General features: G+C 38.7%; 1 long non-coding RNA gene and 2 pseudogenes across 1 annotated transcript; 2 read left to right on the forward strand and 1 right to left on the reverse strand.

Moving 5' to 3' along the window:
• Positions 1-5,615: 5,615 nt before the first annotated feature.
• LOC119518647 lies at positions 5,616-7,402 on the reverse strand. Its single transcript, XR_005213809.1, has 2 exons — positions 7,245-7,402; positions 5,616-5,656 (listed from the first exon to the last, which is right to left on the reverse strand). It is a non-coding gene; the product is annotated as an uncharacterized LOC119518647 (long non-coding RNA).
• Positions 7,403-7,441: 39 nt separating this feature from the next.
• LOC119519049 lies at positions 7,442-87,757 on the forward strand (annotated as a pseudogene).
• A 3,389-nt stretch (positions 87,758-91,146) lies between these two features.
• LOC119519051 lies at positions 91,147-98,953 on the forward strand (annotated as a pseudogene).
• The last annotated feature ends 22,199 nt before the right edge of the window (positions 98,954-121,152 follow it).

Below are 121,152 nucleotides of genomic sequence, written 5' to 3' on the forward strand. Positions count from 1 at the left end.
AATGGCCATTGGTGTCCAGAAAGCCTGTGTTAGACAGGAAGGCATGTTACTGGTGTCTGCTTGCTCCCAGGTTGTGGTTACTCAGTTACAGTCTTCAGGCCATAAAGTGTCCAAGGTAATGCATCAACCATTGGGTACCTTCACTGGAGGATGGCCAATGGTGTCAGGAAAATCTCTGTTAGCTGTGAACGCACGTATCTGGCATGTTCCAGAGTTCTGGTTTCAAAATGGGTTTCTCCCAGGACATTTCTCTCTAGGCTGCAGCAGCCTGGGCCTGGGTAGATGTTTTTAAAGTACTCCAGTGATTCAATAATGATCCATTCTGAATGGGTGGAGACACACCTCCATAGAAGCATTCAATCAAGAGGTCACACACTAATCAAAGATGTCACTCACAGTTGGGTGGGTCACATCTCCATGGAAACACTCAATCACAAGTTTCCAACCTAATCAACACCAATACAACTGCCCCCACAGGACTGCATCAAAGATAATGGCATTTGGGGGGACATAATACATCCAAACTGGCACAGATGTCAATTCTACCCAAACTGAAGTACAGAGTCAATGCAATTCCAATGACCTACTTTGCAGATTTGGAAAAGCTAGTTATGAAATTTATTTGGAAGGGAAACAGGCCTCAAATTGCCAAAAACTTCCTGAAAAATAAGAACAAAGTAGGAGGACATAAATTTCCAGACTTTGAAACCCATGATAAAGCCACAGCAGTCAAAACAGCATGGTATTGATACAAACGTAGACATACTGAAGAAAGGAATCAAACTGAGAGTTCACAAACAGACCTCCAGATCTAAGGTTGACTAATTTTTTATAAAGCCATGAAATCCACTGAACTGAAGATAGAACAGTCTCTTCAACAAATGGGGCTGGGAGAATTAGATATCCATATCCAAAAAAAATGAAAGAGGGACTCTACCTCACAGCCTATAGAAAAATTAACTCAAAGTCAAACAAAGACCTCAATATAAGAGCTAGCACAATAAAACCCATAGAAGATAACATAGGGAAACATCTTCAAGACCTAGAAATAGAAGGCAGCTTCTTAGACCTTATACCCAAAGAACAAGCAAAAAGTAAAAATACATAAATGGGAACTCCTCAAAATCAAAAGCTTCTGTGCCTTAAAAGACCTTGTCAAAAAGGTGAAGAGGCAACAAACTCAATGGGAGAAAATATCTGTAAATCATTTATATGGTAAGAGACTTATTTCCTGCATATATGATGAAATTACAATTCAACAATATTACAAACAGCCCAATTATAAAATGGGCAAAAGATATGAAAAGCCATTTTTCCAAAGAGGAAATACAAATGGCTAAAAAAAACATGAAAACATCTTCATCTTCACTGGCTGTTATGGAAATGCAAATCAAAACCACAATGAAATACCATCTCAAACCAATAAGAATATTTGTCATTAAACAGGGATTAACAAATGCTGGAGACGATGTGGAGAAACTGGAGAAACTGCTGGTGGGAATGTACAATGGTACTGCTACTGTGAAAGAGTTTGGCGGTTCTCAGGAAACTAGACATCAAATTACCCAATGATCTGGCAATTCTGCTTTTTGGTATATACCCAGAAGATCTGACAGCAGTGACACAAGCATACACTTGTAACTGATGTTAACAGTGGCATTGTTCACAATTGCCAAAAGATGGAAAAATCCAATTATCCTTCAACAGACAAGTGGATAAACAAAATGTGGTATATACACATGATGGAATACTATGCCACAGCAAGAAGGAACAAGGTCCTGAAACATATGGAAACATGGGTGAACCCTGTAGTTATAATGTTGAGTGAAATAAGTCAGACACAATAGGATAGATATTGTATGTTAGCATTACTATAAACTCCCTGAACAATGTAATATCAATGTCTTATACTGCAGAATACTAGGCATCTAGAGACAGAAGTTAGTGACAGGGGAATGATAACCTAACATGTTCTGACATATTAATGCCAGGGTGAATTTAAAAGTATAGGAATGGATAGGGATGATGATTTTAATGGGATCATAAGCATCAGAACTGCATTGAAGGTGAACAGAATTGAAAGGGGTTGTTTACAGGCATGTATCCCACAGATCAGCACTACAAATATAGATAGGTGTAACTTGCATGATATACTTCTAAACAATGACATTGGTACAGACAGTTGACAACGAGTGGTATATGGGAAAAATCCTACCTATTGCTTTCTAGGACCATAATTAAAAGGAATACCTTACTAGTACCATGCACAACACTAGGCTTCAAGTAATTAAGGGACTGAAAAGAGCTATAGAAGTGCTTTTCTGTTCTGAGAAATGCTTAAAATGGAGAGTGGTAGGGTGTACAACTAAGTGATAATGTGAGATATTGACTACTGTAGACCAAACATATACCATGTGAACTTAGGAACCTCCCTACTTTATCACTCAAGTCCTTGATCTTGAGGCTTGCTCTTTATACAGGGGAGGCTAAGCCCACCTATAATTATGGCTAGCAGTCACTCCAAAGACCTCTTTTGTTGCTCAAATATGGACTTTCTCTAAGCCCATACTCTGCAAATAAATTCATCACCCTCCCCATGACATGGGACAGGACCCTAAGTGAGTGTCTCCCTGGCAACATGAGACATGGATTCCAGAAATGAGCCTGACCCTGGCATCAAGGATTGGGAATTCCTTTTTGACAAAAAGAGGGAAAAGAAAGGTAACACAATAAGGTTTCAGTGGCTAAGACATTTCAAATAGAGTTGACGGGATGTACTAGAGGTCATTCCTATGCAAACTTCAGCTACATATCTCAATTGGCCACATTAAACCATCTTCCTGAAAACCCTAAAAATACCCAGGTCCCTATCTGAGAGTCTATAATAGTTTCATTCACTAAGTTCATTCTTCAGAAACTTAAATCCTCCAGTAAGCTCCTATTGCCAACTAAGTCCCAAAACACAGAGGCAACCATCTCTTCAAGAAAATCCACCAGTTGCATCCCTTTTTCCTATAATGTTGACACAACTTTTCCAACATGAACAAGTTAGGGATGGTACTGCCTAAACATTCCTGAAGATTGGGAAAGTGATTATATTAGAGGAAGGGGTAGTAATAGATGAGACAGAATTTAATAAAGGATTAAGAGTACTGAATCTCTATAGAAGTTTATTTTTCTTAGTTGCTAGGGTATTACAATAACTAGAACAGAAAATGAAATGACAGAACTGACTTCCATAACATTCTTTGAAATTTACTATATACCTACTTGTATTTGTAATTCGAAAGCTATCACCTTTTGAATATATGCCATATTTCCCAATAAGAAAATAACTGTACATATGGAACTATAACCCACAACATTCTTGGAAATTTCCTATATAACTAATTGTTAATTCCTACTTTGAAAGTTGTCACCTTTGGCATATATGTTACAGTTCACAATAAAGAAATAACTGAAAATGTGAATCTGCAATCCATGACATTCTTTGAAAATTTGCTCACTACTAGTTTAAATTTCACTTGGAAAGTATGAATTCTAAATAATTATGTTCCATAACCTTTAAAAAAAAGAGGCAACTATTGAATAACCTGTAGGCATCAAAAAAAGTTACATTTATCAGAAAAAAAACTTGCTAAAATAAATCAAAGAAGACACCTGAACAAACTGAAAAACATTCCATGTCAGGGATCAGCAGGCTTAATGCCACTAAATTCTACCCAAACTGATGTACAGATTCAATACCATACCAATCAAATTTCCCACTGACTGCTTTGCAGACATGGAGAAGCAAATGATCTAGGAAGGGTAAAGGGCAATACAAATAGCTAAAACCATCTGAAAAGACAATGCCAGTGGGAGGTATCACCCTTCCTGGATTTTAAAGCATATTGTCAAGCCAACAGTGGTCAAAACAGTATGCTACTGTGCAAAGATGGACATTGATCAATGGAATCAAGTTGAGAGCTCAGAACTAGAACCTCAGATCTTTGGTCAACTGATTTTCTAAATGAAATTTTATGAGATATATTCACACACCATACAATCCATCAAAGTATACTATCAGGGGTTCACAATATCACATATAGTTGTGTGTTCATCACCAATAATTTTAGAACATTTTCATTACTCCAAAATAATGAAAAAATAAAAATGAAAAAAACACCAAAACCAGCCTATACCCTTCATTCCCATATTTTATATATATAAATATATATATAATTACTCTTTTCATTCCCCTATTACATATATATATATACACACACACACACATATATATACATTATTACTCTTTTGCCTATACACTGGGTAAAGGGAGTGCCAGTCACAAGGTTTTCAAAATCACATGGTCACATGATAAAAGTTATACAGTTCTACACTTATCATCAAGGATCAAGTGTACTGGATGACAATTCAGCAAATTCAGGTATTTTCTTCTAGCTATTCTACTATACTAAGAAACTAAAAAGGAAAATCAACCTAATGCATAAGAATAAACTGCCTGAATGACCTCTCACCTCTATTTGAAATCTTTAGCCACTGATACATTATGTTGTTTCATTTCTTTTCCCCCTTTTGGTCAAAATGCATCACTGTCAATCCCACGATGCTAGTGCCAAACTCACCCTAGGAGTCATGTACACATAGGGAGGAGGGTAGTGAGTTTAACTTGCAGAATTGGTTGAGAGAGGCCACATATGAGTAACAAAAGATTTTCTCTGGGGGTGGCCCTTACTTTAATTATAAATAGGCTTAGCTTTTCCTTTTCAAGAGTAAGTTTCATTTGGGCAAGCTCCAAGATTGATGGCTTGACTTATTAAATGGGAGTTCCCAATATTTGTGAGAATATCAGGAATTCCCCAGGTGAGGAAGTTTGTATTTCTATACTTTCTCCCAGTCCCTCAAGGGACTCTGCAAATACATTATTATTTTCTGCCCAAAATACGCTGGGATGTATTAGGAGTGTATTAACCTGCACAAAATAACAATCATTCCCTATTCTAGGTTCCATGTAATTATGCTGTTTAAAAAAACTGACCACACCAGTTAGATTAGAAAGTGTGTCTCACTTCCTCTCTAAGTTGTATCAGCTTCCTTTCCCATCTGACATTGTATAATATCTGAGGGTTCTTTTAACGTGATTTTTTTTCCAGCGTCACTTCCTCTGGATATCTTCATCCTTTTTCTTCACACCCACTTTATTCCTTTGTGCTTCTCTGGGAAATGGGGAATGTAGGCCTGAGACGGAATGGGCAGGACCCTGTACTCTGACGATGGAGCTAACACATTATTCCCTGCTGAACCCAAACAGAAGTTTAGTCTTGTCTGACTCTTGCCTCGGCTCCTTCACCCTAAGCAGTAGTTCTGAACATGACAGTGGCTTTGGAAAAAGGCTTGCATATACACTGTGGTTGTTTTCTGACAAAGAGGTAGCAAGGAAAAGTGCACCTGCTTCTCTTTCCCCACTAGGGGCCTCAGCAGGTAGACACAGTTTACAGAATGAAGGTTCATGGGGCCATCTTACCTGAAGACATCTTTTCTCAACTCTGGTCCAGCTCAGACCTGCCTTGAATCTTCCAAGACTTTGTTTCTTGGGTCTCCTATGGTCTCAGGGGCCTGTTCCACCAAGTCAGAGTGTAGTTTCCAAGATGCTCTACAAACAAAGAGACTGTGTTTTTTAACCCATCCATTTATAAAGCAAACATCTCTCTGGAAAACTCTACCAAATGGGTAAGGAAACTGAAAAACTAGAAAGCTAGTCCTGCCTTTTCAGTGTGTCTTTACCTTTTTATCTTCCAATTCGAGCTTCCAGTTCCTTATTGGCTGAATCAGGGTACAATTTTAGTGACACACCTTATGCTCCAACAAATTGACTACTGTGCTTCCACCCACATTTCTGCCAAATTGCTCTCTACTTGTCATAATTTTACCAAGCAGAAGTCCTGGGCTGACCTGAGAGGAGCACGTGACTTCATTTTGCCTTCATTGTGTATCCCCTTTCTACCAAAGGGAAGCAGAGACCCCAGAGGATAACTAGTGTGCAGCCCAAAGTCTCTCTGCATGAAAACGAAGGAATCAGGGTTTGAACTTAGACCTGATTTTCATCCAAATCATGTACCTCTCACCACAGCGTTCAGTTTTCCAGCAGCTAGAGGAAAGAAGAGTGTGCGGACTCAGCAAATTATCCCTTCAGCAGGAGAGAAACATCCTTACCAGTGTTGGCCTTGTCTGACCAAACCTGGTTTCTAGTTCTTTATAGGACAAAATCTCATGAGATCTTGAAGATCTCTAATGGACGTGAACAGTGAACCCCAAAGGGTCTGTTTTCAAGGGCTGGGGGGCCAGAAGATTGAGGGTGGAAGTGGTGTGGGGGAGCATTGGGGTGAGGGAGGGTTGATAAGGGGTTAAGATGGTAGTGCAGGATTGGGCCCTGGCCTGGGCTGTAAAGAGGCTCGTCCTGGGGTGGGAAAGGAACTGGGCTTGGTTGGGGGGGGGGTACAGGACCAGGCCTCAGGTGTGGGGAACTGGGGTGGGGGAGGGAACTGGGCTGGTCATAAGGGAGAAGGAGGAACTGGCCTGGGATGGGGGAAGGGACTGGGCTGGCCACAAGGTGTGGAGGAACTGGACTTCTAGTGGGAGGAGGAGCTGGCATGTTCCTGAGGTGGGGGAGGAACTGGGACTTCTGATGGGGAGAGGGACTAGGCTGCTCTTGAGGTAGGGGAGGAGCTGGGCTTGGGTGGGGGGGAGGGTATAGGGCCAGGCCTCAGGTGTGGGGAACTGGGGTGGGGGGAGGGGATTGGCTGGTCCTGGGGTGGGGGAGGGGCTGGGGTGGTCCTGGGATGGGGGAAGAACGGGAGTGTGGTGGGGGAGGGGGGACTGGGAGAGGCCTGAGGATTTAAAGGTGTGGGGCTTCGGGTTGGGTGGTGGGGCTGCTTCACCCATGACCACATCCAACAAACTGCCGGGCTGTGGGACGGAAGAGTTGAGACCAGGGCCCACCTCCGCAACCTACTCTTCTGGTGCCCACTTTACTCCTTCAGATTCGGGGTGCAAGGCCTGGTCTGCAGCGGTGTGCTGAGCTCAACAGCAAACAGCGGGCAAGGCTCGACCCCGGTGCCCCGCTCCTCCTCCAGAGGGGACGCCCACTGCTCTTTACCCCACTTTTGCCCACCCGGAAATGGCGGCTTCCCTCCCCGGATTCCCTTCTCTCCAGAATGTTCATTGTTCATTTTGTTTCTTACCTCACCAACAAATCTCTTCTCTAGAGTCTCACCACGCCGGAAAACTCAGAATGCTGAGGAGGGGCTGGAGACCGGAGGCTGGAGGGGACGCTGAGCCAGGAGAAGGACATTTCAGGGCTGGAGCAGAGTCTCCACAGACGCACCTCTTCGCCGTCCAGCCTCACATCGCGGGCCAGGGACGCCCAGAGCGCGCACGCATGGCGCCTGACCAGTGCCCGCCCAGCGCGCCGGGACCCGGCAGCCAATCAGCGGTTTGCAGCGGGTGTGTGCGGGGAGGGGTGCGGGGGGGGCTTCGGCGGCGCCAGGGCCTGAGGGAGCCTCGTCGTTGCGGGCTTCGCCTGAGGAGCGCTGTGGGGCCGTTTCATGGCGGGAGATTCGCACCACTAATGGATGGACGGTAAGGACGCTGTGGATACTTTTTTTTTTTAATCTAATGAAGTGAAGCTTTCTTTGTAGGGTGCTCTAGATTTTCCCCAGTGTGACCCCAGCCTAGCTCTCCAGCTCTGTTATTTACGTCGTTGATGCAGCAAACGAAGCCAGATCTACCACCTGCTCACAAGCGTTTTTGACTCTCTCCCAGCCTCCCAGCATCTACTACTCAATTCTAAATTTGTCCTTTCCGAAGTTTTAGCTCCCATCTTTGATTTTATAGCTCTTAAGATCCTTTATGATACCGTATGCTTTCTAGTGGCTCTTACATGATAACACTTGTTATTGTAGTTATCGGCAGACGTCAGTTCTTCACTCCTGCTATGTAAATCCTTACAGGGCTGGGCAAGGTCTTTTTCATCTTCAGGTTGTCCACATCCTAAAGTAGTCACTTGACTATGTGATGATTAAATAAATTAAATGAATGAATTAATGGCATTAATTAACTGTATGACCCAGGGCAGTCTCACTTGTGGCTTGGATTTTCTTATTTATAAAATAAGGTTGAAGGAGGATCTTGATGCCCTGTGTTTCCCTCTAGTTTATAAAAATTTTGATTGTAAATTGTCCCATGTCATCACCTAAGGAGAAAGTGTACTATATTTGGAATTAAGTATAAAATCTTTTTAAATATGATGACTAATTCTGTTCCCCATGCCTCAAACCTGTGTTATTTTTAATTTCCTGCTAACATTACCAGATTAAGCACAATGCTATCATTGTACAAAAAGTAATTAATAAAAACTTTTCTCAAATGAAAGAGTGCTTAATGGGGAAAAATTATGGTGACTTTCCACTGGCCACAATTCCCCTTCCTCAGAGCAGCTGGGGTCTCCTATGTCATTTTTATATTTCCATATTCTAAATAAAGTGAACAAAGTTCATCAATATTCAAAATTGTCTGTTGAAGCTTTATTTTGATAAATGAGGATAATGCTTTCACGTGCCACCCTCCCCTCTTCTCCTTCCTCAGCATTACATTTTTAGATAAATAGATGTTCAGTGTTGACATAATTATTCTTGTCCAAACATAATTAACCACCAAGCTTGAGGTTCACTAAAATTTTGTTTCCTCTTTCTTTGTTTGACCTGAAAATAACAATGGATTATTTTTATATGGTTTCGTTTCTTTGTACATATTGCAAATTTTTCTTACCTTTTCAGTGGCCCAAAAGTACAGTTTTCAATCAAGTAGGGCATAGTAAGCCATCCATCACTGCTCATATTTTTTTCTTGTGGACGTGCTTTCTAGAACTTTTGCATAGCCACCATCCTCGGTGTTCTGTGGATTGTGAATTGGATTCCTGATTTCCTGTGTATAATGGTTTGGGTTTATTTTTATTGTTGTTTTGCTTTGTTGTGTTGTGGTTTGGGTTTATTTCCTCATTGTGTCTGAGTGCATCCTCCAGTAGTTTTTGTTTGTTTGTTTGTTTGTTTTTTTGACTTAAAACAAAAAGGCACAGGCTGGCATGGTGGGACCAGCAAATATGCTCTTATGTGATTCCTTGCCTCTTCTCTGGGATCACCTTTCCCCCTGTACTTAAGAGCCATCTAACTTCCCCCTGTGTTGGGGCTGGTAAAGTCATGCTTCTTGTACCTTCCTCTTTCTTGACTTACACACTGAATTTTGTGTAGGACAACTCCCAGCAGCTTCTTGAATACAGTGTGTGGGAGGTAATTTTAAAGGTGTATTGTGAATATATTGTCATTATTCTGTAAATACTCATTGTCATACTTTAAGAAGGACTCTGAGGAATATGAAGATATGAAGACCATTTCTGCCCATGGTGAGTTTATAAGAATAGGTGGATACAGACTAGAAATATTTATGTGATATAGGTAAAGTTAAATCTTAGAGTGAAACAATGTCACACTCCATGGGCTTTTCTAGCATACATGTGTTTAATTTCTGTACAAATGGAGTACCAAGATTGTATGAACCCAGAGCAAGGGAACCCATTTGGACTGGGATGGTCTGGAGGAGGTGGTCCTTAGCTTTTAAAGGATGGACAGGATTTTGATACATACAGATGGCTGGAACTACATTTTTTACCTGGATGTAAGCAAACATTAAGTATGTTCCAAAGAAAAAGGAGCATGCTGCTTTGACTGGATGGAGAATCGGAGATAAGTAGAGATAAAGTTGGAAGGTAAATTGGGGTCAGTTATGGAGGACGTTGAATTTCAGGCTGAGGAGTTTGAATTTAATCTGTGGGCCTTCAGACACAATTGGAGGTTTTTTATAATAAATGCTAGGACAAGGCTGATGCCGTTCCAGAATGCCATATATACAGAATCATAGTATGTAGTATTTTTTGTCTGGCTTCTCACACCTAGTGGAATGCATTTGAGACTCATCTAAGTTGTTGAGTGTGTCAACATTCTGCTTAATGTTATTGCCGAGTGGTGCCCAATGCATGGATTCAGCACAGTTTATCTGTTTACCAGTTGTTGGCATTTGACTTGTCTCCAGTTTGGGGCCATTATGAATAAATCTGCTATAAGCATATATGTACAGGTTTGATGTGAATGAATTCCATTTTTCTCATGTAAATACCTGGTAGTGGGATTGCAGGGTTGTATCGTAAGTGCATGTTTAAGTTTATGACAATCTGCCAAACTCTTTTCAATGGTCTGTCCCATTTTACATTCCTGCCTGCAGTGCACGAGTATCCCAGTTGCTTCAAATCCTTGGAACCACTTAGAATTTTCAGCTTTTTAAGCCAGTTTAATGTGTAGTGCCTTATCTCATTGGAGTTGCAGTTTGCATTTCTCCAGTGACCAATGAGGCTGAGCATCTTCTCATGGGCTTGTTGCCCATCCATTTAACTTCTATAGTGAAGTTATTTAAATCTCTTACCTATTTTGTAAAGAATAAGATTCTTGATATTTTACATAGACACATGCCCATTATGAATTCAGAAAATGCTGAAAAATAAAAATAACAAAGTAAATCACCATAAATCCCACCACCAAGAAATAACTATTTTAATATTAAGTTAGCAATATTCCAGGCATTTCTGGAATATACAGATTGGAGGGCAGATAAATGGATGAATGAGTAGTAGACCAGAGAAAAAAATACACACACACACACACACACACACAAACACACACACACAAATAAATGGGATCATGTAATAAGGCTGGTTTATTGAAATATTCATATACCATGAAATTCTATGTTTTCAACTGTACAATTCAGTTTTTTATATATTCACAATGCTGTGCAGCTATCACCCTTCTTAATTTTAGAACATTTTTCTCACTCCCCCAAAACAAACCCATACCGCTCCTCACCTTTTTGGCCCCTGACAACCACTAATTGACTTAGGTCTCTATGGATTTGTCCTTTCTGGACATTTCATATGAGGGGAATCATATAACATGTGGTCTTTTGGGTCTAGATTCTTTAACTCAGCATCATGTTTTCAAGGTTCATCCATGTTATATCATCTACTAGAACTTCATTCCTTTTTGTACCTGGAAAATATTCCATTGTACAGATACACCACATTTTGTTTATCCGTTCATTAGTTGATGGATATTTGGTTTGCTTCCACTTTTTGGCTATTATAGGTAATGCTGCTAAGAACATTGTGTGCATGTTTTGTGTGGATGGATTTTCAATTCTCTTGGTTTTAAATACCCCAGGGTGGCATTGCTTGTGCCCATTGTTTACATTGTTTTTTTTCCTTACATAATTCTGAGGTATATGCAGTTTTAAATGTTGGATTAACAGGTAGGTGTATCTTTAAAATTCTTTATCTCCAAGGTAGTTCTGTCTTCAAAGTACCCAGTTTTGATGTAGGTTTAATGAAGGGTTTATGAAAACTTGATTGTCTAATGTTCTCCAAATATAACATTACTAAATCAGCCTAAAAAACCAACTTGTATTGATCTGAACTGTAAAAAACTAAGTTGTTCCACTTCAAGTTTTTATTTTATCTTAAATATTTCTTCAGATTTTCCTTGTTTCTATAATTCACTTAGTTGCCCATCATAAGTATTTATTGATATAGCCTTTTGCACATCAAGCATTCTATCCTCTACGGAACTGGACTAAAACATTCAGGGGAATGACTTCAGCTGCAGTTTTGATTTGTGAAATGTAGTCATGATGATTTTTAATATGGATGGCTATGATTTTGATCATGATTGCCTGTCTCTCTCCCTCATCTAATGATACATATGGCTCCTTCATGAAGGCTTGGTTGAGACCCAGTGTCAATGAACCTCCCCCTTGCCAGGGTGACAGAAATCAACAACGGTCCTTGCGGCCATCTCCCTTGGTGAAGGTGTGCATGCAGTCCAGGCCTGGAGCTAACGAGACCTCCTGTCAGTTCTTTCAGTATTGCAGAAAGGCAGAGGGCCTTGGAGGCATATATGAGGGTGACACAGGCCTCTCACCAGGACCTGGAGAACTTCCTCAAGTGGATCCAGGAGGCAGTAACCATGCTAAACGTGCTGGCAGGTGCCTCTCAGTGAGAGGATGCCCTCCAGGAGAGCACCCTGGCCAGGTTGCTCAGGCAGCATGTGCAGGTGAGTGGGGGGAGCACAAGCAATACCTTCCCCTGGGGCACACCCAGACCCATCCACCTGCAGACTAGGGGCTGTTAAACTAGAAGCTATGCTCTGTTGTGAAATCCATGTTCCCTGGGGACTGATATGTTTCTAGTAATAAGATTGATTAATTATTTTATTTAGTATTAGAGGCAGAATACCTTGCTTTATGGAAGTGATACTTGTTGATTTAGACTTATGGGCTCATAGTTATTCCGTTGTCCATCATTTTCAGCCCTATTCCAAATCAGCCTATTGTATCCTAAATTATAATGCTATTTTCCCTTAACATGAAGTTGTTTCTTCCCCTTTTATCAGAAATACTTAATTTAAAAACCACAAAACACTCTGTGGCTTGGTTTCTATCTAAGGATGTAAGTTCAAAGGTACTTGTTTTATATCTTTTGCTTGATAATTGATTATATGGGTAGTCTGAGGTTCAAATCTTTCTTCCACATGAAATGTGGTAATACAAAATCTTTTCTCTTAAAGAATTTTTGTGGATCCTTATAAAGCATGCAGGAAGCTTCCCACTGCCCCTGAGTGCCCTCAAAGCCCCTTTTCTAGGCAGAATGAGCCATACTTGCAGTCATATAGACCCTCTTGCTTGGAACTTGGCTCAAGGCCATTCTCTCTGCCTTGGCTGTACCACTGCTTGCTCCTTAGGCCACGTCAGTCTCATGTGGTTTGTCAGTGACCCTTTCTGCAGGCTGGGAGTGGGTGTTCCCTCCATTCCCACAGATCATGCACTTCTCTGAAGGTGGCCAGATCTGACTTCGGGTGCTGCCTGCACAGTGCCCTGGGTGCAGTCCTGAAAACACACCACCAGCCACCCTAGTGATACCACCATGGAATGTGGTCTGAAGACCCTCTCTGAACCCTTTCTTAGTAATTTTTCATAAAATGTTCCCAATATGCAGATCTGGATCAAGGGTAGAGAGACTTTCTTTGAACAGTTCTTATTCTTACAAATTTTCTTTAAGATTGTTTTCATTAAAATCATACAAAAGTGGGGGACAAAAGAGAACTATTTTGGATAAACTTATTTCTAAGTTGTTCCCCACATAAGGATGATTATGGAATTTTTCTGTTGTATTCTCAAGCTTAATTAGATGAAAGCCCTTGCCCACGTGTGTTTCTGTTATTGATGGCAGTGACACTTCTGATTTCCTGCTCTTTGCACAACCACTTCATGACATGGTGATGAGGGTGACCCAGCAAGTGTTGGGTGGAATCTGCTCTTTCCCCTCCCTGCACTGGAACCACAGGGGCTGTGCCAGTTTGAATGTATTATGTCCCCCAAATGCCATTATCTTTGATGTAATCTTGTGTGGGCAGACATTATCAGTGTTGATTAGATTGTAATTCTTTGAGTGTTTCTTTGGACTGTGCCCCACCCAGCTGTGGGTGATGACTCTGATTGGATAATTTCCATGGAGGTGTTGCTCCATCCATTCAAGGTGGATCTAAGTTGATCAGTGGAGCCATGTAAATGAACTGACATAACAGAAGGAACTCAGTGCAGCTGTGAGTGATGTTTTGAAGAGGAGCTACAGCCAAGAGGGACACTATGAAGAAAGCACAGGAGCTGCAGATGAGAGACATTTTGAAGATGGCCACTGAAAGCAGACTCTTGTTGTGGAGAAGCTGAGAGAGGACAAATATCCCAAGTGCAACTAAGAGTGATATTTTTGAGGAACTGCAGCCTAGAGAGGAACATCCTGGGAGAAAGCCATTTTGAAACCAGAACTTGGAGCAGACACCAGCCATGTGCCTTCCCAGCTAAGAGAGGTTTTTTGGACACCATTGGCCATCCTCCAGTGAAGGTACCCTATTGCTGATGTGTTATCTTGGACACTTTATGGCCTTAAAACTGTAACTGTGTAACCAAATAAACCCCCTTTTATAAAGGCCAATTCATTTCTGGTGTTTTGCATCCCAGCAGCATTAGCAAACTAGAACAGGGGGCCACCCTGAATAATAATCATGGACTCCCTTGGGGAGTACCTGGCTTTTGGGGTTCTAGAGGGCTCTACAGGTGTGTATGTCCTGGAACATCTTGTTCTTTGTGACTTCAGCAACTATAAGGCTGACATATCAGTGCTCATTCTGCTTGATTTATGCAATTGTATTAAATTCCCAGGCCTCCAGGCTATGCACTTAAGTGGGGGGTGCTTATGGACAAAGAACAGCAAGACCCAGGATTCTCCTAGAATTTCAGGGCTCCCATGCACACACATCATGTCTTGGTTATGTACTTGCCATAGCCAAAACTCTTCTCACTATTTAATGAATATGCAAACTTGGGAAGAAATATATGTAACAGAAACATTTAGTATATTTCTAAATAAAAAAATTAAGCACAAGATGATTTGTCTTATGGAAAATGGCATCTAGGCAAAAATGTTAATGATGAAAATGCAAAAATAATTGCTTCTCAAAAATAATTTGGTGTAGCTAAACTAGTCTGTTTTGCCTCATAGGAAGAGAGAAACAGAATTAAGAGCCCATTAAAATCTCCTTGTTTATCTAAGGATAAACACACTCATTTTTTCCATTTAGGATATTATTCAGTAGGTTAGAGTAATTTCAGTGCTGCCCATCCTCCTCTTTTGCTAAATGTTTTTTATTTTAAAATGTCCCTTTTATTAGAAAGCAACTCCATGATTTCCTGTGAGTGCCTTTTAGTTTGGTGATTGTGAGGGATGCAGTTTCTTTAGCTGAGAATATCTGAGGCACGAGAATTTGTTTTCCTGTGGACTTTTGTGTGGATGGCTCTCCTGTTCTGCAGGTAAACAAATATTTAAAATGGAAACCTTGGAAAGTTAACTGTTAGAGTAAAATGAATGTGAACAGGGCCCTGAAATCACACAATCTGTTCTCACAGTGGTGAGGTGGCAGATACAGGGCCATGTGTGGGGTCTCCCAGGGTGGAAGGAAGACCCCTTGCACAGGGGCAGGTTAGGGCTGCTTACCCACCCATTGTGTGTGTGTCGCCTCGTGGCTGTGACAGCCTGGTCACGGGCACAGGAGGACTTCACAGAGATGAGCATGTTGAAGCCTCCATTGGAAGCACCACAGAAGAGGACACTGCCATTTCATCCTGCAAGGGTCATCTCCTGGGCATGAGCCTTTACCTTCCATTGTCCTGCTGCAAAGTGTGGGGACTTTATCCCCAGCAAAAGCCCCATGATGAAAGGAAACCTGATCCTTTGGTGACCTGCAGGAGAGAGAAGCTCCTGGGGAGTGGAGCCCTCAGATTGTGGCAGGTCTTGTTGCTATATGTCTGGTGACTATGGGGAGAGCTCAGTAAGGCACATGGAGCAGGAGAGGGGTGCTGTGAGATTTCTTCTCTGGTGGCATTATAGAGAATGGAGGGGAGCTGCATGAGACTGCCTGCTGAGCCACTGTTGGGATGCACTGGTGACCATGCAGGCCAGGTGAGGTGATGGCCAGAAGTGAGGCAGTGTCAGGAGAGCTGAACCTGGTGAGTTGACAGTACAGGGAGCCAGAGAGGGGAGGGCAGAATGTGAGGGGGCCCCCAGCAGCCTTAGAACCACAGCTGGGGGAGAATATGGAGGAGACTGTGAGTGCAGGGGGCATCTGTGCAGCGTGATGGGTGGTCCCCTCCATCCCACCCATGCTGGGAGGGGCATCTGTTCAGAGGGGAGAACTAGGCCACAGGCACAGAACTTTTTTGCCCTTTTTTTCTGTGTTTCAGTGAAAACCTAAGATTGACTTCTCAATAAGTTTCTCTCCTAATACAAATGCTATTCTTGAGGGTCATGGCCACATTCTAGGATTCTGTTATTTTAGTTAAATTTCTTAGCTTAAGCTTTATATTTCAGTGACACTGCTTAAGTAAGATTCTTTCCTGAGTCAAACTCTGCAGCTGCCCTTCTGCTATTCTGGGCTGATATGACAAGGGGTGGCTGTTTTTATTCTCTAACAATTTGCAGTTGGGGATTCTTATGTTTTCATCTCCTTCCTTCCCTTTCTGGCCATTTTTCATCCCCTAGAAGCTGTGGATTGTTTTTGCTGGCCCTACCCAGCTCCGTGAGTACCCTCTTTTGGTGATAAGCACCTTGTCATGGGAGCCTTATCTACTGGTACAAGGAGATGAATTAGAATTATAGCTTCATATTTCATAACAGTTTATGAAGATATAATCACATAGCAAACAACTCGCCCACTTAGTGTGGAAAATACAGTGGTTTTTATATATTCACAAGAGCAGTGCAACTATCGCCACCACCAATTTTAGAAGGTTTTCATCACCCCAAAGTAAACCTGGTATCCCCCAGTCCTCCAAGCCCCACACAGTCACTAATCTTCCCTGTTCCCTATATATTTGCCTGGTTACTTCCTGTTTTAATGACTTCACCAGTCGACTTCCTCACCTGATTTTGGCTTACATAGTTATTTTGATTTTGTTAGCCTGACCAGAAGGAGGCAGTGTGGATTCTCAGTAGAGATCTGCATGGAAAAGATAAACAGAAGCTCAGAGTGTGCTGCTTGATGAACACAATTCCAAGACCCAATATAGCACTTTAAATCCTGCTGAAATGTAGGAATAAGGGGAAAAGTGAAGTAAAAGAAGAGAAGCAAACACTTAAAAACCCTCTGAGGTGCAGTTAGGTGGGTTTGGGGTCTTGAGCATCTTGCCCAATGCACCTAAATTACAACTCCTGGAATAAGATGCATTCTGGGCAATGTCTTGTGATGAAGTCCAGCCATGGTATAGGGGGATGGGGGACTGCAGCCCCAGCCAGAGCTCCAGCAGGACAGACACTAGAGAGAGGATTCCAGCCTCTATTACTGGTTGTGCCCCTTGACCCAGCAACCTAATCATTCTGGGTTGTTTTGTTCAGCTTTGAAATGGAGATTGAAGCCCTCACAGTGCTTGGCATGGCTGCCATCCAAGACAATGCTGCATCATTTTCCCAAAACCCAAAGCATCCCAATATGTGTTCATCCTTACATATCATCACAGTCTTCTGTCTCTTACCATAAAATTAAAGTAGCTTTATGCAAATAAAAGGAGATCAGGGAGATGCTGTCCAGAGGGTTTTGTGGCATTTTGGGCTGCTTGTTCATCGCTTACAGACATTATTATTACTGTTGTTATTAAGTTTGCTTTTCATTGAGGTGTGCTCACCACTCCAGTCCTAACAGCTTTCCTGCTAGGTAGGCACAAGAACCATGGGTTAGCTCTGGCCCTGCTTTTGGTAAAGCCACATATCTCACAGGTGTGTTGTGTTGTGTTGCATTACACTGTATTGTTTCAGATTGTCTTGCTCTCAGAGCTGCCTGGCTGTGATTTATTGGCCCCTAATGTCTGGTCTGATATTGTTGGGAACAGGTCCCCTCCTGCTCCTCTGGAGACTGATCACAGGCAGGGTGTGTTCTCCATGCATCCACCCAGCCCTGCCTGAGCTGCAGCTAGCCAGGGGTGAGCACACCCTCCTTGCCAGGGTAGCAAGCCACTGCCCCTCCATTCCTTCATATAAACTGCTACAAGGCTGGCACTGTGCAGACGTGCTGGGTCTGGGTTCCTGGGAGATGCCTGCTTTGAAGCTGTAATGTTTCACTTCCTGCCCTTTTTTGCTGCCGAGCACACTGCTCCCCAGAGGCAGGCAAACAGCATTCCATTGCTGAACAGCTTGCTTCAAGTTCTCTCCCTTCCTGGCTGAGCAAGGGCTGGCTACCAACATCTTCTGGGGCCTTTCTGTGCTGTGTTTGTGTCTTGTTTTTTTTTGTTTGTTTGTTTGTTTGTTTTTGATTGGGAAGAAGTTGGAGGAATATCAGCCTCCTTTACCCTAGAACCTGAACCCTGTATCTTTCAAATGCATCCCTGGTAATGGGCAGACTGTGGTCCAACAACCCTGAGGAAATGATCCTGACTCTTCTTTATAATGCAAATCCTGTGGTGTCCCCAGAAGTGTGGTAAATTTAAGATGATGACTGTGGTGTGGACATTTCTGCAGAAAGTTGTTGTTTTGTTGCATCATTTGAAGAGGATGGAGTCTCCTCTCCTCAGTATCAAAAGCTCTGTAAGGTAACTATGGTTGGAGCTGGAATCTTGGGGGTCTGGCAGATCTCCTGTTTTTCAGCCTCTGAAAGGTAATCTTACCTAGTTTGTAGAGATACATCACCTTTCTCAGTAACTGTAAAAGCTGTTACAGGGAATTGCTTGGTTCAGTTTAATTTAAGAATCTGCAATAAGTATTTCTTTAGTGCATATTTTATTTTGCAATGGACAAAACCTTGCCTTTGGAGATGAGCTAGTGAGCTGTTGGGAGAAAAATATGTGTGCAGCTCTCCACTGAGACCTATTAACCTCTGGGTTCTTTCCAGCTTCTCCATAGAAAATGCCACACTAATCCTATGCAAATTTCAGTAAATTTAAAAGAGGAGTTTAATCTTTCAGTAGATTACTTAAAAGCTACCCATGTTTTTGTAAGGTCATTGTTTTTCTTTAAAGATATTAAAGCATCTTTTTGAAACTAGCATTCTTACTCTCATTATCATAAAACATCCTCTGTATTTGTGAATCTCCATGTTATAAAGTTAAAGAACTTAATATCTGTTCTTCAAGAAATTCTTTGAACTTGTTCTACTGAACAGGTCGATTCAGTAGACTTCCAGAAGGCAAGTTGTTTAACAGGTGCAAATTTCAAATAATAAATCATCCAAAACAGGAACCATTGACTCAACCTTAGCAATTTTAAAAAAGTTAGCAATTATAGTTTTGTTCATAATTTTGTTTTATTTAAATATGATTGTACTATGTCATTACTTGTTGCAAAACAAGGAAGGGATTTGATATAAAAGGGAGAAAGGGATTATAAGAGGAATATTAAAGCAATTTATACAGCTCCCCAGTGCCAATCCTTTTATTTCATATTCTTGGAGCCATTATCTTCATATGCCCATGAAGGTACCCTGGTGCCTTGTTAGCTGCCCAGACTCATTTATAAAGTGACTGACTCTGCCAGGCAATATTATTTTTCTGATGATATAAAATGTGATATGGCTAAGCACCTAAAATATACTTACATGGCAGCAGATTTGGGGAGGATCATTCTATTGACTTGATGCTATCATATTGTTATTTCTCACTGTTTGGGCAGTTACATGTATTTCTATCTGGAAACTTTTTATTTTGAGAAGTTTTAGAAGTTAGATTAAGGTAGTGGGACATTCTTTGCAGGAATGCTTGCTTAGAAGTGTTTTCACTTGCACAAGATGTTAATTAAAACTTAATCTAATTTAATAATTGTTCTGTTTGTAACAATTCATAAGCTGAATTATTATTTCAATGTGCTGGTAAAACATTTTTGTCCATGAAAAGGCAGTTTTGTTAATATAGAAGAATAAGGAATCTTTTTAAAAAAATTATTTTTCACTGCAACTAAGAATATATAAAGCATCTTTTTTTTCCATAAAGTCAGATTTTTATCTCAAGTCAAGCTGCCCAGGTATTAAGTTAGTCTAAGGTGAAGAGTAAAAGCCCAGTGTAGAGGAAGTTGCTTAATTGGTTCCTTAATTATACCCCAAAATAAGCAGAAATTAAGTTACTGAACTCACTGGTTAAATTAACTGTTGTCTGAAGTACTCTTAGGGCAGACATCTTGAGGTTTTATAATTTCCTAGTGAATCTTTCAAAATAAGTGTTTAAATGTTTAGAATAAATGTTACTTTTTCTCTTTTAGAAAGTTGGCATTTGCATGATTGCAATTGAAATGTTCTCTTCCACATATTCTGCACACATATGCAAAATTAACAACTGCCCATATAATGAAATGAGGAATAGGCAATTCCAGTACTTCCCAGCAAGTGTCAATATAAGGCAGTGGTGATATAGGAGATTTTGGATCAAGAACTGGGAATCCAGCACAAATGATATGAAATAAATAAGCTAGTAGCATATATATTTTATTTCTTGATTATATTTTGAAAACTGATCTTAGTTAAGTAAATTCATATGGAATAATTAGAAGTTTTAGTTCCATAATTAAATGTTAATTAACAGATGCAAGTGTCAAAAACTGACACTGTGCTTTATCACTGAAAAATTCTTTTTGAGTGAAACATTTATCCTAGTTGTCTATAGTAACTGAAAATAGTTAATTGGATTTTAGTTATCAGTAGTTTCTGTTTAAATGGGTTTGGTATTTATTTGCTTTAAGATGCTATAAATTCTCTTTCCCCCAAAGCAAAAAATGTTAGCATGACTTTCTTCCTCCCTATATCTCCTACAGTTTTAAAATTTAGTTTCTTTGAAGGGATATGCTGCAATTTTCAGTGTTTTTCCACCAAAATAGAGAGACATTCTGCCCCTTTACAGACTGAAGTGAATGAAAAAAAAAGTTGCATTATTGAAGGGGAAATGTGGCTATTTTGAATTCATGTTGGCGTTTTGAAATCCGGTGTCTGTTAGTAGTTTCTCTTCTTTCTTCCTCTTCAGAGTCTCTTTTTCAACATGTATGGATTGTCAGAGGTTTTGCTCATTAACACTTAGCTTTTTTGCTTATTTCATACTTGTTTGTCAGAACATAGTTTATGTGCCACACAGTTGGGAATTTGTGTAGAATATTGATGTTCTGCAGTTCATTTGTTCCTGTACATGTTGGGGAGCCAGGAGTTAGAAAAGAGGTGCTTGTGGAATTCACAGCTCTCAGATTTAACTGTGCTATTCCCTCTGTCATCTTATTTACCCATTCATTTGTATCTTTTGTCTTTAAAAACATTTCTTCTTAGTTATACATCCCATAAAATGTGGGCAAGAAACTGCAGCCTAAGTGCTGCTTCCATGGAGATATAACTTGCACCATTGAAGTTGCCCTGAGGACTTAAAATCACCTTTAATTAGATGTAAATTTTTCCATATTTGGGTTTGACTACTCTGCTGGTTTGGATATATTATGTTCCCCAAAAAGAGCCATGATATTTTAACCCAATATTGGGTGGAAACTTGATTGAATGTTTCCATGGAGATATGACTCACCCAACTGTAGGTAATACCTTTGATTAGATTATTTCCAGGGAGGTGCTATGCTGCCATTCATTGTGGGTCTTAAGTAAATCACTGGAGTCCAATAAGAGCTCACAGAGAGATGGAACTCAGTGCTGCAGATGAGAGAGACTTCTGGAGAGATGCTTGGGAGCTGACACTAAGAGATGCTTTGCCAGAGTTTGTTCTGGAGAAGCTAAGAGAGACAAACCCAGAGACATTTTATAGGACACCATTTTGAAATGCAGGGGTTGAAACATGATGCAGGACAGGCAGATGCCAGCCATGTGCCTTTCCAGCTGACAGAGGCTGTTGGACTCCATTGGCCATTCTTCAGTGGAGATATCTTCTTCTTGATGCCTTTGGGCACTTTTATGGCCTTAGAACTGTAAATTTGTAATTTAATAAATCCCCTTTAGAAAAGTTAATTTGTGTCTGGTCTTTTGCATAACAGCAGTAGGAACATCTACTTAGTTTCTTTGAAATGCTTTTTCTTAAAATATTTAAAAATAATTTTTCTTGAAGAGAACACAGTAGAAGCAAAGCTGAGTATAAATATTTTAAAAATGAAATTGACTTATTTGTTTTCTTTTTTCTTTATTGTAGAATAAAACATGTATACATAAAAGTGACAGCTTTCCAACTGCAATTTACCAAGTAGAGAACAAATTTCAAACAATATTGTAGGTTACAGTTCCACATTTTCAGCCATTTCCTTAATGTGAAACACAACATATATACAAAAAGCTAGTATCTTTGAAAGCAGGATCCAACAAGTAATTACATAGGAAATTTCCAAAGTTGTTATGAGTTACAGTACCATAATTTCAGTCATTTCCCTATTGTGAAATTAATTTGTTTTCATGGTTATGTAATTATTTTTTGATATTTTATCATTATATATATATATAAATATAAGTGAAGTTATAGGCTTACTTATCATTAAATCTTTGGATTAAAAGTTGATTGCATGTATGTTGAGTAAGAGAGGAATTTCATTAGTCTTTTTTACAGAAAGCCAATTTTCATAAAATATTTTGTAATTGAAAACATGGTGGAAGCAGCTTGTTATAAAAGGTATTGGGATATGAACCATCTAGAAAATTGAGAAAAATATAGATGCAATTGGTGTTTTTAATTGAGTTCTTCATGACTTAAGCATTTTTAAATTGATTTAATAATATAACTTCTGTTTGCCTGCATATATATGTAAATCATTTTAGCTTAAATGGTTTTAATCATCTCTAAATTTTTTTGATAATTTCCTATCAGTAAAAATATTTTAAACATATAGCTATATATACAATTTTGAAACTATATACACAGTATGTAGTGAAGGCATATATTAGATATTAGTAGAATATAATACACTCTTGTGTGCTCTTCTTGCCCTCCAGTGAACAGTCTCCTTCCATCTGGAAGGCATCACCACACATGCACATGTGTGCACACACATACCCCCATACCACTTGGTGACCATGGTTTTGAATACATAGTGAAATTCTGGCTGTCTCTAGCCCAGCCTTCTGGAGCTCTCAGGCTTTCAGAATGGTGCTGACCTCAGAAGTCATCCCTGGAAAACTATGTATTCTGTGGGGTCAGATGATCTGCTCTGCTCTGGACAAAAAGTCCAGAAGATTCCACTCAGCAAGTCTGGGTTGCCTGGAGATATCTACAAAGGCCAGCTGTGCATGTGTGGAAATGTGTGAGCATGTGAGTGTGTAAGTGTGTGTGTCTATGAGGGTGTGGTCGCATATGTAGGTGTGAGCATGCATGTATGCAAGTATCCAGAAGGACACATGAGGGTGTTTTCATGTATATGAGGGTTTGCATGCATGTATGGGAGGGTATGCACACTAGTGTACATGAACATGTGAGGGTGTGCACACATGGAGTATGAGAGTGTACACACATGGGAGTGCACATGTGAAGGTGTGCTCATGTGTGTGTAGAAGTGTGTACCCAAATGTGTGTATGAGTGCATGCATTTGTGAGTGAGAGGATAGGAACACATATGCACACACACATGTGATTGAGGCTGCTCATGCTTGTGAGTGTAAGGGTGTGAATGCAGTATGTGTATTTGTGAAGGTGTGTTCATGTGTGAGTTTGAGAGTGTGGGTGAGTGTGTGATGGTGTGTATGTGCATGAATGTGAGGGTGTACTTGAATGTGCATGTTTGTGCATGTATGTTTTGGCATCTGAATGTACTGAGTCTGTGTGTATACATGTGTTTTCAATCATGGGAGACTTAGAGCTCTGGGGGTAATTGTGGTCCCCACAGTCAGTGTGTGACCACACAGGACACATCTGTTGAACACACCATCAGATTCACTGATGCCAGGGGTTTACACTCCTTTTTCATTGCCATGTGTGGCTCACTTTGGAAGAAGTAGTTAATGTTGAGTGTGTGTTTTAAGAAGATATGGAATGGTTGATATTATATACACCCCATACTATTCAATTTTATGCTTCTTATTCCCAAGCCTCCCCCCACCTCTTTTTCAGGTGGAAAATTGCTCTCCTTGAATAATTAAATCCTGGAGTGTTCTAGGAGATGGAGCTTTGCTGTGCTCCAACATGTAGATGTGTTGGGTCAACACTCAGTCACCTTCAGTTCCTCTCAATAACCAAATCATATATGTGCTGTTTGAGTCAAAGACTAGGTCAGGGTCCTGGAGTCCAGCCTGGAGGCAGAGCTCCCATTTGACCTGCTGCTGCTTTCAGGGGAAACTCTTGGGGTGACCAGTCCAGGGCGTCTCAGGGGCTTTAGGTAATTCAGTAACTGGTTCACCTGAATGAAATTATCATAAATAAAATGTGGAACATAAAACCTTTGTGATAGTGAAGGAAAGGTAATAAAGTCAGCTGATAAGACTGAAAATCAAATTGACATGGCTTAGTGCATTTATAACCTATGGATATATAGTACATAATTTATGGAGGAAGTTGGGGATTTAACCTAAATGCCACACTAAATGTTTTGAAATAAGACTAGAATCTCAGAAAACTTGAATTTGTCTAAGTTCCTAAGGGGCTAGAAACCCATCACTGAGAATTACAATCAGCTAACCATCAATTGTGATCGTCTAAAAATGTGGGGATTAGAGCAGTTTGCCTTTCAAGCTGACATCAAGGAGGAATAAGACATTATGGGAACTGTTCTGGTATTACACTACCATGTTTCCTTACCCTTTGGTTTATGTTTAATAACTCAAGTTATACATCATTAATAAACACATTATACAATATTCAGACAAGCTCTGTCCCATCAGCTCAGGCCCTCCACTCCACTCCCAGACTCAGGCTAAAGAAGCATCTCTCAGAGCCCCGTGTGAGTCTTAGGAGGTAGATGTCTATCCATCCACCAGAGTTTGGTGATTCAGTCTGGCCTGGATGGGGCCTGGGAACTGTGAGGAGAGGCATGCCATCAGACCTCATTATTTCTAGCTTCAGTAGAAAAGGCAGGATGCTAAAGAACTTTAATGAGGTTAAGGAAACTCCACCATTAGATAAGGAGAGTTGGTTTTTATGGTAATTTTATCCAGTATTTTGAGAAAAATTAGGTACTTCAGTAAGTTGATAGTCTGTAGGCAAAATGCTAAAGAAAGAAAAATAAGTTGTTATGTAAGAAAAATGGCAATAAAAATTTCCTGAAAACTATGGTAATTCTTTTAAATGTGTATCTGTGTCTTCAGGAATGTGAGAGGAGTTATCTGAGAACAATAAATGAGGACCGGGAGTTTTGCTTCTCTAATGGCTGAAGGAGGTCTTATGGGATTCGACCCTCCTGTAGTTAACAACTACAACCTCAGGGAAGATAACAAACACTGTGACCTGAAGTCATAGAAGACTGAACAAAATCAGACTCTTGACTTAAGTTTACAAGAAAAAAAGGACAGCATGAGTGAAGTATCTAGTTTCTTGGCTTTTAGCTTGGAGACATGTAGAGGCTAAAATTCTTATAACCTCCCCTTACACAAACAACACATCTACAGTGCTTTTGGATGAAGAAACAGGAGACTGAATCAGAGAAATGATATTTACTAGAAAGGGAGAGTGGGATCCCAGAAAGGAGAGAACTCAAAACGAGATCTCTATAATCTGTATTTAAGCCATTCCCAAGTATAATTAACTCCTGAACAACACTTGAGCAGGGCAAAATCTGTGCAACCCAATCCCAACTGTGGATACAAAAATGAAGATTTTATCCATCACTCAGAAAGAGTTTGTAGTTTGAATTTAAAAGTTAATTGCCTCATAAAATAAAATAAAACACTCTTCAAAATACTATAAGGGAATCTAGAATCCCCACAACATAACATCATAATACACAGAATAAAATCCAAAATTAATCAACATATAAGTAATGAGGGAGATATGACCTATTCTCAAGAGGAGGAAAAAGCAACAGAGACCAATATGAAGATTTCAAAAATGATGAAATTAGCTGATAAGAATTTGGAAGAACAATAACCGTAGAAAAATAACCCCTGGGGGAAAATGAATAGATTCAGTGTAAAGAGGGCAGAAAGAGAAGAGAACATGGATAAGAAAGTAAACTGGAGAGAAACCCAGGAACTGCGTGGACTGGACACCACAGAGCAATCTGACTTTGGGCATACTTCATACAACACTCATGAAAACATCGAACTGCTGAGATCAGCGAAATCTGTAAGTTTTGTGGCCAGGGGACCCGCACCCCTCCCTGCCAGGCTCAGTCCCGTGGGAGGAGGGGCTGTCAGCTCCTGGAAGGAGAACGGAGAACTGCAGTGGCGGCTCTTATCAGAAACTCATTCTACTGATCCAAACTCCAACCATAGATAGACTGAGACCAGACACCAGAGAATCTGAGAGCAGCCAGCCCAGCAGAGAGGAGACAGGCATAGAAAAAAACAACACAAAAAACTCCAAAATAAAAGCGGAGGATTTTTGGAGTTCTGGTGAACATAGAAAGGGGAAGGGCAGAGCTCAGGCCCTGAGGCTCATATGCAAATCCCGAAGAAAAGCTGATATCTCTGCCCTGTGGACCTTTCCTTAATGGCCCTAATTGCTTTGTCTCTTAGCATTTCAATAGCCCATTAGATCTCTGAGGAGGGCCCTTTTTTTTAATCCTTTTTTCTTTTTCTAAAACAATTACTCTAAGAAGCCCAATACAGAAAGCTTCAAAGACTTGCAATTTGGGCAGGTCCAGACAAGAGCAGAACTAAGAGAGCTCTGAGACAAAAGGCAATAATCCAGTGGCTGAGAAAATTCACTAAACACCACAAGTTCCCAAGAAAAGGGGGGTGTCCGCTCACAGCCATCATCCTGGTGGACAGGAAACACTCCTGCCCATCGCCAGCCCCATAGCCCAGAGCTGCCCTAGACAACCCAGTGTGATGGAAGCGCTTCAAATAACAGGCATGCACCACAAAACTGGGCGTGGACATTAGCCTTCCCTGCAACCTCAGCTGATTGTCCCAGAGTTGGGAAGGTGGAGCAGTGTGAATTAACAAAGCCCCATTCAGTCATCATTTCAGCAGACTGGGAGCCTCCCTACACAGCCCAGCAGCCCAGAACTGCCCTGGGTGGACGGCAGTCACCTGTGACATAGCACAGTCATCCCTCAACAGAGGACCCGGGGTGCACAGCCTGGAAGAGGGGCCCACTTGCAAGTCTCAGGAGCCATATGCCAGTACCAAGGACTTGTGGGTCAGTGGCAGAGACAAACTGTGGCAGGACTGAACTGAAGGATTACACTATTGCAGCAGCTTTAAAACTCTAGGATCACCAGGGAGATTTGACTGTTAGAGCCACACCCCCTCCCTGACTGCCCAGAAACACGCCCCATATACAGGGCAGGCAACACCAACTACACACGCAAGCTTGGTACACCAATTGGACCCCACAAGACTCACTCCCCCACTCACCAAAAAGGCTAAGCAGGGGAGAACTGGCTTGTGGAGAACAGGTGGCTCATGGACGCCACCTGCGGGTTAGTTAGAGAAATCTTACTCCACGAAGCTATAGATCTGATAAATTAGAGATAAGGACTTCAGTTAATCTACAAATCCTAAAAGAACCCTATCAAGTTCAGCAAATGCCAAGAGGCCAAAAACAACAGAAAATTATAAAGCATATGAAAAAACCAGACGATATGGATAACCCAAGCCCAAGCACCCAAATCAAAAGATCAGAAGAGACACAGCACCTAGAGCAGCTACTCAAAGAACTAAAGATGAACAATGAGACCATAGAACGGGATACAAAGGATATCAAGAATACCCTAGAAGAGCATAAAGAAGACATTGCAAGACTAAATAAAAAAATGGATGATCTTATGGAAATTAAAGAAACTGTTGACCAAATTAAAAAGATTCTGGACACTCATAGTACAAGACTAGAGGAAGTTGAACAACGAATCAGTGACCTGGAAGATGACAGAATGGAAAATGAAAGCATAAAAGAAAGAATGGGGAAAAAAAATTGAAAAAATCGAAATGGACCTCAGGGATATGATAGATAATATGAAACGTCCGAATATAAGACACATTGGTGTTCCAGAAGGGGAAGAAAAGGGTAAAGGTCTAGGAAGAGTAGTCAAAGAAATTGTTAGGGAAAACTTCCCAAATTTTCTAAACAACATAAATACACAAATCATAAATGCTCAGTGAACTCCAAATAGAATAAATCCAAATAAACCCACTCCGAGACATATTCTGATCACACTGTCAAACACAGAAGAGAAGGAGCAAGTTCGACAAGCAGCAAGAGAAAAGCAATTCACCACATACAAAGGAAACAGCATAAGACTAAGTAGTGACTACTCAGCAGCCACCATGGAGGCGAGAAGGCAGTGGCACGATATATTTAAAATTCTGAGTGAGAAAAATTTCCAGCCAAGAATACTTTATCCAGCAAAGCTCTCCTTCAAATTTGAGGGAGAGCTTAAATTTTTCACAGACAAACAAATGGTGAGAGAATTTGCTAACAAGAGACCTGCCCTACTGGAGATACTAAAGGGAGCCCTACAGACAGAGATACAAAGAAAGGACAGAGAGACTTGGAGAAAGGTTCAGTACTAAAGAGATTTGGGGTGGGTACAATAAAGGATATTAATAGAGAGAGGGGAAAAATATGACAAACATAAACCAAAGGATAAGATGGCTGATTCAAGGAATGCCTTCACGGTTATAACGTTGAATGTAAATGGATTAAACTCCCCAATTAAAAGATATAGATTCGCAGAGTGGATCAAAAAAAATGAACCATCAATATGTTGCATACAAGAGACTCATCTTAGACACAGGGACACAAAGAAATTGAAAGTGAAAGGATGGAAAAAATTATTTCATGCAAGCTACAGCCAAAAGAAAGCAGGTGTAGCAATATTAATCTCAGATAAAATAGACTTTAAATGCAGGGATGTTTTGAGAGACAAAGAAGGCCACTACATACTAATAAAAGGGGCAATTCAACAAGAAGAAATAACAATCGTAAATGTCTATGCACCCAATCAAGGTGCCACAAAATACATGAGAGAAACACTGGCAAAACGAAAGGAAGCAATTGATGTTTCCACAATAATTGTGGGAGACTTCAACACATCACTCTCTCCTATAGATAGATCAACCAGACAGAAGACCAATAAGGAAATTGAAAACCTAAACAATCTGATAAATGAATTATATTTAACAGACATATACAGGACATTACATCCCAAATCACCAGGATACACATACTTTTCTAGTGCTCACGGAACATTCTCCAGAATAGATCATATGCTGGGACATAAAACAAGCCTCAATAAATTTAAAAAGATTGAAATTATTCAAAGCACATTCTCTGACCACAATGGAATACAATTAGAAGTCAATAACCAACAGAGACTTACAAAATTCACAAATACCTGGAGGCTAAACAACACACTCCTAAACAATCAGTGGGTTAACGAAGAAATAGCAAGAGAAATTGCTAAATATATAGAGACGAATGAAAATGAGAACACAACATACCAAAACCTATGGGATGCAGCAAAAGCAGTGCTAAGGGGGAAATTTATAGCACTAAACGCATATATTAAAAAGGAAGAAAGAGCCAAAATCAAAGAACTAATGGATCAACTGAAGAAGCTAGAAAATGAACAGCAAACCAATCCTAAACCAAGTAGAAGAAAAGAAATAACAAGGATTAAAGCAGAAATAAATGACATAGAGAACAAAAAAACAATAGAGAGTATAAATATCACCAAAAGTTGGTTCTTTGAGAAGATCAACAAGATTGACAAGCTCCTAGCTAGACTGACAAAATCAAAAAGAGAGAAGACCCATATCAACAAAATAATGAATGAAAAAGGTGACACAACTGCAGATCCTGAAGAAATTAAAAAAATTATAAGAGGATATTATGAACAACTGTATGGCAACAAACTGGATAATGTAGAAGAAATGGACAATTTCCTGGAAACATATGAACAACCTAGACTGACCAGAGAAGAAATAGAAGACCTCAACCAACCCATCACAAGCAAAGAGATCCAATCAGTCATCAAAAATCTTCCCACAAATAAATGCCCAGGGCCAGACGGCTTCACGGGGGAATTCTACCAAACTTTCCAGAAAGAACTGACACCAATCTTACTCAAACTCTTTCAAAACATTGAAGAAAATGGAACACTACCTAACTCATTTTATGAAGTTAACATCAATCTAATACCAAAACCAGGCAAAGATGCTACAAAAAAGGATAACTGCCGGCCAATCTCCCTAATGAATATAGATGCAAAAATCCTCAACAAAATACTTGCATGCGGGTGTCTGAGCTTGTACCTCGGCTTGCCAGGCCTGGGCCAGGGGACCTGATCACCCCCTGGGGAGGGTAGTAGGTACGGGCGTGAGTGCCCTCTGCAGCCCCCCCGAGCCTGGGGAGCGAGGTCAAGGCAGCTCCCTTTTCCTCACCCAAATTGCCACTGGCAGGGGAGGCTTGCCGGAGGAAACCGCCTTTCTCCCAACTGCCCTTTCCCCACTTCCTTATCTTACCCACTCACTCCCTGGTGCCAAGGCCACTCCTGCCACCGCCAGCGCGCATGCCCGTGGCCAGAACAACCCCCGCCCCGCTGCAACGGTTCCTGCGTCCTCTCAGAACCAATCCTAGCCCCTCTCCCTTCAGTATTGCCATTTAAGGCTGCTTCACCTCCTTTCCAGCCCTGCTCTTCTTACCAGCCTATATAACCTGTAATCACCCCTGAATAAATCTCTTTGGCGCGTACTCCTACTGGATGAAGAGTGTCTTGTCCTTATCGCCGCCCTCCATACCTTGCACGCCTCCCGCCGAGGACCCCGGCCACGTCCTCCGCCTCGCCCTCGCCGCCGGTACCCTTTAAGCAGCCCCGAGAGCTGAGGGCTTAACTACCGGCCGCCCCTCCCCCTAGAAGCAGTAACCGCGACCGCAACTGGTGCCCCGTGTGAGGAATGTCTCCACACAACAGTTTGGCAGGTCGCCCGCTCGCCCGGACGCCTCTCCAGCTTCCCGTTTCCTCGCCTGCAAGGTAAGGGCCGCCTCTCCCTCGCCGCTTCCGGAGCCGTAGGAGGTTCACTGCTCCGAAGCCGCTCCTCCCTTCCCCCACGCTCTCTTCATCCAGTAGGAACTCCTCCCTTCCCCCACGCTCTCTTCATCCTTATGTATGCACACTTCTATGACCCCCGTTCCTCCTAACACTCTCCCTCTTCCCCTCCATTACTTTGCTGTAGTTCTTTGTATTTTTATTTCCTCATTTGGCGCCGTGTGCCTCTTTGCAACCGCCCCCCCCCAACTGCTCCCGTTGCCAAAGGGCACTGCTTTCTGCTCTCGCCGTCTCCTTCGGCCTCAAGGCCACAGTTTATCTCATTCTCTCTGCTCGGTAAACAACTCCTCCTCCTCCTCCCTGCCAGCCAGGCCGGCCCGGCTCGGGAGTAACCCCCCCTCCTCCCCCCTCAGCTATGGGTAATCGTATATCTACATGTCAGGCACCTCAAGTTCGTGCTCTAGCGGGTCTCCTAGACACGCATCGCTGTAAAGTGTCTGTCCGGCAGCTGCAGGTGTACTGGGACCTCCTGCTGCCCTTTAACCCATGGCTCACCACTTGCCATCTTTGGGACCCTGTTACTTATGATCATCTTATTGATCGAGTCACTAATGCCATGGAACATGAGAGCAAGCGCTTCCCTCCCGGCTTGCTCCCCACCTTGATAACCATCCGCTCCTGCCTTCAAGGCTCCCTCCCCCCTGATCGAGGCCCCGTTAAATCCAAGGAGGCCCTATCAACCCAGCCAACAGATTCAGATAGCGATACTAATTCAAATCATGACTCAGACACGGAGTCCTTAGTCGAGCAGATTAACAACGCGCTCGAGGTGACTCCCAAAAAGCAAAATAACACTGCGCCACGCCAAGATGGCGAACTTCCTCCTTCTTCTTCCATCGAGGGGAGGAAATGCTCCGGCGATGACATCAGCCCTAAGTTGGGCCGGAAACCGCAAGCGCTTTACCCCGCCCTTTCACAGGGCGGAGCTAGTCCACCATCTTATGCCTTGAACCCCGCCCTTTCACAGGGCGGGGCTGATCCACCATCTTGTGTCTTAGCCACGCCCACCGCGCCGCCATCTTGCGACGCTTGGGGCCTCCCACTCCCACCTCCCCCTTCGGCGAGCTCCCCCTCGGAGCCGCTACCGGCAGCTGCCGCCGCTCCTCCCACCCCACCGACTAACAACCCCTGGCTGCCTTCTACACCTCGAGGCAACCCTTGGGGCAATGCTCCCCCTACCCCCACTCCCGCGCCAAGCCTTCTGCAAGCGCGTCCTCCTTTCTCTCGTGCTTTTCGCTGCTTTCCTCTTAACCTTGCCCCCACCCCACAAAAACCGTATGACTGGTATCCCATTGACTCAGATACTATCAAGCAGCTTCGCAGGGCCGTCAAGGAGGACGGGTTAGGTAGCCCATACGCTTCCCAAATACTGCAGGATCTCGGCATGGACTATTGCATCCCCCAAGACTGGGCCTCGCTTGCCCGTTCCATTCTTAACCCTGGTCAGTTTGTTGACTGGCGTGCTCACTTCCAGGCAGAAGCAGCTCAGCAAAGTGAGCAAGACGCAGCCCTTGGAGTCTATCATCCCCCTGAAGCCTATTTGGGCACTGGAGCATTTCTAAATGCGTCTGCTTATATTAATGTCCCTGCCACCTTCTGGACTGTCCTCAGAGGCATCGCCTTACGCGCGTTTGCCAATTGCTCTGCCTGTCGGCCTAATAAATTCACCAAGCTCTTCCAGGAGCCGAGTAAGCCTTTCGCCACCTTTGTCTCCAGAGTCGAAGAAACCTGCGCTCGAAAGGTAAGTAATCCCCAGGCCCAATATTACATGTGCCCATCCTCAAATCCTGGAAAATCGTACTGTAATTCCCCCAACGAGTACTACTGTGCATACTGGGGGAGTGAAACACTAACCACTAATTGGAAGCCTCCTGTTCCTGATCATTACCTTACCCTAAAGTGGGCCCCTACAGGGTGCAAACTCCCTACTGTTAACTGGCTCGGCCAAGAAAGTAAGGGATCCTGCACACATCTTAATCTTACAGTGCAGCTCCCCACTGATCCCTCCTGGTTACTCGGTCAAACTTGGGGCTTCAGAATCTATGAGAAAGAAACCGACCAAGGATCACTTATTCTAATAAAAAAGGAGGCTGTAAGCCAACCATACCAAAATACTGCTTTAAGAACACCCTCTAGCATAGGTCCCAACAAAGTCATTAACCCCCTTTTTTCACAGCTCTCCAGCCTCACCTCAGCTCCAACCAGCTGCACCTCAGCTACAAACAGCGCATCGCCAACCCCACCACCCCAGCTTCCTCTGCCCCCTTCTCGTTATTCCTCTCCCCTCCTCAGCCTCATCCAAGCCGCCTTTAACTCAGTAAACTCCTCCAACCCCAATTTTACCTCATCCTGCTGGCTCTGCCTCTCCACCTCTTCCTCACTATACGAGCCCGTTGCCTCCAACCTCTCCTTTTCAGAAAGCACAGAAAACAGCCCCTTGGAATGCAATTGGAATACCTCTGCCGTCCCCCTAACCTTTCATTCAGTCTCCTATACGGGAAAGTGCGTCCGCCCTCGCTCCAGGAACTCTCCTGACCTCACTGCCTGTGCCAGCTATTCATCTCCCAGCAGCTCTGCCAAATTTCTCATTCCTCATAACTCCTCCCAATGGCTCTGCTCCTCTACAGGACTTACCCCCTGTCTCAGCACGAATGTCATCAATGAATATAAAGAAACTTGCCTCCTAATTGTCCTTATCCCTAGGGTCTTATACCACAGCGAAGAAGACTTCTTCCTCCGTCTGGAAAAAACTGCGGCTCCTGCCCCACTGCAAAAGCGAGAGCCCATCACCGTCCTTACAATTGCCTCCCTCCTAGGTCTTGCCGGCGCTGGCACCGGAATCGCTGCACTAGCCAGTCAAGACTCCGCCCTAACTCACCTCAGGGCGGCTGTTGACGAAGACATTCATCACTTACAAAACGCTATTTCCCATCTTAAAAATTCTGTCAATTCCCTCTCTGAGGTAGTGCTCCAAAACCGCCGAGGTCTCGACCTTCTCCTCCTCAAAGAAGGAGGCCTCTGCGCCGCCCTAGGAGAAGAGTGCTATGTTTATGCCAATTCCACAGGTCTCGTCGAGGACAGCCTGAAAAGGGTCCGAGAAGGACTGGAAAAGCGTAAAAGAGACCGTGAAGCCACCAGTTATTAGTCCAGTTTTTTCACTCCCATTCTCCCATACATCCTTCCTTTTCTTGGCCCCTTATTAATAATTATTCTAGCTCTCATCTTAGGACCCTGCCTCATTCGCAAAATTGTCCAGCTTGTAAGAAAACAAACGGATGCCATTTTTTCCTCGTTCGTGCAAATCCAGTATCAGCGACTCGCCACCTCTGACGCCCCCCACTCCAAGATGACAGTCAACCCTCCGCAACCTCAACGCCACCGGTCGACTCGCCAACCGCGAGGCCCTTCTCAATCACCTGAACATCGCTCTCACCTCGAGTTCCAGCTTCTCTGAACCCCTGAAATTTAAACCCCTCACCTTCGCCCAGCCCGCTGCAGTGAAGCCATTGTCAAGCGCCCGGACACCACACCAACACTGAGCTCCAGCCTCGCTGAGCCACCGTCAACCCCTTTTTCCCTTCCCTAACCTCCCCCTTCCCTCACCCGTAGTGGGCCTCTCCGGTAAAGCCTCTTCCTCTAATTAGAAAAGAAAGGGGAATTGCGGGTGTCTGAGCTTGTACCTCGGCTTGCCAGGCCTGGGCCAGGGGACCTGATCACCCCCTGGGGAGGGTAGTAGGTACGGGCGTGAGTGCCCTCTGCAGCCCCCCCGAGCCTGGGGAGCGAGGTCAAGGCAGCTCCCTTTTCCTCACCCAAATTGCCACTGGCAGGGGAGGCTTGCCGGAGGAAACCGCCTTTCTCCCAACTGCCCTTTCCCCACTTCCTTATCTTACCCACTCACTCCCTGGTGCCAAGGCCACTCCTGCCACCGCCAGCGCGCATGCCCGTGGCCAGAACAACCCCCGCCCCACTGCAACGGTTCCTGCGTCCTCTCAGAACCAATCCTAGCCCCTCTCCCTTCAGTATTGCCATTTAAGGCTGCTTCACCTCCTTTCCAGCCCTGCCCTTCTTACCAGCCTATATAACCTGTAATCACCCCTGAATAAATCTCTTTGGCGCGTACTCCTACTGGATGAAGAGTGTCTTGTCCTTATCGCCGCCCTCCATACCTTGCACGCCTCCCGCCGAGGACCCCGGCCATGTCCTCCGCCTCGCCCTCGCCTCCGGGAAAGAGCCCCCGCCGCCGGTACCCTTTAAGCAGCCCCGAGAGCTGAGGGCTTAACTCACACCGATTAGAATGGCTGCCATTAAACAAACAGGAAACTACAAATGCTGGAGGGGATGTGGAGAAATTGGAACTCTTATTCATTGTTGGTGGGACTGTTTAATGGTTCAGCCACTCTGGAAGTCAGTCTGGCAGTTCGTTAGAAAACTAGATATAGAGTTACCATGCGATCCAGCGATTGCACTTCTCGGTATATACCCGGAAGTTTGGAAAGCAGTGACACGAACAGATATCTGCACGCCAATGTTCATAGCAGCATTATTCACAATTGCCAAGAGATGGAAACAACCCAAATGTCCTTCAACAGATGAGTGGATAAATAAAATGTGGTATATACACACGATGGAATACTACGCGGCAGTAAGAAGGAACGATCTCGTGAAACATGACAACATGGATGAACCTTGAAGACATAATGCTGAGCGAAATAAGCCAGGCACAAAAAGAGAAATAGTATATGCTACCACTAATGTGAACTTTGAAAAATGTAAAACAAATGGTTTATAATGTAGAATGTAGGGGAACTAACAATAGAGAGCAATTAAGGAAGGGGGAACAATAATCCAGGAAGAACAGAAGCTTTTTAACGTTCTGGGGATGCCCAGGAATGACTATGGTCTGTTAATTTCTGATGGATATAGTAGGAACAAGTTTACAGAAATGTTGCTGTATTAGGTAACTTTCTTGGGGTAAAGTAGGAACATGTTGGAATTTAAGCAGTTATCTTAGGTTAGTTGTCTTTTTCTTACTCCCTTGTTATGGTCTCTTTGAAATGTTCTTTTATTGTATGTTTGTTTTCTTTTTAACTTTTTTTTCATACAGTTGATTTAAAAAAGAAGGGAAAGTTAAAAAAAAAAAAAGAAAAACAAGGAAAAAAAATATGTAGTGCCCCCTTGAGGAGCCTGTGGAGAATGCAGGGGTATTCGCCTACCCCACCTCGATGGTTGCTAACATGAGCACAGACATAGGGGACTGGTGGTTTGATGGGTTGAGCCCTCTACCACAGGTTTTACCCTTGGGAAGATGGTTGCTGCAAAGGAGAGGCTAGGCCTCCGTATAATTGTGCCTAAGAGCCTCCTCCCAAGTGCCTCTGTTGCTTAGATGTGGGCCTCTCTCTCTGGCTAAGCCAACTTGAAAGGTGAAATCACTGCCCTCCCCCCTACGTGGGATCAGACACCCAGGGGAGTGAATCTCCCTGGCAACGTGGAATATGACTCCCAGGGAGGAATGTAGACCTGGCATCGTGGGACAGAGAACATCTTCTTGACCAAAAGGGGGATGTGAAAGGAAATGAAATAAGCTTCAGTAGCAGAGAGATTCCAAAAGGAGCCAAGAGGTCACTCTGGTGGGCACTCTTACGCACACTTTAGACAACCCTTTTTAGGTTCTAAAGAATTGGGGTAGCTGGTGGTGGATACCTGAAACTATCAAACTACAACCCAGAACCCATGAATCTCGAAGACAGTTGTATAAAAATGCAGCTTATGAGGGGTGACAATGGGATTGGGAAAGCCATAAGGACCACACTCCACTTTGTCTAGTTTATGGATGGATGAGTAGAAAAATAGGGGAAGGAAACAAACAAAGAAACAAACAGACAAAGGTACCCAGTGTTCTTTTTTACTTCAATTGCTCTTTTTCACTCTAATTATTATTCTTGTTATTTTTGTGTGTGTGCTAATGAAGGTGTCAGGGATTGATTTAGGTGATGAATGTACAACTATGTAATGGTACTGTGAACAATCGAAAGTACGATTTGTTTTGTATGACTGCGTGGTATGTGAATATATCTCAATAAAATGAAGATTAAAAAAAAAAAGAAAGTAAACTGGAGGAGTCAGAACAAATGCAAAGGACAAAGAGGAGAAATTTTGAATCATGAGACTCACCATGAAAGTTCCCCCTCAACAGTGTGAAATAGACTTTATGAAGAAATAATCTTTATGCTACTCATGCCACTGAGATATTGTACTCATTTTCAGAAAATAAGGCCTCTTTGGGATTTCTGATCATTGGAAAAGAGAAATGTCAAAAAATATAACAAAGTACAGTAAATTAAAAAAAATTTTGTCCCATCTGTGGAGTCTGTTGAGGCCAAGGAGAAACTGGGAATTCCCTGATTCAAATAAATAAATAGAAGTTTCTACTTGGGGAAATATTGAAGAAGAGAGAATAATGACAGTCACATTAGAAATCAGAGAAGACCTACCCTTTGTGAGAAGCAATAGCTGAACTTGAGTTTTATTGTTTAAAATGAAGATTCAAAAGAAAGATACAATACAAGCTTTGTGGAGGTTTTTCAAGTTGGAACTCAAGCAATGACCCTTCGCATTTTCCTACAGCTAGTGAGTTAAATTGAAGGTAGAATATCACAGTATGGCAACAGATATCCACAATCAAATTTTGCATAGCTTTATGGGTGATTCTCTTGAATGCAAATGAAGAACACAGACTCATTTCACAGTAATCTTCTATTTATGTAAATCCTAAAAGGATTTAACTACCTTGCCTGGGTCCAGTTGAGTCCACTGAATCATTTTCTTTTTCAGTTCCTCTTCGTATTTCTTTGCATCTGTCCTCTTGATGACTACTTTATTTTTGAAGCAAATGAATTCTTCAGGTTCTAACTCCTAGAAAATGGAAAACCACAGATACCAAGGAAATTGTAGTCATCATGCTTTCCAAATTTTCCACATACATCACTATCAGGTAAACTTACCAAACTGCTTAATTCCCCCACCCCTAATGTTCAGTTACAGCCTCAATTGCATATATGATGACAGTTCTGTTCTCTAGATTATTGTTGCTTTTTTTTCTCATTACTAACTACCAAGACATGTAATATGTCATTTTTAAAAGATATTATGGTTAACTTTAGAAATATTTTAAAAAGAGAAAATTGTGTAGTGCTTATTTAAAAAATACATATTGTAGGTATTATTCTTTCCTTTTGGCAAAATGCTATATAGAGATTTTAATTTCCCAACTCTGGAGAAAAATGTCTCCAGAGTTTATGCTCTTAACAATAAGCTAGGCTGCCTTTGCCTGTTACCAGAATAAATGCTTTTGGACAATCTGCTTATTATTGATGTGCTGCTGTAGCCAAAGGACCTTAGATGCCAGCCATAGCATATATATACACACACCTGCCTTCTTGACCATTCTGACCAAATGTGAACCATATCATCATAAAGCAGTAGGCTTTCCTGAGGAGAAAATCCAGGATCCAAAGGGATTCCATATTTCTTTATCTAAAAGCCATAAAATGCAAAAATATTAATTTCACATCCTTTATGCAGATGTATAACAATCTGGATAGTTACTCACTTTCGAAAGTGGTTTATACTTGCATGATTGACTGTAAGTGCAGCCAGTGGTGATAGTGTTCAATAACGAAGTCATTATCCTTCAGAGAGCACACATACTTTACTAGATCATTGTACCACTCTTTGTACCATACTGTAATTACAGGATTGAAATGATAACTACATTCTCTTTGTGTTTTCAAAGCTATCGTGTAACTTTGATTTTCTGACTACAAGCAAGTCTAGGGAGAGCTGCATGTGAGCTCATTCTCAGTACAGCTCTAGAAATAGTGCTGAATAGTGAGAAGAACCTTGAACAGGAGTCAGTTTAACTATAAAACATAACTGTGCTTTACTTTTCCTCCTGTCTTTATCTTCTGTTATAATCTATAATTGCCTTTCAGGTCTTGGTTTTTAATTATGATTTTTCTACTTTGTTTTTGTATATATTCTTGTGAAGTATGCCTTTGTGTAAAGGAGCATGGGATGACTAACTAGTTATATAGTTATATGATTATTTAATTTGTAACTTTAATTATTAATATTATTTGTTATTGTTATTATATTATGTCTCTATCATTGAGAATAACAAGTCACAAGATGATACGAGCTTTTGTTCCTTGTCCATTTTTTTCAAATCTAAATATTTAATATTCCATTATGTCTATTAATATTATACTTGGCTTTATTTTTTCATAGGGTTATCATCTAACTGCTATTTATTTTACTTAGGTATCTTGTTTATTTCTTTATTCACATTAAAATTTAATGTAAGGTCTATGAAACAAAGACTTTTGTTTTCTCTTGTACTTCTAGGAAGTAGAGTGGGACAAAGTACATACTAGGCACTTTAATATTTGTTCAGTGAAAATACGAATGTCACATAAGGGGACCTGCAGATTTTGGTTGAATGTAGCCAGAAAAATATGTTTTTGTATTACCACAGAAAATTATGAAAGTAGTCATAAATAAACTATAGCAACATTGATTAATTCAATAATAACATACTGAGTGCATATAAAGTACAAGATATTAAGATATGGATAAAAATATCAAAAGATATGGTCTCTGTGAATGTCTAGTGTTTTCAAAGGAAATTAAGGCATACACAAAAATAACTAAAATAGACTGCAAAATATCTCATAATGTAGGAAATAATATAGGACTTGAAACTGAGGAATCAAGATAGTATTTGAGCTATGCCTCAACAGAGTATTTTTTAGATAATGGATAGGGCTTTGCTTCATCAAATGTAGAGGTAAGATAAAAATGAAATGTTAGTCATTTCCCCAAAAGGAATTACAGCAGCCAGTCAAGCATTGGGTAACAATGAATAATGCAAATATCAAGAAAATTCATGAAAGGGAAGACTTCTGAGGTATGAAACAAGAATGATAATATGGAACTGAACCACATAAATAGAATATTTTGAGGCAGTCATTTCACAGTGGACTAAAATTGCCTGTGGATATGTTTTTACTTTTTTCTTATAAAAATTTGGAGTGAAAAAGTTATCATTGCTATTATTCCTTCCTTAATCACTCTAAAATTACATAGGGAATTCACATAGACTGAAATAGATAAACATGGGAGAGCCTGATCTTAGAGGTTGATAGATCCACCATCATTTAGCTGTGTGGACATACGCAGGTCATTTAACCCCCTAGAGACTAGTTATATAGTCTGTAAATAAAAGCGAAATCAACTACCTTTCAAGGTTTTATTAAGGATAAATTGTTTTGCATATAGAAGATGCCAAAATATGATGCAAGCACATAGAGTGTTATAATAATTTTGAGCTCCCGTTCTCCTGTATTGAGATATCCATACCCAATCTAATTCTGTATGATAGTTTTTCTGTCCTTTTGTTTTGTTGTTTTTTTGAACATTGCAAGGCATTTTGTGATAGACCAGAATTTTCCATTTTGCTCTCAAACTGTTGCCAGTATCTTTAAATTAACACCACCCATCTAGAAAGAAAGAAAAATATTGTCATAGTAAACAAATTGACATTGCTTGCTTTTCAAGAAAATAAAAAGCTAAGAAGACATTTTAAGAGAATAAAAATATTCTCTAAATCCTGACTATATTAAAAATGTATGTGTAATAAAATAATCTGTGGTTAATTTTAAACAGTCACCAAAGGCTGAAACTTTGAATTTCATTGACCGAATATAGTAATTATAGCCATTTCAGTTACGAAGTTTTGACCAATTTTGAAAACTTTTCTAGCTTTTTTGTATGGGGAAGTTAGCGATGTGCGTAGTACAAAAGAAGGATAGTTCTAAACTGTCTCTCACTTCTCTCTGAGAATCTAAATATCAAACAATAAATGGAAAAATTAAATCACTCTAACACAAAATTCATGAGGTGTCTTGTAAGGATGTATAATTATATTAGGTCAAGTGATGAGAGGAGATGCTTTCCAGTTAAATATAACCAAACTCAAAGAAAATAAATCTTATCTTGAGGAGGTTTTATTTCATTTTGTTTTAGAAATTAACTGAATCAAAAATGAGATAAAATTACTTATCCATTAATAGCAACAATAATGAATTCAACATTCATTCTTAGTGAGAGCTTCAGGATTACTGATAGTAGTAGATAGTGCCAAAAAGGGACACCAGATCCGAACAAGAAGGTAATCCCAAACTTCTGCTCCAGTTCTGTCCCAAGACAGTACACCTTTCAGTGTAAAAAAATAGCCTGAAGAAAAAATCAGTTACAATTTTTCCAGAATTTTAATAGATTATGCCACCAAAATCTATTAGTCCCTTCTCCATCTTTCAGTGTTGTTCATTCTCCCACTGACAAAGTTGGTCAATGATTCTAACAATCTTTTAAACAGAATTAAAGTGGATTTGAGACTTTTACCAATAATATATCAAGAGAAGTCTTGATCCATCTTGCATATGATAGCTGAACTATATATATTTTATTGTCATGGCAGTAAAAACGCATAAAAAAGAAAGATGAATGAAAGAAAAGGTTTTATAAGTCTTATTTATGAATTAAATATTGGTTAAATTATAGAGATTGCCATAAAAAGATATAAGGTGAAGAAAAATCTCTAAAAATAAAATATTTATTCATGTGTCTCTAATCCCATCACTGAAATACAGTTAAAAAATTTTGATGAAATAAACTAATTTGAAACAACTTTTTCAGGCTTTGGTCTACAGGTTTTATATAAAGCACCTATTCTACAGTAGTGAGAAATCAAGCAAAAGTCTGAGTTCCCTGACTGTCACTGGAGGCAAGATGAGTGCAGTGATTAGTACAATTATTTGTCTGGCAAAATATGTGTGATTAGTAATACATAAAAGCAAGAACAACTTCATTAGACTTGATTATGAATAATTTCTGTAAAATTCTCAACTAATAAGCCTATAGTTCCTAAAATTAGATCCTTCTGTATATTACACCCTAATTTTAATAGAGCAAGAAAAAGAATTTAAAGAAACCTGTTTCAAAAGGCCTATGTTTATGCTTCATTTCTGATTTTACTAAAGTATTTATCCTTTACAGATTTGAAGCAGGCACTGTGGAGAGGAAACAGAAGATATCAAAGAGCTTTTAGTCAAAATAGGAAAAAAAAGAAAAACAGATATAGACACCAGAAACATGTTGGTAACAAAGTGATTTTAATAAACTGCAACATTTATGAGTGTGTGTTTGACCTGTCAAAGAATAGTCAATAAATCAGAGATGGGCATGGAATTTATAATGATGACATGAGAACTTGATAAGAATCACTCTTCCTAGTATTTTATCAAAAGATAAGAATCAAAATACTTTGACATAGACATTTCACAACTTTTAAATTCAGTGTTATGTTTGAGAACATTAAATCTTGTCATTTTGCACATGGAGATAACTCTGTGCTGGAATGTGACTTAACCATTAAAAGTACAGAAAATGGAAGCAGGCTGCCTGCATTCTAGGCTTGCTCTGCCACTTAAAAGTGTGAACTTGAGAAAGTTAATCTCTCGTTGCTTCAATTTAGTAGCCATAATAATAATGGCTTACTTCATAGGGTTTCTCTGAAGAGTACATAATGTTAGAGTTGGAAATTGTACAAATGTCCATAATGAACTTTGAAATAATGTTAGCTATTATCACTCTCTATATAGCAATATGTGTAATATAATTATTTATATCTAAATCAAACTTTGTATTCTTTTTATACCTTTATTTTGTTGTTAAATATATCAGTCCATGTTATATAAAACAAATATTCAGATTAACAAAGCATGATAAAGCAAACATCTGTGTAACTTTCCCTGTAAATTAAGATAAATAATGTTGCCATCACTTCAGAAATCCAGGTAGCAGTGCAGATTATAACAGCCCCTTCCTCTGGAGGTTACTGTGTTGCTATTTTTATTAAGATTTGCTTAGCATGTTTTTCATTATATGTGTGTGTGTCAGTATGTTCATTCATAAGCAATATAAGTTGGTTTTTCCAATCTTCTAATATGTTATAAATGGAAAAACATAGCATGTGTTCTTACATGCCTAGTTAACTTTGCATGTTATGGTTTTAAGATTAATCTCTGTAGCATTCATTTCTATTGCTCTCTGTATTGTATTGTGTGAAATTACATATTTTGGTTATAATATCTACTTTTGTGGACATTTGAGTTGTTTCTAATTTGGTGCTTCCATTAATATTTCTGCTATGAACATTTTGTACACACATCTTGTGATCCATGTAAGAGTTCTTAAAATTCAGTCTTATTTCTAAAACCTTACAGATTATTTTTCTAGTCCTAGGATGTATCATCAGGAGTGGAATTTCATTGTTCATGAAATATTGTCATTTTCCTTATATTTTGTCCAAACAATTTCCAAAGCAGTACCCAACCAGTGGAGTATGAGCCCACCTGTTGCAGTATCTCCTCTGCAACACTTTTTATTGTCAGATTCTTATTTTTGCTAATCTAGTTGAGTGGGTTTCATTGTAATTTTAATTTTAATTTTCAGAGGTATATTGGGCATTTGGATATTCACTTCGTGAGTGGATTTTTCTTATCAATTTAAAGTAAATCTTCATATTTTTATATGAATGTTCTTTATCCGTTATAAAGTTGCAAATACTTACCAGTAAGTGGCTTGTCTTTTTCTTTGCTTAATATTATCTTTTGATGACTGCAAGTTCTTAATTTTAAAAAAGTTAAATTTGTTAATTTATTCTTCCCATGTTGTGCCTTTTATGTCTTACTTACAAAGTCTTTCTCTATTTCAAAATCATGAAGATATTCTCTTCAGATATTATCTTCTAAAAGTTTCATTTTACTACTTTTCACAACAAAAAAACAAATCCAACAACATTTTAATTATAAACCTTGACCCAGCAGAATTTATCTCTGCTATGAAAGGTTGGTTCAAGATAAGAAAATCAGTTAATGTAATCACCACATTAATAGAATGATGGAACAAAATCACATGATCATCTCAGTTGATGCATAAAAGGCATCTAACAAAATGAAGCACCCCTGCTTGATAAAAACACTTAGAACACTAGGAATAGAAGGAAACTTCCTCAACATGTTAAAGGGAGTATATGAAAACACACACCTAATATCATACTTAATGGTGAAAGACTGAAACTTTCCCTCTAAGATCAGCATGAGACAAGGATGCCCATTTTCACCACTGTTATTCAGCATTTTACTGGAAGTTCTAGTCAGAGCAATTAGGCAAGAATGAAAAGCATCCAAATTGAAAGGAAGAAGTAAATCTTTCCTTATTTGCAGATGGCATGATCCTGTATACAGAAAATTCAGACAAATCCACAACAAAATCTTAATGTTAATAAATGAATTCACCAGTGTGGTCGGATACAAGATCAATACCCTAAAATCAGTAGTGCTTCTATACACAGGTAATGAACAATAGGAAGAAGAAATCAAGAAAAAAATTCCATTCACAATAGCAAGTAAAAGAATCAAATATCTAAGAATAACTCTAACCAAGAATGTACACAGAAAACTACAAAACAATGCTATAATAAATTAAGGAAGACCTAAATAAATGGAAGCATATTGTGTTCATGGACTGGAAGATATCAATCCTACCCAAAGCAATTATAAATTCAATGCAATCCCAATCAAAATTCTAACAATCTTCTTTGCAGAAATGGGAAAGTCAACCATCAAATTTATATGAAAGTGTAAGGAGTCCTGAATAATATGAGCCATCTTGGAAAAGAATTAAGTTGGAGGTCCCACACTTACCTATCTTAAGACTTATTACAAAGCCATGGTAATCAAAATGAATGGTACTGGCACAAGGACAGATTTAGAGACCAATGGAATAGAACTAAGAGCCCAAAACTCAGCCCTCTTTTTTTATGGCCAACTGATTTTTGAAAAGGTGACAGAGACTGTTCAGTTGGGAAAGAATAGTTTCTTCAACAAATAGTGCTGGAAAAACTAGATCTCCATTTTCATAAAAAGAAGAACACTTCACACCATATACAAAAATCAACTCAAAATGGATCAAAAACCTAGAGGGAGGAGCTAAGATGGTGGCATAGGGAGGAGTGGAAGACTGTTAGTTCCCCCTGGAACAATTTATAAATGACCAAAAAACTAGTAAATAACCTGGAATAACAGCGGGGAGACAAACATGACTGTCCACTCATCATCCACCAACCTGAATTGGGAGGAATGCCCGATATCACAGCATAAAATCTGTAAGTAAAACTGCAGACCCACGCTGAGAGCTGTGAGCTGAGAGCCGAGAGCCCCTCCCTCATGGAAGCCATGTGGTGCACTCTCTCAGCCCAGCTCCAAGTGGGGTTTTAATGTTAACTGCTCAAAACAGACAGTGAATCCTCAACAAGCAGACAGAGGCTTTTGGTGACAACTGACTTCAAGAGAGTTGGGGAACATATCTGTCTCAGGACGGGGAGCCCAGAGGATTGGGTGCTATCTCTGGCTGATGGATGAACCTGGGAGTTTTTCTGTCCCTTTCTCTCTCTGTGGAGAAAACCTCAGCTGTGCTCAGCCTGCAGCACTTTGCAGTAAAGAGGGCCTCAGCCATTTTAAAATCAAAACACTTTGATCAGCAGAGTCACAGAAACAAAGACCTAATTGATATGCAGATGACATCTCTGGAAGGGGCATAGCTTCCCAAGAGGAAAGGGAAGGGCCCAGCTCTACTGCCCTTCTTTCAGTCTTTCTGGAACCAGACCCGAAAGCCTGGGGGAGGAGAGCCACAGGCCACACCCTCTTACACAGACAGTGACAGACTGACAGGTGCATCTGCCAGGCAGAAAACCACAGGTGTCTGAATCCTCTAAGAAAAGCCACCAGGAAAACCAGATAGTGAAATATTACCTCCTTCTGTGACCTGAGATTGTTCTCATCTGGGAAAACCTGATTGGGGTGGCCTGGGAGGTCAGATGCCTAGACAACAGAAAACCACAACCTACACTAAGAAATATGAATCTATGACCCAGTCAAAGGAACAAATATACACTTCAATTGAGATACAGGAATTTAAACAACTAATGTTAAATCAATTCAAAAAGTTTAGAGAATATTTCACAAAAGAGATAGAAGCTGTAAAGAAAACACTGGGCATACATAAGGCAGAAATTGAAAGTTCAAAAAACAACCAGTAGAATATATGGAAATGAAAGGCACAACACAAGAGATGAGACGCAATGTAAACATAACAACAGCAGATCTCAAGAGGCAGAAGAAAACACTCAAGAACTGGAGAACAAAACACCTGAAAGCCTACACGCAGAGGAGCAGATGGAGAAAAGAATAAAAAAATATGAGCAACGTCTCCAGGAACTTAAAGGTGAAACAAAGTACAAGAATCTACATATCATTGGTGTCCCAGAAGGAGAAGAGAAGGGAAAGGGGCAGAGGCAATAATAGAGGAAATAATCAATGAAAATTTCCCATCTCTTATGAAAGACATAAAATTACAGATCCAAGAAGTGCAGCATACTCCAAATAGACTAGATCTGAATAGGCCTATGCCAAGACACTTAATAATCAGATTATCAAATGTCAAAGATGAGAAGAGAATCCTGACAGCAGCAAGAGAAAAGCAATCCATCACATACAAAGGAAGCTTAATAAGACTATGTGCAGATCTCTCAGCAGAAACCATGGAGGCAAAAAGGAAGTAGTGTGATATATTTAAGATACCAAAAGAGAAAAACCGCCAACCAAGAATCCTATATCCAGCAAAGCTGTCCTTCAAATATGAGGGAGAGCTCAAAATACTTTCTGACAAACAGACAATGAGAGACTTTGTGAACAAGACACCTGCCCTACAGGAAATACTAAAGGGAACACTGCAGAGTGATAGGAGAAGACAGGAGTGCATGGTTTGGAACACAATTTTGGGAGATGGTAGCACAGCAATGTAAGTACACTGAACAAAGATAGCTATGTATATGATTGAGAGAGGAAGGTTGGGAGCATGTGAGACACCAGAAGAAAGGAGGAAAGATAAAGACTGGGACTGTGTAACTTGGTGAAATCTAGAGTGTTCAACAATTGTGATAAAATGTACAAATATGTGCTTTTACAAGGGAGAACAAGCAGATGTCAACCTTGCAAGGTGTTAAAAATGGGGAGGCACTGGGGGAGGGATGCAATCAACATAAACTAGAGACTGTAACAGAACAATTGTATTATGCTTCCTTTAATGTAACAAAGGTGATATACCAAGGTAAATGCAGATAAGAGGGGGGGATAGGGAAGGCATGTTAGACACTTGACATTGGTGGTGTTGTCTGACTCTTTACCCTACTTTGATTTAAGGTTACTTTTCCTTTTGCTACTTCCTAACTGTCATTTTTCTCCTCTTTCTTTTCCCTCTCTACCTTCTTTGACTCTCCCTCCTGCCTTGTGGAAGAAATGTAGATGCCCTTATATACATAGTGGTGAAGGTGGTGAACACATAAATATGTGACCATACAGAAAACCATCAATTGTTTACTTAGGATGGAATGTATGGTGTGTGAACAAAACCATCTTAAAAAAAAATGGGTTGATGTCAAAACCTCAGGGGCAATATACTGAGTGAAATAAGCCAGCCACATAAGGACAAATATTGCAGGGTCTCACTGATAAGAACTAATTATAATATGTAAACTCATAGACATGAAATATAAGGTACCAAGATATAGGATGAGGCTTAAAAATGGGGAGTGGTTGCTTAGTATGAGCAGAATGTTCAACTAGGATGAACTTAAATGTTTGGAAATGAACAGAGGTGTCGGTAGCAAGATGTGAGAATAACTAACAGTGCCAAATGGTGTGTGAATGAGGTGGAAATGGGAAGCTCAGAGTCATATATGTCACCAGAAGGAAAGTTGGAGGTCAAAAGATGGGAATGTATAAAACTGAATCCTATGGTGGGCAATATCCATGATTAACTGTACAAATATTAGAAAACTCTTCCATGAACCAGAACAAATGTATGACAATACAAGTAGAAGTTAATAATAGAGGGGCATATAGGGAAGGAATATATACCTGTTGCAAACTATATACTACAGTTTGTAGTATTTCAACATTCTTTCATAAACTGTAACAAATGTACTATACCAACTCTACGAGTCAACAAATGAGGGGGATTGGTTAGGGATATGGGAGGATTCGAGTTTCCTTTTCTTTTTCTTTCTTTTGTTTCTTTTTTTTCCATCTTTCACTTTATTTCTTGTCTGGAGTAATGAAAAGTTTCTAAAAATTGAACAAAAATTAAGTGTGGTGATGGATGCACAGCTGTATGAGGGTACCGGGGCAACTGATTGTGCACTTTGGATCTTTGGATAATTGTATGATATCTGAACAATCCCAATAAAGATAAAAAAAGGATCAAAAACCTAAATAGAAGAGCAAGAACTATCAAATTCCTAGAAAAAAATATAGGGGAGCACCTTCTAGACATTGTTTTAGGCAATGGTTCTTAGACTTTGTACCCAAAGCACAAGCAACATAAGAAGAAAATAGACCTCATCTAAGTTAAAAAATTTTATGCTTCAAAGGATTTTATCATGAAAGTAAAACATCAGCCTACACAACGGGAGAGAATATTTGGAAACCATATATCCAGTAAACATTTATTATCCAGAATATATAAAAAAATCCTTCAACTTAACCACAAAAAGACAAACAACCCATTTGAAAAATGGGCAAAAGATGTGACTAGACATCTCCCCAAGAAAGCTGTACAAATGACCAGAAAGCTCTTTAAAGGATGCTCAACTTCATTAGCCATCAGGAAAATGCAAAACACAACCACAATATGATACCAAATCACACACATTAGAATGGCTGCTAAAAAAAAAATGAAAAATAACATGTTGGAGAGGATGTGGAGAAATAAGAACACTCATTCATTGCTTGTGGCAATGTAAAATGGTGCAGCTGCTGTGAAAGACAGATCCTCAGAAAGTTAAGTATGGAACTACCATATGGCCTGGCAATCCCACTAAAAGGTATATACTGAAAAGAATTGAAAGCAGGGACTTGAAGTGAGGTTTGCAAATTGATGTTAATAGCAGCTTTATTCACTATTGCCAGAAGTGTCCATCAACCAGTGATTGGATAGACAAAATGTGTTAAATACATAAAATGGAATATTATTCAGTCATAGAAAGGAATGAAGTCCTGATACATTCAACAACATGGATGGACCTTGAAAACATCATTTTGAGTGAAATAAGCCAGACACAAAAGGTTATATACTATATGATCTCACTGATTTGAAATAATTAGAATAAGCAAACTTATAATATCAAAATCTGTAATATAGGTTACTAGGGAACAGGTAAGGATAGAGAATGGGAAGTTACAACTTAAAATGTACAAGGTTCCAGAATGATTGAAATATTTTAGTAATGGATGGTGGTGATGGTAGCACAATTTTGTGAACATTATTAATGGTACTGAAACATATATCTGAATGTGATTTAAAGGGGAAATGTTAGATTGTATATGTGGTGTATGCTCCATCTGAAACCCATAGGGAGGATCCTTTCTTGCCTCTTCCTGGCTCCTGGTGGTTGCCACAGTCCTTGGCATTCCCCGGCTTCTCTAGTGCATCACTCAAGTTTCCACTGCCATCTTCACACGGCCATCTGCCCTCTGTGTGTGTCTTTCTTTCTGCAAACTCCTTCCTTATAAAGACCTAGTCATTGGATTTAGGGCCCACCCTAATCCAGTGTAACCTCATTTTAACTTGATTACATCTGCAAAGACCCTAATTCCAAATAAGCCCCATTCACAGATACCAAGGATGAGGACTAAAATCTGTCTTTTGGGTTGACACAATTCAACCCACAATAGCCATGTGAATTCTTCAACCCCATCCCAAGCACACTTATCCAGAAATTCTGGGGGTGAGGCCACCCAATCTGTTTTTACACCCTTTTTATGTAAGGCTAATGCATGCTGAAATGTAAGAACCACAGCTACACGGCTCTGGGCAGCTCTCTTTATTGTTTTCTTTGTAGATAAAACTATACTATAATTCAGAGATTCCTGCTTCTTTGATATTTTTGACTTTGTTGTGAACTTTAGGTAGCCTCCTGACTCACCTGGTTAGAGCTAAGCTGTCCAATGCAGTAGCCAACAGCCAGCCAAAAGTGGCTAATGAGCACTTGAAATGTGGGTAATCTGAATTGAAATATACTGTGATAGAAAAAACACCAAATTTTGAAAAATAAGTATGAAGAAATGTAAAGTATCTTGTTAATATTTTCATATTGATTACATGTTCAATTGATAATATTTTGGGTATAGTAGTTTAAATAAATGTATTATTAAGATTGATTTCAGCTCTTCTTATTTTTTTAAATGTGGCATCTAGAAAATTTAAAATAACTTATGCAGCTTGCCCTTGTTACATTTCCCCTGGACAGTGCAGGGTTAAAATTCCATATCAATACAGATAAATAAATAGTTCACACGTGGAAAGGCATGCGTTTTTCATCATCAAGGGAATACGGAGCAGATAAGTCTCAGTTCTTCCCCTCACAGCTTAACTCTTATACACTATTGTGACTGAAAGGTTGACCAGATGCTAACTTGCCAATGTTATGCATTTATGTCTACTATGAACTAAGCAAGCAGGTTGGTGAGGACCATCTGCTAATGGGAACATAGCCTCATTGTCTTAAAACTGGTAGCTGCACACCATTGTAGGTGGAAGGGATTCTTTCAGTTTGAAGGATTCAGCATCTTCTAGATTCCTAACAATCAAAATGCTCTTTAAAAAAATGTTTTTTTGATATGAAAGCAAAATTGGAAAACATTAAAGCCTACATGAAAATCAGAGGCGCACTGGAAAGCAGAAATCTGTGGCCTTGGGACTGTACCTGTGGATTACAGTGTGAGAAAATAAATCATACTAAAATCTGAATACTGATTTCCCCAATGCAGAATAAGGGACTATACTGAATCCGCTTGTCAGTTTTTATTTTATTTTATACTTTAATCTTTTAAGGTAAAAGCCTTCATTATTACCCAGCCAGAATGGCCTTCTGTTAAATAATGGGATAGCCCTGCCACTTTGCCATTCAACTGGATTACCATAGGGTATGCAGTATTTCTATAGGTTATTGCTAATATAGAGAATGACAATAACTTTGTCTTGTTTTCAATTTTCAGAAAAAGTGGTGTGACTATTTCATCCTAAGTTATATAAACAATTTTGAAGTAGGGAATCTGAATTTAATTCATCTTTCCAACTTAGGTGATGAACTTTTCTTGAGGAATATTACTTTTTACTATGAAAATGAAAATGTTCAAGGTACCACCTTAATACATATTACAATAATTAAAATTTCACCCAGAGGTAAACATACTAAAGGATTAAATACTTCAAAAACATTTCCCCATACTTCCAGCATATAAAAAAGCAATCAATTTCGTTTCTTCCAGAATTTGTTTATATATGTATATAATTTTTATTTAATTGAAATCACTTAAGTTTTAAATCATGAATTCATTTTCATTTAATATTATTCCATAAGAAGTTTTGGAAAAATATGAAATTTGGTTGTTTGGCATTTCTGCATAATTTTAACAGTGAATTTTTCATTTAAATGCATGCATAATATTTCTTCATAACATTTGGTCTAAAGTAGTCATTCTGCCGATATTATCTATTTACGATCATTTAATTTCTCTTCCAGAGATAAAGCTCCTTTATAATCTGTTGTATGTAATTTGGTTTTCTTTTTCCAATTATTTCCTTAGAATATATTTTCTAGTGTTTCTTAATAGTAACACACATACACGTGCTACTAAAAGGACTGTTACTGACTGAGCATTATTGAAGCTTCTTTGACCTCTAAGAACTGGTTCCTTCTAATAGAAAGCATTGGAATTAAATAGCTACACATATACTTAGCAGTGTTCTACAAATTTTCTGTCTTCTCAGAAACCATAGTTTTTATTCAGTTTTATTGATTGCAAACTTATATGTGGTATAACATTTTTTGTTACCTTAAAGCATAATTAATATTCAGCATCTGTTCTTGTTAGTTAAGATATTTATAATTTTAATACTTAGTTATCAAATATGAAAACAAAATACACTTTTAAAATCTGCAATCACATGGTCAACACTAGTAGCTATTTTCATTTAGGTGCAATGGGGCAGTCACTGAAAATTTCACTGTTTGACAAGTATCTTGGAGCTCTATGAATTTGGTTAAAATATATGTTTCTGTAAATATATGAAGAATTTTCAATATTTAGTGTTGTTAATTGTTATATAGGCCTACATTTGAATTTGAGCAATGTCATTATGAAGGAATATGAATATCTCTGGAAACCGTGTCAAACTTGGTCAGAGTTTGATGTTGGAAAGTCATTTCCTCTCCAAACAATAGAACTTCATTTTCTTACAAACAGTCCATCACCAGTAAAAGGTAATAAATCCTTAAATTAATTTGGGGTTAAAGCATCATACCCCTGAATATGTTTTGAAAACAGTGTTAACTCAATTCTACAAGTATAAACCATTTCCTGGCACTATGCATTTTAATAACAAAATAAAATATCTTTATTGTCATATCTTTGAGATAGTATGTGATGACTCTGATTTTGAAGATTTATATGTTTTATTTGTAATTATGTTTTTGCCAGTTAAAGAAAAGCCAGATATATGTGACTTCCATTTCCAGCAAGAGGGCAGTAGAGATAAACTGAAAAATCTCTTTATACAAAACATTTGAAATGCTGAATAAAAGATAACAAACAATTTTTGTATAATTATAGTTAAGCTAAAAAATGTCAGAAAAATCTTAGGGGAGCAAAAATGAAAGGGGTGTGTGTGCTAGAAACCATTGCGGAAAGTCAACCCTGAAGCCATCACTGGCCTTGGGAACATTTGCTGGACACAGTGATCCAGAGGTTTGCAGTAGAACTGAGGACCCTGCACAAAGCCATGATCTCAGGAGTATACTGAAAATGGTAGAGGCCCCAATACTGCTTTTCAGCAAAGGAATTCCACAAGACTTCACCAGGTCTTGTTTCTGGGTAGAACAAATAAATCAATCTGAATATGTGTAACCATAGACCCACCTTCCCAAGAATCTGGGGATAAATTTACACTACTGATAGGCACAAGACAACAATTAGCCAGAAAATTAAAATAAAGTGATCAAAGGAATCTGGCAAATTCTCTATAGCAGAACAGACAACTTCTTTATAGATAATTTCCAGAGATAAGACACTACCAAATGCGAGCTCAAATACAAAATTATAAAACACTAGAGGAAATCAGCCACTAAGAGAAACAGTAAGCCACAGAACTAGATATCCAAGTACTTCAAAAATTTTAGAATTATCACAAGCAGGGTATATTATACATGTGTTTAACAATGTTTAAAGAAATACAATATGAAATTTGAAATATGGGAAAAGAAGAACTGTAAAAAATTAATCACAGTTTAAAATAACAAAATAGAACTGTAAAAGTGAAAAATATTGCAAACACATGGGTTCAAAAGTTGCTTGGAGAATTCATGAACTGGGAATTGATCAAAAGAATTATTTAGTTTTACCACTCAGGGTTCTCCAGAGAAACAGAATCAAAAGAATATGTATCTGTGTGTATATATGTACATGGTATATATAAAAAGATTTATTTTAAGGAATTGGCTTGCAACTGTATGATTGGCATGTCCAAATTCCATAGGGCTGGTCAGAGGCCAGAAATTCTGGTTAACAGTTGATGTTGGAATCTTTGGTCCAAAACCATAGAGGAGAAAACTCAGAGAGAAGTAGAGTTTGTAGTCTTCAGGTGGAATTTCTTATTTCTGGAACTCTCAGTTCTTTTCATTTAAGGTCTCCTACTGATTGGATGAGACTCACCCACATTATTGAGGGTAACATCCTTCATTTAAAGTCAGCTAATGGTAGATGCTAAACCCATTTACAGAGTACCTCCACAGTTTCATCTAGGCCAGTGTTTGACCAAATAACTGGACACCATAACTTAGTCAATTTGATATGTAAAATTAACCATTACAGTAGTTAAAAGCAGAGATGAAACATATGAAAGAGATGTTAAGAAACTTGGAGGATAGTAAGAGAAAGCTCCACCTTAACCATTTAGAGGTTCAGAAGGAGAGAATGGACTTGTGTGGGTTGGGCAATATTTGAAAAGATAATAGCTGAGCACTTTCTTGGATTAATGAAAGACAAGAATTTGCACATTCAGGAAGTATTGTGAGTCACAAATGGAATAAATTGAACACATGCCCGTATACACTCACAAATAGACAAGCTAGACATGACATATTGAAATTGCAGAATACCCCATAAAAAAAATCTTAAAAGAGCCAGAGTTCACTACAATGGAACAAAAATTAGTCTAATAACAGAATTCCCAATAAAAAAGATAGAAATCAGAATACAGTGGAATTGCATATGATTCCTAAAATATAATTTAAGAGTGAAGAAGTAATTGTGGACAATTTCAGAAAAAAAAGAAAAATTTATTTTTCCATCAACACATCACTGAAGATATTTCTATATGATTAATTTCAGGTAGCAGGAGATGATCCTGGAGGGATATAAGAAGGAAAGCTCATGGGAGCTTAGGATGCTTTGACATAGGATATTTTTCAGAATATGGGGGAAGAACATACACCACTTTCCCCTTTGTCAGGATAAGTTCCATCAGAAAAAGAGCCTGGAGTGCAAGCCCTTTATTGATCCCAAGGAGCCCCAGTAGGAGAGTGGGGGGGTAAGATTAGGAAGGGAAGAAAATGAATGTAGGATGTGTTAATGAGTAGGGCAAGCAGAGGTAAATTTCAGGTTGAATCTCTGGGAATGGTAGATAGCTATGGTATTAGTCCTCTGAAACCTGCCCAGCCTTTAGCTGAGGGCTGTCCTCAGCACTTCTAGCAGACTTCACATGTGTTGTAAGAAGAAAAAGTGCAAGACAGAGAGCTGAGAGTGCAGGGGCTCATAGTGGGTAGGCATCAGGGCAACCAGGAACATGAGCACCAAGGGGATAGCAGGCAGGGAGGCAGCAGCTTCTGCTGTATTTAACTAGAATACAAAACAGAGACCAAGTAAAAAGTTGTTCATTAGCCCATTGTGGTGTTTGGATTGTTATATACATGTATCTTTATATAATAGGATATATATGGTATGTTTATTTTACATGTAATATTCAAAAATATCAACATACACATGTATTTGGAATGCAGTGTATACACACACACATTTATGTACACACACACACATACATATATGAAATCAAGGATTGCCCAAGAGAATACTGTAGTGGAATCAAGTAATTTCATTAATAAATGCATTTTTCCCTACTTTCTAAATTTCATTTTCATAAAAGTTTGTGTGTGTGTGTACACAGGAGATCTCTAAATGAGACTTCCATCTTTGAGAATCTTATCTCACATAGGGAATTACAAAAGGAATAAACACTTTAAATAGGAAACTTAGGTAACTTTATTTCTCCCTTTCCTTCTTTTCTACCTCTCTACCCAGCTACCTGAATGCTTAAATGTCATCTATACCTTTATACTCTGCTTTGTGCCAAAATGTTTTAATGTGAGAACTAGTTTTATGGGAAGGGCTGAAATTGATCTATGTAAATAAGAATAATACAAAGTGTTTTCCAATGTGAATTTTAGAAAATAATGTGTAATATTTCTATATGAAAGTTTTACATTTGACTTTGTCTGAATTTTTTATTTGCTTACAGAAAGCTCCAAGGAAAATATGCCTAATTGGGCTTTACTGCAAGGTCATCTAGCATGGTTAATACATTTGTGGGAGATATTTTGAAAGAGTTGCCTTTTTGAAAGGGGTATAGAACCAGAAGTGTGCCTCATTAGATACTTGTGGAATTTGTTAATCTTTAATCAAAGAATATTTAAAATCAATATATTAAATCAGTATATTAAATGGAATATATGTTTAACACAAAATAAATTTAACATTAAATTTATCAGTGTCCTTTAGTCATTGCTAGATAAAAATCTATGTGGTCTTAATTTTAGAGCAAAATCATTCCAGCCACATGGTTTTAATGAATATTTGTTGATGTTAATGGTACACTTAGAGAAATGGAGAGGATTCTGGATTCTTAAAACTCTCATCAGCTAACCTTTGGATTCTATCATTCACATTATATCACAGAAAGAGAAAAGTGAGCTATGAATTTTTAAAGTACTATAAAGTTGAAATCTTTGTGTTGTATCTGGAGACATGCAATTTATAATATGTATGTATTTCCTTTTGTCTCACAGTGATCCCATTGTTACTTCACTGGTTAAACAAAGGAATTTGATGAACTTGTACACTGGCATTCTCACAAACGCTTAGTGATGGTTATGAAAGGACAAACTGTCAGTTTGATGGTAAGCTTTGTGACTCTGATTAAATACATTTAGATCAATTTCACTTTCTGCTTTTTATTGTATACCAAAAACTTATTGTATTATCAGGAAGGAAGTTAATGAAAATTTCCCACTTTGTTTACTGATATGTACATATAGTTAGGTATGCAGGTGTCTCAGGAGGAAGTGCACAAATATGACATCTGTCTCCTCAAATGTCAAAACTGTTTAAAGGAAGGATGGTCATTTAAAAAATCTGAGTATTCTTTGAAGTCAAGCATATTAAAGAACCATGGACTTTCAAGTAATTTCAGCTGCTTTCACTAGGTCCAATTGATGGCAGCATTTGATCTGTGCAAGCATTTGATCTGTGTTCATGCTCAGGGGCGTTGAAACTGCAACAGGACGTCTTTGGAACCACTCAGAGTGGGTAACCAGAGATTGAAAAAGGGGTTTTGTCTCTCCAGCTAATTCCTTGTCTTCATCCCATCTTTTTCTACTCCCATATTCATCCTACCCTTTGGGCTGACAATTTCAGATGAGTATAAAAGTGTGGACAGTAAGCATGCTTTTATGGCATACTTCCCATTCTTGCTAATATAACTAGGTACCAGTAGTATGCAAGATGTGAGGTGACACTATGGATTAGCCATTAACAACCTTTAATGTGGCTTGGTTTGATATGTGTAGATTCAGGCAAAGAAAATTTTAATCAACTAGATTTTTTCCCTTTAAGTGAGTTTTCTTTTGGTATGAGAGTTAATCATACCTGGATTCCTGGAATTTTCTGTCACTGGATTTTACAATATGAATGAAATTTTTGCTTTTCTCATGTGCCAATCTCCTGACTCTATGGCTATTTTCCCCAGCAGGGATTTTCCTATATGGGATTGCAAGAAGCCAGAATGTCCTGTATGATACCTTCTCACCTCTGCCTCTACTTTCTTCTCAACACCATTTTCAGGGCACATGGCAGAGGTAAAGTCCAGAATCTGTCATTTTTTGGTAGCACCCTTATATTTGCTTTTGGAGGTGGACCATGAAAGACTTTTTTGTCACCTCCCTATTATAATAAGACCAGGAATTATTTTACATACAATAGAGAGCTGAACAAATTATTCCTCTTTAGCAAAGGTAATCAGTTTAAATTATTGCTTAAAAACTAAAAGGTTCATGTGTGGGTTGGATGGTGTGAAGAATCAGTAATAATGTTAGTGAAAAATGTGGGAATGTTACATTGAAGTCTTTCTTTTTCTTCAGAAAAATCTAAGGATCCTAGTATTCTTAAATCTGTGCAAAAGTTTCATGTTTTCCAGTGATTTTATGGGAATTCACTAAAATCAGTCTCATCAAAACTCACTGTAACTCAGGCTATGGACCCAAAGAAGGGTTTCAGTGAACCCAAGAGCAAAAAGGCACATGTAGTTTTATAGGTTTAGCAAATTCTATCAAGTATTTTCACTGTGCTTTGCTGTGTCTTAAGCTGTTTGTTCACCTTCAGTGTTTCTTTTAATGCTATGCTTTTTCCTTTTATTTATGATTGCTTAATACTTTACTTACTTGTTAAGAAAGTTAAGCCTGCATGTAAAAGGTTATGTATGGGTCCTATGCATAATAAAAATGTTTATTTAATAAACATTAGAAAGCATTAAATGAATAAAGGCATGGATTTAGAAATGTTGAAATAAGGTTAAAATATAGATGTTTACTAATTAGTGACAAAGAAACTTTTTATACATAGGTGGATAAAATGGATATAAAATACTTTTCTGCTTTTTTTGGCTTGAATTATAAAGTTTGTCTACACTTTTCCAAATATTTAAGTAATTAATCAGTATACCACCTTGGTATAAGTGGAAAATAAGAACTCTCAATTACTTACCATCTGATCTTCCTTCTTAGGATGTCCTTCTTCAACCCCTTTCCCAGTTGTAGATTGTACTGGGAGTAAATAAGGAAAGTTTAAATGTATTCTTGAAACCATGATACTAATAACTTGTGATGTGAAAAATGATCAGCTAATAGTCCTGATAGTATTAATATATAAGTAAAGAAATTTTTATGTTAAAACTATATTTTGTGATTTTATGTTTTTAGGGTAATGATTTTGCTATCTTTTTAATGAAAATGGACCTCTCATTAGGCTGCTGTATATTTCTGCTGGCCTCAAAATTGGTAAAGACATCTGCACTGTTTACACTAAAAGCTCTTCTTAAGGTCAAAGGTTTTAAATATTAGTGAACACCCGTTTAACTAAACCAATCATGAACAGAGGCATTGGCTGCACATCTGCCTTGCCAAGTCAGCATAGTAAAGTCATGGGAAATGAAACTAAAGTAAAATTGATCAGAATAAACTAGTTAAGTGGTGATAACTGTAATTGACTTTATTATAGGAAAATTTACATATAATATCATGACTAAGTGGTATAATGGTGACTGTTGAAATTCTTTTGCTGTTAGAACAGTTTTAATTGGTGGACTAATAAATCAATTTGTTAAACATAGTAAAAGTAGTTCCAGTGGGCACTTTAAGTCAATCTTTAATAAATTTCTAGTTTCCTAAACAAATCAGTTGGGTTTATGTTGTTCTTCTATCAGCACCTTTTCTTCACTCCCCTCCCTTTCCTCATTCATTCATCAAACATTATGGATGAACTGCTTTGCACTTGGGACATTAGGATGAACATGGTACATTCTCAACTTGAGAAGCTCAGTGTAGAAAGGAAGAATTGTAAGTAAATCATGACTACAGGACATGTTGGTGAGTGCTTTAATAGAGAGATGCTTAGGTTATAACAGAAAAGCAGGCTAGGGAGAGTCAGGAGGGGTTTAGGAAAGAAGATCTTCAAAGGTGAAGAGAGGTGAAAGAGGAGACTGGGGAGGAATGAAAGAGGAAAGGTGATTCCAAGAAAGCAACAGGTACCGGTGCATGGAGATGTGAAAGAACCTCCATCTAGTGTCTCATTGATTTTATAACATTTACTCCTTCATATATAATCGATGGCACTGGAAATCTAGAACATTATCTTAACAGAGCTTTTATGCTTACTAAATTGAAATTTCCTAAGGTTTCAATTAATAGAGGCTTTGATTATAAGAAACAGATCTGGAAACCAAAATTGTGCCTATTCAAGAATATAATGATGGTAAAAGTCATCAGTACAACCTTAAAAATACTGTCTCATTAATGAAATGTCACTTGGCGTACTTCCATTATGTTTCAGGATATGTTTCTTTCCATTTTGGGCAGGATATCAAAGCTAAGATAATTGCTAGAGAGAATAAGAAGAGGTTATTGCCAAAGAACAGAAAGAAGAACAAAAATGTAATGCTCTCTCATTTTCTATTGAACAGAAAAGGAAAAAGAATTTAAACTGTGGAATAAAGAAGTTGTAAGATTTTTTGAAACCATGTAAAAGTAATTCAGTGAAATTTCAAGTTGAAATGGTAGGGTTAGCTGTGTGCTTGAAAGCATGGAAAGAATATTGCCAAGATAAAGGTATGCAGTTCTATTTTTCTTGCTTCAGTGAATTGGAAAAATTAATAAAAATATAATGATGATAGCTGCATTTATTAACTGGAAATTTGCATGGAAGCTTTGCATACATAATCTGATTTTATCTTTACAAAAACCTCTGTGCCAGTTTGAATGTATTATGTCCCCTAGAAAAAGCCATATTCTTTGATGCAATCTTGTGTGGGCAGACCTATCAGTGTTAATTAGATTGTAATTCTTGGAATGTTTCCATGGAGATGCGCCCCACCCGACTGTGGGTGATGACTCTGATTGGATAATTTCCATATAGATGTTGGCCTGCTCATTCAGGGTGGGTCTGAATTAAGTTACTGGAGCACTATATAAGATCAGACAGAAGGAGTGAGCTTGCTACAGCCAAGAGGGACACTTTGAAGAAAGCACAGGAGCTGCAGATGAGAGACAGTTTGAAGATGGCCGTTGAAAGCAGACTCTTGTTCTGGAGAAGCTGAGAGAGGACAGATATCCCAAGTGCAACTAAGAGTGACATTTTTGAGGAACTGCAGCCTAGAGAGGAACATCCTGGGAGAAAGCCATTTTGAAACTAGAACTTTGGAGCAGATGCCAGCCATGTGCCTTCCCAGCTAACAGAGGTTTACTGGACACCATTAGCCATCCTCCAGTGAAGATACCCATTTGCTGATGTGTTACCTTGGACACTTTATGGCCTTAAGACTGTAACTGTGTAACCAAATAAACCCCCTTTTATAAAAGCCAATCGATTTCTGGTGTTTTGCATTCCAGCAGCATTAGCAAACTAGAACACCCTCCAAGACAAGTCTTACTGTTTCTGTTTTACCAATGAATAATGAAATCTCAGAGAGGGTCCTAGCTTAAAATATTTTGTGTATTCAAAAGCAAAATCAATGATAGTGTTTTAAGAAGAACTGTTTACAAAATATGAACATCGCTAAAGGGACAAACAAAGATGGTGAGGCACTCAGGTAGAGTCTGTCACTCACCCTCAGGAGATCCAAACCATAAGTTTTCCCCCTGTGTAAAACTAGGATCATGCCTACCTAGCACATAGGATTCTTCTGAAGGTTGCTGTGGCTTTCCATTTGCTGTGCTTTATCAATCCCTATAGCAGGTAGTAGAAAAGAAAAGAAGACACAGCAAGAGAAAGATAAGGGGGAAATAGGGCTGGGTAGAGATGGGTAAATTGATAATAGTTGAAATGATCAGGTGTCAGAACACACTCAAACTGGCAAGTCTTCTAAATAAACCTCATTGGTCTCTCAGTCTGGAGCATCTCCACACTCAAATCCATTTTATACATCATCACCAAGTTCTTAGTTTTCATTTTTTATCCCAACTCTCATTGTATCCTGAATTCTGCCCTCAGTATAGCATGACAGTGAGAGGAATAAGCTTTAGCTTATGTATTTTGCCTCATCCAGGATGTTAGGATTTGCAGTTGGCTGCCTCTAAGAGAGATCAGAATTGACAGTGGCCAAAGAAGATAGATGTTTATTTCACTCACATTTAGAAGAAGTCCAGAGGCAACCAGTCCTGGGCTGCTAGGGCAGCTCCACGGGGGCATCAGTGACCAGTTTCTTCTATCTTTATACCCCATTATCCTTGGTGATTGGCTTCCATTCTTCAAACTGCCTCATGTTCCTGGATGGCTCCATTCTAGCAAATACTAGGAGAAAGGGAAGAAGATAAATTTTTTTCATTCCAGTTGTATGTTTCCCTTTAAGGAGCTTTCCTAGAAATTTCATCACCTTTTACTTGGATATCATTAACCAGAACCTAGTCATAGGTCTACATCTAACTGTAAGATATGTTGGAAAATGTAGATTTTTTTAACCTGGACACATTGCAGATTGTGATGCTATAGGGATATGTAAGGAACATTGGGTGATATATATTGAATAGAGAGCTAGCAGTATTTTCTACAGATAATTCTCCTTGTCTTTCATCTTCCTAAATTCTACCTGTCTTCCAAGTCCATTACATGGGACATCTTTCCATAAAGTCTTCCTAAAATATTCCATTTAGCATAAATTTCTATTGCCACTAATGCTCTATTTGGGGAGGTCAAGGGCTATGCATTGTCTCTATATGGACAGCAGGCAACTGGAGTGGAAGAGCTCAGCATTATGTTTCTTTTGTACCCACTTATAGCATTCAGTAGGAGTTCAGTGATGTTTGTTAACCATATAAAACATGGGGTTGTTAGAAGAAATGGGGCACCAAAACAGCCCCAACCTACTGAGTATGAAATCATTGGCAGTGGCAGTGGATTGAAGAGGATACACATGGTACAACTCAACATATGGTAATGGAGAGATTAGCGAAGTCTGTATTTGGAGGTCCAAATTGACTGACTGGGAGGGTTGAAGTGATTACTGCAAAGTTATCCATAGACAAGAGTAGGATTCAAAAAATGTTAAGGTTTTGACCAGATATTTAAAGTCATATACATATTTTTATTTGAACATAGTAGAGAAGTAATATGACAATAATAGGTGGAGGGAAGATTGTTTCCTAGAAACTTATACAAACCTGAGCTTTAATAATCTTATTTCTATCATGAACTATGAAGGTTTTCTTTTTTATCTAAGTACTTGCTCTGCTACTTCCCATTATCCATGGAGGTGATGAAATGAGGATAGTTGCATTTTAAAGTTATATTAGTCATTAAGTTCAGTCCTCTCTCCTCTAAATAAATCTTCATTAATATCAAGCAAGATAGTGAGTTTAGTCTATCAGTTAATTGATAGACTGAATGATTAATCTTAGGTAATGAAACATTTGTTAGTTCTGATCATCTTTATAAAGCAACTTTATTATTTACTCTCTACAAAGGCAAAACCTCAAAGGATCTAAGTATAGCTTTTCAAATGATGAAATGGATCCACTCCTTAATGGAAAAATATCCAGAACTTTTGCAAGAAGCAGATCATCATCTTATAGCCAGATGTCTTAAGTATTTAGGATTTGATGAATTTGCAAGTTCTTTATATCCAAACCAGGTAATGTGTTTAAAATAGCTCCATTTAATATACTAGAATAATTTTTGCATATACATAGTGTTTTGTAAATAGTCATCAATGCTAGAATTTTTTTACTGAAAATATTTGCTTTGTTCATAGTCATTATTAGTAATCAAGCTAACCATACTTGAAGTAATCAAGAATTAGGAAGTTTGTATAAATGTTTACCTGGAAAAATAGATTAAATGCCAGATAATCTCTGGAGACACTTAAAACAAACCCTATACTTAATTCTAGCAAAATATCTCAAAACCATAGTGTGATTATTCAACAGTCTTTAAATATATCTGGTTGAGGCTATAAATACAATGACGTGTTTGAAAATTTTGATGTCTGCTAATTTATTCATAGTGAAGGTGATTTCAGTGGCAAAGAAATTCTTCAATAAAAATGACAGTTTAAAATGTGTTAAAAATGTTTTTCCCATAGGAAGTAGTCAGTAAAATATAATTATTTAAATATTATACTTAAAATCTCTTTCTAAATAAATAATAAAGATTGTAGAAGACGTAAAGGAGAAGAAAATGAATAAATATTCAACTGGCATTGGTCCAGTTCAGTTTCAACTACAATTCATGGACCATCATTTGATATGAGATGAGAGAAAAAATCCAGATCCCTGAGTCCTGGATTTTATGCCTGACACTTGACAGGTAATGATGTGAAGTGAAACTAACATTCTGGTATTTTCTTCTTAAATTTGATCTCAAGAGTTTCTCATTATTGTGCCTCCACCTGTTATATTTTGCATGAACTTCTTAGTATTGCATCATGACATGGTCATTTAAAATCATTCTGTCATTGAAAATGTGAAATGTAGATTTTTTCCATTTAAAGAAATTGAAATTTTTATATATAGACCATTTTCTTGGAGATTTCTTTATGGATTCACATATATGTTTTTAACACCTTGCAATGTTGACATTAATTTTTTCTACCACACGTAAAAACGTATTTGTACCTTTTATTATAATCATTCAGCATCCTAGGTTTCTCTGAGTTACACAGTCCCAGTCTTTATCATTCATCTTTTGTTCTGGTGTCCCACATGATGCCACCCTTCCTCTTTCAACCATATTCACAGTCATCCTTGTTCTGTGTACTTACATTGCTGTGCTACTATCTCCCAAAATTGTTTTCCAAACCTCTCACTCCTGTCTTTTCCTTTCTATTTGCTGTGCTTCCTTTAGTGTTTCCTGTAGAGCAGGTATCTTGTTCACAAACTCTGTCATTGTCTGTTTGTCAGAGAATATTTTAAGCTTTCCCTCATATCTGGAGGATAGTTTTGCTAGATACAGGATTCTTGGTTGGTGGTTTTTCTCTTTCAGTATCTTCAATATATTACCCCACTTCCTTCTTGCCTCCATGGTTTCTATTGGGAAATCCACACATAGTCTTATCAAGCTTCCTTTGTATGTGATAGATTGCTTGTCTTTTGCTGCTTTCAGGATTCTCTTTATCTTTGATGTTTGATAATCTGATTATTTAAATATTATACTTAAAATCTCTTTCAAATGTCTTGGCATAGGTCTATTTAATCTGTTCTGTTTGGAGTATGCTGTGCTTCTTGGATCTGTAATTTTATGTCTTTCATAAGATATGGGAAATTTTCATTGATTATTTCCTCTATTATTGTTTCTGCCCCTTTTCCCTTCTCTTCTCCTTCTGGGACATCAATGACACATAAATTCTTGCTTTTCATTTTGTCTTTAAGTTCCTGGAGACATTGCTCATGTTTTTCCATTTTCTCTATCTGTTCTTTTGTGTATATGCTTTCAGGTGCCTTGTTCTCCAGTTCCTGAGTGTTTTCTTCCACCTCTTGAGATCTGCTGTTGTATGTTTCCATTGTGTCTTTCATCTCTTGTGTTTTGCCTTTCATTTCCATAGATTCCATCAATTGGTTTTTGTTTTTTTTTTTAATGTAATTTTATTGAGATATAATCACATAACATACAATCATTCAAAGTGTACAATCACTTGCTCACAGTATTGTCATATAGCTGTGCTTTCATCACCACAATCAAAGTGAACACATTCATTACTCCAAAAAATAAAATAAAAATAAAAATAAAAAAGAACATCCAAAACATCTCATTCCTCTCCTCTCTCCACTGTTCATTTACTTTTTTTTTTTTTAATCTTCATTTTATTGAGATATATTCACATACCACGCAGTCATACAAAGCAAATCGTACTTTCGATTGTTCACAGTACCATTACATAGTGGTACATTCATCACCCAAATCAATCCCTGACACCTTCATTAGCACACACACAAAAATAACAAGAATAATAATTAGAGTGAAAAAGAGCAATTGAAGTAAAAAAGAACACTGGGTACCTTTGTCTGTTTGTTTCCTTCCCCTATTTTTCTACGCATCCATCCCTAAACTAGACAAAGTGGAGTGTGGTCCTTATGGCTTTCCCAATCCCATTGTCACCCCTCATAAGCTACATTTTTATACAACTGTCTTCGAGATTCATGGGTTCTGGGTTGTAGTTTGATAGTTTCAGGTATCCACCACCAGCTACCCCAATTCTTTAGAACCTAAAAAGGGTTGTCTAAAGTGTGCGTAAGAGTGCCCACCAGAATGACCTCTCGGCTCCTTTTGGAATCTCTCTGCCACTGAAGCTTATTTCATTTCCTTTCACATCCCCCTTTTGGTCAAGAAGATGTTCTCTGTCCCACGATGCCAGGTCTACATTCCTCCCCGGGAGTCATATTCCACGTTGCCAGGGAGATTCACTCCCCTGGGTGTCTGATCCCACGTAGGGGGGACGGCAGTGATTTCACTTTTCAAGTTGGCTTAGCTAGAGAGACAGGGCCACATCTGAGCAACAAAGAGGCATTCAGGAGGAGGCTCGTAGGCACAAACATAGGGAGGCCTAGCCTCTCCTTTGCAGCAACCCAATTGGTTTTTTGAACTTTCAATTTCTACCTTATGTACACCCTGTGTTTTCATTATACGGTTCAGCTCTTTCACCATATCTTCCCTAAACTTTTTGAGTTGACTTACTATTAGTTGTTTCAATTCCTGCATCACAGTTGAAGTGCAGATTTGTTCCCCTGACCATCCATAACCTCATTTTTCTTGGTGTAGGTTGTAGTTTTCTGTTGTCTAGGCATGGTTTCCTTGATTACCCCAATCAGGCCTCTGAAGACCAGAATGGGCTAAGGTCCCAGAAGGAAGAAATATTAAGTATCTGGTTTCCCTGAGGGTGTGTCTTAGAAAATTGGTACACCCTCTGATGCCTCAGGTCACTGTGCTTTTCTGCCCAGCAGGTGGCACCTGTTAGCCTATAATTCTTGACTGGTGTAAGGAGGTGTGGCTTTTTCCCCAAGTTCTGAATGAAAGGCAGGTAGTAGAGCTGGGCTCCACCCCTTTCCTCTTAGAGAAGATAGACCCCCTACGCGGAGGTCATTAGCATTTCAGTGGTCTCTCTCTGCCTGTGCTATACCCTTGCTGGGTCACAGAACTGGGAACTGAAAATGACTGAGGCTTTCTCCACTGAGTTGAAAAAGGAACAGAGAGTCCCCTTCAGAGGTAGTCTGAGGCAACTCCCTGGCTCTCCAAGGTCAGTCATCACCCAAAGCCTCTGCTTGTTGGAGATTCATTCCTCGTAGTGAGCAGTTCACTCTTGCTAATTAAAACCCCAGTTGGAGCTCAACTGAGCTATATTTGCTTGCTGGAAGAAAGCTTCTCTTGGTCACCACAAGGCTTTGTAGCTCAGACTGTGGGGGAGGGGTCTCCAAATTTGGATCCACAGTTTTTACTTAGAGATTTTATGCTATGATCTCAGGCATTCCTCCCAATTCAGGTTGGTGTATGATGAGTGGATGGTCATGTTTGTCCCCCTGCAGTTATTCCAGATTATTCACTAGTTGTTTCTGTTTTTTTAATTGTTCCAGAGGGACTACTTAGCTTCCACTCCTCTCTATGCCACCATCTTAGATCCTCCCACATATATGTTTTTGATATGACATCCAGACATATCATTAGGGAGCAACCTCCAGGTTTTGTGTGTGACAATAGGAATTCATATGCAAATAATAAATGTTTGCAGAGAAATTTGAGGAAACAGTAGGACAATTGTTTAAACGTTTCACACATCACATGTCACTGTAGTAGCTATTCTACCAATGTATGTAAAATCAATACTGATATAAAATTTGAAAAATAGTGTCTTCCTATACATATTGAACAGTATAAAATTGCTGATAAATTGCACATAAAATGTGATTTCATAGATTTAATCTACTTGAATTTCCTATGCAGAGTCTGACTTTATCTTTCTTATGTTGATGATAGTGGAATATCTTTAAGGATTCATGCCTCCTTTTCTAGAGCTGGAGGATCATTTCCTCAATTCAGTGTAGGGCACAAGGCAGCCTAGTGGTCCCCGTGACTGCCCTGCTCACTGTCATTCTTCTGAGGCCCACTTTGCTCTGAATCATGGCCAAGTGTGGACCTGGATTGAACAGGGAGCATAGGGTGGGGTCTTTTTCCATATTCTGCCCATCAGACAGGCTTTTGGTTCTTTGGCTTGTTATTTTTTTTGTTGTGATAAAAGGATAGGCTGATGGAATGAGAGCCCATGAAGCTTTCACATGCCCTCCAAGATAAGTACTTGGCATTTTCTTTATAGAAAATAGGAAATAAATAGTAACAGTATAAGTCTTTTATGTTTTCTATTCTGTCATTTTTACCATCAGATAGATACATATCAGCTACTTCTTAGAACTTAATTTCTCACAGCCATTCTGCACGTACTAAATGACAAGTAATTGGAAAAAAAAATGCCTTTGCAATAAAAAGGATAGAATTTTCTTCAGTCTCACTCTGTTTTTCTCACTCTCTATGTTTTAGGGAGAAAACTCATCTTCAAGATAGTTAATAGAATAAAATAATCTCTTCTGGGAGAATGACACAAGTTCTCCTCATTTTCGTATAAATCTCTCTATGTGTTTGTAGCACCCAATCATTCCATTTGAGGTTCAGATAACCATATTGAAAGTATTTTAATCTACTTTGGTAATACGGTGCTCAATATCTTGACACAAATTGTCCTCTGAACCTGCAGTGAGAGTTCCTTGATGTTGTGGATAATAATGAATCAGCAGTGATTATTGCCCCAACATCTTCAGGAAGAAACCTATGCTTCCTACTTGCATGGAGAAAGTCTTGAAGGAGAGTGATGAAGGGGTAATCATGTATGTTGCATCAACAAAGGTAGAGCCTAAGTGACTGTATGACTATAATTTTCTCTTTTTCCCAAAACTCCTATTTTCAAATATTTCACGTGGCCACCTAGGGGGTCTATTTTACTTTATTTTTTAACCTGCATGTTCTCCTTCCAGTTTCAGAAGCCATGACAATACTTTCCTCAGAACTGCAGTGTGGAAAAAGGCCATCCCATGTTGCCATTAGGTATTCTGTTTGGATTGAGAGAAGCAGCCACACTTTTGTTGGGCTATTTTGCAAGTCCCCAAAGGATCTAACCTTTCCTGAGCAGGGTTTATGGGATGTATCTGAAGTGCTGCTGGGTATTAGCAACTGGCCTGTCTCTCAAAAGAGCTCATTTTGCCATGTTTCTTTTATGTCTAGCACTGCTTGATTTTGAACTTGAAAACAGAAAAAAACTGTCTTTGTCATTTAGGAGACAGTTTGATTTACAGGAAGTTTGCATATTCTCGTTATCAACCCTTTGAATTTAATTTGGTTATTGTTAAGAAAGACGAATTCAGTTTTTGTTTCCATTTTACTGTAGTTTGAGGATTTTCAGTAAGCATTACATGTTAGTCCAGAACACTTTAGTGGATCTAGTGTAGATGAGTAAAAGAAGGGGATTATTTATTTCCTACATTAATAAAAGAACATTTTTTTAGACAGATTGTGTTCTCTAAGGTTTCACTTATCTATATTCTATTCTATGACTAGTGAAACTCTTTCTTTGTCAATCAGGCCTTTGTTAATCAAGTGGCAGCAACTGTCCAGAACCATTTTACCAAACACAGGCCAAATGGTGCATCTCTATGTGGTGTCTTTATAAGAGATTATCATCTTGATGCTTTAAACTGTTAGGTTGGGTATATTAATTTATTTGTTGTCAAGTATTGGAAAAGCTCATATATATATATATATATATATATATATATATATATATATATATATATATTTTTTTTTTTTTTTTTTTTTTTTTTTTGCTAGGAACTCTACATCTTCATAAGGCATTGGGAAATAATTTCCTTGAATTTATGAAAGACAAAATGACTTTGGTGGAAATCATTATCATTACATCCCAAAGAGTGAGAAATGTAACTCATCTTTCCCTGAGGACACTTACATTTTGAATTCCATTTCAATTAAATCATATTTTTTTATGAATGGATTCAGAATGATTTGAAAAACCCAATATGTTATAAAAATTAACAAAAATTCCAATGAGTTTACTTTTTCTTGATAAATGTATATTAGGTTATGCATTGTAGTTTCAGAAATGATGTATAATTGATATTATACTTGGTGTTAGGTAAAATCATAGAAAAATATATATTTTCCTTCTTAGTGAACTCATAGATAGACAATTAAGACTAAACAAAAAGTGAAAACATGATTATAGAACATTGAATTGTAGATTTGGAGATGTGCTACACAAGTTGCCCATTGAGGATGGACTTTCTAACTGGCTGAGGGAAATGAGGTCAAGACAGACTCCAGCTATCAATTCCCCCACATCTGCCTCCATAGTCCACATTGTGGAATGAGATAGGCAGGAATGTAAATGCCTAGCTATTTCAGCTTGATGTGGGACACTCTGGCAGGCAATATGCTCTCCAGAAATCTAAGCTGTGTAGGCCAAGGCTTTGCCAAGCCTGATTTGCAGTTTGATTTCTCCCCCATCCAATCCTGTTTTCTCCCCCTTCTTTCCATAGTTATTAATCCTTAATAAGCATCTTGCATTCCAAACTCCATCACAGGGTCTGATTTTTGAGAATCAAATCTGTGATATGAACTATTTTTGTGTTTATTACTCTGAATGCTTGCTCCTGAGTAAAGGAATTTAAACTTCAAATCTGATACTTTACTTTTATTGACCTGCAAAAATGGAAATGTAATGTGGGGCAACTATTACATCACAATTTTAATGAAACTAAGTCTCAGAAGCAATATCATATCCTAATCATCAATAGTTACATTCAGTGACTCATAAACCTACCTGTTATTGTCTTGTAACTATGCCTGCACATAGTAAGTGCTCAACAATGTTAGCTCACACCAATTTTATTATTTTTAGGCCCATATCACCATGTCTGCCTGCTTTGGAATTCTTCTGCTTTCTCCAATAACAGTGCCATGCGCACCAGGCCATCAACCCAGAGAAACAACACCAAACTTAACCCATCAAATATGACATATCTGATCACCAAAAATGGGTGCAAAGGATCAGATATGTCATATTTGGTGGATAAATTTGGTGTTGTTTCTCTGGGTTGATGGCCAGGTGTTCATGGCACTGTTATGAAGGTCTTGGGTGCATCAGGACACCAGTGTGCTTGGTTAGGGTTCAGTTTAGAGAGACACTTCCTCCTGTAGAGTTTTCTCAGTGTGTCACAATAAGGTTTTGGCTTCATTTTCCTGATGTGGGTATTTTTGAGCAGCCTGAGGAGCTCTTTATGGGACAAATACCTTTCATTGGTGACTACTGTTTTATTAGGAACAGAGTTCATCCAACATGAAATAAGTTCCCCTGGACAGAGATTTCAAAATCCAATCTTTGATATTTAAGGCAAAGAATTTTAGGCTCCAACAATAATGGCCTTATATAAGGTATTTCATCAGTCATGAAACCAACAGAAAACAACATTCAAAATACAATAATTCAAGAAAGATATTCTCCAAAACTGTGTGTGTGTGTGAAACTATAAGTATTAGTGCCCTAATCTAGAGTTATTATTTTACCCTTAGGCCTAAAAGAAAAGGCAAGGAAGCAGTTCTTGAGACCCAAAGGGAGCTTCCTGTGGAGCTGCCCACATGGTGAGGGGCAGTTTCCTTGGTTGAGGGACACAGGCAGCTCGAGGTAACCTTGCAGGAAGGGAGCCAAGGGAATAAAGTTCTCAGCCTCTTTCTCCTTCCTTCCTCTGTCCCAGGACTCTCTATGGGCCAAATACAATGGAACCAGAACACTTGAGAGCCCTTCTGAGGTCATCCTTATGGGTCAGTTTCCCTGGGCAAAGAGAGCAGGATGGAAAACACTGAAGATTTATAGGGAAAAAATAGAAAATATTTAGGAAAGTTATGTAACAATATTAATCATATGTATTCAAAGACACTTAAAACATTGTAATAATATATATTCTTTTGCTCCAAGGAATTTTTGATTTAAAAGGGAAATAAGAGACAAACCTACCTTTAACTTACTTTTTCTGTGTTGTAAATTTGTAGCTACCAAACAGGCTATACTTTGATTTGTTTGATCTTGAATTGTTGCATTTATTTTGCTTAATGTGTGTATATTTTATATCAAAGAACTGAATATTCCTGTTTAAAAAAACAAACAAAATAAGAATATTTGTCTTTGCAATCTAGAACCTTGAATTGTAGGCTAACATCAAATCTCTGAAGTGATATGACATTTGCTATCTCAGTTTTCTCAATTTTATTTAAGGGTAAAACTGAAAGGTTTTGAAGGTTAATGACTGATCTGGCAGAGTCAGGGGAAAGTGCCCATTAGTACAAAGCATCAGGTTAACATGTGGTAAATTGGTATGTTATCTGGTCAGGACAAAGCAAAATGGAGATTGGAAATAGTCTGGTTTCCTTTCTTTCTATTTTTTTTTTTAAATCATGGGCTCTGATAGTATGTCCTTTTCAGTTGTTTGCCAAGAATCCAAATTTAATCTGTTTAGTGAAGTCCACATTTGAGAATCTTCTCCAAATCTAGTTCAATTTGCTCTAATTGGTTAAAAGGCATTCATTCATTTACTAGCATATATTTATGGGCTACTTTCTCAGTGCCAGGCAGAGTGGCAGTGTTGGGAATCCCAGGTGTAAGGCCACAGGGTAACTGAGAAAGAGGAGTTAAAGGAGTAGCCCACAGATGACTATGCCAGTCCACATTGGCACAAACTGTTAAGGGGGAGAGTAGGCTGTCATGACTGTAATAATGGCAAGGTGAGATTAGGGAGGACAACTGTGGAATGGGTGATTGGAAAGTGTTTCTTAAGGGAGTGACATTAAGCTGGACTACACAGGTTAAGTGGATTAACCTGAGTCAGAGAGGGTGAGCCCATTTTAAGCAGAGGTAACAATACATTTGAAAGGTCTTAGTTAAGGGTCATGATTTTCTATTGCCTGAGTTTGCCAATATTCATTTTTGACATTCTGCATTACAGTAACTGAAAAATTATGTCTGAAGATTTCAGACATATGGATCTTATTTTCATTTAACATTTTTAAGTCAAATTTTCAATTGAGAAATTTTTTGTTTATAAGAAGTCCAATGTCTTGGTGGAGACATTGGAGTAGAAATCTGGGAGCAGCTCCTTGCCATGATCTGATATCACTTTTTGGCTCTTTCAGCTACTATAAGTAACCCTGAACATCTCATTAAGTAGGCATTAGGATCCATTTTGGACAGAATGGTTATCTATTTTAAGGCCTTGAGTTTTATTCTTTCTATGTGCTTTCCACAGAGTTTCATAACTTTTGGGTGAGTTTGTTAACTCTTCTCTGCATCTTTAAAAAACATGGTCTTACTAGAGGTGCAGAGCAAAGCCACCCTCCTCTATAAGGGAAAATCAAGAACTCTGCCAGCCAGAACCACAATTTGAGTAGGAAATTTGCTCCTATATCTCAAAAAAACATCCACCAGAAGTGATAGGTTTATGTTCTTTTTTCTTTCTCCTTCACCAAGAAGTAAAAGTAAAATGCTCTAAAGGCATAGCCATGGCCCTGAGATATTCTTTATTTTGCCCCATTTTGAGGAATATGATTAGAAAAATAGCAAAGACTTATTAGTTGAAATCCCCAGATCTTTTTGTCATCAGACTTGATTTTTACCTAGTAATAATAACAATTATGCAAAGACTTCTGTAATGCTTCTTAAATGTCAGGTACTATTCTAAGTGCCTTGCATGTATTAATTTATTTATATGTCCTACAATCCTAATGATTTGGGTACTGTTATTATTTCCATTTGATAATGTGGATAATAATGTGGCTCAACCAAAAGCCATAACTAGATGGTAAGGAGGCTGGGATTCGATCTCAGGTAGTCTGGCTTCAGATTCTATTCTCTTAAGTACAACATATTGGACACGTAACATTTTCTTTATTTAAATTATTTAATTTCATGGTAAGGACTTTCATGTTCTGCCTAAATGGTATTCAGTTTTTTACATATATTTTTGATAGTTGGCTATAATCAATAAAATGGTACTGGAACAACCAGATAATATGATGGAAAAAAGTAAGGTTTCTGAAAGGAATGTTGGCTGTCATGCCAAATTTCACAAAGACTACCTGTAAATAAAGTGATCATATAAAATTAGACTTGGTATGTTTGATATATTCATATGAATTTTTGTCTTTTACTTTAAAATTATTCCAGATCTTACATTTCCATTGATTTGAAAATATTTGCTCTTCATTTTTAGTGCTCTCTGTGGAGAGATACAGTGATCTACAGAAGCATATATGTTCAGTGACAGAGGATGACATTTATTTTGATCATTCCACCCATGTGCTGCTCTAACAGATCATGTAAGTAATGCTTTAGCCATATATTTTCTGAGTAATATAAATTATTAGTATATATCATAACTGAGAAACTGCTAATTGATACTTACCAGAACCTCAGAATAGCTACTCTACAACATTGGTTTTCACCTTAGTTTTGAGAATACCAAGAATGTTCTTCATAGTTTTCATTTGGCTCCTCAATGGTGTCTGGATACACAAAGCTTAAAAACTACTAAAATTTTAACATGAATTTTTGTGTAATTTTCATTTCCCTGAACATTATTTTTGCCCATTTCTCTCCTTCTGTGTGTTTTTGTTCATCTCTCTGACACTAACTCTTCCCTCAGTGCAGCTACAATTTTATGTGGACAACCCCTAGTGCATATGAGAATCTGATCACTAGGAATTAGTTTAAGCTATGAATTGACACTTCTCACTATTTTAACAATTACAACATGAGTGGAGGCTGTAAAAGGATCTCAGGGCATTGGCATGTGAATGGGGGAAGGTCTACTAATTTTTCATGCATATATCTCCTCTTCTCTTCTCCTGTTCCCATGAATGGGTTATTTAAGATCTCGTTGCTGGTAAAAACAATAAAGGCATTAGCCAATAATTTGTCCTTCTAAGATCTGGTGAGTTAGATATATCCTGAATTCTGCTGTCAGATTAATCCTCCCATAAAACATAATTCTGACCTTGCCAAATCTTCGATGTCTCTCTTTTTGTCTTAGTTTGCCAGGGCTGTTATAACAAATATCACAACTTGATTGACTTAAACAACAGGAATTTAGTGACTCAGAGTTTAAGAGGCTAGAAGTCCAATATTAAAGTATTGCAAGATCTGGCTTTCTCTGAAGCCTGTAGTGTTCTGGTGGCAGCTTGCTAGCCATCCTTTTTCACATGGCAATCTCACTCCTCTCTCCTCCATTACCATCTACTATTATCATGTCCAATTTCCTCTGTGTATAAGGTCTCCAATCATATTGAGCTAAGTCCTCTCTGATTCAGTTTGGCCTTAACATCTTCAAAGATAGTATTGAAAATTAGTTCACATCCATAGGACTGGGGATTAGGACTTTATGGAGGGCATGACTCAATCCCAAACACCTTTGGAAATGGAAAAATGCATATCTCCTTAGTGTGGCATCCCGGGTCTTCTATGGCCTGATATTAATCCCCTTTATATTCACATCCTCTTGATGGATCTTTCCTGGAAGCTCTCATGCTTTATATTGTTCCTAGAATATTTCACTACAGATTCCAGATACCAGCTGTCCAGATCCTGTTCATTTCCATGACTCTCCTTTTTTGTTTCCTTTATTAGAGAAGTTGTTGGTTTACAGAATAATCATGCATAAAATACAGGATTCCCAGAAACCACCCTATTATTACTACCTTGCATTGGTGTGGAACATGTTACTATAGATGAAAGCACATTTTAGTAATTATTAACTATAGATCATGGTTTATCATAGGCTTCATTCTTTGTATAGTGCAGTTCCTTCTTTACAATTTTTATTCTGTTAACATATATATAATCTAACATTTCCTCTTTTAACCACATTCAGATATACCTTTTGCTGCTGTTAATTTCATTCAAAATGTTGGGCTACTATCATCACCATTCATTACCAAAACACTTCCGTTATTTCAAATGGGGACCCTGTACCTTTCAAGCCATAACTTCCTATTCATTATATCTTCCCCATCCCCTGGTAACCTATGTTCTAGATTCTGACTCTATGAATTTTTTTCTTGCAATTATTCCAAACCAAAGAGATCATATAATATTTGTCCTTTGATGTCTGGCTTATTTCACACAACATGATGTTTTTTTCTTTTTTCTAGTTGTAAAGTTTTTATTTATCAGTGTTTGCATTCATCCTTGCCATGAACATATATAATACTAAGACAATAGTAAAGAATAATAGTGCATTCTAGATTTTTGAATTATCATTCCAAGTTACTTTCTGATTTGATTCAAATTTTTGTGACTGGAATTGCATAAAAAGAAAATTAGAATATGGCAAACACTAGACTTTCAGCAACAATATTTGTTGCTTATGTATACACAGGAACAGACCAATTAACCTCACTTCACTTTTTACAAATTCAAAACTCAATATACACATTCTACTTCACACTTTGTACTGTTATTCTACATAACATCAACAGTAAGTCTTGTTCAAAACCTGAGTCTCTGCTGAATTTTGTGCTAATGTCCAACACAAAGTATTTCATTTTCCACTATGAATTTTCTGATGTGAAATCAAGTTGCAGATGTTTCTAAATGGATTTTAGGATTTCTCTTTCCTCTGCATATGAAAATTAATGCTAAAGGAATGCGTGATCACTGATTTCATGCCTGCATTCATGACACTGATAAGAGATTTATAAAGTGTAAATTCTCAATTGCCCTACAAGTGTGGGTGTATGAATAAAGAATTTTGTGATTTTTCATAAACAGCATCTCCAGCATGAAGTACTTGGAAATTCCTCAAGATGCTCCTTCATCTGGTAAAGATTTGTCTATCAATAGGAGCAGAGGATGAAGACCCTCCGACTTTCATTAAATGTATGAGTTCTCTCACATTGTATATCATCAGACCTTCTTACTTAATTCTTTGCCACAAAGGTGACATGATATTGATTCTCTCCAGTATGAACTGGCTTACATTGATGTAGAAAGAATGATTTAAAGCTCTACCAGATTGATTATAAATGGTGTTTCCTCAGTGCATGAGTTGTCTGATATGTTTAAAGGATAAGTCAAGGTCTGAAATCCCTTCAATATTCAAATCATTTATGGTATGAGTTCTCTGACATAATCTAAATAAGTGGACACTGGCTGAAGCCTTTCACATATACCATTCATAAGGTTTCACTCAATTCGAGTTCTCTTATGTTGTCTAAATTTATAAAAATAAACTAAGTTTCCCATGTAGATAATATTCTTATGGTATCTTTTCCCTGGATATTTTGTCATGTTTTCTAAAACCAGAAGAGTGGGTGAAGACTTCCTGACATTGATGAGATTCATATGGTTTCTCTCCAGTATCAGTTCTCTCATGTTGTCTCAGATGAACATATTGTGACAGCTTTCCCACACAGAAGACATTCATAGTGTTTCTCTCATGTGTGAGTGTTATCATGCACTCTAAGGCTAGAATAACAGGTGAAAACTTTCTCACATAGATGACACTCATAAGGTTTCTCTCCAGTGAGTTCTCTCATGTCTTTTAAGAGAAGAATAGTGATTTAAGACTTTTCCACATAGATGGCATTCATACCATTTCTCTCCAGTGAGAGTTCCCTCATGTTGTCTCAGGTGATCATATCGAGTGAAGGCTTTCCCACATTGAAGACATCCATATGGTTTCTCATCAGTGTGAGTCCTCTCATGTTCTCTAAGAATAGAACAATATATGAAGACTTTCCCAAATAGATGGCATTCATACAGTTTCTCTCCAGTATGAATTCTCTCATGTCATTTCAGGGAAGAGAGATAGATAAAGGCTTTCCCACACAGAAGACAATCATGTTTCTCTCCATTGTGAGTTCTCTCATGAGCTCTCAGGGAAGAACACTGAGGGAAGGCTTTCCCACAGAGATGCCATTTATATGGTTTCTTTCCAGTGTGAGTTCTCTCATCTTGTCTCAGCTAGAGAAATGACTGATGGCTTTCCCACACAGATTACATTCATAAGGTTTCTCTCCAGTGTGAGTTCTCTCATGTCATCTCAGGTGACCATATAAAGTGAAGGCTTTCCCACATTGAAGACATCTATATGGTTTCTCACCAGTGTGAGTCCTCTCATGTTCTCTAAGATTAGAACAATGGATGAAGACTTTCCCACATGGATGGCATTCATATGGTTTCTCACCAGTATGAGTTCTCTCATGTCATTTCAGGGAAGAGAGACAAGTAAAGACTTTGCCACACAGATGACAATCATGTTTCTTTCCAGTGTGAGTTCTCTCATGTTGTCTCAAGCTAGAGAAATGATAGAAGGCTTTCCACATAGATGACATTCATAAGGTTTCTCTCCAGTGTGAACTCTCTCATGTTCCCTAATGGCATCATATCAAGTGAAGGCTTTCCCACATAGATAGCATTTATATGATTTCTTTCCAGTGTGAATTCTCTTATGCTGTCTCAAGTTAGACAAATGACTGAAGGCTTTCCCACATAGATGGCATTAATAAAGTTTCTCTCTGGTGTGAATTCTCTCATGAGCTCTAAGAGCAGAACATTGAGTGAAGGCTTTATCACATAGATGGCATTCATATGGTTTCTTTCCAATGTGAGTTCTCTAATGTTGTCTCAAGGTAGAGAAATGAGTTAAGGTTTTCTCATTTAGGTGACATTTGTAAGGTTTCTCTCCAGTATGAGGTCTCTCATATATTCTCATTCCAGAATTATGAGTGGAGGCTTTCTCACACAGATGATATTCATAGGGTTTCTCTCCTATGTAAGTTCCATTGTAATGTGTAAGGACAGAGTTCTCAACTAAGGATTTACCAATTAGAAGACAATCATATGATTTACTTCTACTGTGAAAATGATTTTGTGGATTAAAAGATGACTGGTCATCAAGGGGTTTTCCAAATAGATTGCTGAAGTAGGTTTTCTTCCCCTTGTGATTTAACACACGTTGAGAAAAATCTTCTGGCAATTCACTACACATAATTCCATTCTCTTGAGTATTAGGATTTGGCTTCAATGATATGATTGTAAATGTGTCTTCCTGCAGATATGTTGCATGGAGAGCATTTCTTGTTTTATAAAGCCACCTTCACTGCCCGAATTCTGGCTTTGGAAAAATCCAATTCTTTCTTTCATCAGTTTCTCTTGATCAAACTTGGAGGCTACATCAGATTTGCAGATCTGATTTCCCACTGAAAGCAGATGACTGATATTCTCCACCATCACATCTCTGAACAGCATTTTCTGGAATGCATACAGCAGAGCCTACTCTTCCTGGATGAAGTCTATAACTACATCTTTCAAGTTCACTAATTCTAACATTCAGGTGGCCCGAGTATACCCAGAGCCCTGGGTGCCTCCTCTGTGGGTTCCACGTGAGTGAAGCCCTTCCAACATGATGTCTTTAAGGTCCATCTACATTGTCACAGGTATCAGAAATGCATTCCTTTTACAGCAGAATAATATTCCATTATATGTTTATACCATGTTTTTTTTATCATTCACCAGTTGGTGAACACTTGGGTTGCGTCCATCTTTTTGGCAATTGAGAACAATGCTGCTATGAACATCAAATATGTGTTGGTATAAAAATATGTGTTGGAATCCCTGCTTTCACTTCAGTTTTCAGTATAAACCTAGAAATGGTATTGACAGGTCAAATGGTAATTCTCAACTAAACTATGAGGAGCTGCCAAACTGTCATCCACAGCAGCTGTGTGATTTTAAGTTGCCACCAGCAATGAATGCGTGGTCCTCTTTCTCCACATCCTCTCCCACACTTTCATATTCTGATTTTTTTAATCAATTTTGAGTTGATTTTTGTATAAGGCATGAGGCAGGGTCCTTCTTCTTCTTCTTCCTTCTCCTCCTCCTCCTCCTCCTCTTCTTCTTCTTTTCCTCAAAATGAGATAAAGTTTTCCCAGCACCACTTATTGAAGAGACTATTCTTCCCCAATATAGTGGTCTTTGCCCCTTGTCAAAATCAGTGGACCATAAATGAGAAGGTTGATTTATGAACTTTCAGTTTGATTCCATTGGTATATTTGTCTGTACTTGTGCCAGTACCATGCTGTTTTGGATCCTGTGGCTTTCTAATAAGTCTTAATATCAGGAAATGTGAGTCCTTCAGCTTCATTCTTTTTCTAGATGGCATTGGCTATTTAGTGTACCTTACCCACTCATATAAATTTGATGATTAGCAATTCCATTTCTGCAAGGAATGTTGTTGGAATTTGGACTGAAATTGTGTTGATTCTGTATATTGCTTTGAGTTGATTGACATCTTAACAATATTTAACATTTCAATCTATGAATATGGTTTGTCTTTCCATTTATTCAGGTTTTCTTTGATTTCTTTTAGCAATATTTTGCAGTTTTGTGTATACAATTCCTTTACATGCTTGATTAGATTTATTTCAAGATACTTGATTCTTTTAGCTGGTATTATAACAGAATTATTTCTTGATTTCTTATTCTAATTGTTTATTGCTGGTATATGGAAATAATAATGAATATTGGGTGTTGCTCTTGTGTACCACCACTTTGATGAATTCATTTATTAGCTCTAAAAACTTTTCTGTACATAGGATCATGCCATCAGCAAATGTGGTCAGTTTTATTTCTTCCTTACCAATTTGGGTGACATTTATTTCTTTTTCAGTCCGATTTGCTCTGACTAGAATTTCCAGTACAATGTTGAATAACAGTGGTGACAGTGGGCATCCTTGCCTTCTTCCTGATCTTAGAAGGAGAACTCTCAGTATTTTGCCATTGAGTATGATGTTAGCTGTCAGTTTTTCAAACATGCCCTTTATCATGAAGAGGAAGTTTCCTTCTATTCCTAGTTTTCTAATTGCTTTTTTTTTTTATCAAGAAGGGTTCTGTATTTTGTGAAATGAGTTTTCTGCATCAATTGGTATTATCGTGTGATTTTTTCCTTCATTCTGTTAGTGTGCTATATTACATTAATTGATTTTCTGATGGAACCAAATTTTCATACTAGGAATAAATCACACAATCATGGTACATAATTCTTTTAATGTTCTCTGGGGCATGGTTTGCTAGTATTTTGGTGAAGAATTCTGCATCTACATTCATAAGAGATATTGGTTTTTAATTTTCTTGTGGCATCTTTCTCTGGCTTGATAGGAGCATGATATTGGTCTCATAGAATGAATTAGGGAGTGTTCCCTCCTCTTCCTTTTCTTTTGAAAAGTTTCAGTAAAATTGGAGTTAAGTCTTCTTGGAATGTTTGTCAAAGTTCCCCTGTGAAGCCCTCTAGTCCTGGGCTTTTCTTTGTTAGGTGACTTTTGATTAATTTCTTTACTAGTAATTGATTTGTTAAAGTCTTTATTTCTTCTTGAGCCAGTTTAGGTGGTCTGTGTGTTTCTGGAAATTTGTTCATTTCATCTAGGTTATCTAATTTGTTGGTATACGGTTGTTCATAGTAAACACTTAGAGTTCTTTTTATTTTAACAGGGTTGGTAGTAATTTCTCCCTTTTTATGTTGACTTTAGTTATCTGTGTCCTCTTTCTTCTTTGTCAGTCTAGCTAAAGATTACTCAATTTTACTGATCTTTTCATAGCACCAACTTTTGATTTTTTTGATTTTCTATTTGTTGTTGTTATTCTCTATTTCATTTATCTTTGTTCTAAGTTTTGTTATTTCCTTCCTTGTGCATGCTTGGGTTTAGTTTACATTTCCTTTTCTAGTTCTTCTCATTTTGAGATTAAATCTCTGATCTGAAGTCTTTTTTTTTGTTTGGTGTAAGCATTTAAAGCTCTAAGTTTGCCTCCCAAGGTCCTGCTGGTTTAGAGAAGGAACCCCTGGAGTCCAGAAAGTTATTCAGATGTAAAATTTTTTCTTCAGTCTTACAGCAACAAGGATGTTTGAGACAGTCAGTGTCACATATCAAAATCATATCCTCACTCATGATGGTAAGAGGGTAATTTGGTGACTAGAAAGCAGGAAGACAGGAAAAGATTTAAATACTTTAGACTAAACATCATCAGGTTGCAGTTCCCTTCAATTTCTCACCAACTTATCATTACACAGATAAGTATTTTAATTGTCTCAAGGGGGAGATTTGATTTCCAGGAGTCAAAATGATCTTTGCTAAGATTCTGCATTGTTGTCTCTTTGATTTTCAACATGGAAGTAAAATGTTGGTCAGGAGAAACCTGATGAGGAGACTCATGAACCAAGACTAAGTTATATTAATGGCTTTGTTGTTTGATGCAGGTGGACTTAATTGGGGAGAGGGAAAACTGCCTCATGACAGTCTTGGCTGGAATTGGGAAGATGATGCCTTTTACGACACTAGACATCCCAACTCTATTAGCCATCCATTAAATTTTTCTATTTTACCCAGCCAGGGTATTGGTAACTCTCAAATTGTCCTCTTTAGTCCTTTCTCCCTGAAGGGATAAAGGGATAAAGAGCTTGGATTGCAAAACCATGATGGAACTTCATGAACAAAATATGCCCAATCATCACAGAGGAAATTTACCTACAACCTATGGGCCTGACCAAAAGCTGTTTTCCAAGAGTCTCAAGTCTTTTGCTCTATGCTGATTCCTCATAACTAGTCCTGTTCATGTCATTCTTGCTCTGTCTTGTACCTGTATGTGGTTTTTCACCCACCTGGTACTCTTTGGACAGGACTCATGACTTGTGTTGATTCCACATTTGGCTTATATTCTGAATTCTCTTCAAAAGTGTTTCCTCCCTTCTTTGTGCTAACTCACCAGTACTTGACATCTGACTTGAGTGCTGATCTCTCTCTCAGTTTATGCCTCTACTCTACTCCTAGGATTCTGGAGACTAAACTCTCTAGTATTGATAGATGTGTTCTCTATCACAGCCTGTTGGCTGGCATCTCCTGTGAAATGCCCTTTAGGATCCAGAAGATACAGGTGCATTGTGCAAACACTATGCTAAATGCATCATCTTGTTTAAGTCTCACAACAACCCTTGAGAAGTATTTATTGTTTTCTCTATTTCATAAAAAATTTTTGAATTGTTTCTGGCCCTTGTGAATGTTACAAAACAGAGACTTGGAATTCTGTTAAATTCCTCCAAAGAGTGTTGATGTTTTTGTTTTAGCAGGCAATAAACTTGTTAGAATCAAACTTCAGACTCTGTCTTGCCTGTAGTGGGTGGCAGCTCAAATCTCAGTTGAGTTATTTTACCCTGTAGCTGGGCTGTGTGCAGGTCTGCCCATGCATGCATGTTTCAGGGGTCAGCTGGAGACTTGAGTACAGCATACAGAGAAAACCTCTCTTGTTCTCCTTGCTGGGCTTCCCTCTTTACTCTCTGGAGGCTATGGCCACTCTGGGTCTGTCTTCTGATCTTTCATGTCAGAAAGATGGCAGGTTTTCTATCAAAGCTTCAGCTTGTCTGTATCCCACCATGACCATGGGCCACCCTAAGGACAAAGTTAAAGTAACCCTCTGTTGGTCTCTCCTTCCAAGTTTCAGCTCCTCTCTAAAATCTGCCTCCCTTTGTTGGCTCTTCTGAGACTTCAGGCATATTTTACCTCTATTATGCCCAACACATCTGTGATTGATACTACTGTCATCACCTGCCCCCCTTTTTACCAACAAAGCACCCAAGGCACAGAGGGTTAAATACATTTCCAAGGTGAGAAGGATAATAATAGACTTGGTATTCAAAACCAGACAGTCTAACTCCAGAGTACATTTCCTTATCATGCTGTACTGCCTTCATGTGTGTGTGTGTGTGTGAGACAGAGACATAGAAAGAATGTGTTTTGGAGGTACACAAAACACAGTATATTTCTGTAGTGTGGAACCATGAGGACTAATGCACTTACTCCACCCCCATCTGCCCAAATCCTTAGCTGCTGATGGCTCACAGCTTATTCCCTCCCAGCACCTACCCTCTGCTGAAGGAAGCTGTCTCTTTCAAATTCATACCCTCCTTCCACAGGGGCTGAGGGGCAACTCACATCCAATGAAGAGTGGAAGGGGGTGGCATACAAAGACCTGGCCCTCTTTCCTCTGTGGGACAACTCGGCTGCTATGCTTCCCTTTGGAATCAGTTGGGGCCATGATTGCAATTACATCACCTTTTAACTTAAACCTCTGCTTTGTCCTGGGTTCTGCTTGCTTCAGTTCTTCTTCAGTCTGGTTACCAAGGCACATTACAGTAAACTTCCTGCACACTAATCTCTATTTCAAAGCTATGCCTCAGGGAGCTGGAAGGTGGAGAGTGGAAGGGATAGGTGAAAAAGGGAGTTCCATTTAACATATATTTCTATTTTATATGAATTTTGTTTAATGAATATGTTACCTTTTTAATGTCTGTCTCCCCTACTGTGCTGCAAATTCAGTCATAACTTTCATTTTGATGTACACTTTATTGTCCCAGGGTCTAGTGCTCAGTACATGGTAGGCACTCAATAAACATTTGTTGAAGAATGAGTGAATGAATGAATGAATGAAAGCCAATACTGAAATCTGAGTCTATCGAGGCCTGCTCTGAATTCTTTCTTTTCTATCATGCTGCAGAAAACAAAGTATTGGCTCCAGCTCATTCTGCAGGAAAGGAAAGGGGGGAATCCCTATCCAAAAAGTCCAATTTCTCCCCAATGGTGAGGATGCTCCTTGTAGGAGTTGTGCCACTTGGACACACAGAGCTTGATTGTCTCATCCTCTCCTGCCACCATAGCAGTCATATTTGCAGAGAAAGCACAAAGCTCTGAGTTCCTGGTTGGGAACCATGGTGAAGAGTTTCTAGACAGAGCTGGGCTGCTACAAGCTGGAGCCTCCAGGATCAGCCTAGAGGCCTTGGCACACTGACTGGCCACCTCCAGCTGCTGGTGGTAAGTCTGCCCTGTCTCTGTGGGATTCAGGATGAGCTCCTGATGGGGTCTCATTCATCTCGGACCACTTGCCCTGCCCCTTGGGAGCCTGGCCACTGGCCTCTTGAACCTGAATGGGAATCCTTTTTCTTCCTTGCTCTGACCTGAAGGGAATCCAAATCTCTGCCCTCCTGCCTTGTTGCACATTCCCATCCCATACCGTGGACTCCACCTCCCAGTGAGGTGTAGTTAATCACTTTCTCACTGGTTAACTGGACCTGATCTACCAAGAATTGTTGAGTTGCCCACCTGCCTCTCTCACAGACATTCATCCATCAGAACTGTTTGAATGCCACTTAGTTGCTGCTCACAGCCTTCCTGTTTTTCCTTGTGTGTCTGGGACTCTTGCTCTTTGAAATATGATCATATTAATTTTTGCTGAGCCATGCATGATATACCCAAAAATAATACAGATAAACTTTCAGGCCAAAAGCTCTCATAAATGGCAAAAAAAGAGAAAAAATATAGAAAAGATGGATTATTAGGAAAAAAATCCCATGATGCAAATGTATATGGGAGGAAAAAATAAAACAGACAAGAACACAAAAATAGATCTAGAGAAAATGAAGAATCAGCCACCTTTAAGAAATGGAGACAGACCTTTGGGCTCTGCGTTGGGCATGGTGATAGGCTTAAAACACAGCAAAGCCCTGGTGGCAGAACTCATTGAGTTATTCCATTAAATCAGAAGTGCACTTGAGATCAGTATGAGTAGAATAGTTGGTGCTTCAGCAGCACAACACATGGAACCAAAGATAAAAATGCTAATCTGAGAGAGAATCTATAGTCTGAGTCAAGGGTTTTGCCATGACAAAGTATAAGGCAAAACCCTCAAGTAGCTAACTACAGATGAAATCTTCTTTGCTTCATAAATTAAATTCATTCATGCAATGTTAGGAAACTTAGTGATATATATATATAGACATTTTAGGATAATTGCTATTATAAGTCAGGCTAGTGTCTTTTATTACAGCAAGGAGTTGTTTTTACCAATCCAAGCAACGTTATGCATTTTATAACTCTAGAGGTTTCATGGGCTAAAAATCATTGTAAGGTCATTCCCGAGGGAGCTGACGTACAAAGAAAGGCCTCCCTCCAGAATGGGAAGACAGACAAGTTTAGCTGTGGTTGCTACTTTAATCTTATTTAATATTTATATGAATCATTAATATGAAGTGCTAGTCTGGTTGCCACTAAAATCAATATTCTCCAGCTTATGGCCTTCTCTTTTTCTTTCATTTTTGTTTTTTAGTTACTAAAGTAATGCATGATTGTAAAATAGTCAAGCAGAAAAGATGTATGCAGAGTAAAAATGAAATTGTTTTTTCAACACATATGCTGAAGCCAAATTAATTCCCTTCCCTTTCAAGAAATAACCAACATGAACTGGTATGTATTCCACAGATAACTCTTTCCTTAATATATACATCAATATACACACAGAGATTACACATAGCACTGTTAGATTATTTTAAACTTGTAAATAGAGTCACACTATATAATTTTGTCCTCAACTAGCTCTTTCACTTAAGAATATATATGTCTTAAAGGTCTTTTCAAGCCAATATGTATAGATAGACCTAATTCTTTTAAACTATTGCATAATATTCACTCTATAATTTCCCATAGTTTATTATGCTTTTCTCTCATTGCTGGATTTAGATTGTCTCCATTTCTTATAAGAAACATGTTGTCAAATGTACATACACATGCACATATGTGTATGCATGAGTGTATATATAATCTCTATATATGCATATATATATAATCTTTATGCAAATATGTGAGCATTTATGTAAGGTATATTCCATAAAGAGGAGCTAACTGAGCTAAACTGTATGTGCCATTTAAACTTTGAAAGATACTGTCACACCGACCTCCAAAAGTGCTCTGCTAGTTTTTGCTGCCACCAATGGTGCCCTTTTCCCCACACCTTCACCATCATTCAATATCCATCATTTTCATTTCGGCTGATCTGAGAGGCAGAAAATTACATGTCATTGATGATTTCACTTGCATTTCCCCGGTTGGGAGTGAGGTGGATCCAGCCTTATCTTTAGGTATTTTGCATAATGACTCTTCAGTCTAAACCAAATACAGTAAGTGAGAATTGTGCCTAACACAAAATAAAAGAAATTGAGGTCCCAGAAGGAAGCACAGAACCTCATACAACAGGAGCTCTTCACAATGGAAAGGAGCCCCAGATCAGCTTCTTTAGTGAGGCAGTGCTAATGATGTTTACAGAGAGCATGACAAACAGAAACAGCTCTATTTAGCTTGTCACATACTGTGTAGAAAATAGATAAATAGCAAAAGAACCCCCCCCCCCCAGAAAAACCTTTACCCACAGGCATATGGAAAGGAGAAAAAGAAGAAAATTCCCTTCCCTGTAGAGAAACAAGGGTAAGAATCACTTCGGACATCTTATCAGAAACCATGCAAACAAGAAGAGAGTGAAGTGACATTTTTAAAATGTTGAAAGGAAAAAGAAAAGCCATCAACCTGGAATTCTTTATCCAGTTTAGTTAAGCATCAAAATGAAAGAAAGGTACTTTTTCAGAAGAACAAAAATATGGGAAATTTTTTACCAGTACATCACCGTTTCCAGGGCTGCAAAAAGAAGTTCTTTATTAGAAAATGGCAGGCGTCAGACATTCAGATCTACGTAAAGGAAGATCCTCAGAGAAGGAAGACAAGAAGGTACAATAAAATAATTTTTATCTTTTTTTATTCTTTCTTGATCAAGTAATAACAGTTTGTCTAAATAATGGCAACAATGGATTGGGGATTATACGGTATGGAAGAGTGGAATTAATCCCTGCAAGGTTAACAGGCACCGGAGGGAGCCCGGCCGCAGCTGAAGCCGGTCCCGGCGGCGGAGCGGCGGCGGCGGGGTTGGCCTGGGCGGGCCGGCGGCTGGGAACCGAGGCTGGGGACGGGCGGCGGGCGGCCTCGGCCCCTCGCGGTGGTCAGGGAGGCCTGTGCCCCCGCTCCAGGGCAGTCCCGGGGAGGATGCAGCCTGGGACCCCGGGGCGGGGTGGGCGGCGGCCGCTGCAGCGCTAACCCCTCCCCGCGGGGCGCCTGGGGTGGGAGGCGGCGGCGGCGGGAGGCTCCTCCGCGGCTCCTGGGGGAACCAGGCTCTGCCCGCGGCCGCGTCGCTCCCGCTACAGCTGCTCGCGGGACTCGCCAGGCCCTGCCTGCGGGGTCCCGGCTACTCACCCTCTGGTCGCCGCCGGTGTCACCACTGGTGACCCTTCGCCCTGCAGCCGCCGGAGGCTGCACACGTGCCCTCTCCCAGGACACTCCCGCGGAGCTCCGGCGCTTTCGCCAAGGCCGCGGAGACCACGCTGCAAGCCCGGCCGCGGCGAGGTCGGAAGACGGCCTGGGTGCTCCAGATGTAGGAGGTGATCAAGTCCGGGCTGGTGCACGACTTCGCCGCCAGCCTCTCAGACATAGTGCAGGATGTGGACGCCGGCGCCTACAGCGGAGCGATGCGTTGGCATTGCCCATCTTCAAGCAGGAAGATTCCAGGCTCCTACTGGATGGTGAAACTAAACACGCACCCTTTCAGTAGGTGATGCGTGCTGCAACATCACCAGCAATAAAACTGCCTGATGAAACTCGCACTTACTTCAACCAAGGTTAGTCTTACGATGTTTGGATGCTGGATAATCAGAAAATGTTACAGTTCCCAGAAGCCTTTGCTGTCTTTTTACACTGTATGCGGTTTGGAAATGAATGTAAAGACTTACTATGGGCACTTCCCCTTCTGTGCCAGTTTGGCTTTTATTGCCTGAACGTCATGCTGACTTGGGGCAGGGGTTGGGACAGTGCCGCTGCGGAGCCTAATGTGATCTGTCTGTGGAGAGCAGCGCTGTGGTGAGGTAGCACGGTGGTCAGGTCAGAGAGGCACTGCATCTTCCCAGAGGAAAGCATGTCTACAGGTGCACATCTGATACGATCACACCAGATCGGGGAAGATCCAAGCCAGAAAGGTGGGTGTGGAGGAAATTTGATTATCAGGAGTACCTTGGTTAGAGGGTCAGTGTAAATCCTAATAGGTACAAAGACTTCTATGTTTTTGCTTTATCACAGATTTACTGAAAAACTTTCAAGGATTGTAGGAATGAAGCTGAGAGTGCTTCTACCTGCTACCAACTTTGAATCTCTCTGTGCTCAGTGACAGAACTGTGGGTAATATGTGCATCACTAGATAACCATGGTGATGGGTCATCATGGAATTTTGAGAGCTGACACATTCTCCATGTTGTAAGACTGAATGGCTGCCATGTAGAAGGTGTGTTTTTACATGGACTTCTGTGCCTTTTGAGTAAAATTTTGTTTCTAAATTGGAATCCCAGACCCCTATACACCATCTTGTCCCCTCTCTGCTTCATGGCTCCTCACTCTCCATCACTTTCAATTTAATGTCCAAATCCAACCTGGTGTACAAGGTTGACCTTCCCTTTGTCCCAACCACAACTGAATATCCTGGAGGTGTCCCCCACTCAGCATCTCTTGTGATAGCATCAATGGCAGGACTCCAACTGAAAAATAGCCCATTTGAGTCAGTAGGAAAGCTTTATTTAGAACATGTCTTAAAGCATTTGAGCATTTTCATAACCATCCTTGGATTTCCTTTTTTGCTTTTGGATTCAGGAAGTAAATATGAACAAATCTGACACATGGAGATAAGGTTGCTGGTACAAATGCAATTTAAAGTTTGAAAGTGGAAATGAGCAATACATATTATTTCATATATTATAGAAGTTAAATACATAGTTGCTTCTAAACTAATAAATAGCATTTGTAAATATTTGAATTCCCTAAGTGTTTATATAATCAGTAAGTCCTCAATAGATTTTTATTCTTTCACTGGGAAATATATTTTTTATTACTGCATCATAAATTTGACCTGTAAAAACTAAGATTTGGTGTCACCTTGTCTTTGGGCATATATACATAAAGTGTATGTGGGTGTGTGTGTGTGTATTGAACTGGAGCATCCTGTACATACTTTTTGGTAATTTCTGTTTTGTACTTAATATATTGCAGATACACAAATATTTTTATGCCTGTTTGTATTAAAAACTATCAATTCTTGCCTTGTTTTTTTTTTCCTTTTCTGTTTTTCTTGTTATTATTGTCTTTATAAACTGCATGCTATGAAAAGCCTTAATGCAGTCTCCTGGGCCTAGAGTTCTAGCCATGGCCTAGCTCTGCAGTTGCCTGTCCAAACCATCCCTGGGTCCCCCATGGGCTGCCCCCATCTTCCCACAGGCTGTCACCTTTCCCACTCAGTGTCCCTGTCCTTTCTTTAGGGAACCCTCCCTCACCTTCACCTGCCCTACTCTTTTCTCTCTCCTCCAGTTCCTCCTTCAGCTCTAGGCTGGGAGCTCCAGGAGGGAGGGGACACGTGTCTTGTTCACCACTGTGTGCCCATTGCCTCCTTCAGGGCCTAGCACCTGTCCAGGGCTTCTTAAATGATTATCGAATGAATGCATGTGAGTGATGAGGCTGGAGAAAGAAAAACATCCCCTGACATCAGGAAAAAGATCTGACACTAATGTACAGACCATGATATTCTTCATGTGGACAAAATCTCACAGAACATTAGCAGCTGACAATTCCACTCTGAGACCATGGTAGGGTGAGGAAAATCCTGGTCCTGTGCAGCCCACAACATGTCAAACATTTTTGTCTCTCAGCTGAAATAAGCAGCTGCTACTTCTTACCCAATTACATGTAGCTTTACCCTTGCTCTAGTCTGCCCCCCCCCAAGATTTGTCCCCACTTTTGGACAGCATCCAATCTAGAGCATTGTTAGACCCTCCAGCAAATCTGCCAACTAAATCCCAGTCTAATAATTATTTCTCACACTGTCTTACAGAGAAACCATGCTTTTCCCCATGGTGCATACTCTCCCACACTGCAATGAGTGATAACCTCAACTGTTCAACTGCAGGTGTGTCCTCGTGGTCTCTGGCTGAACAGTATAGGCTGACCCCCTGAGGGACTGCCTAGGCTGTGATCCTCTCTTGTCACATAATGATGATTATGATGACAAGGCTGATAATGATCATGAACTTGTTTACTGGTGTTACTTGGTGCCAGACCTATTCTGAGCTCTCCACCTACAATATCCTATAATTAATCCCCACAATAACTCTGCAAAGTAAGTCTTGGAATCCCTGCTGTTTGACAGCTGAGGGAGTGAGCATGCAGAGGTTTAGCACACCATCACCCAGCTGGTCAGTTACTGGAGCAGGGTTTGAACTCAGGTGTCTGGCTCCTACTCTGATCTGGGTCCCCAACAGTCTTCAAGGCCTGGGTAGGACGTGGGTTTCTGACCTGCCTTCACCTCTCATAGGTCTTAGAGCTCACTGGAGTGTGGTGGGGAGGAGGAGAAGGTGCTGGGGACTCTGCACATAAGGCCTGGGGGCAGGGGTGGCACCTGTCCTCTCAGAAGGGCCCATGAGCCCAGATAGCCTTATTTGCTGTCCTAAAATGACCACTACTAGGCCCACTAGAGCCTTTCCCAAGGACTATGACTGACCTTCATGGATCTGGTCTGTCTGTGAGGGACACTTGGACTAAGGGTGTGTGCACCGGGGAGATGAGAAGGGGTGTCTCCTGTGCTGGGCACTGGGGAGGGCATTTTGCAGAGACAAAGCATAGAGAGAAGCAGGAATGGGAGAGAGTGGAAGAGCACCGGAGGCAGTGAAAGAGAAAGATACTGAGAGAAAGAGGGAAATTGGAGGGATGGATAAGAGAGATTGAGGGAAGAAAGGAAGGAGAGGAAGAGGGAGTGAAATTTACAGACATTGACAGAGACAGACAAACACAACACTCCTCGGGAGTATTAGGTCAGCACAGGGCCTATTGGAGCTGTGGACAGAGCTTTGAGCGCCTGGCCTAAGGTTTTGAGGGGCAGTGGGCAAGGCTTGGAGGCCCCTCCCTTGGATGTGGCCTGTCAGTCAGTTGTCAGGTGGGCGGTGCGTGCGCTTGGGCACCAGTGCCTCCAAGGCCAACCTGCATTCCCGGGAGCGACCAGAGATGGCGCTAGGAGCCTGCGCCTTGGGAAAGGATAAGCGCTGCCCCTTCAGGAAGTCCGTGGGGCGTCCCAGGCACTGTGCTCTGGTGGGGCCTGAGGGTTTGGGGCCGGTGCCTGCATGGGGTCGGGCGGGAGCTGCCCACCTCTCCCTCCCGTGGTGCTCAGTTCCTGGCCCAAGGCAGTGGAGGTTGGAGCCTGGCGGATGTTGCAGTCAAGCTTTACTTAGGCGGTGGCTGTGGCTCCTCAGAAGTTAGGCCTAGGTGAGTTCTGTGCGCCCGGGGATGTCTGTGGGAGGTGTTAGTGTTAGGGAACAGACCCTTTTGCTGAGTTTCTTATCCTTTAATATGCTGAACCTCCCCGCATTCTCCACTGGAGTCGGTCTTAGTGGATTTGTCTACAGTGGACCCTGAGGGGAACTCCAGATCACCGATCGTAGAAATTATCGTACTTCCATGAACTGCATTAGGATACAATGGATAAAAATGTTTGATTAGCACCTCAATGACTGTACGTTCCCCTTTGTCCGGGGCAGTCCTGGTTTATGTCTGTTTTCCTACTTATAAATGTCATCCCCTTTCACTCTCAGGAGTATCCTGGTATGAACTTCCTGTTATATGGTCACACCCATTAGGTCTAATATAGAAATGTCTCTCAAAAAGTTTAATTTAGTTGCTGAATAACAACAGTTTAAGTTAAAAACTTAAAAATGAACAAAAAATAGGCTGTACAATCGGACACAGACATGTATGCTTGTGCCAGGATGGTCTATCCATGCAGGGGATGCAAGAGATCTCAGTGTCTGGGAGGTTGTAGACCTGAGGGAGCAGGAGCTGGAGGACAGGGAGGCTGACCTTTAATTGTGCACCTTTTTCAGCATTTGATTTGTTTTTCTATTAATATGAACATGTGTTACTTTTCCACAAAAGATACATTAATAATAATAAAGATCCTTGGGAGGGGCCTCAATTGGAGCTGAAAGTATGGCCTGTTACGTGAATCCTGCCTCCTAGAACGTCTCTGGTCAGCTGGACCTTAACAGCCAATGTGACAAGATTTTGGATTTACATTCATGAGACATTTCCTTGTGAAATTGCCACTGTTATAATATCATTATCTTGTTTTGGTATTAGGGTTCCCTCTGCTTTATTTTCTAAAAGAGATTGTGGAGAGTTGGTTTCACTTCTTCCTTAAATGTTTGGCAGAATTTACCGGTAAAACCATCTGAACCTGGTGCTTTCTTTTTTGGAATGTTATTAATTACTGATTCAAAGTTTTAATGGCTACAGGGCTATTCTCATTATCTACTTATTCTTCTGTGAGGTTTGGTAGTTTTTGTCTCTCATGGAATTGGGCCATTTAATTTAACAAATTTTTGGACACAGCAGTGTTCATAGTCTTCTTGATTATCCTTTTAATGTCTGTAGCAGCAGTGGTGATGACCCCTGTTCCATTCCTGATTTTGGTAACTTGTATCTTCTCTATTTTATGTTTGGTTAGCCTAGCTAAAGGTTTATCAGTTTAATCTTTTCAAAAAACAAACTGATGTTTTTGTTTGGTCACAGGTTTTCATTTCTAAGTGATTAACCAGCAAGGTTGTGTGGTAAGTGTATGTTTAGATTGATAAGAAACTACCAACTAGTATCCATAATGACTGTACCATTTGACATTCCCTCAAGCAGTGTTTGAGAGATTCAGTTTCTCTGCATTCTCACTTTTTTTTATGTTACTGCTTTTAATAGTGTGTAGTTATAACTTACAGTAGCCTAATTTGCCTTTCATGGATGCTTAATGATAGCAAACATCTCTTCATGTACTTATTTCCCATCTATTTATTTGTTTTGGTGAAATGTTTGTTCATATATTTTGCCCATTTTTAATTGGATTATTGTGTGTGTGTGTTTTTTTTGCTGTTGAGTTTTATATATTTTTATGTATAAATATTCTACATAGCAGTTCATCATATATGACGTTTGCAAATATTTTTCCTGTCTGTACCTTGTTTTTGCTTGTTTGTTTTATATAAATCTGAGTCTATGCACTCTACCTAAAGAATCTGTGGTTTCATACATCGAATATCCATGATGATAGCAAAATCTTTCTCTTGCCTAGCCTGAGAAATCCTTTGATTCTCTTCCTCTCTCATGTTCTTATCCTTCATTCAATCCAGAAACAACTACTTCAAATATATGTAAAACCTGACCACCATACTTCCCTCCACTGCTACCTGCCACTCTAAGCCACTGTCAAATCTCACCTGAATGACTGTGAGAGCTTCCTAATAGGTCTACTTACTGACTGACTTGGTACTACAGTCCAGTCTTATCCATCAGCCAGAATGATGCTGTTAAAACCTAAGGCAGAAAATCCCACATCTGTTCCCAGCTCACTCACTGTGAAATCCAAAGTTCTTACACTGGAATACAAGGATCTCCACAATGTGTTCCCAACTTGCCCTCTTTTCTTATCTCCTGCACTCCCAATTGCTCTCTCCATTCCAGTTACGATAGCTTTCTAACTATTCTGAAGACACCGGGTATCCTGTGGTTTTGCAGGTAGCTATTCCTGTGCCCAGAATTCTCTGCACTCAGATATCTTCCTGGTTCTAGCATCCCACTTCCAAACAGGCCAGTCTATCCTGTGTAAGTTAAAATGTAAGCTGCTTGCTACCTCCATCAATTGACCATATACTGTTTTTCCTCCAAAGCGTTATTACCTTCTAACATACTGGAATATAACTCAATAAGTTTGTTCATTTTTCTCCAGGTAAAATATAGGCTTGACTTTGTGTCTTTGCGTTTAAAGTGAGTCTCTTGTAGACAGAATATTGATGGATGATGTTCTTTTTATGTATTCTGGCAATCTCTGTCTTTTAATTTGAGAGTTTAATCCATTCCCATATAAAGTAATTTACTGATATGGAAGGATGTACTTCTGTTAGTTAGCTATTTGTTATCTGTATGTCATAGAGCATTTGTTTCTCTATTGCATTTTTTTAAATAGTTGGTTTTTTGTTATGTGCCATTTTGATTCCTTCTTTCCTTTTCTGTAAATGCTTTAATTATATTTTTACTGGTTACCTTGGAGTCTAAATTTAGCATCTTATAAGGACCTTGTTTGAATAATATCAGCACCTATAATCTACAAACAATCCCCCTTTTTTCCTTCATGTTCTCATTCACATAGATTTATAATTACTGCTTTTTGCATTTGTCTTTTAAATCACAGGGGAAAAAAGAGGCATTACAAACCAAAAATTTAAAAATACTGACTTTTATATTAACCTATGAATTTTCATTTGCCAGTGTTCTTTATCTCATCTGAGGGCTTCTAGTTCTGACTAGTGTCCTTTCTTCTCAGCCTGAAGGATTCCCATGAAGACTCCCTCTAGCATTTCTTGAAGATCTGGTCTATGGTTAATGAAATCTCTCAGCATTTGTTTATATGAAAATGTATTTAATTTCTCTATGATGATTTGAAGGTGGATGGACCCCAGATAATCATGTTCCTAGAGCTAATTTATTCCTGTATGTGCAAACCTGTTATGAATGGCAACTTTTATTCTTTTTTTCATGCAATTTATTGACATACATTGACAAACCAGAAAATCATCCAAAGTGTACGGTTAGTGGTTCATGGTATCATCATATATTTGTGCATTCATCTCCACAATCAGTTTTTAAACATTTTCATTATTACAAAAAAAGAATAAAAATTAAAATTAAAAAGAATACATGAAACACCCCATACCCCTTATCCCCCCATTATTTATTTATTTTTTGTCTTTATTTTCTTACTCATCTGTCCATACACTGGATAAGGGAGTTCCCTTCCTTTCCCTCTAGCTATCACCTCAATTCCCTGTTACCCATTTAAAAGTAAAAGTCCTCAAAGAGGTGTCTGTATACATTGGTTGTAATTCAGCTCATCCCATTGCCCTTTAAACCCAGGCCAGTTAAGCTTTACCTTCCTTATTCTACTGCAGCTGCTCTTGTAAAGCTCCCAGTGACCTCCATGCATTTGAATACTGTGGTCCAGTCTCAAGCCTCTCCCTGTATAGTTGGGAGCACTGATTCCACAGCCCACTGTTTCCTTGACACTCCCTCCTCACTGGCTTCCAGGCACCAAACTCTCACTTCCCCGTTACCTCCTGCTTCAGCCTGGCTGAGGCGGACTCCTCGCTTTGCTGCTCCAATGAGAGGAGAGTGGCGGCAGCAGCAGCTCCTCATCACTGCACCCACAGCAGCAGGAGAGCCACTGGTCAGGGCCAAGTCCAGGGCATGCTATGAGGTGGTGATGGAGCTCAGCCCGGAGGCAGCGTGCTGCTTCCACAAGGAGAATAAGAAAAACTGGAAGCCCTTCATCAGCTACCACCCCATCTGCAGAGAGCTCGCCTTCTGGACCCTGCTGCAGGACACAGAGCTTTGGTCCCAGGCAGAGGACCCAGATGGCAACCATGCATGCTGCCTGGCCTCCAGCTCCATAGAGGACAAGGATGAGGACCGCGCCTGGGGCTTCTGCTTTGCCTGCCGGGAAGGAGTCTGAGATGGAGGAACTGGTGCTTACGGAACTGGTGTGCCTGCAGGGTGGACTTTGTGAGGTGGATGTGACCCAAGGACAGTGCTACCCTGTGTACTCGAACCAGGCTGACAAAATACCAGTAATGTGTGGGCAATGGTTTATTGATGGTACATGGCAGCCCCTAGAAGAAGAAAGTAATTTAGTTGAGCAAGTACATCTCAGCTGTTTTAGGGGTCAGCAAATGCAGGAAAATTGTGATACTGAGATGTCAAAATCCATAGTTGGAAAAGATGTTATTAATAGTTTCAAGTTGAGTCAAAACCAGTGTAGTGGCACAGTGTAGATGAAGTATATCTTTACAGTGATGAAACATCTAAAATTGCAAGAACAGTTACCCAAAAGCTGGGATTTTCTAAAGTATCAAGTAGTGCGACCAGACTTCATAGAGGTTATGCGGAAGAAGCCACATTAGAAGACAAGCCATCACAGACTACCTATATTGTATTTGTTGTGCATGGATTGGGCAGAAAGTGGACCAAAGAAGAATTATCAAAAATACAGCCATGATCGCAGAGGCTGCAAGAAAGAGAGAGGAAAAGCATTTAAATTCAGTTTTATTGAGATATATTCACATAATATACAGTCATCCATGGTGTACAATCAGCTGTTCACAGTACCATCATATAGTTGTGCATTCATCACCCCAATCTATTTTTGAACATTTTCCTTATACCAGAAAGAATCAGAATAAGAATAAAAAATAAAAATGAAAAAGAACACCCAAATCATCCTCCCCATCTCCCCCATTTTTCATTTAGTTTTTGTCCCCGTGTTTCTACTCATCCATCCATACACTGGATAAAGGGAGTGTGATCCACAAGGTTTTCACAATCACACTGTCACCCCTTGTAATCTACATTTTTATACATCTTCTTAAAGAGTCAGGCTACTGGGTTGGAGTTTGGTATTTTCAGGTATTTACTTCTAGCTATTCCAATACATTAAAACCTAAAACGTGTTTTCTCTATAGTGTGTAAGAATGTCCACCTGAGTGACCTCTCAGCTCCATTTGAAATCTCTCAGCAACTGAATCTTTATTTCATTTCATTTCACATCCCCCTTTTGGTCAAGAAGATGCACTTAATCCCATGATGCCAGGTCCAGATTCATCCCCAGGAGTCATATCCTGCATTACCAGGGAGATTTAAACCCCTGGGAGTCAGGTCCCATGTAGGGGGGATGGCAATGAGATCACCTGCCAAGGTGGCTTAGTTAGAGAGAGGGAGCCACATCTGAGCAATAAAGAGGCACTTGGGGGGGGGGGACTCTTAGGCAAAATTATAAGCTTACTTTCCTTTGCAGTAACAAGCTTCATAGGGGCAAGCCCCAAGACAGAGGCCTTAGCACATCAAGCCATCAGTCCACATTGTGAAAACATCAGCAATAACCCAGGTGAGGAAGTCCACACCTCTGCATCCTCCCCCAGCTCCTTGTGGGGGGATATATATTTTTATTCTCTGTCCAAATTACTTTGGGATGTGTTGCTATTTCACTCTAACCTATACAGACCTACCATATCTCACTTCCTATTCAAAGTTGCATGTAATTGTGGGGTTTGAAAAATCTGTAGAAATTATATTGCTTAGAAAATATGGATTCTACACCAAATAAAAATTTCCTCCCTTGGTCTCACACAGAAGTTGAAGTTATAACACACAGTCGGTTTCAACCTTTACCCTTTGGCCCAATTTGCCCTAGTCTTAACCAGCTCTGCTTCATTCATATCTCTATTTGAAGTCTGGGCTCTTTTTCAGCTTTTTTTTTAACAGTTGCTGTATGTGTTAATACTGACATTCATATCTGCCAAGCTCTAGCTCTGAGTTTCAGGTGTCACACAGATACCCATTGTTCCAGAGACCAATCAGGTTATACACAAAGGGATCAACATCTCAGAGTCAAAACTTATTCTTGATGGAGACACCATTGATTCTATTACTCCTGACAAAGTAGGAAGTTTAAGGGATTTGTTGAACATCAGCACAATGGACATAATGTATTATACTAGTCCACTTTATAAGGATGAACTAGTTAAAGGCCTTCAGCAAGAGATGAATTGATTATATTCCCTATTCTGTTCTCAGAATCAGACTTTGAAGAAAAAGGGAGTAAAGTCTCATTAGTGTCACATCCCTTGAGATGTGTAATCACTGATGACTTAACAACTGGCTGGAATCCGGTTTGACCCTATGAACCGTTAACTGCAAAAGGAAGAGTTGCCTGATGAATAATGGATGAGTTATGAAGAATGGCATCTACTTGATGAGCTCTGTATAACAAACAAAGGCTGAGGGAAATAGAAGAATGGTCACATGGATTCAAGGCATCGTTTGTGACCAAATACCTGCCTTAAAATTTAAGGTTGAGAATTTCTTCTGTATGAGATACCCACTAGCTATTTTTGTTTTTATTTTGGCATTGCATGGCATCCTTCCAGGAAGCACTGGAAGTCAAAACCATAGTTTGCCCAGAGTTATTTGTAACTGGTTACTAAATATTTTTCATCCAACGTATCCAGTGACCTATAGATTAGAACCATTAATACTGAAACACTACAGCAACATTTCACCTGTTTAGAGCCACTGGTATATACTTCAAATCCTCTGCTTTATGAACATATGAAGCCAAGCTTTCTCAACCCAACAAAATAACTGTCTTAGTTTCAGAAAATGAATGCATTACAGCAATACCAAGACCAGTGACCTCACCAGCCTTATCTTGCCAACACTATGGGGAATCTATAACAAATATAGACAAAGCAAGCAAATTACGAGCTGCTAGCATTGGAAAGGGACTTGGACGAATGTTTTTTTCAAGATTTGGGTATTGATCTACATCACCCCCATCTGATACCTCAGAAAACCCAAGAGAAACTGAGAAGCCAGTTGCCTCACCTCCTGCTACCACTGTGGCAACACAGACCCTTCCACACAGCAGTTCTGGCTTTCTTGATTCTACACTGGAGTGGATCACAGGATTCATTTCAAACTTGGAGAAAGTCTTATGGAGAGACACTATTGGTCAGCTGTCACCTCAAATGCAGCCTATTGGTCATCCTTGGATGTTGCACTCTTTCTTTTAACCTTCATTTACAAATATGAGCACAATAATGATGCAAAACCCAATTTAGACCCAACCTGAACACTTAGAGGACAATAACAGGCCCCAAATCATTTTTTTTTTGTTAAAATATTTGTCAAGACGTGGAGATTTCAGGATTAAGTACATTTTGGTATGGTTAGGGCAAGAAATACTTGAATTTGAAAACACTTTATGTTATTCAAAAAACAAAACTTTTTCATTCCTAAAGAAGTTATTTGCAGTTTTCATTACTTTGATTATAAATCTGACAGAAGCCCTTGTAGAGCATGGAGCAAGAAAGACATAAAAGTGAAGAAAGTTGGAGTGATGTGCATGTAAATGTTATAAAGCATGATCTAATTTCTCCTGAATATAAAGGCATATTAATATGTTGACTCTAATATATTGACCAAAATATGTTATAAATGTAAAATGGTCAAGGTCCATGATATTCTATGTAAACATTATAAGACGGTATCATTATTTTAGTGTCTATGAAAATATCCATCTCCACAATTCCATTGAAAGAGCAGTATAACAGACTTAAAATGTTTTGAATTTAACTTGTTTATAAAAAGTAATGATAAAAAGGAAATGATATTTGAACTACTATATTTAAAATTTTTTTACATCTAATTGCTTTATTTCATTGTATGAAACATTACATTTTTTAACTGTTTTCTTTAAGCATAACTTACGAAGCACATTTATTTTCTATAGTGTTAAGACCCTTTTTCTCAGAACTCCATCTTTGTCCTTTTCAGATGAATATACAGACACTGTGGGATACTTTCAGTATTTTTTCATTAAAAACTTGTGCTTTCACACAAATAACACCAGTTCAGTTATTTTGAAGGAAAAAAAAAAAAACCTTTTTATGTCACATGTACTTCAGAGAATGTAAAGCTTTCTAAACTTGATATGGAGTACCCCATAATGGGTACACTTCATTAACTTTATTAAAAATTAGTAAACTTCTATGGAGTACAGAGCATGGCAACTATTTTAAATGAATAAACATTTCTGTGCCAAACAACATAAATTAAAATATGGAGTGTCCTAACACATTTTAAAGTGTTTAAGAAAATATAATTGAGGCATCTAAAGGCACAATAGACCAGGATTCTGAGGTACTGGAAGGGTTTCCTTCAGCTGAAATTGTTTCCACAGTGCCATTCATTGGAGGAGCTCAAAGTGCTTTAAATAGTGTACATTCAATAACCTATGTAGTAGCTCCTTGAGATAATTGTGTTATTTTCATATTATTTATCAATACACAACTAAGGCTCCAAAATGTTTAAGCTGCCTTGAATTAGATTACCATAGCAAATCATGAGTGTAGATTAAAGCCAGAAGATGTTCTTTTATATGCTGTTCAGTGGCTAATACTTCACATGTGACCTCATAGTTGTATGTAAACAATAATAATAATAGAAATTGCAATCCATATTTTGGAGGCTGTGAAGCCCGTATTTTGCCCTACTTGTTTAATCTAAATTAAATACGGTTTTCACTCATTTTTATGGTATTTTCCCATGCTTAGAAATCACGTTTTTGCAAACTGTGATGGAAACTGCAAAAGCAGTGTCTTGTTCTGTTTTGCAAACTGTGCTGAATACAGCTTTTATTAACTCCATTGTTGTTTAAATCACTTTTTTGAAAGAAGGGTCTTGGAACTCTGCAAAAGCAATATGTTGCTCTATTTGGAAATCTAAGCCTAATACACATTTCTTTCAATTTTATGGTGTTTTCCAGCCTGAAAACCACTTTTTTTCAAACAGTGCCTTGGAACTCTTTGAAAGAGGTGTTCTCTTTCTTTTTGCAGTCTAAAGGGAATACAGCTTTCATTCACTTTGGTGATTTCCCATGCTGAAAAATCACTTTTTTTTTTGCAAACAGGGACTTGGAAATCTGTGAAAGCATTATGCTGTTCCATCTGGAAAACTAACCTGAATAAAGCTTTCACTCACTTATATGGTGTTTTCCCAGGCTGAAAAATCACTTCTTGGCAAGCAGTGTCTTGGAACTCTGTGATACAGTATGTTCTTCCAGTTAGAAATCTCAGCTGCATACAGCTTTCTTTCCCTTCTATGGTGTTTTCCAGGCTGAAATATTACTATTATGGAAAGAGTGAGTTGGAAGTCTGTGAAAGCAGTATTTTTCCCCATTTTGCAATCTAAACTGAATACAGCTTTCACTCCCTTCTATGGTATTATCCCAGGCTGAATTCACTTTTTGAAAACAGTGACCTGGAATTCTGTGAAAGATGTATTTGCTATGTTTTCAATACTAAGCTGAATACAGTTTTCTTTCTCTTCTATGGTGCTTTCCCTGGCTGAAAAATCACTTTTTTCCAAAGAGTGACTTGGGAATCTGCTAAAGCAGTATGTTGTTCCATTTTGAAAACTTCAGTTGAATGCAGCTTTCATTCATTTCTATGGTGTTTTCCCAGGCTGAAAAATCAGTATTTTGCCAAAAGTGACTTGAAACTCTTCAAAACCATCATGTTGCTCTATTTTGAATACTAAGCTGTATAAAGCTTTCACTCTCTTCTATGGTCTTTTCCCAGGCAGTAAAATCACTTTTTTCTAACAGTGTCTTGGAAGCCTTTGTATGCCATTTTCCCCTCTGGTTTGCAATCTATTCTAAATACAGCTTTCATTCACTTCTATGGTGTTTTCCCAGGCTCAAAAATCACTTTTTTGCAAAGAGTGACTTGGAACTCTGTGAAAGCAGTATATTCCTTCATTTTGCAATCAAAACTGAATACAGCTTTCGTTCACTTCTATGGTGTTTTCCCAGGCTGAAAATCACTTTTCTGCAACCAGTGACTTGGAACTCTACAAAGGCAGTATGTTCCCCCATTATGAAAACAAACTGAATACAGCTTTCACTCAGTTCTCTCATGTTTTGCCAGGCTGAAAAATCAATTTTTTGCACACAGTGACTTGGAACTCTGTGAAAGCAGTATGCTGTTCAGTTTTGTAAACAAACTTGAATAGTCTTTCACTCACTTCTGTGGTGTTTTCCCAGGCTGAAAAATCTCTTTTTTGCAAGCAGTATTTGGAACTCTGTGAAAGCAGTTAGTTCCTCTGTTTTGAAAACTAAGTTGAATACAGCTCTCTTTCACTTCTATGGTGTTTTCCCAGGCTGAAAATTCACCTTTTTGCAAACAGTGACATGCAAATCCGTGAAAGCACTATGTTGCTGTGTTTTGAAAAGTAAGCTGGAAACAGCATTCATTTACTTCATTGTTTTCCCAGGCTGAATAATAACTTTTTGGCAAACAGTGACTTGGAACTCTGAGAAAGCAGTATGTTGTTCCGTGTTGAAAATTTTGCTGATTACAGCTTTCATTGACTTTATGGTGTTTTCCCAAACTGAAAAGACTCCTTTTTGCAAACAGTGACTTTGAACTCTGTGAAAGAACTATGTTGTTCCATATTGAAACTGGAACTCTGTGAAATAACATGTTTTTCCCTTTTGAAAACTAAGCTGAATATAGCTTTCTCTCACTTTTATGGTGTTTTCCCAGGCTGACAAATCACTTTTATGCAAATAGTGTATAGTAACTCTGCGAAAGCAGTATGTTGTTCCCTTTTGAAAACTAAGCTGAATACAGCTTTCACTCACTTCTATCATGTTTTTCAGGCTGAAAAATCACTTTTTGGCAAACACTCTCCTGGAAGTTTGTGAAAGCAGTTTGTTAGTCCACTTTGGAAAACTAGGCTGAATACAGCTTTCAATCACCTCTATGGTGTTTTCCCTGGCTGAATAATCACTTTTTGGCAAAGAGTGGCTTGGAACTCTGTGAAAGCTGTATTTTGCTCTGTTTTGCAATCTCAAGTAAATACAGCTTTCATTCAATACTATGGTGTTTTCCCAGGCTGAAAATCACTCTTTTGCAAACAGTTACTTGGAACTCTGTGAAAGCAGTACATTGATCCCCTTTGAAAATTAAGTGGAATACAGCTTTCATTATCTTCAGTGGTGTTTAATGACTTTTTTGAAACAGGAACTTGGAACTCTGTGAAAGCAGTATGTTGCTCCGTTTTGAAATCTAAAAAGAATACAACTTACATTCACTTCTATGTTGCTTTCCCAGACTGAAAAATCACTTCTTCCAAACAGTGACATAGAACTCTATGAAAACACTATGTTGTTCTGTACCAAAATGTAAGCTGAATTCACATTTCACTCACTTCTATGGTGATTTTCCTAGGCTGAAAATCACTTTTATGCAAACAGTAACTTGGAATTCTGTGATACCATTATGTTGCTCCATTTTCGAAACTAAGCTCAATGCAGCTTTCACTCACTTCTATGGTGTTTCCCCATGCTGAAAAATCACTTTTTTGCAAACAGTAACTTGGAAATGTGTGAAGGCATTACATTGCTCCCTTTAGAAAAATAAGCTGAAAACAGATTTCTCTCACTTCTATGGTGTTTTTCCAGGAAGAAAATCACTTTTTGCAGTGACTTGTAACTCTGCAAGAGAAGTATAATTCTCCCTTTTGAAAACTAAGTTGAATACAGTTTTCACTGAGTTCTATGGTGTTTTCCCATGCTGAAAAATCACTTTTTTTTTTTTGCAAACAGTGACTTTAAACTGTGCAAAGGCATTATGTTGCTACCATTTGAAAACTAAGCTGAATAAAGAGTTCTTTCAAACCTATCATGTTTTCCCAGGATGAAAAATCACTTCATTGCAAACAGTGACATAGAACCCTGCAAAAGTAGTAGGTTGCACCATTTAGAAAACTAAGCTGAATAGAACTTCCGTTCAGTTCAATGGTTTTTAAATAACTTTTCTGCAAGCAGTGACTTCAAACACTGTGAAAGCAGTATGTTGCTCCATATTGAAAACTAAGCTGAGTACAGCATTCATTCAGTTCTTTGGTGTTTTCCCAGGCTGAAAAATAGCTTCTTTGGAAACAGTGACTGGGAACTCTGTGAAAACAATGTGTTTTTCTGCATTGAAAACTAAGCTGAATACAGCTTTCATTCACTTTATGGTATATTCCCAAACTAAAAAGAAACTTTTTTGCAAACACTGACTTGGAACTCTGTGAAACCACTATTTTACTCCATTTTGAAAAGTAAGCTAGGTACAGCCTTCACTCACTACTATGGTGTTTTCCCTTGCTGAAAGCCCACTTGTTTGCAAAGAGTCACTTGGAACTGTGTGAACACAGTATGTTTATCCCTTTGAAAAATAAGCTGAACACAGATTTCACTCATTTCTATGGTGTTATCCAAGGAAGAAAAATCACTTTTTTGCAGTGACTTGTAGCTCTGCAAATCCAGTATGTTGCTCCCTTTTGAAAACTAAGTTGAATACCACTTTCTTTCACTTCTATGGTGTTTTCCAGGCTGAAAAATCACTTTTTTTCAAGCAGTGACTTGGAACTATATGAAAGTGGTATGTTGCCCCCTTTTGAAAACTAAGCTGAATACAGCTTTCACTCAGTTCTATGGTGTTTTCCCATGCTGATAAACCACTTTTTTGAAAACAGTGACTTGGAACTGTGAAAAAGCAGTATGTTCCTACCTTTTGAATACTAAGCTGTATAAAGATTTCACTCTTATCATGTTTTCCCAGGATGAAAAATCACTTTCTTGCAAACAGTGACTTGGAACTCTGTGAAAGTAGTAGCTTGCAGCATTTAGAAACTAGGCTGAATAGAACTTTCATTCAATTCATCGGTGTTCTCCCAGGCTGAAAAATCACATTTTTGAAAACAGTAACTTGGAACTTTGTAAAAGCAATATGTTGCTCCATTTTAAAAACTAAAGTGAATAGAGGTTTCATTCAGTTCAATGGTTTTTAAATAACTTTTCTGCAAATAGTGACATGGAACACTGTGAAAGCAATATGTTGCTGTGGTTTGAAAACTAAGCTGAAAACAGCTTTCATTCATGACTATTGTGTTTTCCTAAGTGGGAAAACCAATTTTTGGCTAACAGTGTCTTGAAACTCTGGGAAAGCAGTATTTTGTTCTGCTTAGGAATCTAAACTTAATACAGCTTTCTTTCACTTCTATTCTGTTTTCCCAGGCTGAATAATAACTTTTCGGCAAACAGTGACTTGGAACTCTGCAAAAGCAATATGTTGCTCCCTTTTGAATACTAAGCTGAATAAAGATTTCACTCACTTCTATCATGTTTTCCCCAGATGAAAAATCAGTTTTTGGCAAACAGTGACTTGGTACTCTGTGAAAGCAGTTGGTTGCACCATTTTGAAAACTAAGCTGAATAGAACTATCATACACTTCTTTGGTGTTTTCCCATGCTGATAAATAACTTTTCTGCAAACAGTGACTTGGAACTCTGTGAAAGCGGTTGCACAGTTTTGAAAACTATGGTGACTAGAACTTTCATTCATTCCAATGGTTTTTATAACACATTTTTGCAAACATTGACAGGAACTCTGTGATTGTAATATGTTGCTCCATTTTGAAAACTAACAATACCACTTTAACTCACTTCTATGGTGTTTTCCAAGGCTGAAAAACAACTTTTTTGTAAACAGTGACTTGGAACTTTGCAAAAGCAGTATCTTGTTATGTATTGAAAACTAAGCTGAATACAGCTCTCATTCAATTCTATGGCATTTTCCCAAACTCAGAAGACACTTTTTTGCAAACAGTGACTTGGACTCTGTGAAAGAACTATGTTGTTCCATTTTGAAAACTAAGCTGAGTACATCTTTCATTCACTTTTATGGTGTTTTCCCAGGCTGAAAAATCACTACTTTTCAAACAGTGACTTGGAAACCTGTGAATGCAGTATGTTGTTCTATATTGAAAACTAATCTGAATACAACTATCATTCATTTCTATGGTGTTTTACCAGGCTAAAATTCACCTTTTTGCAAACAGTGACTTGGAACTAAGTGAAAGCAATATGTTGCTGAATACAGCTTTCTTTGACTTCTATTTTGTTTTTTTTTTTCAGGATGAAAAATCTCTCTTTTGCAAACATTGTCTTGGAACTCTGCGAAAGCAGTATATTCCTCCATTTTGCAATCAAAACTGAATCCAGCTTTCATTCACTTCAGTGGGGTTTTCCCAGGCTGAAAATTCAGTTTTGTACAGTGACTTGGACCTCTGCAAAAGCAGTATTTTACTCAGTTTTGAAAACAAAGCTGAATGCATCTTTCACTCACTTGTATTGTGTTTTACCAGGCTGAAAAAATCACTTTTTGGCAAACAGTGACTTGGAAATCTCTGAAAGCATTATATTTCTCCACTTGGAAACTATGCTAAATACATATTTCATTGTCTTCTATGGTGTTTTCCCAAGGTGAAGTATCACTTTTTACAAGCAGTGACATGAACCCCTGCCAAAGCAGTATTTTGCTCTCTTTGGCACTCTAAACTGAATACATTTTTCATTCAATTGTTTGATGGTTTCCCAGACAGAAAGATCACTTTTTTGCATATGGTAACTTTGAACTCATCGAAACAAGTATGTTGCTCCCTTTGGAAAAACAGCTGAATACAGCTTTCACTCACTTCTATTGTGATTTCCCAGGCTGAAAAATCACTTTTTTTGCAAACAGTGACTAGGAATTCTGTGAAAATATTATGTTGCTCCCTTTTGAAAACTAATCTGAATGCAGCTTTCATGAACTTCTGTTGCTTTTTCCCATGCTGAGACTTGGAATTCAGCAAAAGCAGTATGTTCCTACATTTTGTAAACAAAGCTGAGTACAGCTTTTATTTACTTCAATGGTGTTTAAATGACTTTTTTGCAACAGTGATGTGAACAATGTGAAAGCAGTATGTTGCTCTATTGTGCAAACTAAGCAGAATGGAGTTTTCACTCATGTCTGTGGTGTTTTCCCAGGCTGAGATATCACTTTTTTGCAAACAGTGACTTGGAAATGTGCTATGGGAGTATGTTGCTCCATTTTGTAAACAGAGCTGAATACAGTTTTCACTCACTTCTATGGTGTTTTCCCAGGCTGAAACATCTCCCTATTGCAAACAATAACTTGTAACTCTGCAAAAACAGTATTTTCATTGCCTTCCATGGGGTTTTCTCAGGCAGAAAAAATCAGTTTTTTTGCAGACAGTGACTTGGCACTCTGCAAAAGCAATATGTTGCTCCATTTTGAAAACTAAGCTGAATAAAGCTTTCATTCACTTCAGTTGTGTTTAAATCACTTTTGCAAACAGTGACTTGGAACTCTGTGAAAGAAGTATGTTGCTCAGTTTTGAAATGCTCAATACAGCTTTTACTCCCTTCTATGGCATTTTCCCAGCTTGAAAAATTTCTTTTTTAAATACTGACTTGGAACTCTGTGAATGCAGTATGTTACACCCTTTTGAAAACTAAGCTGAATACAGATTTCACTCACTTCTATGGTGTTTTCCCAGGATGAAAAATCTATTTTGTGCAGTGACTTGTAACTCTGCAAAACAAGTATGTTGTGCTGTTTTGAAAACTAAACTGAATATAGATTTCACTCACTTCTGTCGTGTTCTCCAAGGATGAAAAATCACTTTATTGCAAACAATGGCTTGGATCTCTGTGAATGCAGTATGTTGCACCCTTTTGAAAACTAATCTGAATACAGATTTCACTCACTTCTACTGTGTTTTCCCAGGATGAAAAATCTATTTTTTGCAGTGACTTGTAACTCTGCAAAACAAGTATGTTGCTCCATTTTGAAAACTAAGCTGAATACAGATTTCACTCACTTCTATCATGTTTTTCAAGGATGAAAAATCACTTTATGGCAAACAGTGACTTGGAACTCTGTGAAAGTAGTAGGTTGCCCCATTTTGATAACTAAGCTGAATACAGCTTTCATTCACTTCTTTGGTGTTTTCCCGGATGAAAAATCACTTTTTTGAAAACAGTGACTTGGAACTCTGTGAAAGCAGTATGTTGCTCTGTTTTTATAACTAAGGTGAATAGGGTTTTCCTTCAGTTCAATGGTTTTTAAATAACTTTTCTGGAAACAGTGACTGGGAATGCTATGAAAGCATTATGTTGCTCTGTTTTGAAAACTAAGCTGAATACAGCATTCATTCACTTCTATGTTTTCCCAGGTTAAAAAACAACTTTTGCAAACAGTGACATGGAACTCAGCAAAAGCAGTATGTTGTTCTGTGTTGAAAACTAAGCTGAATACAACTTTCTTTCTGTTTTCTGGTGCTTTAGCAGTCTGAAAAGTCACTTTTTTGCAAACAGTGACTTGGAACTCTGTGACAGCAGTATGTTGCTCTCTTTTGAAAACTAACCAAATATAGCTTTAATTCACTTCTATGGTGTTTCCCAGGATGAAAAATAACTTTTTTGCAGTGGTGACTTGTAAATCTGTGAATCCAGTATGGTGTTCTGTTTTGAAAACTAAGCTGAATACAGCTTTCATTCACTTCAATGGTGTTTAAATCAATTTTTGCAAACAGTGACTTTGTACTCTCCATAAGCAGCATGTTGCCTCATTTTGAAAAGAAAGCTGACTACAGATTAAATTCACTTCCAAGGAGTTTTCCCAGGCTGAAAAATCAGAATTTGCACACATTGACTTGGAACTCAGCAATGCAGTATGCTGCAGTGATTTTTTTTTTTGCCAAAAATGCTTTTTTTTTTATTTTGAAATAAATTCAAAGTTACATGAATAGTTGCAAAAACAATACTAGCCCCATACACAGAATTCCATCATACCCTGACTCCCCTCCCCCGATAGCTCAATCCACCAACTTTAACATGCTGTCACATCACTATTTCTTTCCCTCCCTCCCTCCCTATCTATCATCCATCATGTATTTCTCTGTCTTCTGAACATATGAGAGTTAGCTGCACACATCCTTGAACATACACTATAATTCATGTATGTACTTCCCATGAACAAGAACATTCTTCTATGTAATTCCATTAAGCACAGCTAAGAAGTATAAGAGATTCAACAATGATACAATGCTTACATTCTATATTTCCTTTTCCTCATGTCTCAACTGCGTCCCTTCGAGCCACCTGTCCTCCACCCTCCAATCCCATCCAAGTTCATCCTTAGCATTCAATTGTCATCTAGTTAGACTGTCTTTTTTTTCTTTTTTCAATTGTGGAAACATATATACAGCCTAAATCTTCCCATTCCACCCCCTTCCTAGACTTCCATTAGTGGGATTAATCACATTTAGAATGATGTTATGCTCTTTCCCACCATCCATTACTAGAAATTTCCTTTCACCTCAACAGCAACCCTACACTCCTTTCTTAACTTCCCATTGCCCCTTCCCCCATTTCTCTTAACCCAAACTCTACTTTTCATTTCTATGGTTATATTCTCTGATAATTTCTTTGTGTTTACTGTGGGGCTTCAAGTTAACCTCTTAAGTCCATATCAATCTTGTTTTTCTTTGATACCAACTTCACTTCAATAGGGCACATAAACTATGTTCCTATACTCCTCCATTCCCCCACCTTTATATAGTTGTCTAAAATTACATATTTTACACTGAGTTCAAAACCACTGATTTGTCCTCAGAGTTTGTGTATTTTTTATCATGTAGGAAGTAAATAGTGGAGTTATAGTTCAAAAATTATTGACTTCTATTTGTATTCCATTGTGTTTGGAGAATGTTCTTTGAGTATATTCAATTTTTTTTTTTAATTTCTTGAGGCTTGTTTTGTGTCCCAGCTTATGGTCCCTTCTGGAGAAAGATCTGTGATCACTAGAGAAAAATGAGTGTCCTGGTGATTTGGGATGTAAGGTTTTATATATGTCTGTTAAAATTCTCTATATCTCTTTCTCCTTTCTTTGTCTCTCTGTTGGTAGGGCTTCCTTTAGAATCTGAAGTAGGGCAGGTCTTTTATTGGCAAAGTCTCTTAGCATTTGTTTGTCTGTGAAAAATTTAAGTTCTCCCTCAAATTTGAAGGAGAGTTTTGCTGGATAAAGTATTCTTGGTTGGAAATTTTTCTCTCTCAGAATTTTGAATATGTCATGCCACTGCCTTCTCACCTCCATAGTGGCCACTGAGTAGTCACTACTTAGTCTTTTATTGTTTCCTTTGTATGTGGTGAATTGCTTTTCTCTTGCTGCTTTCAGAACTTGCTCCTTCTCTTCAGTATTTGACAGTCTGATCAGAATATGTCTTGGGGTGGGTTTATTTGGATTAATTCTATTTGGAGTTCGCTGGGCATTTATGCTTTGTGTGTTTATATTGTGTAGAAGTTTGGGAAGTTTTCCCCAACAATTTCTTTGAATACTCTTTCTAGACCTTTACCCTTCACTTCCACTTCTGGGACACTAATGAGTCTTAAGTTTCGATGTTTTATTTTATCTATCATATCCCTGAGATCCATTGCATTTTTTTCAATTTTTTTTCCTCCATTCTTTCTTTTGTTCTTTCATTTTCTGTTCTGTGGATTTCTAGGACACTGAGATGTTGTTCAGCTTCCTCTAGTCTTGTGAATATCCAGAGTCTTTTTAATTTGGCCAACAGTTTCTTTTATTTCCATAAGATCTTCTATTTTTTTTATTTACTCTTGCAATGTCTTCTTTATGCTCTTCTAGGGTCTTCTTTATGGCACTTATATCCTGGTCCATGGTCCTCTTGATGTCCTTTAAATCCTTTGCCATGTTTTCATTCTTTGATTGTAGTTCTTTAATTAATTTTGCATTGTACAATGTTTCTTCTGAAATCTTGATTTCTGTGTTTGGGGCTGGATTCTCCATATCATCTGGTTTTATCATATGCATTAAGATTTTCTGTTGTTTTTGGCCTCTTGGCATTTGTTTTGCTTGATAGGGTTCTTTCAAGTTATATCAATAAAAAGGATATCAATCTAATTTTTCAAAGACACAGTTTGGTGACATACACTTTCTCTAACTAACCAGAAGACGGTGTCTGTGAGCCACCTATATCCACCAGTCAGTTCTCAACCTTTTTTCCCATGAAGTGTGGGGAAATGATTCTTGTGTGTTCCATTGGAGTACTCAGTTTGGGTGTGTTGTTGGAGCCGTCCACCCTGAATGTGGGGCGTGTGTACGGGTGGCCAGGGAGAAAGGGCAGTTCTCTCTCGGTGTCCCACAAACCACCAGATTTGGTGTAGTACCTCTGGGTTCTCCGAGTGGATCCCCCCTCCCAGCCATGATCCTCCCTCAGCCAAGGGGAATGCCATGCTACATCATCAGTGTGCGCTGTCCCTCAAGGGAAGCCCTGGGACGCTTGGCTGTGCCATGAGTCTCTCAGCTCATTTCAGAATGCAGAATGTGTGAGGCTGTCTTTACTGCAATGCCTTGTGGGCTGAGAGCAGCTGAGGTTTCCTCTGCAGAGTGAGAGACAGAATATTTCCTCCAATTCTCCCAAGGTCAGTTGTCACCAAAAGCCTCTGTCTGCTTGTTGAGGATTTGCTGTCTGTATTGAGCAGTTAATATTAAAACCTCACTTGGAGCTGGGCTGAGAAGTGCATGGTGCAGCTTCCATGAGGGAGGGGCTCTCAGCTCTAGGTTCTTGGCTCTCAGCGCAGGTCCGCAATTTTACTTACAGATTTTGTGCTGTGATCTCGGGCATTCCTCCCAATTCATGTCAGTGGATGTTGAATGTACAGTCACGTTTGTCTCCCCGCTATTATTCCAGGTTATTTACTGGTTTCTTGTTCATTTATGAATTGTTCTGGGGGAGACTAAGTCATCCACTTCTTTCTATGCTGCCATCTTCCCAGAATCTCCCTGCTGCAATTTTAAAACTAACCTGAATAGAGCTTTCCTTCATTTCTATGGTGTTTTCTCAGGCTGAATGATCTATTTTTCCAAAAGTGACTTGGACTCTGCAAAAGCACTATTTTGCCCTCTTTTGCTCTAAACTGAATACAGCTTTCATTCACTTCTATGGTGTTTTTCCAGTCTGAAAAATAACTTTTTTGCAAACAGTAACTTGAAACACTGTAAAATCAGTATATTGCTCCAATGTGAACACTAAGCTGAATAGAATTTTCACTCACTTCTATGGTGTTTTCCCAGGCTGGAAAATCACTTTTTTGAAAACAGTGGCTTGGAAATCTGTAAAAGCAATATGTTGCCCTGTCTTGTAAACGAAGATGAATACAGTTTTCATTCAATTCTCTGTTTTTTTTCATAGACTGAAAAATCACTTTTTTCAGAGACTTGGAACTTTGCAAAGACAGTATGTTGCCCCATTTTTAAAAATATGCTGAATACAGTTTTCATTCACTTGTATGGTGTTTTTCCAGGCTGAAAAATCACTTTTTTGCAAACAGTGACTTGGAACTCTGCAAAAGCATTATGTGGCTGAATACAGCTTTTATTCACTAGTATGTTGTTTTCCCAGGCTGAAAAATAACTTTTTTGCAAACAGTGCCTTGGAACTCTGTGAAAGCAATGTTTTGCTCCATTTTGCAAATGAAACTGAATACAACTTTCTTTCACTTCTACAGTGTTTTCCCAGGCTGGAAAATCACATTTTTGTAAACAGTGACTTGAAAGTCTGCAAAAACATTATGTTGCTCCATTTTGAAAACTAAGCTGGATACAGGTTTGATTCACTTCAATGGTGTTTAAGTCACCTTTTTGCAAACAGTGACTTGGAACTCTACTAAAGCAGTATGTTTTTCCATTTTGCAATCAAAACTGAACACAGCTTTCATTCACTTCTATGGTGTTTTTCCAGGCTGAAAAATCACTTTTTTGCAAACAGTGACTTGGAAAACCTGTGAAAGCTGTATGGCACTCCATTTTGAAAACTGAGATGAATACTGCTTTCATTCACTTGTATGGTGTTCTCCCAGACTGAAAAGACACTTTTTTGCAATCACTGCCTTGGACTTCTGTGAAAGCAGAATGTGGCTTCAATTCCCAAACTAAGCCTAATACAGCTTTCTTTCATTTCTATGTTGCTTTCCCATGCTTGAAAATCACTTTTTTGCAACATTGACTTGGAACACTGTGAGAGCAGTATTTTGCTCCATTTTGCAATCAAAACTGAATGCAGCTTTCATTCACTTCTATGGTGTTTTTCCAGGCTGAAAATCACTTTTTTGCAAACAGTGACTTGGAACACCAGCGAAAACCATATGTTACTCTTTTTTGAAATCTAAGCTGAATACAGCATTCACTCACATCTATTTTATTTTCCTAGGATGAAAAATCTCTCTTTTGCCAACAGTGACATTGATCTCTGTGAAAGCAGTGTTTTGCTGAATACAGCTTTCACTCACTTCTATGGTGTTTTCCTAGGCTGTATAGTCACTTTTTTTTGTAAACAGTGACAAGGAATCCTGCAAAAGCTATATGTTTCTCCATTTTGATATCAAAGCTGTATACATGTTCACTCGCTTCTTTGGTGTTTTCACAGACTGAAAGAACACTTTTATATGAACAGTGACTTGGAACTCTTCAAGAGCATTATGTTTCTCTGTTTTGAAAACTAAGCTGAGTACATGTTTCATTCCCTTCTATGTTGTTTTCCAAGGCTGAAAAATCACTTGTTTTGCAATCAGTGACTTGGAAATCTACTAAAACAGTATGTTGCTCCCTTTTGAAATCTATGTGACATACATATTTTATTCACTTCTATGGTGTTTTCCAGGTGTAAAAGTTACTGATTTGCAAAAAGTGACTTGGTGCTGTGCAAAAGCTTTATTTTGCTCCATTTTGCAATCTAACCTGAATAGTGCTTTCATTCACTTCTGTGGTGTTATCCCTGGGTAAAATAACTTTTTTCAAACAGTGACTTGGAATTCTGAGAAAGATGTATTTTGTTAAGTTTGAAAACTAAGCTGAATACATCTGTCATTCCCTTCTATGGTGCTGTCCCAGGGTGAAAAATCACTTTTTTGCCAAAAGAGACTTGGAACACAGCAAAAGCCGTATTTTGCTCCATTTTGTAATCTAAACTGAACACAGCATTCATTCACTTCTATGGTGTTTTCTCAGGGTGAAAAACCACTTTTTGCAAACAGTGACTTGGAACTCTGTGAAAGAAGTATGATGTTCCATTTTGAAAATTAAGTTGAATGCAGCTTTTATTCAATTTCCCAAGTGGAAAAATCACTCTTTTGCAAACAGTGACTTAGAACTCTGTGGAACAGTATGTTGCTCTGATTTGAAATGAAACTGAATACAGCTTACTTTCATTTATATGGTGTTTTCCCAGGCTGAAAAAATCACTTTTTTTCAAACAGTGACTTAGAGTTTTGTGAAAGCAGTATGTTACTCCATTTTGGAATCTAAACTGAATACAGCTTTCAGTCATTTCTATGGTGTTTTCCCAGGCTGCAAAGTCACTTTTTTCAAAACAGTGACTTGGAATTCTGTGAGAGAACTATGATGTTCTGTTTTGAAAACTATGCTGTATACAGATTTCACTCACTCCTATGGTGCTTTCCCAGGCTGAAAAATCACTTTACAGCAAACAGTGATTGAAACTGTGAAAGCAGTATGTTGCTCACTGTTGAAAACTTAGCTGAATAAAGATTGGAGTCATTTCTATGGTGTTTTCCCAGGTGGAAAAATCACTTTTTTGCAAACAGTGTCTTGGAAATCTGCAACAGCATTATGTTGTTCCCTTTTGAAAACTAAGCTGAATACAACTTTCAGTCACTACTATGGGATTTTCCCAGTCTGAAAAGCAGTTTATTGCAAGCAATGACTTGGAAAACCTGCAAAAGCCATATGATACACCATTTTGAAACCTAAGCTGAATACTGCTTTCATTCATTTCTATGGTGTTCTCCCAGAATGAAAAGATCCTTTTATGCAAACAGTAACTTGGAACTTTGTGAAAGCAGAAATTTGCTTCATTTTCAAAACTAAGCAGAATACAGCTTTCATTCACTTCTATGGTGTTTTCCCAGGCTGAAAAATCACATTTTGCAAATAGTGACTTGGACATCTGGGAAAGAACAATGTTGCTCAGTTTTGAAAACTAAGCTGAATACAGTTTTCATTCACTTCGATGGTGTTTTCCTGTGCTGAAAAATCTCTTTTTTGCAAACATTGACTTTGCAATTTGCAATAGCAGTATGTTGCTCTGTTTTGAAACCTAAGCTGAATACAGATTTCATTCACTTCTATGGCATTTCCCAGGCTGAAAAATCACATTTTTGCAGGCAGTGACTTGGAACTCTGCAAAAGCTTTTTTTTTTTTTTTTGATGAATACAGCTCTCCTTCATTTCTTTGTTGTTTTCCCAGGCTGAAAAATCACTTTTTTGGAAACATTCACTTGGAAATCTGTGAAAGCATTATGTTGTTCAGATTTGAAACCTAAGCTGAATACAGCTTTCACTCACTTATATGGTGGTGTACCAGGCTAAAAATCACTTTTATGCAAACAGTGACTCTTTGAAAACACTTTGTTCCTCCATTTTGAAACCTAAGCTGAATACAGCTTTCACTCACTTGTATGGTGTTTTCCCAGTCTGAAAAATCCCTTTTCTAACATTGACTTTGAACTTTGCAAAAACAGTACGTTTCTCCATTTCCAAAACTGCAGTGAATACAGCTTTCACTCAGTTCTATGGTGTTTTCCCAGATGGAGAAATCACTTTTTTGCAAACAGTGACTTGGAACTCTGTGAAAGCAATATGTTGCTGAATACTGCTTTCATTCACTTCTTGGTGTTTTCCCAGTGTGAAAAATCACTCGTTCGCAATCAGTTACTTGGAAATCTGTGAAAGCAGTAACTTGCTCCCTTTTGAACTAAGCTTAACACAGCTTTCACTCACTTCTATGGTGTTTTCTCAGGCTCAAGAATCACTTTTTTTGCAAATAATGACTTGGGACTCTGCAAAAGCTGTATGTTACTTCATTTTGAAAACTAAACGGAGTCCATCTTTCAATCAATTCTGTGGTGTTTTAACAGGATGAAAAATCGTTTTTTTTTTTTTGCAAACAGCAAGTTGGAACTCTGCAAAAGCATTATGGTCTCCATATTGAATACTAAGCTGAATACAGTTTCACTCATTTGTATGCTATTTTCCCATGCTGAAAAATCACTTTTTTGCAAATACTGACTTGGAATTCTGCCAATGCATTATGTTTGTCAGTTGGAAAAACTAAGCAGAATACAGGTTTCACTAATTTCTATGGTGCTTTCCCAGGCTGAAAACTCACTTTATTGGAAACAGTGACTAGAAACTCTGCAAAAGCATTATACTGCATCCTTTTGAAAACTAAACTGAATGCAGGTTTCTTTCCTTCTATGGTGTTTTCCCAGGCCAAAAAATCACTTTTTTTCAATCAATGACTTGAACACTGTGAAGAGTATTTACCTCCATTTTTAAATCTAAAAAAGTTCATCTTTCCTTCACTTTTATGATGTTTTCCCAAGCTGAAAGATCACTTTTTTTTGCAGTGACTTGGAACACAGCAAAAGCAGTATGTTGCTCACTTTAGAAAACTAAGCTGAATACAGCTTTCACTCACTGCTACGGTGTTTTCCCATGCTGAAAATCCTTTTTTTGCAAACTGTGACTTGGAACTCTGCAAACAGTAGGTTTCTCCATTTTGAAACTAAGCTGAATACAGTTTTGTTCACTTCTGTGGTGTTTTCCATGGATGAAAAATCACTTTTTTGCAAACCATGACATTGAACAGTGCAAAAGCTTTATGTTGCTCAGTTTTGAATACTAACCTGAATACAGCTTTCTCTCACTTGTATGCTGTTTTCCCAGGATGAAAAATCACATTTTTGAAAACAGTGACTTGTAACACTGTGAAAGCAGCATGTTGCTCCATTTTGTAAACTAAGCTGAATTTAACTTTTGTTCACTTCTATGGTGCTTTCCCAGGCTGAGAAATCACATTTTTGCAAAAAGTGACTTGGAAGTCTGCAATAGCAGTATGTTGCTCCATTTTGAAAACTAACTTGAATAAACCTTTCATTCCTTTCTATGGTGTTTTCCCAGGCAGAAAACTCACTTTCTTGGAAAAAGTGACTTGGAAATCTGCAAAAGCAGTATTTTCCTCCATTTTGAAAAATAAGATGAATACAGCTTTCATTCACTACTAAGGTGTTTTCCCCAGGCTGAAAAATCATTTTTTGGCAAACACTGACTTGGAACTCTGCAAAAGCAGTATGTTGCTCTCTTTTGAAAACTAAGCTGAATACAGCTTTCACTCACTTCTATCACCATTTCCCATGCTGAAAAATCACTTGACTTGAAAATCTGCAAAAGCAGTATGTTGCTGAATACAGCTTTCATTCACTTTTTTGGTGTTTTAGCAGGGTGAATAATCACATTTTGCAAACACTGACTTGGAACTCTGTGAAAGTAGTATGTTCCTCTACTTGAAAACTAAAGTGAATACAGATTTTGTTGACATCTATGGTGTTTTCACAGGTTGAAAAATCACTTTTTCACAAACAGGGATTTGGAAGTCAGTGAAAGCAGTATGTTTGTCAGTTTTGAAAGCTAAGCTGAATACAGCTTTCACTCACTTCTATGGTGCTTTCTCAGGCTGAAAACTCACCTTTTGCAAACACTGACTTGGAACTCTGCAAAAGCAGTATGTTGCTCCCTTTTGAAAATTAAGCTGAGTACACCATTTACTCACTTCTAAAAATCACTTTTTTTGCCAACAGAGATGTGGAACTCTATGAAAGCAGAATTTTGCTCTGCTTTTCAATCTAAACTGAATACAATTTTCATTTACCTCTATGGTGTTTTCCCATGCTGTAAAATCACTTTTTTTGCAAACAGTGATTTGGAACACTATGAAATCAGTACGTGGCTCTATTTTTCAAACTCAGGTTGTATACATGTTTCATTCACTTCTATTGGGTTTTCTGAGGCTGAAAAGTCACATTTTTTGAAAAAAGTGACTTGGAAGTCTGCAATAACAGTATGACACTCCATTTTGAAATCTAATCTGAATACAAATTTCCTTCACTTCTATGGTCTTTTCCCACACTGAAATATCACTTTTTTTCAAACAATGACTTAGAAACCTGTTAAAGCATTATTTTGCTGAATACAGCTTTCATTCATTTCATTCCCTTTCAAAGTCACTTCAGTGAGTTGGACATCTGCAAAAGTGGTATGTTGCTCTGTTTTCAAAACTAAGATGCAAACAGCATTCATTCACTTCTATGGTGTTTTCCCAGGTTGAAAAATCACTTTTTTGCAAACAGTTACTTGGAACTCTGTGAAAACAGTATGTTTGTCAGTTTTGAAAACTAATTTGTATACAGCTTTTACTCACTTCTATGGTGCTTTCCCAGGCTGAAAGCCCACATTTTTGCAAACAGTGAGTTGGAAATCTGCAAAAGCATTATGTTGCTGAATACAGCATTCATTCACTTCTTTGTTGTTTTCCCATGGTGAAAAATCACTTTTTTTGCAAACAGTGACTTGGAACTCTGTGAAAGCAGTATGTTGCTCACTTTTGAAAACTAAGCAGAATACACCTTTCACTCTCATATGGTGATTTCCCATGCTGAAAAATCACTTTTTTTGCATACAGTGTCTTGGAACTCTGTGAAAGCAGTATATTGCTGAATACAGCTTTCATTCACTTCTTTGGTGGTTTCCCAAGGTGAAATATCACTTTTTTGCAAACAGTGACCTGGAACTCTCTGGAGGAATTATATTGCTCCATTTTGAAAACTAAGCTAAATGCAGCTTTCAATCACTTCTCTGGTGTTTTCCCAGGCTGACAAATCACTTTTTTGCAAACAATGACTCTGAAATCTGGAAAAGCAGTATTTTGCTCTGTTGTCCAATCTAAACAGAATACAGCTTTCATTCACTTTTATGGTGTTTTCCAGTCTGAAAAATCACTTTTTTGCAAACAGTGAATTGGAACTCTGTGAAAGCACTATGTTGCTGAATACAGCTTTCTTTCACTTCTTTCTTGCTTTCCCTTGGTGAAAAATTACATTTTTGGAAACAGTGACTTGGAGCTCTACAACAGCTGTATGCTGCTCAGTTTTGAAGTCTAAGCAGAATACTGCTTTCATTCACTTTTATGGTGTTTTCCCAGGCTGAAAAATCACTTTTCTCAAACAGTGACTTGGAATTCCGCAAAAGCAGTATGCTGCCTCATTTTGAAAACTAAAGAGATTATAGATTTTATACACTTCTATGGGGTTTTCTCAGGCTTAAAAATCACTTTTTTGCCAACTGTGACTTGGAGCACTGTGAAAGCAGTAGGATGCTCTGCTGTGAAAACTAAAGTGAATACAGCTTTCACTCACTTCTGTTGTGTTTTCCCAGGATGAAAAGTCACTTTTTTGCAAACAGTGACTAGGAGCTTTGGGAAAGCATTATGTTTCTCAGTTTTGAAAACTAAGCAGAATATAGCTTTCACTCACTTCTATGGTGCTTTCCTAGGTGAAAACCCACTTTTTTGCTAACACTGACTTGGAACTCTGTGAAAGTCACTTTTGAAAACTAAACAGAATACACCTTTCACTCCCTTATATGTTGATTTCCCATCCTGAAAAATCATTTTTTTGCATACAGTGACTTGGAACTCTGTGAAAGAATTGTGTTGCTCCATTTTGAAAACTTAGCTGAATACATCTTTCATTCACTTCTATGGTATTTTCCAATGCTAGAAATCACTACTTTGCAAACAGTTACTAGGAAAGCTGTGAAAGGTGTATGTTGCTCCATTTTGAAAACTAATCTGAATACAGCTTTCACTCACTTCTCTGGTGTTTTCCAAGGCTGACAAATCACTTTTTTGCAAACAGTGACTTTGAAATCTTCAAAAGCAGTATTTTGCTCTGTTTTGCAGTCTAAACAGAATGCAGCTTTCATTCACTTTAATGATGTTTTCCAGTCAGAAAGCTCGCTTTTTTGCAAAAAGTTACTTGGAATTCTGTGAAGGCAGTATGTAGCTCTGTTTTGAAATCTAAGCTAAATAGAGCTTTCTTTCTCATCTCTGGTGTTTTCCCAAGCTGAGAAATCACCCTTTTGCAATCAGTGACTTGAAAGTCTGCAAGAGCAGTATGTTGCTCAGTTTTGAAAACTAAGCTGTATACAGCTTTCACTCATTTCTGTTGTGTTTTCCCATGATGAAAAATCAGTTTTTTGCACACAGTGACATTGAAATCTGCAAAAATATTATGTTGCTCAGTTTTCAAAACTAAGGTGAATACAGCTTCCACTAACTTGTTTGCTGTTTTCCCAGGCTTCAAAATCACTTTTTTTGCAAACTGTGACTTGGAAGTCTGAGAAAGCAGTGTGTTGCTCCATTTTGACTCCTGAGCAGCAAACAGCTTTCATTCACTTCTTTGGTGTTTGCCAGGCTGAAAAATCACCTTCTTTCAAACAGTGACTTGGGAATCTTCTAAAGCAGTATGTTGCTTTGTGTGGAAAAGTAAGTGAAATACAGCTTTCATTCACATCTATGGTGTTTTCCCATACAGAAAAATCACTTTTTGGCAAACAGTGACTTGGAACTCTGTGAAAGCAGTATGCTTCTCCATTTTGAAAACTAAACAGTTTATAGCTTTCATTCACTTCTATGGTGTTTTCCCAGGCTGAAAAATCACGTTTTTGCAAGGAATGACTTGGACGTCTGTGATAGCATTATGATGATCAGTTTTGAAAACTAAGCTGAATACAGCTTTCATTCACTTCTATGGTGATTTCTCATGCTGAAAAACCATTGTTTTGCAAACAGTGGCTTGGAACCCTATGAAAGCAGTATGTTGCTGAATACACCTTTCCTTCACATGTTGTTGTTTTCTCATGGTGAAAAATCAGTTTTTCATACAGTGACTTGGAACTCTGCGACAGCTGTATGTTGCTCAGTTTTGAAAACTAACCAGAATACAGCATTCATTCACTTCAATGGTGTTTAAATCACTTTTTTGCAGACAGTGACTTGAAAGGCAGCAAAAGCAGTATGTTGCTCCATTTTGAAAACTAAGCTGAATATGGGTTTCTTTCACTTCTATAGTGTTTTCCCAGGTTGAAAAATCATTTTTTTTGGAAACAGTGACTTGAAACTCTATGAAATCAAGATTTTGCTCCAATTTGCAATCTAAACCAAATACACTTTTCATTCACTTCTGTGGTGTTTACCGAGGCTGAAAAATCACATTTTTGCAGAGTGACATGGAACACTGCAAAAGCAGTATGTTGCTCCATTTTGAAAACTAAGGTGAATACAACTTTCATTCACTTTTATCATGTTTTCCCAGGCTGAAAAATCACTTTTTGGCAAACAGTGACTTGGAACTCTGTGAAAGCAGTATTTTGACTCATTTTGCAATTTAAAATCCATAGAACTTTCTTTCACTTCTATGGTGTTTTACCACGGTGA

The sequence above is a fragment of the Choloepus didactylus genome, chromosome 22 (assembly GCF_015220235.1).
Source record: "Choloepus didactylus isolate mChoDid1 chromosome 22, mChoDid1.pri, whole genome shotgun sequence".
Taxonomy (NCBI): Eukaryota; Metazoa; Chordata; class Mammalia; order Pilosa; family Megalonychidae; genus Choloepus; species Choloepus didactylus.